The 131,480-nt window shown below is 30.5% G+C and overlaps 18 protein-coding genes, 1 long non-coding RNA gene and 1 other non-coding gene across 32 annotated transcripts in view; 7 read left to right on the top strand and 13 right to left on the bottom strand.

Annotated features, from left to right (window-relative positions):
- Window positions 1-11,715: 11,715 nt before the first annotated feature.
- LOC106777296 (probable BOI-related E3 ubiquitin-protein ligase 2) lies at window positions 11,716-13,568 on the bottom strand. Of its 2 annotated transcripts, none has more exons than XM_014664867.2 (4): window positions 13,001-13,568; window positions 12,838-12,926; window positions 12,434-12,738; window positions 11,716-12,341 (listed from the first exon to the last, which is right to left on the bottom strand). In XM_014664867.2, exons 1-4 carry the CDS (start codon window positions 13,048-13,050, stop codon window positions 11,844-11,846), a joined length of 942 nt encoding a protein of 313 aa, XP_014520353.1. In that variant the 5' UTR covers window positions 13,051-13,568; the 3' UTR covers window positions 11,716-11,843. The 2 variants fall into 2 exon arrangements, with proteins under 2 accessions (XP_014520353.1, XP_022631522.1); XM_022775801.1 differs by having other exon boundaries at window positions 13,021-13,567.
- Window positions 13,569-21,261: 7,693 nt separating this feature from the next.
- LOC106777133 (beta-amylase 3, chloroplastic-like) lies at window positions 21,262-23,929 on the top strand. Its single transcript, XM_014664660.2, has 4 exons — window positions 21,262-21,866; window positions 22,084-22,294; window positions 22,623-22,733; window positions 22,913-23,929. Exons 1-4 carry the CDS (start codon window positions 21,313-21,315, stop codon window positions 23,702-23,704), a joined length of 1,668 nt encoding a protein of 555 aa, XP_014520146.1. The 5' UTR covers window positions 21,262-21,312; the 3' UTR covers window positions 23,705-23,929.
- A 1,799-nt stretch (window positions 23,930-25,728) lies between these two features.
- On the bottom strand, window positions 25,729-27,966 carry LOC106777092 (probable serine/threonine-protein kinase PBL19). The gene is made up of 4 exons (XM_014664610.2): window positions 27,418-27,966; window positions 26,778-27,038; window positions 26,542-26,664; window positions 25,729-26,437 (listed from the first exon to the last, which is right to left on the bottom strand). The coding sequence occupies exons 1-4, from the start codon at window positions 27,745-27,747 to the stop codon at window positions 26,012-26,014; spliced, it is 1,140 nt and encodes a 379-aa protein (XP_014520096.1). The 5' UTR covers window positions 27,748-27,966; the 3' UTR covers window positions 25,729-26,011.
- A 4,056-nt stretch (window positions 27,967-32,022) lies between these two features.
- TRNAE-CUC lies at window positions 32,023-32,095 on the bottom strand. The gene has a single exon. It is a non-coding gene; the product is annotated as a tRNA-Glu (tRNA).
- A 1,022-nt stretch (window positions 32,096-33,117) lies between these two features.
- LOC106777885 (casein kinase II subunit beta-1) lies at window positions 33,118-37,652 on the bottom strand. 3 transcript variants are annotated; one of them, XR_002670059.1, is made up of 7 exons: window positions 37,165-37,651; window positions 36,618-36,836; window positions 36,058-36,167; window positions 35,805-35,970; window positions 34,724-34,880; window positions 34,517-34,619; window positions 33,118-33,218 (listed from the first exon to the last, which is right to left on the bottom strand). XR_002670059.1 is itself a non-coding variant. In XM_014665701.2 (6 exons), the coding sequence occupies exons 1-5, from the start codon at window positions 37,397-37,399 to the stop codon at window positions 34,750-34,752; spliced, it is 861 nt and encodes a 286-aa protein (XP_014521187.1). In that variant the 5' UTR covers window positions 37,400-37,652; the 3' UTR covers window positions 34,386-34,639; window positions 34,724-34,749. The 3 variants fall into 3 exon arrangements, 2 of the variants coding, with proteins under 2 accessions (XP_014521187.1, XP_014521186.1); XM_014665701.2 differs by lacking the exon at window positions 33,118-33,218 and having other exon boundaries at window positions 34,386-34,639; window positions 37,165-37,652; XM_014665700.2 differs by lacking the exon at window positions 33,118-33,218 and having other exon boundaries at window positions 34,386-34,619.
- Window positions 37,653-41,356: 3,704 nt separating this feature from the next.
- Window positions 41,357-44,806, bottom strand: LOC106776614 (decapping nuclease DXO homolog, chloroplastic). The gene is made up of 12 exons (XM_014664097.2): window positions 44,603-44,806; window positions 44,213-44,278; window positions 44,042-44,120; window positions 43,800-43,888; window positions 43,726-43,749; window positions 43,361-43,485; window positions 42,846-43,062; window positions 42,677-42,730; window positions 42,526-42,572; window positions 42,228-42,312; window positions 41,882-41,945; window positions 41,357-41,583 (listed from the first exon to the last, which is right to left on the bottom strand). The coding sequence occupies exons 1-12, from the start codon at window positions 44,657-44,659 to the stop codon at window positions 41,480-41,482; spliced, it is 1,011 nt and encodes a 336-aa protein (XP_014519583.2). The 5' UTR covers window positions 44,660-44,806; the 3' UTR covers window positions 41,357-41,479.
- Window positions 44,725-45,703, top strand: LOC111240586. Its single transcript, XR_002666014.1, has 2 exons — window positions 44,725-44,844; window positions 45,166-45,703. It is a non-coding gene; the product is annotated as an uncharacterized LOC111240586 (long non-coding RNA).
- Window positions 45,704-48,393: 2,690 nt separating this feature from the next.
- On the bottom strand, window positions 48,394-52,881 carry LOC106776366 (decapping nuclease DXO homolog, chloroplastic). Its single transcript, XM_014663803.2, has 13 exons — window positions 52,496-52,881; window positions 51,649-51,896; window positions 51,254-51,319; window positions 51,063-51,141; window positions 50,830-50,909; window positions 50,714-50,737; window positions 50,349-50,473; window positions 49,800-50,016; window positions 49,631-49,684; window positions 49,472-49,518; window positions 49,171-49,255; window positions 48,812-48,875; window positions 48,394-48,729 (listed from the first exon to the last, which is right to left on the bottom strand). The coding sequence occupies exons 1-13, from the start codon at window positions 52,833-52,835 to the stop codon at window positions 48,626-48,628; spliced, it is 1,533 nt and encodes a 510-aa protein (XP_014519289.1). The 5' UTR covers window positions 52,836-52,881; the 3' UTR covers window positions 48,394-48,625.
- A 3,302-nt stretch (window positions 52,882-56,183) lies between these two features.
- LOC106776613 (calcineurin B-like protein 1) lies at window positions 56,184-58,843 on the bottom strand. Its single transcript, XM_014664096.1, has 8 exons — window positions 58,771-58,843; window positions 57,908-57,990; window positions 57,260-57,319; window positions 56,921-57,029; window positions 56,786-56,838; window positions 56,590-56,670; window positions 56,351-56,463; window positions 56,184-56,250 (listed from the first exon to the last, which is right to left on the bottom strand). Exons 1-8 carry the CDS (start codon window positions 58,841-58,843, stop codon window positions 56,184-56,186), a joined length of 639 nt encoding a protein of 212 aa, XP_014519582.1.
- A 3,165-nt stretch (window positions 58,844-62,008) lies between these two features.
- LOC106776895 (serine/threonine-protein kinase SAPK3) lies at window positions 62,009-65,305 on the top strand. Of its 3 annotated transcripts, none has more exons than XM_014664367.2 (10): window positions 62,009-62,106; window positions 62,454-62,614; window positions 62,905-62,979; window positions 63,223-63,324; window positions 63,418-63,471; window positions 63,549-63,641; window positions 63,723-63,815; window positions 63,935-64,039; window positions 64,131-64,229; window positions 64,848-65,305. In XM_014664367.2, the coding sequence occupies exons 2-10, from the start codon at window positions 62,489-62,491 to the stop codon at window positions 65,115-65,117; spliced, it is 1,017 nt and encodes a 338-aa protein (XP_014519853.1). In that variant the 5' UTR covers window positions 62,009-62,106; window positions 62,454-62,488; the 3' UTR covers window positions 65,118-65,305. The 3 variants fall into 3 exon arrangements, with proteins under 3 accessions (XP_014519853.1, XP_014519850.1, XP_014519852.1); XM_014664364.2 differs by lacking the exon at window positions 62,009-62,106 and adding an exon at window positions 62,120-62,262; XM_014664366.2 differs by lacking the exon at window positions 62,009-62,106 and adding an exon at window positions 62,120-62,262 and having other exon boundaries at window positions 62,393-62,614.
- A 2,938-nt stretch (window positions 65,306-68,243) lies between these two features.
- Window positions 68,244-72,474, top strand: LOC106777894. The gene is made up of 5 exons (XM_014665711.2): window positions 68,244-68,940; window positions 69,511-69,618; window positions 70,318-70,362; window positions 71,100-71,237; window positions 71,863-72,474. The coding sequence occupies exons 1-5, from the start codon at window positions 68,563-68,565 to the stop codon at window positions 72,205-72,207; spliced, it is 1,014 nt and encodes a 337-aa protein (XP_014521197.1). The 5' UTR covers window positions 68,244-68,562; the 3' UTR covers window positions 72,208-72,474.
- A 95-nt stretch (window positions 72,475-72,569) lies between these two features.
- Window positions 72,570-74,110, bottom strand: LOC106777895 (protein TIFY 10B-like). Its single transcript, XM_014665712.2, has 4 exons — window positions 73,942-74,110; window positions 73,576-73,853; window positions 73,417-73,474; window positions 72,570-73,139 (listed from the first exon to the last, which is right to left on the bottom strand). The coding sequence occupies exons 1-4, from the start codon at window positions 74,040-74,042 to the stop codon at window positions 72,992-72,994; spliced, it is 585 nt and encodes a 194-aa protein (XP_014521198.1). The 5' UTR covers window positions 74,043-74,110; the 3' UTR covers window positions 72,570-72,991.
- Window positions 74,111-76,059: 1,949 nt separating this feature from the next.
- On the top strand, window positions 76,060-81,970 carry LOC106778081 (DNA repair endonuclease UVH1). 3 transcript variants are annotated; one of them, XR_002670039.1, is made up of 9 exons: window positions 76,060-77,024; window positions 77,610-77,833; window positions 78,020-78,108; window positions 78,358-78,522; window positions 79,064-79,861; window positions 79,990-80,100; window positions 80,177-80,437; window positions 80,866-81,009; window positions 81,484-81,621. XR_002670039.1 is itself a non-coding variant. In XM_014665978.2 (9 exons), the coding sequence occupies exons 1-9, from the start codon at window positions 76,102-76,104 to the stop codon at window positions 81,692-81,694; spliced, it is 3,003 nt and encodes a 1,000-aa protein (XP_014521464.2). In that variant the 5' UTR covers window positions 76,068-76,101. The 3 variants fall into 3 exon arrangements, 2 of the variants coding, with proteins under 2 accessions (XP_014521464.2, XP_022643152.1); XM_014665978.2 differs by having other exon boundaries at window positions 76,068-77,024; window positions 78,023-78,108; window positions 80,786-81,009; window positions 81,484-81,694; XM_022787431.1 differs by having other exon boundaries at window positions 76,070-77,024; window positions 80,786-81,009; window positions 81,484-81,970.
- Window positions 81,971-82,901: 931 nt separating this feature from the next.
- On the bottom strand, window positions 82,902-85,718 carry LOC106776612 (cationic amino acid transporter 6, chloroplastic-like). The gene is made up of 5 exons (XM_022775725.1): window positions 85,312-85,718; window positions 84,998-85,220; window positions 84,306-84,636; window positions 83,965-84,193; window positions 82,902-83,577 (listed from the first exon to the last, which is right to left on the bottom strand). The coding sequence occupies exons 1-5, from the start codon at window positions 85,694-85,696 to the stop codon at window positions 83,012-83,014; spliced, it is 1,734 nt and encodes a 577-aa protein (XP_022631446.1). The 5' UTR covers window positions 85,697-85,718; the 3' UTR covers window positions 82,902-83,011.
- An 8,168-nt stretch (window positions 85,719-93,886) lies between these two features.
- On the top strand, window positions 93,887-95,757 carry LOC106777337 (expansin-like B1). Its single transcript, XM_014664913.2, has 4 exons — window positions 93,887-94,114; window positions 94,501-94,607; window positions 94,813-95,127; window positions 95,366-95,757. The coding sequence occupies exons 1-4, from the start codon at window positions 93,895-93,897 to the stop codon at window positions 95,561-95,563; spliced, it is 840 nt and encodes a 279-aa protein (XP_014520399.2). The 5' UTR covers window positions 93,887-93,894; the 3' UTR covers window positions 95,564-95,757.
- Window positions 95,758-96,616: 859 nt separating this feature from the next.
- On the bottom strand, window positions 96,617-102,699 carry LOC106777887 (histone-lysine N-methyltransferase, H3 lysine-9 specific SUVH6). Of its 2 annotated transcripts, XM_014665703.2 has the most exons (3): window positions 102,633-102,699; window positions 102,439-102,548; window positions 96,617-100,286 (listed from the first exon to the last, which is right to left on the bottom strand). In XM_014665703.2, exon 3 carries the CDS (start codon window positions 100,208-100,210, stop codon window positions 96,689-96,691), a length of 3,522 nt encoding a protein of 1,173 aa, XP_014521189.1. In that variant the 5' UTR covers window positions 100,211-100,286; window positions 102,439-102,548; window positions 102,633-102,699; the 3' UTR covers window positions 96,617-96,688. The 2 variants fall into 2 exon arrangements, with proteins under 2 accessions (XP_014521189.1, XP_022643113.1); XM_022787392.1 differs by having other exon boundaries at window positions 102,439-102,687.
- A 3,036-nt stretch (window positions 102,700-105,735) lies between these two features.
- LOC106777928 (GATA transcription factor 26) lies at window positions 105,736-110,973 on the bottom strand. The gene is made up of 8 exons (XM_014665756.2): window positions 110,503-110,973; window positions 108,717-109,085; window positions 107,851-108,280; window positions 107,523-107,595; window positions 107,052-107,155; window positions 106,622-106,808; window positions 106,419-106,527; window positions 105,736-106,258 (listed from the first exon to the last, which is right to left on the bottom strand). Exons 1-8 carry the CDS (start codon window positions 110,540-110,542, stop codon window positions 105,978-105,980), a joined length of 1,593 nt encoding a protein of 530 aa, XP_014521242.1. The 5' UTR covers window positions 110,543-110,973; the 3' UTR covers window positions 105,736-105,977.
- Window positions 110,974-120,404: 9,431 nt separating this feature from the next.
- LOC106776441 (bax inhibitor 1) lies at window positions 120,405-122,582 on the bottom strand. The gene is made up of 6 exons (XM_014663899.2): window positions 122,373-122,582; window positions 121,963-122,106; window positions 121,784-121,875; window positions 121,199-121,385; window positions 120,726-120,881; window positions 120,405-120,636 (listed from the first exon to the last, which is right to left on the bottom strand). Exons 1-6 carry the CDS (start codon window positions 122,475-122,477, stop codon window positions 120,586-120,588), a joined length of 735 nt encoding a protein of 244 aa, XP_014519385.1. The 5' UTR covers window positions 122,478-122,582; the 3' UTR covers window positions 120,405-120,585.
- A 2,943-nt stretch (window positions 122,583-125,525) lies between these two features.
- On the bottom strand, window positions 125,526-129,450 carry LOC106777168 (vesicle-associated protein 2-1). Of its 5 annotated transcripts, none has more exons than XR_002666027.1 (8): window positions 129,116-129,450; window positions 128,864-128,934; window positions 128,677-128,758; window positions 127,733-127,848; window positions 127,514-127,642; window positions 127,331-127,393; window positions 126,549-126,623; window positions 125,689-125,755 (listed from the first exon to the last, which is right to left on the bottom strand). XR_002666027.1 is itself a non-coding variant. In XM_014664705.2 (7 exons), the coding sequence occupies exons 1-7, from the start codon at window positions 129,165-129,167 to the stop codon at window positions 125,621-125,623; spliced, it is 654 nt and encodes a 217-aa protein (XP_014520191.1). In that variant the 5' UTR covers window positions 129,168-129,450; the 3' UTR covers window positions 125,526-125,620. The 5 variants fall into 5 exon arrangements, 3 of the variants coding, with proteins under 3 accessions (XP_014520191.1, XP_014520190.1, XP_022631625.1); XR_002666028.1 differs by having other exon boundaries at window positions 125,702-125,755; window positions 126,549-126,617; XM_014664705.2 differs by lacking the exon at window positions 127,331-127,393 and having other exon boundaries at window positions 125,526-125,755; window positions 126,549-126,617.
- A 1,894-nt stretch (window positions 129,451-131,344) lies between these two features.
- The window catches only part of LOC106777682 (vegetative cell wall protein gp1-like), a 12,487-nt gene continuing 12,351 nt past the window's right edge, over window positions 131,345-131,480 (top strand). Inside the window, exon 1 of the mRNA XM_014665379.2 lies at window positions 131,345-131,464. Within this exon, the coding sequence (XP_014520865.1) occupies window positions 131,417-131,464 (48 nt within the window). The 5' untranslated portion in view covers window positions 131,345-131,416. The remainder of the gene's footprint in view (window positions 131,465-131,480) is intronic.

Raw genomic sequence — 131,480 nt, 5'->3', positions numbered from 1 at the left:
CCCCCCCCAAAAAAAAACGACCTAAAAAACGTCTAAAACGGACACCCGAAACCCCACAAACTATAAAAAACAAACACCACAACAGAAAAGGGCGCCCTAGCGCCCTTTAGGGGCGCCCAAACGTGGATTCTGCAGATTTTGCAGAACTCACCCACTCTCATTTCGTTTTAGGCCTTTTTATGCCTTTCTTCCACCCCTAAGTCATCCTACAAGTTGAATTAAACTTGTTTAAGTGATCCTAACTCTTTCTAAACACATTATGAAGTATTTATGCATTGTTTTAGACCATAAAATCTCCAATTTCACAACTTAGAGACTCAAACCAAAATTTACCAATTAGAAACTGTTTTTAGCAAATTTAGCACTTCAAACAAGTCTCAAATGACTCAATCAAGTTGTCTCCACTACCCACTTGCACCCTAGACCTCAGTTACTCAAAAACACCCTCTCACTTCCTCTAAACTCACTCAAAACACTAGTTTTTCCTCAACCTAAGGGCTCAACTTCACTTCTACCATTTAGAACCTCATATCAACCAATTTTATAGTTCTAACAAGTTATAATTAACTTGCCTAAGCTGCCTCAACAGTTCAAAAGAGTCCTAGACCTCTACCTCTCAAATTCACTACTTCCCTTCTCTTCAAATAACTCCAATTTCACCAACATAGAGACCAAAAACTCAATCTTACCTCTTTGCACCTATTTTTACCAATTTAGTGACTCAAACAAGTCACAATACAGTGGATAAAACTACCCCCAATAGTCCAAAAATGCTGCAGACCTCAATTGTTCAAAATCACTAACTCACTTCCTCCAAATGACCTAAAATTGACCCTAAAGACAATTGATTTCCTTCCTAACAGTACCACAACATAATTTTCATACAAAACAGTTCCAACATACACCATTTAAGCATTCTAAAACATTCCAAACAGCGTACGGTCATCACACACCAAATTCACATATTAAACCCTTCCATACATGCATTTCAAGTTAACTAGAATCAATTTTCATGCCTCCAACAACATACCACTTCAAAAATTACCATGCATTCACATCACACAACTAAAATGAAAAGTAGAACTAGCTCCCCTTACCTCTTATGCAAAACAACTAAACTCCAAAGAGCTCCAACTACACACTTGTGCTTCCGGAAATACTGGAATCACCTATAACTCACCATTGGGTGATAGAATACAAATTTAAGAACATAGTAGAAACTAGAAATTGGAAGAATGTGAAATGGGTTACATGCAACTGGATTTGTCGCCTGATCACAACCCTAAAGTGAATGGAAAAAGGGACTTTACTCACCAGTTGAAGAAAACAGATTTTGATCGATGGAAAACGTTGCTCTCAGCTTCCAGATTATTTAGAAACTCCCTAATCAATAAATGAACGATTCAGAGAAGAATGGATTTAGAGAAAAGACAAAACTTAGAAGAGTTCAGTTTCTAGAGAGAGAAAATGTTCTGTGAGAATGAACCAGGATTTATATAAAAACTTTTATTTATTTTAAGAAAATAAAATAAAAATTTAGGTTCTTACCAAGTTAAATACCGACTTTCTCCGAGACATTCACATGATTAATTCGTGTACGTAAAAAACTATTTTGGATGCAAAATATTGTGAGAGTTTTAATTTTTTCAATTTTTATTTTAAAATAACTTAATAAGTACAAATTTTAAGCAAATGTTTGTTCTTTCTTTTTAAAGTTGTTTAAAAAAAACAAAACTTTTCATACATTTCAATGTTCTTAAATGGTGTTCAACCAAACTTCAGTTTTCTTCATACACTTATAAGTATTTTTTATACACAAAAATGATATTTTTAAATTCTCGATACATTCTAAAAAATATTCAAAATGTATTCTTTCACACAACAAATAAGAGAGTGAGGGAATTTAAAAGATGCATAATCCAAAATAATACTAAACTTATTCATGATTATGCATCCCCCATAAGATCAATCATCATGTTGATATTCCAAAATATTAGTGAAAGATATTCCAAAGTACATGTTTAGTAATTATATAAAATAAAAACCATTTACATAGATTCACACTAGACATTTGAAAAGAAAATATATTTGTCTCATGATGATATTTTGCTATTTTTAAAATGTTAAAAAAAAAAAGAACAAAATTTATATTGAATTATACATTTTATTTATGGAGACCTTGTTCATTTGAATAAATTTAGAATAGAGTAATTATATAAAATTATTTATAATAAACTTAATTTTTACACATTTTAACAAGGGATATTAGGGCAAAAAATCACAATAATCTATACTCTAGAAAATATGTTGGCAATTCCATGCGTGTTAAAGAAAAGGCAAAATTAAAATAAAAGTATGAAGGTGTGCGAGGAAAAGTGTGGAGGTGCAGAAAGAAAAAATCCCAAGATCATAGCAAGTAATTATCGGACTTTTACATTGATTTCCATATGCACCTCCATACTTCAAAATATCATGTTTGTCGCTGTCTCGTTTTTACGCGAGAACCGTGTCACCTTCCATCTTCTTATCATTTGAAAAACTCTATGGTATTTGGTGGAAGGGTGATGTACGTGAATGGCCATTTCTTCCTGTACCTACATAAATAATTTCTTGCATTCCTATAATTTGAAATATAACTTTTTATATTTCGGTTCTAAAACAAAATAAAAAATCTACACATTCAAAAACATATGATAAAAAATAAATCTATATTGTATAATCCAAAATATATTATAAAATTTGAAATAAAAGAATTATGTTTTAAATTATATATTTCAAAATATTAAATTTACATTTTGAATTATATAATTTAAAATACAAAAATACATGGAAGTGTGGAGTTTTTAGTTGTTTAATTAATTTCTTTAATAGAATAATTAAAATTATCATTATATTTATATATTAAATTAATTTATTATAACTAATAATTAAATTCTAATTTGTGAGTAATACCATACTAATTTATATATATGTACATTTTAAAATAATGTAATATGAACAAATTATTATTATTTTTTTATTTTTAATTAAAAAAACGGATTAAAAAGTGAGTCGGTTCCTTTCTACTTTTTGCCCACGAATTTAAGTGAGATAAAGCAGATTATTAGGTTAAAAATTCCAATCAAACTCTTTAATTTTGCCGGATTAAGAGACCAGTCCTTAAGTTTTAACCCCTTTGTTATCCATATTTCAAAGTGGTGAAAAAAATATTGTTAAATGCATTTTTTTAAGTGACTAACGCTTGCCAAATAATTTTCAAAACAATTTAAAAGGTATTTCAAAATGTTTGATCTAGGAATCTAAATTTTATTTTTTAATCGAATGTTATAACATGTATCTTAAATTTTTCCAGAAAAACTTTAATAATGTAATAATAAAATTAATTTAGAGTGTTGAAAATGTTAGGTTTGGGGTTTTATTTTGGTTTATTGTTTTGTATGTTGCGGTGATATTCTTAATATTTAGGAAGAATAAGTCATAAGTTATTACACATAGGCATGCAAATATGATCTTTTAGAATTATTTGTTTTGATGTACCAACTTTGTATAGCTGTATATTTCTTACTTTTGAATAAAAGTAAACATTCAGTTCTTCTTCCATATTATAAAATCTCTAGATATCCAGTTTTTAGTGGTTTGGAGACAATTGTTGACAAAGGAACATCCAGGATAATTTAGGTTTTTATGAAACAAAAGTAAAAGATTTTTACAAGGGTCAAATGAGCTCAAACTAGATGTTATGAAGAGAAGTTAAATCGTTCATCATGAAAGATAGAGAAAAGATGGATAACTTTCTTAGACACACTAGTAAAATGAAATATAATGGAGAGATGATGGAGCAAAGAACAATGGTGAATAAAATCTTGTACTCTGATGCAGATAAACTTAGGTTGAGATTTTATATCTATAGAACTCGAGTCTCAAAATCCTCAACGTCACATGATATCAAGTTTTAAAAGATTTATTTAATTGTGTGACCTATTGATAAGTACACCAAATTAGTTGTAGTACAACCAAATTGAGGTTATTGTATCTATAGGGGTTTAACAAACATATTGATAACTTGTTTTTAGGTTTTTGTATTTGAAAAACATTGATAATAGTATATATTGTATAAATTGAGTGGAATAAAGGCTCAGTGGATTTCATCTCATCGCCTTTCACTACACCACTATTGTCTTGTCTATGCATTTACGCAAATCATTCAATATCCTATGAGTGCTTTTTAAATGTAACTTTAGGTGTATTCGTGACACTCAAAACCTAAAATCATCAAATTTTAGTATGATTTCTTAGTGATTGCTGTTAGAGATATTGTATTTAGTTTATATTAGTTTATATTGTGTTTATGTTAATTAGGGAAATATAGTCCCTATATGTTTATTAGGGAAACATTGTTCTTATTTTATTTTATTTTATTCTTACATATTCATTTGTATTTGGGCTTAGCCCATATTTCTTCTATTATAAATAGAGAACCCTATGTGTGTATTTATCACAAGGGATTAATTTCAATATATAATTTTCACTATATTTAACATGGTATCAGAGCTATGGTTAGAGCCTATCCTAGCGATATTTGTTGGGCATATTGTTCCACCCGTTATTGGGCCGTTATCAGACCAGGCCAATTTATAATATATAAGTGGGGTGCAGATCTCACCTTACAAGCCGGTTTTGTGGGGTTGAGTTAGGCCTAGAACCTACTTCTAACATGGTATCAGAGCTATGGTTAGAGCCTATCCTAGCGATATTTATTGGGCAGATTGTTCCACCCGTTATTGGGCCGTTATCGGACCAGGCCAATTTATAATATATAAGTGGGGTGCAGACCTCACCTTACAAGCCGGTTTTGTGGGGTTGAGTTAGGCCTAGAACCCACTTCTAACAATTGCTTGAATAACAATTTGAATTAAGATCAAGACTTTATAACCAGTTAGAGCCTTAAATTCATTCATAACATCTAAAAGTAGGAGGAAAATTAGTTGGATCATAATTTGAAACCAACTTTCACTCAATCCCAAGCCAGTGAAATAAGATGAGTGATTAATTCATCCACTAAGAGATACAAACTAATTCACATATAGATTGAATGAAAACATAAATAAATATCCAAGAAGCAGAAATATAATAAAAAATTAGAATGAATTATATTCAACTTCGATACAAGTTCAACTACTCATAAAATATTACTATGCAAATCCAAAAACATACAAACATAATATTTTTGGAGTCTCAGAACATTGTATTTCTTAAAACTTAAATAGTATGTTTTTCATATTGATCCAAAAGAAAAAACTATGACATGAATAATTACTTTTCAATCCAAACTTTAAAAGCTCTTCATCTAAATACACATTTCCACCTCTAAATAAATTTATAATATAAATGTTTATAGTTATTTTGAAGTAAAAAGTTGTTAGAAACTTTATAATTCTTATTAATTTATTAATGTGAGCTATATATTATATTATACTACATTAATGTGCGCTATATATTATATTATACTAATAGTTTTCTCCATGGAGAGAAAAAACTGTTTTGTTTTGTGATCCTGAAAAACTTTATTGCATCATATATGTATATGACGTATTTTTTATTCATTCAAATTTATATTCCTATAAATAATAATTATTACTATCTTTTATTTGCAGTATGAAGATTCTTTCATTCGTAGGTGATGAATAAAGTGGTTACTGCGTGTAAGTTTGTATAATCAGTTTTGGTTATGCAGTTCGTGATATTTCTAATAGTATTTTGTAACTATGATGTCTGCGATACTTTTAAAAGTAGTAAAGTGTTATAAGAAATGTTTATAAGGTTTTACACTTTAAACGAGTTTCATCATATTATAATTTATTTTTATGATTATCAAACTCTCGAGTTAACTCTTAAACTCTTACGAGTTTACGTTTTCAGACATGGTTTTCGAGTTAATTCAGAAGTAAACTCTTTTCTGCGTAAACTCTGTAGAATTAATTGTAAAATCAGTAAGATCGTGTAGAATCGCAAGTTTGGAGCGATTCTACAGCTTGAAAGGGGAGAAAATTAATAAAAACAAGGTCCTTTGATTTCTTTTATTATATATTTAATGAAATGCATAAAAATTAATGACAATAATAAAAGTATTTATGTTTTACAATATTTATTTTTATGAACAACATATCTATAAATTTTATTTATTTAAAGTTATATAATTTTGTAGACTTATTTGAATTAAGATATTATTTATATAATATTTTTCATCTAAAACGAGTTTACAAGTTGAGTTTACGAGTCGAGTTTACTCGACTCTCACGAGTTTACGTAAATTCGCGAGTTTGATAACCTTTATTTTTAATAAATTTTTACAAATTTTATTTTACTAATTAGATTACGTAAGACTCAAATGTTTATAATTTTTATTTTTTTAATACATTTTAGAACTTAAAAAAATAATCTAATTTGATTATTAAAATTAAAAACTATTTAAATATTATATTCTACAGATATTGTATTAATACTGATTTTTTATTTCTAAATTTAGAATCTTATATAAAGTTAAAATTAAAATTTTAAGATCTTGATTATATTATATCAACCTATATTAGTGAATACTTTTAATAAAATCTATATAAGACTCTTCTTAATTAGGTTGAAAATGATGTTGGGGTGAGCAGCAAGCACAGTAACATTGGGGACCAGAGATGATGACTGATCAGACAAAGCATAAAATGTCGGTGTGAGACCAAAAAATAGGTTGCAAAGTTGTTAGAAAATATTTAGGTTCCTTTTATATTGGATCCGATTATATCAAGTAGGGCATATCTTAAGTTAGATCTATTAGATCAACTACATTAGATTTAATTTAATTAACAAAGTAAATTTAATCTTAATTTAATTTTAAATCAAAAAAATTAATTTAGTTAAAATAATTAATAGATCCAATCTATTTTATGAAACTCATAAAGTTTAACTTTATTTTCAAACTTTAAATTATTAAACACATTATTTAAATAAATGTCACTCTCTATATCTTAAAAATAATATTATACCTAATAAAGTATAATATAAATCACTATTAATATCGGTTTTTAAAGACCTTATAGGCGTATTTTTAGTTTATAAAGTAAATACCCTAAACACTGAAATAATTTTTTTTTTTTAAAAAGTAAGATAAGAAGTACATGGTAACCTAAATAGATTAGTCTCGAATTTCATAAACTCTCTCCTTCCATTTAATAAATTTATTTAGCTAACCTTATATGGAATTTATATGGATTTGATTCTTTTACGAGTTTGGCTTTTATTTGGAAATGTTTTTTTGTCATATATGAAATTTTTACTTTTAGTCTTTTCATTTCAATACATGCTTCGGCTTTATGATATAAAAATGGAAAACATTTAATATTTTATATTTTTACTCAAATGTAATTTGTGTAATAAAAATAAACACAAAATAGTATTTTTTTTTTTACCTCCATAAGAGGTAAATATTGTGTTAGTTATTCGAACATTATATATATATATATATATATATATATATATATATATATATATATATATATATATATATATATATATATATATATATATATATATATATAATTTGGGTGTTGCTCCCTCCACCTTCTCAAGCGGGACCTGTACCTCCCATTATTTTAATTTATTTCAAAAATATTCTATATTCTTTTATTCCAAAAATATCCTACACCTCCCCACTATCCTTAGCATTTACATGGCTCATTAATGGACCAATAGATGACTCAAATTTGAACTTGTAATCTTAAATAAGTTTGATTCAATCTTATTTTTGCTGATGAATATATTTTTTTCTTTTCAAATTACTTAATAAATGGTAAAATGTTATTCTAAATTTCTAGAAAAATGTTTATATATATGTGTTTTTTTTACATATAATATCTATAATTTTTAACATAAAATTCAAAGGTAACTTCAATATTAGTACTTTCACCATTTCCATTTTATCAAAGTAAAAGTCAGATGTAAATACAAAATAATAAACATAATAATATTAATAGTAAATAATGTTATATTATTATTATTATTATATACTAACTTTATAATGACAAAAGAACTAAATAAATTCTAAATCTTTAACAAATAACTTTTTTTTTATATTTTAAGTATTTAATAATATTTTTATATTATTTATCTAATAAATTAAATATTTTATTCATGTTATTTCAGTCAAACATGTCGGTGAGTTAAAACATAATATAATGTTTAAAATTATAGATATTATATGTAAAAAAACACACACATATATATAAACATTTTTCTAGAAATTTAGAACAAAATTTTACCATTTATTAAACAATTTGAAAAGAAAAATATATATTCCACATCAAAAATAAGATTGAATCAAACTTATTTAAGAAAATATATGACAAGTTCAAATTTGAGTGATGTAAATGCTCCATTAATGAGCCATGTAAATGCTTCATTAATGTAGAGAGAGAAAAAGAAAAATTGTTCAGAATAATGAGAAAATATAAGATATTTTTGAAATAAAAAAAATAGTGCGGAAGTATAGAATATTTTTTAAATAAATTAAAATAATTGGGAGGTACCCACTTGGAGATGTGCAGGAAACAACACCCATGTAATTTTTCTTTAAATTTGTGGTTTTGTATTTAAAAGACTGTGTCAGGAGTTAATGATAAACATTTTATAGATTGCTATGACATATACTGTTAAGTGAAATGAGATTTTAAAATGTATAAAAACAAACATTTTTAATTAGAGGGCCATGAATCAACATCAATAATACTTTAATTTCTTTAATTAAGCATAGTCCTCCTCGTGAAAGAGCTTACCTTATTGAAATAGTTTATTTTATGAATATCATATTTTTCTTGTTATCCATCTATGCCCCACTTTCTGGATCATACAAAACTGTGTCATTTATTTATTCACTCACAGGAAAAATCTGACAAGGCTTTAATAAGGTTCATTGGTTAAGATTAATTTGAATGCAATCATCAATATGGATGACACCAATTAAATTTTACAAAAGCAAATCATGATCTTCTTGAATGAAATGGTAGGAATATGACATTGCATCCATCCACGTATTCATGACACCGCAAACTTGTTTGATATCTAAACCTTTCACTCACAACAAACAATTTTACATGTTACGTACTCTCACCGAAACCAAACCATCTTGATGTAATCTTTTCCCCTTCTTCCGTTTTTCAATGCAATTAAATTGCTTAGTTTCTTCTCCCGGGTTGCACACCACATGTTTGATAGAAGTATCACTTGTGAATTGGTGCATTAAACATATTTAGGACAAGAAATTTTAACCTTTCTGTCAAAATTTGTCATCTGTTTGTTTTTGTATAAATGATACTGAAAAGATTTATAATAATATGATGATATCTGGGCAGCAATAATTGAGAAAAATGATAATTAATTTGAGGGGAGCATCTTAGACAAAGTGGAGCGTGATCACATGTGGTGATAATCTGATAATGGTGTCTGTGTAGTATCCATACGAGTCAGTGCCATATAATAGCAAAACAAAATACTTGCTCCATGGATAGATACATAGACCTAAGAGCCAATCTGTTTTTGAACACGTATTGAATTTAGATTCTATTCTATTAAAAGCACCCACCCTCTTCTCTTCTCTCTTTGGCTAACAATTTGTTTTCAATTTGTCTTCCATATCTTTCGTTATTAATTACACAATACTAAATCAGCATCTTTAAGACTAAGATTTTTGAAATGGGAAGCTTTCAAACTTGTGTGTCTGTCTGTCCACCCTTATTTAAAATAACAATAATTGTAGTTTTTAATACAAGACTGCACATCAAATGAGATGCTGAGGTTTGTCCAAATTCTCTTGTTTGGCCGAACAGTATTTTATTTTATTTTTTCCTTTTACATGTAGCAATGATGCTAATGTGATTTTTAAGATTGCATTTCTTTTTTTGCAAATCTTGGAAGTTGAAACTGAGGGATTGTTTTTGTCATTTTCTTATTGACTTTGAACTAAATGAATGCTTGGATAATAGTAAATTTGGATAATCTATGCTAGAAAGAGGATCCAGGCGTGAAAAATGAAAGAGAAATTTCATGAAAATCACTTGAACTGCCACTGTTTGTAATAATGACTTACCAGTTTTCGTGCTTATGTGTGCACCACTTTAACCTACTTTAATTGAAAGGTTAGATTTTGGTAGAAGAAGCAAAAAAGAAAAGGCAAGGATTAGTCATATTATATAATGCAAAAACAATTAAAGATATTTTAAATCCATGGTTTCTGAAATCAATTTGTGTGTGGAATCATGAACAACTATTTATTTACTGCATTTTTTAAGTGTTAAAAAAGATAAAATATTTTGAAAAGAGATTTGAGAAGAATTATGTCATGACGAGGTCAATGTTTTCTGGACAAGTACTCCCAACTCACATGGGCCTTTCTATAACGTGTTTTGGGCTTTTCTGCTGAAGTTAATATCTCGATAAATGCCCAGTTTCCTGCACTAAACGACAAGTGAATACTCAGTGTTAGCTTTATGACCGTTAAATTAAACTGTTGGAAAGTAAGCTTGATTTTTTGAAATTATATATTTTTCTCTTCAAAGAACACCATTTATATTGGAAGAATCAAATCTTAAAATATCAGGTCTCTTACTCTATCAGTTCTGCCATTTCCTTTTCATGTTCAACTTTTCCCTTTTTTTTTTTGGCTAATATGCAACGAAGAGATATTTCATACAATTATTGTACTGTTTAAAAAAATGAAAATCTAAATTTTAAAAAGATGACTGTTACTTCACTGATTAATATTAAAAAATAAAAATCTAAATTTTAGAAAGTACAATTTGCACTGTCAGGGTAAAACCTCTATGCAATACCAAGTAACAATGTTATAAAAAAAATTGCATTTAAAGTTGAGAAAATGGTTGGCAGAGATCATGACAAGAAAGTGGTGGTATCTATCCCATGTGGCGATTCCAAATTTCAGAGTGGTTGTGAAAGAGTTGAAATAAAAATAGTTTTCTTAGAACAATGTGTATTTCAAAGAAAAAAAATTGATTAGTTTTGAAAATGAAAAGATGTACATATAAAGAAGTAAAACATGAATTATAAATTGAGTGATGAAAAATAAAAATTCATAGGTTTAAAGTGAAAAAAATAAAAATTGGTGTGCACTACACTCTTTCCACCCGACATTGGAGTCCATGAGATGTATTCGTTCCCTTCCCAACAACCAAAAAAACCATATCCCATAATTCAATTAAATTTGTTTGGCCTTGTAATGTAGTGTTTGGAACCTGAAAGTGTTCTTCACGAAACCAAATTTCAATTATCACAACTCAACTCTCCCCAAGAAAAAAAAAAATGCTGGTTCAATTAGTTAGCATCCTATTCGTGTCATGGTGCCAAATTAACCAAGATTTTTCTAATTGTGCAAGATTCTGACATTTAAATGGAGACAACAGCACATAGACATTCTGAATTTGGAAAGGCATCACATTCGAGTATTTATCCAATAAAAGTATTTATTGGATTGTATTTATAGAAGAAAAATTACCACGTGCTCTAGTGAAGAAATATAAAATTTAAGGAGGGTTAAGAATTTAAGGAAAAAAAAACAAAAATGAGTCACCCAATTCTCAATTTTCTTTTTAATCATGTACAACAACAAAAAAAAAATCCCCCTTGGATTCATTAAAAAGATAGACACTAGAGAGAGACTGAGAGAAAAAATAAATAAAATATTTGATTTTTTTTTTCTTTTTATTATTATTACTATTATTGTTTATCGAGATACTGATTTGGGTGTGTTTGGTTGCAAAGGAGAGGCATGTAAATTGGTACTGAGATTAAGAAAGATAGACTTGAACGGTTGAATTTTTAACGGTGAGGCAAACGGGACACGCCCGAAAATGCGTGTTGCACTGAGCACAGATGCATAGGTGTCGACACGGCAAAACCACCACAGAAGCCACCCGTTTTGCACACCCTCTGCATTTTGGACCAGCTCGCTCCGGGTCAACACATGCTGACTCGGCATCCTCTGCCTCGCCCCCGGCGCATGACAGCCCTCCCCCGCGGTCCTCACAGCTCATCATGGCCTGCTGCAGCTGTGCCTGCAATGATGCCGCAGTTGCTTCCTGCGCCTTTGCTTTGGCCTGCCAAAGCTGCGTCTCCACGCCAAGCTGCGCGGCACGTGCCTCCAGCTCTGCGTTGCGCCTGGTGGCTTTCTCCACCTCTGTCTCCTTCTCCCTCAGCTGCCGCAACACCGATTCCTCCGCTGCCCTTAACAGTGCCCGATAATGTCTCTTTCTCTTCTCCGTCAATGCCCGCCGCAATTGCTCGCCCTGCATCGCTACTTTTAAATTAACAATATTGATAAAATAATATTCTTTTAATCACAGCCTCCATTGTTAACAGTACAAACATGTAAAAGTACCTGGACTTGAAGGAATCGGTCAATTTCATCGTGCTGTTGTTTGATTTGCAAGGTCAAGCCATCGGGTAATAGAGAAAGGAAAGAAGAGGAGCGACAGCCGTGATTTTGCTGTTGCTGCTGATTTAATTGTTGATCACCAAAGGATAAGCCCAACCCTGTGGAGACTACATTTTGATTATGAAGTTGAGTGAGGTCTACAAAGTGTGGAGATTGTGATTGTGATTGTAAAGAGAAGGAATTGACAAGGTTTGGCGCAATGGCCTTAGCTGCTGCTGTTTCTCTTCCTCTCTTTCGAGAATTACTACCTGTTTCATGAATCATTCAAATCCGTGATTCTTCAATAGTTTAATAAGAACAACTACATGCAGAAGTGTCAGGACAGAACAGAGGAAAAATAAAAATACCTCCGTTGTTGAATAACATAGAAGATTGATTATGATCAAGGAATTCCCCTGGCAAAGAATAGTCAAGTGGTGGTTCTTTTCCGCTTTTGCTGTTGGAAATACATGAATATTAATAACAGTAATGAGAAAAGAATGATTGTGATGTGCAAAAGAAGATGCAAACCTGCAGTTTAGAAAGAGTACATTGGAGGGGTATTGAGCTTGAACAGCCATGATGGTATGAGAGAATGTGAAGGTAAAGGGAAATGCAGAGGTAAGAGAGAGAGAAACACAGAAGAAAAATGAGAGAAATAAAGACGGGAAGGCCTATAAGGCGGAGTGTTCAATAAGAGGATGGACCAAAATATAAATAAAAAAAAAAAAAAAAAAAAAAAGGAGATGAGAAGGAATCAAAAGAGAATGAAAGAAATGGTGTGTCTTGAGAAAAGGGCGAGCAAAGGCAAGAGCAGAAGAAGCAGAGCAGTGGTAGTAGAAAGAGGTGGGGAAGCGATAGATGCGTTTGAAGCGAATGAGTCCAACAAATAAACACCTTATTTCTTTCTCTCTTTTCTTTGCTTCCCTTCCTCGCCTCCTGTTTATCTTTACTTGCTTTTTCTTCACACCTAGTCTCCCCTTTCCTATTATTACTTTCCCTAATTTAGTCCCTTTTCTTATTTCAACAATAATTAACCTTTCATCACAGTATTTACTATTAATAACACCACTAATAACATTCCTCTTTTCTGCCTCTGCAATTCTTTCCTTCACCTTTCCTTTCTTCAAAAAACATAACCATATGCATTACTCCTTTTTCTTTCCAAACTACATATCTTTCAATTTTACTATTTATATAACATGCTGTTACATTTTTATGGATATCTTTCTTATTAATTATCATATCTTTTAAGACCATTATTTTTTATTTATCTATAAGATTTCTTACTTTATATATACTCTCTCCGTGAGGATTTAGTATTTATGTTATGTTAATACTTCTTATAAATAATACTGGATACATAATTGGTTAACAGAAACAATTCATTTTATGATTTTGATGTGCATGTATGATATGGTGTGAACAGTAGAGAAATAACTTTAGTCTTGTAATTTTCTTTCATCAAATCACATTCTTCTCTGTAACATTTTTTGCTACATTCCAATTAAAAACCCCTCTTCTTTGTCGTTAATATATATCAAGATTCTCTTTGTTTCTTATTCAACCAAATTACTTTTCGCCCTTTAAATATATTTACTTTCTATATTTTAACCGTGTCTCGTTAAATTAATATCACTCAATTTCTTATAAGTATCTCTGTTGATCACCAAAAATAAATAGATATAATTATATAAAAAACTAGTGCTGATCAAACTTGCACATAAATTTATTTGAGTGATATATTTATTAAGGTTTACGAGTATTATGTAATAGCAAAATTCATTTATTTTAAAAAAATTCATAATAAACTAATTATACTCATTGTTGATATATCTTTTAATATTAAAACTAAATTAAAAAAATATGAAAAGGAGAGGGTAAAATAGGTAAGGGGATATTAATGACGTTGGCAGCATAGAAAATGGAGAGGGTCGGTGATGTTATAATTTATGTGGCTAGGTATGTGTTAGTAGGTACAGTGGTTTCCCTCTGAATGATGATAATGTCATTGGCAGCCACAACAAGGTCTGTGGCTTCCATTTTCGATCATGATAATGGCAATGCCGCAGAGAACGTGATGCGGTGTCCACAGAGAAATTGACAAGGAAGAAGGAAAAGAAGGCAAATCAAAAAGACTTTTGAGAACTGCTATAGAAAAACAATTTTTTTTTTTTTATTTCTTTCTTCTTTCTAAGGTCTATTATTTTAGCTTTTCAAATTTCACTTATATATGTTTTTATTGTGTAACTGGTCAAAGGTTGGTGGTTAGACAGTAGTAAATGAGTTTTGATGAACCTGTAATTTTGGTAAAATAATTGATGGGGTTTTTGAGGTTTGTTTTAGTTGATGGAATCGAAATTAAATATTTTTATTACAAACACTCTCTTAATTCTAAGTTCTAAATTCAAGTTCTAAACTTGGGTTGAGTTTTTGTCTTTATAAATTTTTCTTTATTGATCAGATTGTGTGTTATTTAAAAAAAAAAAAACATTATAATATTAAAATTATTGTTTGTCTGAATGTTATAGTAATAAATACATAATAAAAATTAATTAACTATCAAGATCTATTTATAAATTTTGAAAAAAAAATTTGATTAATAGTTGTTTAATTACAATTATAATTATATGACTTAAGGTTAATATGATTATTCTTATTACTAATTTTATTTGTAACCAAACCGTTAATGATTTTGTAATGGATTAAGAGATATTAGAACTGTCAAAACAAGTAATTCGACTTCAGTCCACCACGGATTGAAATCTGATCCGCATAAAAAAATACAATTTTTTCAAATCCAATCCGATTCGAACTCGTGGTAGATCGGGTTAACCCGCGAATTATGATCCATTTTGACAACTAGATCTAGGAGATATGTTGACTATTCGGTTAGTGACTGATGAGACTATGATACTTTGTATAATTTTGATATTGAGCATGGAGAGAAGGATTTTGTGGGTATATAAATGCAAAGAGATAAGGATGTGGAGAAGGAGGGGAAAGGTTGAAAATCTAAAATTGATTTTGTGGAGTTATCAATGTCTCTTGGTGAAGAAACAAATTATGTGATGCATAGAAAGTAGGAACATAATTTAGGGCGAAGACGCACAAGAGAAAACGACTTGTACTGCTATAAGGAAAGCCAACCATTTATTTCAGTACTAGGGAGCTCCATCTTATGAACATTGGGTTGTAGCTAGCTAGCAAGCATTTTATATAGTTATTTATTTGGTAATGAGATTGATAATTGATAATGAAAAAAAGGCATGGCATGGGCTGGCATTGTTTGGAATGACTGTGGTCATAATTGGCATTATTCTCACTTTGGATGTAAACAAGGGAAGCTGCTATTGCCTTTCAAAGTTCAACCATACCAAACCAATATATATCTTCTCTTTTCCACTTTTCCACTAACCTTATTTTACTTTTATTCTTCACTTTCAAAAACACTACAAACATCTCTGCCAAACTTTCCCATTCTTAATTTAACTACCTCTTATTTTCAACATTTTCATCATCATATATCGATAAAAACAAAACACCCTTATATTTCATATTTTTAACAAAAATTTATATTAAAAATATTACACTTATATTTTATATTACAATATAATTTGTATTTTCACTATTGATAATTTGTTTAATATTTTCAGTTAAATGAAAAAGTGATTGTATGAAAGAGATTAGAGATTAAAGAAACAAATTCTAGAAACAGTTATATTAACGCGTTATTGTTGAAGGATAAGTCTTCAATTATAACTGTATTATTAATTCGCTTAAATTTATATATAGACTAGAAAGAGTTTTAAGTCTTGGTCCAAAGTTTCACATTCTTTAAAATTTATATATTTTTTTTTTCAAAAATCAGGATTTTATAATGTAACTTATTACTTAGTTCCAATAAAATAAATAACATATATTTAAAGCCTTTTATTTATTCAATCTTAATCTTACATATTAGTATTAGTGTTAAGACATAAACAAAGTTTCCATAGAATAAAATAAAAAATTAATATAAATTTATATACACATAAAATATTCTACTTAGTAAAAAAAATCTTTTAAAATAATGTCAAATTCGTCAAAACTTAACACAAAAAATAAATAATAATTTATAATTATAAATAAATATATATATATATATATATATATATATATATATATATTTATTTTGACACCATCACCATTTCAGCAACCTTTTATTAAAAACAATTGACATACATTAAATATGACACATCGACTATGCATAAAAGGATTTCATAATAAGATACAAAAAAATTATTTAATTTTTTAAGGTTAAGTTAAATTTAAAGTTTAGTCTTAATTTTAAATTTTAAATATTCTTAAAGTTTTGAAAGTACTTTATCAACTATAATTGCAAATCGAAGCTTGTGCATGTACTTTTCTTTCCCTACTTGCAACGCTGTACTTTGTACTTAACAGGTTGAATGATATTGTTTTTAAGCAAAGTTGTTTCCTTTCTGTTTGGTTTGTCTTTCTTTAATTATGATTCATGCTTTAAATCGTTGGTGTCATCAACTATTTAAGCAATTGCTGTTTGGTAAATTTCCATCATAAGTATAATATGTTGAAAAATTAGTGTATGCGTGATGTATTAATCCATCATTGCATTTACATACAATTTATATTTTCTGATTTTTTTTTGAAGTATACTGATTTATACTTTTGATGTTTTCAAATATATTAAAAATAGTTATAACATGTTTAACAGAAAATAACAAAAAAATTCTGTGGAAAATATGCACTCATTAGTCATTTTCATCTACTATAGATTTGGTGGAGAAAATAATTATAAAAAAGGCATTGCTTAATTTTTTTTTCTATAAAAACATATTTGGAAGATATTCTCAACTTTAGAATTTTGTCAGTATTGTATTTTTAAAACTTTTAAATAATGTGAAATTATTTGAAGTATTAATAGATTTTTTATAATAATTTTTTTTCTTGGCACCTTTTAAAAACAAAGAAGATTCTATTAATTGTGGCGAGTCTTCTAAAATAGAAAAGTGTAACTATTTGTGATTTAAATCCCTTTTGGAATGGGTTAACGTGTGTTAATTAAAATTTTTGCAATATCAAAAAATAAAAAAATAAACAATAAAAATATCGTTTATAAAAAATAAAAAATAAAAACCCTGTCTTAGTTTACTCTCGTCATCAAATTTATTTTTATAGTTTTCTACACACATCTTACATTAAATAATAAAATAGATTTGTTACTATTTTTTTAATTTATTAAGCAATCGTTGTATCTATTAGTCGGGGTTTAAAAATAAGCAAATATCTAAACATAAACAACTCCTGAAATCCTTCAAGACATTTTACCTAACTCTTTGATGAGATTTGCGTGCAAACTCTCGTGGTCCGTGCCATTTCACACGCACATATGACTAATATTGATTAGTATTTTGCTTAGCTTTGTTAAGTTATATATATATATATATATATATATATATATATATATATATATATATATATATATATATATATATATATATATATATATATAGGCTTAAACCCTCCCTTGGTCCTTGTGAAAATCTCAGTTCGGTCCTCAAGTTTTGAACTGTCTCAGTTGAGTTATAATTTTTGTAAAAATGCACACATTTTACCCCACCGTTAACTGATCTCAAACGGCGTTAAGTTTAGCTGACGTGGTATGCTGACGTGTTGGCTTAATCCCTTTTGGTCCTCGTATTTGTGTCAAAATCTCAGTTCGGTCTTCAAGTTTTGAACTGTCTCAATTGGGTCATAATTTTTGTAAAAATGCACACATTTTACCTCGTTAACTAATCTCAAACAGCGTTAAGTTTAGCTGACGTGGTAGCCAAAGGACATGCTGACGTGTATTATTTAATTATATGAATTATTTTTTAAAATAAACAGTGTTTCACGTGGCACATGCCTATTATTTAGTTTATTTGAATTAGAGATTTTATTCATCTCTCTGAGAATTAGAGATTTTACACAAATTATCTCGTCGGCTCAAAAAATATAATCACCGAAAAACTCGCGTAACCAGTGCAATCAGTCTCACAGCCTTTTCTGCAAATGAACCAACTTGGTAAGCTATAGGTTCATCACTAGCCTTTAAGCTATTTATTCCACTGATAGCAGAAGATAACTGTTGCAGAGTGAGATCAATTAGCGATTGGGGTAAAATGTGTGCATTTTTACAAAAATTATGACCCAATTGAGACAATTCAAAACTTGAGGACCGAACTGAGATTTTCACACAAATACGAGGACCAAGAAGGGATTAATCCAACACGTCAGCATACCACGTCAGTTAAACTTAACGTCGTTTGAGATCAGTTAACGGTTGGGGTAAAATGTGTGCATTTTTATAAAAATTATGACTCAATTGAGACAGTTCAAAACTTGAGGACCGAACTGAGATTTTCATACAAATATTAGAACCAATGGAGGATTTATATATATATATATATATATATATATATATATATATATATATATATATAAATGATACAGTGAGTATATAAAAGACAGAACGAATACATTGAAGTTTATGAGGGATGCAGAAATCAATTTGCGGGGTGTAGGGAGCAAAGAACTAGGTGATGCAGAAAATCAAGACCCAGCCCATTTTGTATGGTGTTTCTTGCCCATTCCTTCCTGTACCCCATAATTTCAACTTGCATATCATCAATAATTTATCATTATTGATTATTTTTTAATTGTCTCAACGGTTATCTCCATTCATCAGTAACTAAGTTGTTAACCATTCATCATCCCGTCAGAAGAGTCCACCATACAGTATACAAATAAAATTATAAGAACATATAAATTAATTGAGTTAAAATACCTTTTTATATTATTAGTAATAATTTCTACTAAAATTTTTCATTTAATAATTAAGTTGACCTCAATCTAATCACTCCTCAATTTGTTGAGATGATACAAATACTTTCGGTGCTTTCCTCCCATCAAATAAAAATATAATTAATTAGTTTTTTATTTTGTCATGTTAGAAAATAGAGAGGGCTTGGTGTGAAAAGTTGAACAGTATTGTTTTTGGAATTGAATTGATCAAAATCTGGCAGAAGGAAGACTAATGAAAGCAAAGACTTTCGCCAAACCACACATTTATCTTTCCAGAATAGACTTTCAGCCTTTCTTATCTTGTTCAAATAAAATAAGAACCAAGTGAATATTCAAATTATTATATATAAAAAATATTATTTGAATTATTGTATAAAAGAGATATTTTTATCACTAATTTACACGACAAGCCAGAAAATCCTAAATAGACCCAAAATTCCTAATTTATTAAAATTAATATATGCTCTCCCTTTAAAAACCATATGGTTAAATAGTTCATTTTTTTTTTTACTTTAATAGAAATGAGTAAATTAAAATATATAAGTTATACTTAAAATCATTAGTTCACTCTGAGAAAATAAAGTAGTTTTTTTGTTACGCAGCTTTAAATTCAAAGTTTTTTTTTTTCCTAATTATTAAAAAGTAGTATCTAAATATTGCTGTTGTTCTACATTGAACTCAAAAGTTGACTTTGGCTTTTTTCCAGATTTAATAAAATGATAGATGTGGTATTAATTGTTTTATTAAATCTTGAATCATTTGTTAGGGTAATTTAAAAAGATTCATCATTGTTTACTTATTAATATGTATATATCAAGTTTTATTATTAATTTTCACTATTTTTTATATACATTTTTCATATTATTTAGATGAAAATCAAATCGATGTAAGATGTTTTTAAAATTTTGCGAAGACGGGAAATTAAACTCTTTGGACGTGTATAAAAATATGAGTTATAGTTTCTATATTTAAATTTTTCCATATCTAAAATTTTAACATATTTTTATCTTTAAATTTTAAAATAAATAGATATAATCATTTTAGATATGTTAATTTTTTTATATTTACTAAACATTATTTTAAATCGACATTTAAATAATATTTTGTTACAATAATATAAACAATTTAAATATTTTACTAAAATACGTAATTAATTAAAATAATTTAATGTAATTAAATTATAATGATTATATTTATTTATTTTAAAAAAATGTATAAAATATGTGAATCAAAATATATTAAAGTTGAAACATAAATCAATTTTATTTTTGCTTCTAAATTTGAAAACTATAACCAAATTTAATTTTATAATTATGTATTTATGAATATATATATATATATATATATATATATATATATATATATATATATATATATATATATATATATGTATGTATGTATGACTATCGCAAGTAAGATAGTATTTGATTTTAATACTTTATTAATATATTTTAAACAACTTATTAAGTTTTATAATCCAAACTTTAGTGTCAATTTAACAACTTGTATAATTGCAAACAATTAAGTTCTTAGAAGTTAGAAATAACAAGCTTAATTATTATTATTATTTTATATAGTTTGAAGTTGGTTTATATACTTTGAATAATGCAATGTGTTATATTGTATATATGTTTGCATGAGACTCATTTTTTATCTAATTATTATTATTATTTTTCATAAAATTGATTTTGTTTTACTTCAACCACGCAAATCTACTACAGACAGATGTACGTTTAAATCTTTCCCAATTTGGTTGGATAAGAATGGAAGAGGTGGGAACACGTAAGCACGTGCCATACACAGCCAAGTAAGTGTTGATATTTTGCACTTTTCCACTTTTCGATATGGGACCTACCAATGCTGTCAATTTCGATTCACGACAGGGTCCCTTTCTTTGATACATAAATAAACCACCTTAACACTGCAACCAATCCTATATTATTTTCTGCCTTTCTAACAAACACAGACACACAGAAATGGCTCTAACACTTCGTTCTTCGGTTTCCCTCGTCAACCAGAAAGAAACCAGACTCCCAAAACCCAAAGAAGACGTTTCCACAAAAGTTTCTTACCTCGGAAAAACGAAAGTAAACCAATCTTTCCGTCTCCGAATCAAGAGTTCCATGCAACAAACACATGTCACAGGAGACAACAGCAGCAAAAACTTCAACGCCCAAGTGACGATGAAAAATGAGAAAAGGGAGAAGCTTCACGCGCCGTTGGTTGGTCATAGTCATAATGATTCGATGAGAGTGCCGGTGTTTGTGATGCTGCCATTGGACACTGTAACAATGGGGGGCACTTTGAATAAGCCGAGAGCGATGAATGCTAGTTTGATGGCTTTGAAAAGTGCAGGAGTTGAAGGAGTGATGGTGGATGCTTGGTGGGGTTTGGTGGAAAGAGAAGAACCCTTGAAGTATAACTGGGAAGGCTATGCTGAACTTGTGCAAATGGTTCAAAGGCATGGCTTGAAGCTTCAGGTTGTCATGTCTTTCCATCAATGTGGTGGAAATGTCGGAGACTCCTGCAGGTATATCACACACTACTCATTTTAACTTATTTCAATGTGTTTTTACTGGTCCTGTGTTTAGATTTGGGTTGTAAATTGTTGTGAGATTGATTTTTGTTCAGGAGAGTTCGTGAAATTTGTTGTATGCAACATAAAAGTTATCAACGTTGTTTTGTACTTGTAATAATGAAAGGGCAAAAAAAAAGGATTAATTTTGATTTTGGTTATAATTTTGTAGTATTCCTCTGCCTCAGTGGGTGCTGGAAGAAATCAGCAAGAACCCTGAACTGGTTTACACAGACAGATCAGGGAGGAGGAATCCTGAATACATATCCTTGGGCTGTGATTCAATGCCTGTTCTTCGGGGAAGGACACCCATTCAAGTGTACTCTGATTACATGAGGAGCTTCCGTGATAGATTCAGAGACTATTTGGGCAGTGTTATCATGGTAAGCACCACACCCATTTTTGCTTCAATTTTGGGGTTAATTTGTGGTCAGAGTATGAAAGAAACATGGCTAAAACTTTGCGATAACAGTAAGCTTTTTAAGTGCATTGAATACATTAACAACCACACATAGATGATGACAGAGTAGAAATATTAAATCATGTAACTAGAATTAGGTCTTTATTCACCCTTAAATTTTCAACCATGTTCATAAATTTAGAAGACTAGTTTGAAGGGGAATGGAGAGAAAGCACTTATAAATTGATAATAAACTAGGAAATGAGGAATTTGTTTCAGATATGAAGTACTGAGACTAAATTCATTTGCAGGAAATTCAAGTGGGAATGGGTCCTTGTGGGGAGCTAAGATATCCATCTTATCCTGAAAGCAATGGAACTTGGAAGTTTCCTGGCATTGGAGAATTCCAGTGCTACGACAAGGTATGGATAAATGAAAGGCATGATTTTGATTCAATGAAGCTGAAGCATGTCAATGTTACATAACAATTAGACTCATAAATCTCTGGCTTTGTGATAATAATGACATCTCAAAGGTGACAAATTACAAAATATCCTCCTTTTCTTGTTGGCTTTAGTAAAATGACTTGTTTGTCATGCAGTATATGAGAGGTTCCTTGGAAGCATCAGCTGAGGCCATTGGGAAGAAAGATTGGGGAAGAAGTGGACCCCATGATTCTGGCCAGTACAACAATTTTCCCGAAGAAACTGGATTTTTTCGTAGGGAAGGAACATGGAACTCAGAATACGGACAATTCTTCCTTGATTGGTACTCCACCAAGCTTGTTGAACACGGTGAGAGAATCCTTGCATCAGCCAAAGGCATATTCAACTCGCGTGGGGTGAAATTATCTGCCAAAGTTGCTGGAATTCATTGGCACTACAAGGCAAGGTCACATGCAGCAGAACTAACAGCAGGCTACTACAACACTCGGTTTCATGATGGGTACCTAGCAATAGCAGAAATGCTGGCAAAGCATGGTGCAGTGTTCAACTTCACCTGCATGGAAATGAGGGACAAAGAACAATCCGAGCATGCTAGTAGCTCCCCAGAGGGCTTGGTTCATCAAGTGAAGATGGCAACCAGAAGAGCAGGAGCAGAACTTGCTGGGGAAAATGCTCTTGAGAGATATGACGCAGCTGCATTTTCTCAAGTTTTGGCAACAAGTGACTCTGGTTCTGGATTGTCTGCATTTACTTTTCTCAGAGTGAACAAGAACTTGTTCGAGGGAGAAAATTGGAGGCACTTTGTGGAGTTTGTGAAAAGCATGTCAGAGGGTGGTAGGAGACAAAGCCTTCCACTTTCTGATTCCTGCGGCACTCATCTTTACGTTGGACACATCACAGGATTTAAGAAGCAGCAAGAGCAGGCTCAACATGTTGCTCTCGTCTGAACACATGTATACTATGTAGCTAAATTCAAAGCATCATAGTTTTATATACAACTGAAAAGGATGTAGAATTATGATTGCTATACGCATGGAAAATGGCATATATTATAGCCAAATTCCAACATACCCTTCTTATGTAGTTCGCTTGAAGTCGTTTGTTCCATTCTTGTAATATGTTCAAACTTTTCAATAAGAGAAAGGAAAGATCTTTCCTTCTCATTTGATTAATCCGGTGGCATTTGAGCATTCAGTTCCTAGCGTCTAATCTTTAAGCAAGAACAGAACAATAATACTTGCTGGGTAAAGGAAGAAGCACGAAAAAACGAACAATAAATAGGAAAATAACATTTTGACACCAATATTTTGACACTGCACATGTGTCAAAATGTGATTGGATAATTTCAAATTAGAAAAAGAAACTTTGGTTTTTTCTTCCAAATATGTCTCTATTTCAGTTTTTTTTAATTTGTAACTGTTCAACCACATTTTGACACGTGTACGTGTCAAAAATTGGTATCAAAATATCATCTTCCCAATAAATATTAGCAAAAAAAAATAATAAGTTTAAAAGACAAACACTACTTAGTTGGGCTTGGGCAAATGTTTTTGCATCAAGATAAATCTCTTCTGCACTTTCTTATTACAGTGAACTAATCATAATGAAACTAAAAATAGTTCTTTTAATAAGATTTCGTTCTGAATAGTATTTATGTTCAATTAGGAAAAATAAATGTTATAATATTTATTATAGATTAATATGGTTTGATAATTTATTTATTTTTTTACAAAGTTTCGGATTGTAGAAGACTAACCTTTTCAAACAAAATCAACCACATCTCATATCATTAATAGAAAATGACATATATAGCGTTAGTATAACCCTCATGCAAGGAGAGATTAAGATCATTGCAAAACATATAATAATAATAATAATATTTTATTATATTAATGATTTTTTTTCTTCCTTATGAAATAAATATTAAAAAATAAATAAAAATATATATAGAAATATAAAACTATATTAAAATTAATTATCTTTTAATATATGTGTTTTTATAATCTTTTTATTTTTATGTAATGCTATCAACAATAAATAAATAAATATTATTTTTAATTTTATAAATTAATTATTTTATAATTAATTATTTTCAAATTTAGGTTCAATCTTTGTATTTTCAAATTTTTATTTGACTATACGAATATTTATTTTTAAATGTACAATTAAAAAAATAAAAATTAACTTCCAACTTACTATTTTGATGCAGTATTTTATTTTTAAAGTTCAAATTACACAACCTATAAAGAACTTTAAACAGAAGAAAATGATGCTTTTAATATTGACAATAAGTTTGAGTTGGATAAAGAAACTCCCCCATTTATTAAGGCTTTGAACTTTATATCAAATCCTCCAAATTTCTTTCTCACTCGTACTTTTGTAAAGAAAAATGGTAGATACCCTGTCACGAGTATTCTCACAATTATTATTCTTTAATTACAATTAGATATTTATTTTGACAAAATCATTAAGACGAATGAATTTGTGACTTTAACTAAATTAAAAGTCAACTCATTAAATAAGTAAGCAACATACATTATATCATCATTTATATTATATTTCTTAATTTGGGCTCAATGGTTATTTTCTTTTAATTATTATAATGTATACTATTTAAGAATTAAGGAAAACAAATTTAAAAATAAAATTTTTAGTAACTAATACCATTTTAAACTTAAAAAGTAGATAAATACAATTTTTCTGTTAGATTGAATAAATCATGGGTTATATATTGAATAATCGCGTCAAGACTAACAATGATTGAGTTATATTTGTTTTTTCTTGTATGAAATTAACGTTGGTTTATTTGGAAAAAAATTGTATCTCTAATAATTTTTTTAACAACTTTTTTATTATTATTTATACGACAATTTGTAATTAATTTATTTTAAATTTCAGATTAATAAAATAATAACACATAATGTTATAAAAAATATTAAAAAAAATTATTAAAATATCATTATGTTGATACTATACTATTTTGGATTAAATCGCACTAACCAGACACTTGAGAATTTTGGAAATTGTTTCAAACTTTTCCGACAATAACTTCATTGACACGACACATGACCGACCAATCTAAGGAAGAAGAAACACTGACATAAGAAACTGAAAAATATACAATCTAAATGAGGAGGATGGAAATATACAATTAGTAACAGACATTTTCAATGGCAAAACAAAATGACTTAAGAGAGTTTAACCTGATGAATCTCTTGCATTTCGAAGAGATTGGCTGACAGAAAAAATATGATTTATTGAGTAGTTGAGAGCAATCTGGATGGTGTGGATTTAGAAGTGTTATTAGGTGAAGTGTTTTGGGTTTGTGAATCCTGCAATGCTTGGTTCAAGGTTTCCACTATCTGATTCATGGAGGGTCTGTCTTGAGGATTCTTCTTCAAGCAGCGATCTGCCAAGTTGGCTACTTTCCGAGCTGCAGCAAGAGAGTATTGGTTATTGAGACGTCGGTCGATGATGGTGCTGAACCTGCTACTGTTGGCAGGATAATGTTTAACCCATTCTACAAGCTTTTGTTCTCCTATTGGACGGTTTCTATTCAATGCACGTCTCCCTGTCAGGATCTCATAAAGCACCACACCAAAACTCCAAATATCACTCTGAACTTTCAGATGACCCGTTTGAACATACTCTGGGGCAGCATATCCCTGTGTCCCCACTACCTGATAAGTTTTCAGAATGATGAGTCTGCTTTCTAAATAACAGATTTATTTTTGGAAGTGATCATGATTGAATACCAATGAAAAATTATAGGAGTTCAACTTACCGCAGTAGATACATGAGTCTTGTCACCTGTAGGACCCTCTCTTGCAAGACCAAAATCTGAAAGTTTGGGATGAAATTGCTTGTCCAGCAACACATTTGAAGATTTGAAATCTCGGTAGATCACCTTCCAATACAAAACAATAAAACAAGACAAGATTATTATAATCAATTAGAACACCGACAATGTTCAATTCAGACAAGATTACAAATGTGAAACATGTCTCAACTACAATGTACCTGAATCTCCAATCCGTTGTGGAGATAATACAATCCTTGAGCAGCACCGAGCATGATCTGCAATCTTGTTGGCCAAGGCAAAGGAGGTAAAGAAACACTGAAAAGATGATCTTCCAGACTCCTGTTAGACATGAACTCATATACCAACAACCGTTGGATTCCTCTTTTACTGTCTATTGAGCAGTATCCCAGAAGCTTGACCAAATTAGGGTGGTTGGCAACGCTCAGAAATTGAACTTCCGCTAGCCATTCTTTATGTCCCTTTACAGAATACAATATAAAAAATAACACAAACATGAGAAACCAAACCAAGTATATCTTTAAAGTAGTATTCAAGTGTTGACACAATTCAGAGACAGCATAACACATTTGACTTAGACTCTGCAAACTCGTTTTCCATTGAAAGCAGTTCCTAACAGCCATGAAAAGAAGTTTTTTCTCACATCAAAATCAACTCACCCATGATTAATAGAACTTTTCTCATTTAGGTTTTTCAGAATCTGAATTTGCCTTTCACATAAATGATTTTCGCTTATACAAATATTATCTCACAGATTATTGAGATTGAGAATTGAAAAAACAAGGGTACTGAAGAAGGGTGTGTGTATGTGTATATATATATATATATATATATATACACCTGTAAGCCATGCGCGTTAAGTTTTTTTATTGCGACTACAATTGGAGCAGCTCCATCTTTAGGACTGATGGTTCCTCTATATACTTTTCCAAAACCACCTTCTCCAATCTTCAGCATGCTATTGAAACCATTTGTTGCATCTACAAGCTCTTTTAAACTGAAAATTCTGTAACTCTGTTCCTTCTCTCTGTACAATTCTTTTATGCTCCTCGGCGATGGTACCGAGCTTGGGGACTTGGGTGCTCCATTCACAACCTGGCTTTTCTTCTTCCGTCCCTTTGGGAGTTCTGGGTGGGATTTTGATTTCTTTTTGAAGAACAAACAGTTCATTTTCTAATCATCCAAGTTACTAAATTTCTCAGCAGAACAGAGTATAGAAAGACAGAGGGTTCGTTCAAGAGAAAATGAAAACAGATGAAGCAAATTGTGTTTCAAAAATGCGAAAACGAATGAAGTGGAGACAGGGGAAAAATGGAAACGGGTTTGTTCCGTGTAGGAAAGGAAATTGAACAATAAGAAGCAGGGAATTGAGAGGAAAACCGCGTGAAAACCCGCGTCTGATACACAGAAACACAACATTAACAGTTAAAAAGGTTATATTTTGATTTGATGGTTATGTTATGAGACATCTATAGTCCAATTCAGGGTCAAAGTAAAACAAAGTTGATTGCAATTTTGTTTGGAGTATATTTTCAGTCAAACATTGTTTAAAATTTACATTTTGAAGAGTAATGAAAAGATAAAAAGAAAAAAAAGAAAAAAAAAAAACTTCTGTTAAAGATGAATTATTAAATTTGTAGTAAAGCTACGTGAATTCTCTTTGAGTGAAAGATAAGAAAAGAGGGTGTGAATTTAAAAAGAAGTGAAAAAAGTAATGATAAAGATTGGAGTGGAGACTTAGAAGGTGAAGTGGGTACACGTTTATATAATAATAATAATAATAATAATAATAATAATTATTATTATTATTATTATTATTATTTTATAAGAAGAGTTGAATTGACTGTACTAAGACTTTCAAACTTGGAAGAGACTCTGGCGTCTTCAACAACCACCGAATTTATAATTAATAAAAAGAAAAAACTTTTTTTAACAACACTTTTTTAATAACTTTTTGACAACGTATATGTGGCAGTTTGTGATTGGTCTGTTTTAAATATTTTTTAAACATAAATTCAAATAGACCAATAAAATGATAACACATGTCCCGTTGTAAAAAAAGTTGTGTTGTCAAAATATCATTGTCCCAATAAAAATCACTATATTATCATGAACAACTGAAAAAAAAAATGAATATAGCTTTATCTTTATTAGTTCAAACATGGGGTTCCACATTCTTCATTCTTACTTATTTCTTACTCTCTTCCTTTCTTTCAAATTTTATTATTTTTTACTTTATTTACTAACACTTTTCTTGCTTTTTCATTAATTTTATTTTCAACCTTTCATTTTTACTAACTATCTGAACTTCATGATTAAATACTTTTATCTTTTTCTCATGTTTATGTTAATTTGTTAATAGGACTGTGTGATAATAATGTTATTTTAGTAAAGTTTAATATTTATTTTTATTTTGGCCAATTTTATTTAAAATGATTTTCAATTTTTTTCAAATATTTAAAATAATCTCAATTTTTGTATTTTTTTTTTATTAATTTTTGTATTTTTTTTACGACATTTAAATAGTTAACAACATAATATTCATTAATAATTCACATCATTTATTTATAACTCATGTGAATACAATATTATTGAAAATTTAGATATTATTAAGAAAAAACTAAATTAAAAAAATTTAAAACTACTTTAAATGTTTAAAAAAAATCATAATAAAAATGACAAAAAAAAAATAGGACCAAGGCATTAAACATTTTTTAGCAATGGTATGATTATACATTTTTACATTCATTTAACATAAAATATAATGATAAAATGATCCTAAAAATATAAAATTTTATATTTTTTCAAAAAATAAATAGAAATAAGAAAGAATAATGTCAAATAAATATAAAAAAGTTAAGTGTGTCAAACAATATTTTTCAACATCTTATTAAAGATATATAATCTCATAAATACAAATTTTTTTTAAATGATAACTTTTAGACTTTGACTATTTGTGTGATATTAGTTTTTGTACTGTGTACTTTATGGGTCCAAAATAATTTTGTACTATTTATTATATTTTTTGAATGAGAATAATTTTCAAATAATTACATAAGAGAAATTCAAATTAAATATTTGTATTACTTTTAGATAAAACTAATATTGCAAAATAACATACATTTTAGTGAGCTTCTAAAAGTATTTTCATAATTTATACTTTTACAGTAATTCATTTTTACATAATATCTAACTAATCATTCATTAAATCCAAATTTTACGACATAAATAACATCTTTACATTTTTTTAATTTGTATATTTAAAGCACTACTTTAAAATATTTTATTACAGACTTTTAACATGTCTTTTAATCTAATATGTTTACTTAACTATTTGAAATATGTTGACTGTATGACAAAACTTTCCTGATAAGATATAACACAAGTTATCATAATTAACATTAATGGTTAATATTTTATTTATTATTTAATTTTTTTAATTATTTATATATTTATCATTTAGCCTTATTACATGGGATTTTATAAATATATTAGTATTTTGGTGTGAAATGAATGTTCAACTAAATAAATATTAAAACATAAGTTTGGTAGAACTTTTAATATGAATATAATTAAGCAAATCAAGGTCTTAAAATACTAAACTCATTTGTGATAATAAATATCAATAATTTAAACAATTTGTTTTATATTGAATAGAGGTATTACATTAACTTTTTAATCAAGTGTCAAATATTTTTATCAAATATGTGTATTGATATCACGTTGTTAGTAAATAGACATCCAATTCATATAAACGTGAAAACTTATATGATTTTGAAATTTAGATGATAAAATTTATGAAATAAAAAAAAAACTGAAAGCTTAATATTAAAAATTAAAAATGCAAAAAATAAAAAAATTATAAAATAAATAATTTATAATTCTGTATATTTTAGACTAAAAATCACCTCATATTAACCACTGCCCCAAAATAATATTAATTATGCATATGCAACTTAAAGAAAGATCAAATATTTATACTTTAAAATTCATATAATAAAGTTGAAGTAATTGAAAGTTAAAAATAAAATTCACTCAAATGTAAAAAATTAGAGTGAAAGTATTAAAATTAAGTTTAAATATTATTCAAAATAATTACTGTAAAATTATATTTGTTGTCCCACAACGAATATTATTTAAAGATGTGCAATATTCTTGACGGGTACTGTGACTTAGTCTTGGAGTTGATATGTTTGAAAAATTAAGAACATGTTCAAACTGCGAAGCAAATGGATAATTTTTTTTTATAATAAATTATTTCTTATTCAAATAGTCTATTTATATAAGAAGTTTTGATATTAATAAGCATCAAAGTTCATTCATAATAAAAGAATTATCAGGAAAACAAAATTGTTGATGACTTATTAATGCTTAAAAATTTACCAGTAAACAACTGTTAATCAAATTTAGTAATAGATAAATACGTCGATAAGTAAAATATTTACTAATAAATTTGATAATTTTTTTATTAAATATTGTAATATTGTAATTTTGTTTTTCATCCGTAATTATTGTATTTATTTATTTTTTTCATTCTTTTTCTTTTCTTACATTTTTCACACTTTTTTTTTTCTCTTCTTTCATCTATAAGTGTAATTATTGTTTTTTTTATTCCCTTTCTTTCGATTTTTTCTTCTTCCTTCTTTTCTTTTTATCAATTTAATTTATAATAAATATTTAATTCAATTTAGTGAGAAATTAACACTCATTTTATTAATAGGTTTAACAATGAAATTATTAACAAATTTATAATTATAGATTTATTGATAAATTTTTAATAAATAATTACTAACAGGTCTAGTAATGAACTTTCAAACGAATTCAATTATCAATAAATTAAAAAAAATATTACTAATAGATTATCAACGAATTTTCTCGTGACTATGTTGAAGATAAAACGAAAACTCTAAAATTTTTTATGTTGACAAAAATTATAAAAGAAAATGTCCATCAACAATAAAAATTATGAATTACAGATAACTTTATCATCATAAATATTTCTGATAGTAATTAAAATTTTAAAAATTATTAATAAATTTTATTTCATTAACAATTATTTATTTATTTATTTAATTTTGATATTAATATGATATTTTCTAATAGTGATTTTTAACTAATCACATAAAAAGTTCTATTAATTAGTCACAAATACATTATCTCGATTAATAAGAATGATAAAATTATCTCTAACAATATATATATATATATATATATATATATAATACAAGTAAAAAAAATAATGTAATAATCATTTAAATTGAAAAAAAATGTAATATAGTACAAAGTGTATAAGTTTCCTGAAGCAAGTCAAAGGCAAACATAGCCTCTTCAAACATTTTCATTGGACGAAACTTCTATAAGCTGTCTTACAAATCACATGTTTTTTTTTTCTATTTTCAAAAGATTGATTTTGAATTAAATCCTCAAATGAGTAAAATCAATGCATTCCGTTGCCGGGACTTGAACCCGGGTCTCTCGGGTGAGAGCCGAGTATCCTAACCAACTAGACTACAACGGAATTTTGGTTTTAAATGTGGATTTTATTTTAATAATATCAACTCTATTTTGGAAAAACCTTAAAAAAAAGTATAAATTATACAAATTTTTTAGAAAATAAATTATTTTATTTAGTAAGGATGTATGAAGACCGTTTAATTTCAATTGTTTTTTCACAAATAGAATTAGGAGTAAGAAAGGGAGTTACTTAAGTTAAAAACAAGTCAATTAAACTAACTTTTCTTTTTGGTTAGAGAACTGTTTTGTATTTATCACAGATAAATAAGTGTTAACCTATATAAATAAAAAAAAAATTAAATATTCAAATAATATTAGTCTTAAAAAAATCAAAGTATAAACTATTTAGTTAAATAATATGATAAAATAAATTATAAAATTATTTGTTGGGGGATTACAAACTAACTACATAATCTCATCTAACTCAGAGTTAAGAAAGCTTAGGTTCAATTTGACTACATTAAAAAAAAAAATCAATTCAACTTCGGTCAAATTTATACTAAATCTGATTAACTCATAAGTTCATATCTATTTTGATACCTTTAAATGAAATACTAAATTATTATTGATATTACTAATAACAAAAAAAATGTATGTGTTAACACATGCAATTTTAAAATAAAATACTACTTTTTAGATTAATGTACGGTTCATGTGATGAAAATAATACGAAAAAAAAGCCTAAATTACAGCTCCTACATGTTCGCCACCCATCCTTTCTCGTTAAAAACTGTTTCAAAAGTTACAGCTAAAAGTAAAACAAGAATGACAGAGATCCAAAACTTACGAAATTCTTCGGTTATACAAAACTGTGTGCTTTCACGGACTTTATACTATTTCACTTGTTTTTTTCTTCTCTGATCTCCTTTTCTCTCACGCTTATTTTTACATCAGTTTAAGCCTTATTTTCTTTTTACTAACTTTTTTTTTCACTCAAATTTTTGTGTCCTTTATATTTAAACTCTTTTTTTTTTATATAACTATTAAAAAATATAAATTAACGATAATATAAACAAACTTGAAGATTTGGTAAGAAAGTTGTTAATTATCCAAGTCCATTGTTATTGTTACAACAAACTACGAAAATAAGAATCTGTCGATGAAGCGCACGGATGGGGTTCCTGCATCTAAAAACATCCATGGTTATGGTCAACAAAATTCTGTAAATATAAAACAAAATTGCTCCACTAAAAAGGTACAGGTGAATTCCATGTGATAGTCGTTAATCACAACAACAAAAATATAAATTATTAATAAACTTGAAGATTTGGTAAGACTTGATCTGCGTTTTTCATTTCTGAAATTCTTGGTTGTGATCATCAAAAAATTTAAATAAAAGAAAATTGAGTGATTTATAAGTGACAGCCATTAACCATGTAAACATGAGTAATAACTAAGTTAAAGTATGACCATTTTTATCAAATTTTCACTAGGTCATGTACCTCTTAAACTACTAAAAATGTTAAAAGTTGACAGTAAATTTGGTGAATTTTCTAAGCCAAAAAAAGCTTAACCCTTTTTTACTCGCATACCATGCCCTAATTATCCCAAATCAATGATCCACCCATGGTCTTCCAGATTCATGCTATGTTTGATACTAGCTAGAAATGCTTTTAGAAGTTCGCTTACTTCAAAAAATAAAACCTTTTCCATACAAAAGTCGTTCAAACTTTTCACTCGAACATTCTCATAATCTAAATTTTACGACTAATCCTTGAACTTGTGACTAATTGAAGTAAAAATTGACAGTAATAAACCATGGTTGTGCATGTTGGACTGGAAGCTAAGGGTAGAGAGAAACATAGTTGACAGAGTGGTGGGGATGGTGAGTACCCAGGTTTTGGATGGATTCAGTAAAATAAAGTAAAAAAAGTTAAAATGTGCTGTCTGTTCAACTAAAATCCTTTGGTTTGGTCCAACTAACTGACATGTCAGTCTTTTATTTCACCCATACATAGAGTATTGAATTATGCATGCACAAATTATCCATATACAGTATTTCATATTTTATGTAGGTACAAAGCACGTTCGAAATAATGATGGAAGAATTCAACAGTGTTTTTTAATCCAGAAACCAATTTTCCGTATTTAATTTTGCATATGAAATAGAACAATTTAGTTGAAATTTCCAAAAATACTTTTCCAACATCTACCAAAACATAGTCATGATCATTATCACGTCTTAGGCGGACCCACTAAACATTATAGCAATTAAATTAAAAAAAAAAAAAGACTTATACGTATGAACCCATTGAGGTCCAATCCACAAATTTTGAAAGCTTCGTAAACGTGGGAGAGAGCAAATGGAATAAAATAATATAAAATAGTTGGGTATCTGTAATCTGACACAATCATAAACAACTTTAAGTGAAACTAACCGCAAGAATACAATTTGCAATAAGCACTTAAGAGTGCATTGAAGTACCTAAGCACTTGTTCATGGAACTTGAAGCTCACTGAATTCCAAGCTGAAATCGAAACCAGCATTTGCATGACAGGTCGTCTGCAATTCTCTTTACAACATGCTCCTAAAGCAAAAACAGAAGCTCTAGATTTTACTGATTCTGAAAGCTTATGATAAGCAGCATGGCACAAAACTACTATGAAAGACTTTAAGAAGGTAAACTCTTACTTTAATGAAAGCTTAAAATTTCAGCATCAAGGCTTGTGAAGTTTGAAGCCAAAAACTCTTGGAACATAGCTCTGTGATGGTTTCTGTGGTTTTAGTTGTCCATAAGTCATGAGGAACAGGTGAGGAAATGTAGTTCCAAAATAAGCTCCGTCAATGTCTAAAATAGAATTAAGGATTTGAGAACAGGATAGTGTACCACCATTTAAATAAGCCACAATTATAAGTTGCAACATATATAGAGAACAAAAGACAAGCAATCATAGTTAAATTCACATACTTCAGGATTCAATTATCAGTTAAAGTGTTCTTGTTCTGCAGATTTTGTCCTGGAAACTTCTAGGATTTCAATGATTATGATAAAATAACATTTTTCAAAAGGTCCAATGGTCCCTAAACTGTCCTTACGCCTAGAGATATACAGCCACTAGACAGCTGGAAGTAAAATTGCAGAATATAACACACACACACACACACACATATATATATATATAGAGAGAGAGAGAGGGGAGGGAACAATTTACTCCCAAGAAAGTTACTCCCCATTTTCACTGTTTATTTTTGGAAATCTAACGGTGAATATTAATTATTCATTAGAATCACTAGATCTCAAGAAAATGAATGGTTACAATAAGGAGTTATGCTCATGAAGTTTACTCAAGGATGAACATGGTCCCTCCACTATATAGAGACATATATTCTCAAAAAATGAAAACAGAACAGTGCTTCCGGACATTGACCAAACACTTTCAAGATATCTAGTATCACTTGTCATCTTTTAAAGTTAAAACTCAATTCCATTATAGACCAGCTTAGTATTGCGTAGACTAGCAAAGTATTCAATTGAGAGTCATCATTTCAGAATAAGCAACAAGAATCCCAAACCTTGCTCTTATAGGTATTTGACCTTAATTAGAATGTAGTTTATGATCTACATGCAAAAACTAGACCCTAGAAAGATCAATATATGTATTTCCAGTCAAAACCAAGAGAAAAGATGCATGAGCGTTACTTCCAGAGAGATGTGGATGCATAATCAACTAAAACCCACACAAGTTCAATAATATAATAGGGCCAAGGATACTGCCTTGATACTTGGACCGAGGATAGTAAATGTCTTCACACCTAGGGCAGTATATTTTCACAGTACTGGATCTAGGGATGTCTGACTGACCAACTGGAATACAAGGTTGTCCAGAGCAGTAAACTCTCGGGCATCTGCCAAAATCATAGTTCTTGTACTTGTCCAGCTGTGGAAATTCCAATATCATCAACACTACAAACCTTAACTAAAGAAGATTACATTAAGAGAGAAATTAGTGACAGAGAGGTCTAACCATTGCAGCCATTCCTTTGCTTGTCAGTATATACCGGGCATGAATCAGACCATATAGCATCTCGGCTGCTGATTCAATTAACTCATTTTGTTCCTCGGTAAACATGTCACCTACACAATCCCACCAATCCAATTTAGATTTCAAACATTCGGTCCTGTTTGCATAAACTTTTTTAATAAGCACTTATAGGAGAAGGAGATTAAAACATAAAATGAATCAAGCTTTTCTCATAAGTTAAAATTAACTTATGCATAAATTAAACTCGGCTTCTGAAGAAGCTAAATAAGAAAATTTTTATAAATTAAGTTATGCATAAGCTACTTTTAACACATGAAAGAAGCTTATTCATTTTACCTTCTTATTTCTTCTCAAGTGTTCATTGAGAAATTTATCCAAACAGGGCGGAAGTACAAAAATGATCAAATACATAATCCACACTGCAGACATGCAAGTGCACAATTTAAATCACAAGGAGTTAGCAAGCATTGCATAGTTTCACAAGCAAACAGAGAGTGATATTTTGCACTTGAAAAGTTTAAAGCATATAACCATAAACTTACCATGGGAGGACTCAACATCCAAAATCAAATCCAGAGCATAATCGTAGTAAGGCACTTGACTGCTTAATCCGCACAGGTTGAAGTCGTCCTGGATGTAATCGTCATCAACCTCGCAAAAGAACTCATTTCCTCTCAAATTGCAGAACCACGAGATCCAAGACGTGTCATCTCCATCGGAACCGCTAACATCAGACTCCTCGCTGTCTGTTTCAGACTCTTCTGCATCCAATAACGCATGAAAAACAAAGTCAGCTCAGTATTCACTCTACGTCAACTTTACCTCTCTAAACTTTTCCTCCAATTAATATCACCGTGTTTTACCCCCTTCCACGTCTCAAAAACCCTACCGGAATCTAATTCAGCGTCCCTACGCTATTTGAGCAATAAAAAACAGTAAAAACAAAGTCAGGAGTTCTACAAAGCGCCTATTAACATAACCCTAAGTCCGTGTAAAGATACGGCCAGCTCCGAAAAGGATTATGATTCGGTTGGCGAGATTGGCATCGAAAAGAGATCAGATCGTAAGAGAAAAGGAGAAATCTCGAACCGTCAGAAGCGTTGGAATTCTTGGAGATAGGGGCGGTGACAGAGGCGGAGCGGGTGTCCTTGGCGGCGGCGGCTAAGAGAGAAGAGGAGGATGAGCGGTCCTTGCCGTTGATGCCGGCGGCTCTGGATGTGGACGGCGAGGATCGTTCGAGCTGTTTATCGAGGACGTCGTTGATTCGCTTCCGATCAGCGGAAGTTACCTCCGATTTGGATCCCACTCCTCGCTCTCTGTACATAACGAACGCCGGTGCTGTCTTCCTCTCCGCGATTCGATTTGATTCGGTTCGGTACGATTGTCACCCAATCATAACAACGTTACTGAAACGACGCCGTAGTGGCTCGTGTTGCAGGAAGCTAGGGTTTTGAGGTTGAGTTTCAGCGAGAGGGATGCAATTTTCAATTTACAGACGCAAACAATGATTCCCCGTTTCGGTTCGTTTCTATTCCTTCCAAATATTTTTCTTTTTTTTCTTTTCTACATTTAGTGCTTTTCTTTCGGCCAAGATATTTTTCATTCTTCAAGCTATTTTCTTTTTATCATAATAATCATAAAACATCAATAAATAAAAAAATTAAAAAATATATACAATTCTTTCGGCCAAGATATTTTTCATTCTTCAAGCTATTTTCTTTTTATCATAAAACATCAATAAATAAAAAAATTAAAAAATATATACAATTCCAGTTAACTTAATTAAATCTTAATTAAAGTACTTCAATTTAAGCTAAAAAAAAAGTTCACATTATATCTCACACTATGTTAAAACTGAATTAGGCTAAAATGGTTTTTTTTTTTCTCATTAGACTCGACAATTAGTTTCTACCAAATAAGAATATTTAATTAAATTTCAAATTGTAACTAATTTTGTTATTTACTTCAACTCGTAATTTAAGATTGTATTAGTATTTTATACAAATGCATTTTTTCCATTTTCTGTTTTTTTCTTTATGTATTTTATTTTGTGTAAGAAAATAATTTCGATTAAACGAGTCTTTTGCTCTGCTGTATAGTCACATTCAATTGTTTTAAGTCAAACAGATTCATCAAAGATCATATCTTATATTCTAAAAGGATGATAAGTCTTTAGTTTTAATTCTCTATTTTATTATTTAAATAAAAAACTAAATAATAATTCATTTAAATAACATATGAATCACGTGTTGAAAATGAAGTATAATTTAAAGCTCACATTAGATAAAAATGTGAAAGTAAAATATTATATAAAAATAAAAATTCATCAATTCACTACTTTAAACTTTTGAGTAAAGAATTATGTTAATTTGTTATATAATTTAATTCATATTTTATTGATGTTTTTATCTTTCTGATGAATCTTCTTCTATATATCCAATAATATATACATGTATTTTGAGGATAATGAAGTTGTAAATGGGATGTATCTACACAATGTTAGGATAATGATATTTAAATAATATTTTTTTGACATCAGAAATGTTCAAATATTGTCAAAAAAAAAATTGTGTAAGGATAATTATGCATACGATTATAATTTATACCATATTAGTGACATAGTAGCAGCTTTAGCAAGAAGGAAAATTTTAAGTTTGATGAACACTGATTTAACTGTTTCGTTGTTTTTCATCCAAACTACTATTCTTATTGGTTTCATCAAACCTTCATTCCGCGTCTCTACAAGACACCACCCAGTTGTCTTTATATATATATATATATATATTTTTTATTTATTTTTCTCTCTTGTTCAGGATATTTTGTTTTTTCTAAACACACACAGAAGCCAAAATATATGAAAAAACAAAATACCTCTTTTAAGAGTTAAGGTAGACAGTGATGAATATTTGTAATGTGAACATCTGGCTTGTAATAAAATTTTAAAAATAGGATATATATATTTTTTATTTTATATGAATATCTATGGATTTTTATTAGTTTTTATCATTGTAATCTTTTAAAGAAATTAGTAAGCATTGCTATTATAATAAAATGAATTTGCTTGTAATCGTTGGTGGAGAACTTCAATGAAAAAATTCTGAATTTTCATATTCACGTTATTGGATTGAAGTATCCAGTTCAGGGGACTATTAAAATGATAATTGATATTACATGATTAAATAGATGTATATTGTTTCGGTGGATAGTAGTTGACCCTTCACAATTTTCTCGTCGTCCGGTCCTTGTTCATGTCTTCTGATATGATTGTTCGGCTTCAACAAGTTTCCCACAGCTTGAGTCCAAAGTCGGTCGGGTACCTGCCTAAGAGGTTCCGACGCTCAAGTCAGTTCTCAAATCAACAATAGAGATAGAGAGAGAAAGTGTCAGTTAGGTATCAATGTGCATTTACTGTTCTTACCTGTCTCACTTTTGACCTCTTATTTATAGTTTTCTTGGTGGGCCTGCGTTTAGCCTTTTCTTAATGACGGCCCAATCTCAGCCCAGAAATTCCTAATCTTGTTTACTTTCTTAATTTTGCGTTTACTGTGATCGCGATGACCGGTCGAGTATCCGTTGATTACCCGCTTAAACCGCGTTCTTTACATTCTTCAACCGACCGGGGTATGACAATTAAGACGTCCAGATGCTCTGTCGATCCCAATTGATCGGGCGTTTCCATGAATACTCACCAATTTAATGGTTTCTTGATCGGGCGTCCGACCTCCTACTGTACATATATTAAAATCACTTCCAAAACATTCAGACTTTATGAGAATTCAATAAACTTCAAGAGAAATTAAGAATATACATATATAGATATAATCTTTAACAATTTAAAAGAACTAGTTTGGTTTGAGGCTAATAAAAGTTATTATGAAAGAGTGAATTTGACTTATCTTGCATTTCCAACCTAAGGAACGGAAACAGAAAAAGCAATGGTACAATGTTAATAGACTTAATTTTATTCCTTAAAAAAGGGTTGCATTTGATTACAATAACATCAAAATAATTATATATTGAACAAACTTTTGGAATATACTAAGAAGTTTGCTATGCTTTAGGATTATTAACAAATGATAAAGAATTTATTGATGCAATTAAATAAGTGAACTTGCTTCTGAAAATGAATTTAGAAAATTAATTGTTGCTTTGTTGATTATGAATACAATATTCAAACCATATGTAATTTGGAAGGCTACTTGAAAATTAGTAATGATGTCTTATATCAAAACATAAAAGAATTTAACTTGTCAGGGATTATTCATACTAGTATAATGAATTGCTTTTACTATCATTAGTTCAATTTGCTTATCCTGAATTTATAATGAATATGATGTTTCTTGAATTTTTATAATGATGGAACAATTCTAAGTCCAAGAACTAAATCTGTAGAGTAGATTAATGAGATTAATGTTGTCTTTGATAAATAGTGAAAAAATTACTCTTATTTAAGTTCAGACATACATTGTCGATTAAATGAAAATCAAGAAATTCAAACTAAGTGATTTACATTATAATTCTCAAATAAAATCATTTTTTTAGGAATACTATATCATCGATTGAAGTTGAAAGAAAGTATTTCAATTATATTTTTATGAAACATTGATCAAGCAAAAAGTTTTTACAATGAAACAAGATTGAAATTTGACGAATTAGGTAAAATATGATTTATGTGCGATTCAAAATTTACTATCTTCTGAATTTGGATTGCATTTTAAATTAAAAAAGAAAAACAATTCCCATTATCAATTTATTTTGTAAAGCCAATCAACAAAAGTCGAAAATAATCTTTTACAATTTTACCTATCAAGTCTAATATGTTTTTGTTCTGAAATAAAACAAAGAAATAATTCAAGATCTTAATTTTAATTTTAGACAAAAATAAAAATATAATACAACAACTAAAATATTATTTGTAAATAAATTCTGGAAACTCTTTAAAAATATCAGATTTACAACTTTTGCAACATAAAATAAAAAGATGTACACATTCTTTTTTTAAGTTTTATTTCTATTATAAGATTGATTATCAAAATTACATTTTGAGTAACCTTTTAGATTAATTGTAAATGAAATTTTTTTATATAAGCATTTATAATGAACAAAATCCTTCTTATATAAATATAAAATTTTAAAGTAATACAAAAATTTTCTTATTGAAATATAATATTGTTTTTTGATTAATCTGTATCCGTGTATGTATGGATCTAAAAAGTAGTTGATATTACATAACTAAATAAATGTATATTAAAATCACTTCCAAAACTCAGAATTTGTGAGGATTAAATAAACTTGAAGAGAAATTAACAATATAAATAGATAGAGAGAGATTAAAGTTCTGAATGCAATTGTCAGCATATACTAAAAAGGTTCGTTTAAAAGGTAACTGCTAAGGTCTCAATTTTCACAACAGCTCCAAATGACTAGTAATTACATCTGGGCAGGACTGTGCTTGCAGAAGCTCCAGACGGTTGAACGGTCGAGCAAACTTCAAAATGTAATCTTCGTCTGAAAACAAAAAATACAGATGAAATAAGGAAAATGATATTTTAACACTATTTTAACATTGCACACGAGTCAAAATGTGATTGAACAATTTCAAATTAAAAAAATTGAGACAAAAGTATATTTAGAAGAGAAAAACTAAAGTTTGTTTTTTTAATTTAAAATCGTCCAATCACATTTTAATACGTGCGCAATGTCAAAACGATGTATAAAAAGGTATCAAAATATCATTTTGCATGAAATAAAAGCAATTGGTCACTACTTCAACAAAACAAAAACAGAGAGGGTGTATACTACTCACCTTCTTTTACTGTTCCAGAGAGCCAGCCTAATACCTCATCTGCAAAAGCCAAGCAGACTCCTCCCTGCAAACAGATTTTATTAATTATAATGAAAAGGAAAATGAACACACTTCAGAACTTACAGATATAAATGTGATTTTATCCTCCTAAGATGTATTGAACGATCCTTTATTAGCTATGCAACGATTAATTGCACGTATAAGTATGTACTTTTTGTCATTATTGTCAGAGAAGGAAATAAGATATGGAGCGTTCTCCATAACATAACCCACAGGGTGTGCCTACTGCAGTTTTAATTAACAAACGATGCAGTATAAAGCCCCTTGCACAGTACAGCAGTTATACCTGGCAGTAGTTCTTCATTTCTACTCTCTGACTTATATCTTCGGTTCTAATTCTTTCTGTCCGAACAAGACGACCTGCATCGTCCCTGTACCATAATGAAAATAAACAATATAAACACTAAATTAGAAACAACTAGCAGTATAAGTTTTCAGTTGCCATGCATGCCAGATGAAAGAACAAATCGTTAAAATGATCAGAAATCAATTTCTCCAAACCTAGTTGAATTGAGTAAATTTCCATCAGAATGTTGGAGAAAATCAAAGATTTTGTAATGATATGAAGCAGAAACAACAGTTACCTAAATCCGATGACAATATATGGAACACCTGCCAGAAATGACTGAATCTGCAAGCACAAACAGAGTCTTGCTGAATATATCATAAAAATTGAAAAGGGAACACGTGGAGATGAAAAACAAATGAATTGGTTTCAAAATATAGGAAATGTACCCAAAACTTCAACATTTTTTTTCTCTCGAATCTTTCTTCGGTATGATAATTCAACTGGATCATAAAAATGACATTCTCATATTATTAAGCAAACAGAAATGTGTTATTAGAAAAGAAAAATTAGAGCCAAAATTGAAATATAACCCAAGACAGCCAGAACTATACGAACCTCACGGCTAGTCTTTAACTCCACATAGAATCTCTTTCCGTCATTAGTTGAATCACAGCAATCCATCTCAGCACCCATTAAGATGCGGTGAGCTCCTAATTTTGTTTTAATCACAGAACAGAATTCAACATTGGCATCAACATGATGTATCCCTTCTCCGTCTGCTCTTCTAGGATCTTCAGTGGCGAGGCTCTCAAAACAATATCCTACGTAACATCTAGTTGCCGAACTCATTAAGTTTAAGGCTTATCCCAATAAAATCAAAGCGAAAATGGGGGAGAACATCTTTAATTTGTATACTAGTTAAAGCTTGAGCAGTAGAAAGCAACACATCATATTTTTTACAATATAAGGCATTGTTAGCAAAATTCTTTTCATTTTCCCTAACATCTACTCTTTTTTGTTATATTGATTACTGCTCTTTAGCACAGTCAACATACCCAAATAATCTGCCATGATTGCAGATCTGTTGATTATATCAAATATTTACAGATCCAGGAATCAAGTAAGCCTACCTCCTACGATCTAAATCACTTTGGGGTCTTTCTGGTAAATTATGCACATCAAGATAGACAACCCCATTCCTTTTGTGCACTCCCATTTCCCAAGGCTCATTACGGATATAAGCTGTTGCCAGTATCTGCTGAGACAAAAGTACTTGGTTAATATGCGGCAATCACAGTACCACAAGTAAAATTTGTGTCTGACTTGGTGAGGTTGAGAAAACCCAAGGCAATACCAAAAGAATGTTCATATGTTTGTCCGTTGCAAGTAAATTTAACAACAAAGGTTATCACTAATTGGGTTAGAGATTTCTAAAAATCAAAGATCAGAGAAGATTCTGACTAGAAAGCAAACCAATTCAAAATGTATAAATTACCTTTTTAAGATTGTTACGGAATGTCTGCATAGATAAAACAACAGTGATGTACAATGATCAGAAATTAGTTTAGTAATAAAATGTTTCCAAGATTGAAGAGGGATATTTTTGTCCCTACTGCAAGCAAGAAGATCACCAAATCCAAAGCCCTCTGAGCCTATGTCTGCTTTACAAATTAACAGAACAAAAATATTGGTAACATAAATAGTGGTGTACAACTGGACGTTGTTTCTTGTGCACAAATCGTCCAAGTAGCATTCCATAATCCAACTAAATTCACAAACCAGAAGATTAGATTAATAGACAGATCACGTGCCTTTTTTGGGAATGAATGTGTCATAACCTTCATTCAAATCAGCTCCAACATCTTCAGTAATATGGCGCTTAAAAAGTCTCTAAATAAACAGGAAAAAAAGCACTTAAATGAGCATAAAACCATGACTAAGTATTGCAAAGAGCACGAAACAAAAAGCAATAAACAGCTTACCAAGCTACGGTCATCGAAGAATACTTCTCCGCCTTCTACACGATTGTAGCAGGCAATTTCGCAAGGCTACAAAAATAATGAAGAAAACATAATGCCGTAATCAGAACACAAATCCAAAAAGGCAATTTATATCATTACACTATACCAATGAGTCAAGAAACCACCACAGATAAAAAACCAGTAGCTTCAATGTTTAAATCAGAGTAATTTGTTTCTACAATACAGCCAATAATTCATTTTCCCTTGCTCACCAGTTTAAACATAAGTAAAGTTTAATATTGACTCATAAAATTCTAACTTCGTGGTAATTTCTCAAATTCTCAAATAAAATTGAACAATCAATTGCTTGATGTAGCAGCAGTTAAATATAGGAAAATAGGATTCCCCTACCTCCGGAAAAGCAATGCACTTTCTTGACAGAGTTTCTACACTTTTTGAAAGCTTCATCTCAGAGACAAGGCGCTCATCATGGCGAGCGTTCTGAAACCTATTTCCGTATCCAAAATTGTGCCTCGGAGGATAACGTCCAGCTGGAGGAAGAAGGTCGGGTCCTCTATCATTTTGATAACTTTGCTGCCAACGACCGCGGCCAAACCCCCATCAACCCTGGTTAATTGCATTGCGGGTGGCAGGTAATACTGCCAGAGAAAATCTCATATTGCCATAAAACGAATTAAGAAATAAAATCAACAATGATATTTTTTTTTTTAATTCATCAACATGTTTAACTTCTGCGGAAAAACATAAGCACAGTTATGGGACGAATACGTAAAATTCCTAGCAACTAACAATCAAACTTTTTATATTAAGTAGGGCTGATTAGAAAAGTCAAACGACCAAAAATATTTTGATAGACATAAATTTTTTTATATTTATTTAATATTATTATTTTTTTATATTTCTTTTTAATAGAAAAATTTACTTTTTTACTTCAATATTGACTCTACGTTAAGGATTGGGATTCAGTTGGCGAGATTGGCATCGAAAAGATATCAGATGGTAAGAGAAAAGAAGAAATCTCGAACCATCAGAAGCGTTGGAATTCTTGGAGATAGGGGCGGTGACGGAGGCGCAGCGGTAGTCCTTGCCGGCGGCTAAGAGGGAAGAGGAAGATGAGCGGTCTTTGCCGTTGATGCCGGCGGCTCTGGATGTGGACGGCGAGAATCGTTCGAGCAGTTCATCGAGGACGTCGTTGATTCGCTTCTGATCACCGGAAGTTACCTCCGATTTAGATCCCACTCCTCGCTCTCTGTACATAACGAACGCCTGTGCTGTCCTCCTCAAGCAAGGTTGTGCCAAAAAGAAGACGAAGTTAGGAGCTAATAAGGATGATTAGAGGGAGCTCATGAGACGTTCCAGCCTTGGAATAAGATATGATTGTTCAAATATTCTGACAGTATAACCTTTTCAATTCTCAACACAACCCTTCAAATTCTTTACTTGTAGAGTCTCATGCAATCCAGGTTAGCAAAAGTTTCTTCCCTTACGACATATCATAATTATCTATCTTTCTAAGAAAACTATTCAGTAATAATTTGTCGTTTGGTTATCATGATCGTCGACGGAACACCTTCCATCAAGTTAGATTTACACACCATAGACTACCTATCTCTTAATACAAGATCTAAAAAGTACTTTTATGCTACTTAACCCTTAATTAAGGTTTAGATTGACTTCATGACAGTCCTAGAGAGAGTATTTTGCTTTATTTTTTTATAAGTAACTCTCTTGATTAGGATGAATGTCATCATTTCCTCTCAGCGATTCAATTTGATTCATCATTTCCTCTCCGCAATTCAATTTGATTCAGTTCGATACGATTGTCACCTAATCATAATAACATTACTGAAACTACGCTCTTGTGATGTTAAAACTGAATTAGGGTAAAATGGTGTTGTTGTCTTTGATAAATGGTGAGGAAATTACCTTTTTAAGTTCAGACACACATTATCTATCAGTTGAGACCAACAAATTCAAACTGAGTGGTTTACATTAAAATTCTTGAAGTTGAAAGAAAGTGTTCCAACTTCCAACTATGTTTCTAAGAAACAATGATAAAGCAAAAGGTCTTTGTAATGACACAATGTTGTAAGTTAATCAGTTAGACAAAATGTGATTTTTGCTATTATGATCCAAAATTTAGTATATTCTGATTTTGGATTGTATTTTAAATTTCAAATAACACAATTTTCAATATTACTTTATTTTGCAAAGACAAGCAATAAAAATCAAGTACAATCTTTTACAAGAGTTGGACTTTACCTGTCATGTCCACTATTTACATATGGACATCTCTATGTTATTGTTTATAGAATAAAAAGGAAAGAAAAAATTAAAAATCTTATTTTTGAATAAATACAACAACTAAAAATATTGTCAAAAAAAAATCTTTCAAACTCTTTAAAAATATCACACCTACAATATTTGCAAAAAAAAAGGTACACACATTCTTTTTAATTTAAATATCAAAATTACGTTTTGAGTTATTTATAGATTAATTACAGATGAAAAATATTTATATAAAAGTTTATTATAAATAATTTCCTTTTTATATAAATTTAATGTTTTGAGGTAATCCAAAAGTTATTAACTAATTTAATTTTCATAAACATTGATATCTGATAATTTTACGTTTATTATAATTTTGCCATATAATATGAACGATAAAAGTATAATTTTCTTAATGAAATATAATATTGTTTTTTCATTTATATATTTATAAGTTATCCGTGTACGGATCTAAAAACTAGTTGATATTACATAATTAAATAAATTTGTATATATTAAAATCACTTTCAAAACTTTCAAAATTTGTAAGGATTAAATAAGCTTGAACAGAAATTAATATTATACATAGACAGAGAGAGATTAAACTCTGAACTGAATATGGAAGAACAAAATAACATATCACTTTGATATCACTATAAGAAAGAACTTCTAATGAAATTCTCTAACCTAACATTGAAAAACTTTTATAGCAATTCAGCTGCCATTTCATTAATATGTTTACACCTCTAAACAAATTCAAACAAATTAAAATTTATACGAGTTTTCTTAATTGATAACAACTATATATATATATATATATATATATAATTATTTTTAATGGTGATCATAATTATTTTTTACTAATATAATGGAAATCTGATAAAGTTTAAAAAAATATACTCAATATTCATAAAACATTGCCCAAATTAGCAACAAACAATGACAACTTTAGAGAAAAAGATAACGGTGGTGATGTTGATTAAAAATATCATTGCAATCCTCAACTATATATGATAAAATCAAACATAGTCTAATTGTTTTTTAAGAAAAACTTTTATAAAAAAAAATAGTTCGTTAATATTGGTTTCTTGGTCAATATTGACCACTAAATAACCCTAATTCCCATGTTTTTAAAATAATCCCAACAATTTTTAATTATATTAATAGAAAAAAAAAGTCTTATAAATATCAACAAAGAATGGAATTATAATCATGGGTTGATTAAAAAAGCTTGGAAAAATATAACTAATTTACATTGATTAGAAAAATAAATTTAATCGACATTTAGGGAAACAAAAAGTCAGTATCTTAGTTAACATCAACTATAACTAAACCATGAGAATGGGAAAAAAATCATAATTAATAAGAGACATAAATGAGTAAAAACTACTTTTCAAATTTCAATTTAAAAAAATTATATTATCAAATTTCAAGTAATGGTACTGCTAATAAATCTTTAAAATTTTAATTTCTTTTAGAATTACTTAGCTAAACGTTATATTTTGTCATCATAAAACATTAACCTTTCTATAAATATTCCTCAATCAAACTGTAAATGGTGCATTAAACTGTCTTCTTGATCGAAACCTACGTCGCCTCCATGTCCATTGCGTAAAAGGAGAATTGGAAGAATTTAAATTCAGCCGAGTGGCAATAATGACCATTTCTTCTTAGATTTTCATAATTTCAACCTGTATATTCACAAAATTTTTTATTCCAAAATATATAATCTAAAATATAATTTATTTTTATATTTATGATTGTATATTTCTAAATATAAAATAAAAACATTTACATTTGTATGCTGAATTATATAAATCTATGTAGTTAGTGTTTTCCAATATTAGCTCTTAAAAGTAAACTTAAGCGAACGTTTTTTTCCGACAAGTTTAGAAAACGGAAGAGCGCTAAGCTGAGAAGGGTAAAATGAAAAACTATATTCTAACTAAACAAGGCCATACACAATATTTCAGCAAAATTCTAAAAAGTTGTGAATGCAATTGTGAGCACTCACAGAGGGTAACCCTATATACTAAAAAGGTTCGTGAAATGATCAAAGTTGCCGGGAAAACACCAGAGTTGATTCCCCTTACTTACTTGGCGTACCGGATTGTTTAAAAGATAACAGCTATGGTCTCAAAATTTTCACAACAGCTCCAAATGACTTGCAATTACATCTGGGCAGGACTGGGCTTGCAGAAGCTCCAGACGGTTGAAAGGTGGAGCAAATTGCAAAATGTAATCTTCATCTGAAACAAAAATACACACGAAATAAAAGCAATCGGTCACTACTTCAACAAAACAAAAACAGAGAGCGCGTATACTACTCACCTTCTTTTACTGTTCCATAGAGCCAGCATAATACCTCATCTGCAAAAGCCAAGCAGACTCCTCCCTGCCAACAGATTTTGTTAATTATCATGAAAAGGAAAATGATCAAACTTCAGAACTTACAGATATAAATGTGATTTTATCCTCCTAAGATGATATTGAACGATCCTTAATTAGCTATGCAATGATTACTTGCACGTATAAGTATGTACTTTTTATCATTGATGTCAGAGAAGGAAATAACATCTGGAGCGTTCTCCATGACCCACAGGGTGTGCTTACTGCAGTTTTAATTAACTAATGATGCAGTATCAAGCCACATAAAAGATTAGCCACCTTGCACCCTACAGCAGTTATACCTGCCAGTAGTTCTTCATTTTTACTCTCTGAGTTATATCTTTGGTTCTAAGTCTTTCTGTCCGAACAAGACGACCTGCATCGTCCCTGTAACACAGTGAAAATAAACAATATAAACACACTAAAGTAGAAACCACTAGCAGTATGAGTTTTCAGTTGTCATGCATGCCAGATGTAAGAACAGAACGTTTAAAATGAGCAGAAATCAATTTCTCCAAACCTAGTTGAATTGAGTAACTTTCCCATACCATGTTGGAGAAAATCAAAGATTTTGTAATGATATGAAGCAGAAATAACAGTTACCTAAATCCTATGACAATATATGGAACACCCGCCAGAAATGACTGAATCTGCAAGCACAAACAGAGTCATGTTGAATATATCATAAAAATTGAAAAAGGAACACATGGAGATGAAAAACAAATGATAATTCAACTGGATCATAAAATATAGGAAATTTACCCAAAACTTCAACAATTTTTCTCTCTCAAATCTTTCCTCAGTATGATAATTCAACTGGATCATAAAAATGATAGTCTCATATTATTAAGCCAACATAAATGTGTTATTAGAAAAGAAAAATAAGAGCCAAAATTGAAATATAACAGAAGACAGCCAGAACTATATGAACCTCACAACTAGTCTTTAACTCCACATAGAATCTCTTTCCGTCATTAGTTGAATCACAGCAATCCATCTCAGCACCCATTAAGATGCGGTGAGCTCCTAATTTTGTNTTAATCACAGAACAGAATTCAACATTGGCATCAACATGATGTATCCCTTCTCCATCTGCTCTTCTAGGATCTTCAGTGGCGAGGCTCTCAAAACAATATCCTACATAACATCTAATTTCCAAACTCATTAAGTTTAAGGCTTATCCCAATAAAATCAAAGCAAAAATGGGGGAGAAAATTTTTAATTTGTATACTAGTAAAGCTTGAGCAGTAGAAAGCAACACATCATATTTTTTTACAATATATGGCATTATTTACAATATAAGGCATTATTAGCAAAATTCTTTTCATTTTCCCAAACATCTACTCTTTTTTGTTATATTTATTACTGCTCTTTAGCACAGTCAACATACCCAAATAATCTGCCTTGATTGCTGCTCTGTTGATTATATCAAATATTTACAGATCCAAGAATCAAGAAATTCAAAGGTAGGTGAGCCTACCTCCTACGATCTAAATCACTTTGCGGTCTTTCTGGTAACTTATGCACATCAAGATAGACAACCCCATTCCTTTTGTGCACTCCCATTTCCCATGGCTCATGACGGATATAAGCTGTTGCCAGTATCTGCTGAGACAAAAGTACTTAGTTAATATGAGGCAATCCCAGTACCACGACCAGAATTTGTGTCCGACTTAGTGTGGTTGGGAAAACCCAAGGCAATACCAAAAAAATGTTCATATGTTTGTCCATTGCAACTAAATTTAACAACGAAGGTTATCACTAATTTGGTTAGAGTTTTCTAAAAATCAAAGATCAGAGAAGATTCTGACCAAAAAGCAAACCAATTCAAAATGTATAAATTACCTTGTTAAGATTGTTACGGAATGTCTGCAAAGATAAAACAAGAGTGATGCACAATGATCAGAAATTAGTTTAGTAATAAAATGTTTCCAAAATATAGGTCATAATACATGTCTTACCACAAAATGAATGTTTTGAAGAGGGATATTTTTGTCTCTAATGCAAGCAAGAAGATCACCAAAGCCCTCTGAGCCTAAGTCTGCTTTACAAATTAACAGAACTAAAGTATTGGTAACATAAATAGTGGTGTACAACTGGACATTGTTTCTCGTGGACAAATCGTGCAAGTATCATTCTATAATCCAACTAAATTCACAAACCAGAAGATTAGATTAATAGACAGATCACGTGCCTTTTTTGGGAATGAATGTATCATAACCTTCATTCAAATCAGCTCCAACATCCTCAGTAATATGGCGCTTAAAAAGTCTCTAAATAAACAGGAAAAAGAAAGCACTTAAATGAGCATAATACCATGACAAAGTATTGCAAAGAGAACGAAACAAAAAGCAATAATTTAATTGAAGATATCAAACAGCTCACCAAACTACGATCATCGAAGTGTACTTCTCCGCCTTCTACACGACTATAGCAGGCAACTTCACAAGGCTACCAGAATAATCAAGAAATCATAATGCCGTAATCAGAACACGTAAATCCAAAAAGGCAATTTATAACATTACACTAAACCAATGAGTCAAGAAACCACCACAGGTAAAAAAACAGTAGCTTCAATGTTTAAATCAGAGTAATTTGTTTCTACAATAAAACCAATGATTCATTTCCCTTGACTCACCAGTTTAAACATAATAAGTAAAGTTTAACATTGACACATAAAATTCTCTCTTCGTGGTAATTTCTCAAATTCTCAAAGCAAATTCAACTATCGATTGCTTGATGTAGCAGCAGTTAAATATAGGAAAATAGGATTCCCCTACCTCCTGAAAAGCAATGCACTTTCTTGACAGAGTTTCTTCACTTTTTGAAAGCTTCAACTCAGAGACAAAGCGCTCATCATGGCGACCATTCTGAAACCTATTTCCGTATCCAAAATTCTGCCTCTGAGGATAAGGTCCAGGTCGAGGAAGAAGGCCAGCTCCTCTATCATTTTGATACCCTTGCTGCCAACGACCGCGGCCAAACCCCCCTCTACCCTGGTTATTTGCATTGCGGGTGGCAGGCAATACTGCCAGAGAAAATCACATCTTGCCATAAAACGAATTAAGAAATAAAATCAACAATGATATTTTTTTTTATTCCTCAACATGTTTAACTTCTGCAGAAAAACAGAAGCACCATTATGGGATGAATACCTAAAATTCCTGGCAACAAGCAATCAAAACCTTTTTATATTAAGTAGGGCTGACTAGAAAGTCAAACGACCAACAATGATTTATAGTGAATAATTTCAGATTTACACACAAACATTAACCTCTAAATCATCCCTAATGATTTAGCTCATAATTTTTCTCGGTCTCCCTCAACCTCTAGTAATAGGATTGTCCTACGCCTCGTTCACTCTATATTTTTCTACTCCTTTTCTCTATACGTGCCCGAACCACATAAGCTCCCCGAATTTTCACTATAATAGATTCTTTTACAAGTAATACATGTTATGTTTTCTCCTATCAGGTATAGTAATTCATAATCGCATAACATGATTCGTTCACACGGAGCAACAAGACTAGCACTCACTAATTAATTATCCAATCCATAAATCACAAAAAAGTAGCAAAACAATTGTTCAGCGCATACTTCAACCGAAAACAGAGAAAGAGAATTTACCAGGAATAGGATAAGGACTTCTGGCGAGGGTTTTACAGTAATCTTCGTTATCGGAGTCGAACAGATCTTTGTCTTCGTAGTCGGGAGGGTGATCGTCGCCGTCCTTAGTGCTGTCTACGACGTCTCCATTCTCCTCGTCATCCTCGGCTCCGCTGCTGCCGCTGCCGCTGGCGGAGGACGAGTCAGCGGCGCCCTCGCTGGATTTAGAGGAAGAGGCCGAAGAGGACGAGGCTGAGGAAGAGGAAGCGGCGGTGGAGGAGGAAGTGGAAGCGGGGGAGGAGTGGGACCCATTGTCATTGTCGGAATCTTCGCCGAATAGGTCCTTCTCCGTGAAATCCATTGAGCACGCTTTCCGCGTTTCAGTGGGATACAATGCTCATCAAGCATTCTTCATTTCTAGTTTTTCTCTCTTTTATTTGGGCCACAACTTACAACTGCATCGCAGTAATTGCTTTTTGCACCCATCATCTAAAAATTATAACCCTTCTTTAGTTTTTTTAATTATAAAATTTCAAAACATATTCCACAATTTATATTCTTATCCATAAATATATTACATCTCTGAGTTACATTCCTAAAATGTATCTTCTAAATTCTAAAATTTTATTTTAAATTATATAATATGGATTATATTTTTAAATCTATAAATATTATGAATTCTAAATATGTAGCTTAATGTTATGGTTAAATATGTTTTTTTTTAATTTTCAGTAAAAAATGTAATTAGTTATTTTTCAAAAAAATTTAATTTACATCTTTAGTATATTTAAAATTTTTAACTAAATTTTTTTAAATATATTTTTAAATTAACATTAAAGAAAAAATATATTTTAAAAATTAAATAAATTTATCAAACTGATTATGTATGTATAAATTTGAGGAACTGAATTAGATAATTTTTTAAAAAATGAACCAGTTTTAATTTTTAAAAGTTAGAGAGAAAAAATATATCTAACTTTTAATTTTATATAATTTAAAATGAAATCTTTAAATATGAAAATTGAAATTTCTTAAAAATGATTGCGTTATTAAAACATGTAAATGTAATTATGAAAGTGAGAAAAGCAATTTCCCATCCAATGTTTATAACGGGACAATATTGAGAATTATCAATAAAATAAAACCAGTAATAATTGATTATGAAATTACTAAATCTATGGTAGGTATAATTTTATAAGAGTTGGGATGAATATTAAATGACATATTTGGTAGTTTTCTTTTCTGATAATATATTTAGACAACATTTTTTTAACAATATTTGAATATTGATTACGTGTCAATTTGTGATTGGTCAAAAATTACTCTACAATCAATAATGATAACCATAAACATTATTGTGGAGTAATTTTTAACCAATCACATATTGACACCTAATCAATGTTCAAATGTTATAAAAAAAAATGTTGTTTAAATATCATTATCCTTTTGTTCTATGATGTAGATTTTGGTTTTTGAGTAATTAAGATTGTTTGAGTTTAAACACTTGTTCAACAAAGTAAACAGGATTTCATCAATAGTTAATTATAATATCCACATAATATAAGAGGATTTTAATGAAACTAATAGTTTTAAATTGTTAACCGATGTATGTTTACTTAAATTTGTCACTGTTATAACTTTTAAAGGTTTATTTATCTGTTTAATTATTATTCTCGAAATACAACATTAATTAATAATTTATAATTCATAATCTTAGTCTATTATATATATATTTATTTATTTATTATGATGTAAGGACAGAAAAAGGTATAATATAAAAAGTATATCAGAGAAGAATTGTCTCATTTTTGTTTTACAAAACATAGAAAGTCTATTAAATATGTCACTGAAAACCAGTTCAACAAAATCGTTGGCTTTCAAACTTTACAAACTAAGAAGAAAATAAAGAAATACACTTAAATTCAATTGAACTGAAGTAAAAAAAAGAGTGCTTATTAGTAATGTTTGATTATTAATAATGTGAAATTAAAAAAAAAAGTGACATTGAGAAAACTCAATTGCATGATTATTTCAAAAGGTTGAGTTAAAATTTACTTCATGTTTTTATATCATAAATACTTTAATAGACACTAAATAGTTTCTTATTAAAAAAAACTACATTATATAATGGATGGTAGAAAAGGACAGAGTATAACTTATTTTAAATAAAATAAATAAAAATCGTATGATACCTTTATTATAAACTATATAAACACATTAGAAAATTATAATGTAATGTTTAAGTCAGTATTTTGGTTATTATTATCACTCTCTGTTCATGTTTATAATAAGACATATACTTACTATACAGATAAGAACATACATAACAAGTATATTGCCATACTTATATAATACGTACAAACTAAGTGAAACACAAAATATATCATTTTATCATTACCTCATTAAAATATAATATTAAATTTTGTCTTATTAGAAGTTCACAAACTCCGTATATGTGAAGTTACATATGTTTTAGATAACAAATACAATAATAATTAATAAATGGTGATACCTTTAAATAATGTTCATTTTATAGTATTATACAAAGTGTGGTCAAACCTAATATAGGTGACTTTAAGATATTTTTATATCATTAACTGACTAATCCTTATTTATATTTAATGTCTTATTATCATAAATGAAATCAAAATAACTTGTTATACACATTCAAGAAAATATCGTGTAAAAACATGTCATTTTTCACCGTGTTTTCATGATATAATTAAAGTTATAAGTACAAATTTAAATACAAAATTATTACAACTATTTCAATAATCACCACTCACATTTATTAGTTTATAATGTTTAATAGACCTTCAATAGTAAAAACAAGGTATACCATATAAAATACAATTATATATGAATGATAAGAATTGAAAATACCATTAAGTTAAATTATAGGGTTAAATATGTTTTTAGTCTCTATATTTTGGGGCGATTTTGGTTTTAGTCTCTCTTTCAAATTAAGGTACAATTTAGTCCTTCAACTTTAGAAGACTCTGGTTTTAGTCTTTTTTATCAAATTTTATTAACTTTATTTGCTGTTTCAAACGCGTTTCTCAGTTAACATTGAAACAAAAATGTGTCAAACAGTGTAAACAATCCAAATGCTATAATGAAACGTACTTAAAACAGCAAATAAAGTTAAAAAAATTTGGTAAAAAAGACTAAAACCAGAGTTTTCTAAAGTTGAAGGACTAAATTGTACCTTAGTTTGAAAAAGAGACTAAAACCAAAATCACCCCAAAGTATAGGGACTAAAAACATATTTAATCCTAAATTATATCATATTGTTTAAGTGAAATATATTTGCTTAATACAACTAAAAAAATATAGAATGCATTTTACTGTTATTTGAATAACAAATTGTTACTTAAACAATGAAATTGTAAAAATTAATAAATTTACCAGTTTTCGACAGCCAGTGAATTTTATCTTTTTTATATTTACCTGTCTTAACTTCATTTTTCCACTTTTTGGCATGCAACCAGTTTAAATAAAATAAAATTGGGTGTTATAGCAATATATATATTTTTATATATTTTATTGTTGATTGCAATTTATTGAAAATAATATAAAAAATTAGAGTCGTCTAAATTCATTATTTTGAGAGAGACAAAAAGAAAACAACAACCAAAATAAGTAAGTTAAAATCAACGCACTAGTAATATTTTTCCTATATTAGTAATTATTGAACCACAATAAGCCCTCATTCTGCAATTTCATCCTCCACCTTTGAATGAAACACAAAACTTGGAAAAGCAGTGGTCACGTCCCTGCATTATTTCCATAATTCACGAGTTAAACAATAATAATTACAATTTCTCAAGAAATTTATTTATTTTTTTTAATAAAAAAGTTATTATTTCAACATACCTCAAGTAGGGTAACGTCATAACTTTCAACAATGAAGGATTTTCATAAACGAAGTTTTTCCACTCATATTTGTCTATTTTCCCATCTTGATTAGGGTCAGCATCCATGAAAGTCTGCTCATAAAAATAAAATGTCAGAACATTTTAATTTTTTTAATTTTGATATAGGTAATGAGATTAAGAGGATATTAATAAAAGTAATACGAAAGCTTAAGCGTTTTTAATAAATGTTAAACTCACCTTGTTGATAATTGTTTCTATCGTTTCCTCTGATAACTTAATTTCCGCTTCACATAGAAGTGCATTTATCATTTGCTTCACCTGCCAAAGATCATAGCGTAGATAATTATGTATATAATTAAGAACATTTAGATTGTAGTTAATTTCATTTGTATAAAAAATGCATGGCAGAAAATGATTAGCATCTTAATTATACCTCATGACGCTCTATAAATCCTGTGTTATCTAGATCGTACAGCTTAAACGAAACTGCAGGAAATTATATCAGTTGCTTTAAGGATAAACCAAGAGATTAAGATTAATTAAATAGGTTTTAATTCAACTGAATTACATTCTATTTTGACTTCCATTGGTGCAGATGGGTGAAAAACATTGAGTGCTCTAACGAAATCACCAAAGTCAATCACTCCTTTCTTCTTGACATCAAATAAATCAAAGATCTGCATGTTAATTAGAGAAATAATTATAAGTTATACATTTAATTAAATGAGTCCAATAGTAATTAGAAGGATTAGTAATGAATTTTGAATTATAGTACAAAATATTTTCCAAAAATAAAAATAAAATACACTACTTGTATTACAAAACATTTTTAAAGGCATGAATTTGCAAATAATATTAACTATAATGGAACAAATATTTTAAAAAGTAAACAAATATTGTAAAGTACCCGACTCGTAAAGAGGTTTTCCTTCTTCTTATTATTAAAAATTGCCAGTTGAAATTCCTCCTGCAAAAGAACACTTATTTTCATTGTCAGACCAACTATAATGTAATAATTTAACAACATTTTTTTTAATAATTTTTTAACAATGTATAACAATTTGGAATTAGTCTGTTTTGAATATTTTTTAAATATAAATTCAAATAGACTAATAAAGTAATAACACATTTTTTGTTGTAAAAAAATATTATTAAAATATCATCATCCATGTAACAAATATATGAATGTATGTGTATATATAGTGAGTTATTAATTAAGATGTAAAGTATGTTGTATGTATGAATTTCTTTTAAAGTCAGTTAAGAAAGATAGAATCAAATTGTTTTAAAAAATATAGTGTCGTTACTAATATTCAAACATCATATATAAAAGAAACCTCTTACATAAAGTCAAAAAAAATAAAAAATGTATTTTTAACGATTTTTTTTTTATTATTTATATGATAATTTGTGATTGATCTGTTTTAAATATATAAACAAATAAAATAAAAACACATAATTTATTAAAAAAAATTGTTAAAATATTATCTTCAAACAAAATTACAGTAATAACAAAGTTGTTGTAAAAAGAATATATAGAGGTTGTATTTGTTACCTTGCTTATCAGACCATCATCAGTGACTGACCTGCTAATGTTCTTAAACAGCTCATATAGTGCTTCAACATCACTAACACTAACTGGGAAACCAAAAAAATTAACAAATATGTTAAATATATATATGTGTGAAATATAGGTTAAACAATTAGAAAAAGAAATGCATCTCACGGTTATTTTCTTAAAAAAAACATTATATAACAAGAAACCTGACTCAAATCAATGTAAATTAATAATACACTACTTACCAATTACCAGTCATATGCAAGGAAATTGCATATAAAACACGTAAAGGAAAATCAAGACATTGAGCTCAATTAATTTGATATTTTTATAATCTTGCAATTTTCTACGTACCCAATATAAGATAAAAATTGTTATATGATGCCAAAAAATTCAAAACTAGTTGATGAATCCAAAAATTGTATGGTTGTTGGTAGTTTTCAAGTTGAACAAAACCCAGGTGAGATTAAAGTTTCACTCGAGAAAGAAACTAGCATCTGCACTTTATTTTGTTTTGATCTACATAGTAATAATATTGTTGGGGGAGGTTCGACATACACATAGATCTCCACACATGGTAAGACATTGTCCGCTTTGGACCAAGCCCTCACGGATTTGCTTTTAGTACCACTCCAAAAGGCCTCTTACCATTGGAGATATCTATGTGTATATAAACCCACCAGTCCTTCTTTCACTCAATGTCAAACTTTGTTTGCTCTCCAACAAATATCAATTTATTTTCCATTAAATAAGGTTTGGTTTTGTCTTAATAACAACATCTCAAATAACAATATTAAATTGTGGAAGAATCATAATTTTGCAATATTGATCATCAGAAAAAAAGAAAAAAAAAAACTTACAAGCTGTCTCTGACGCAAGAGCAAACGGATCTTCCATGGGAATTTCCCTTACTTTGGAGTGGAAACAACCCATTTATGAAGGGAATATAAGCAACTGAACACGTACTAGAGTAGTAGTGTTCGAGCTTTAGTTGAATATGTTGCTAAAACATCTTGAAATTTCCAATTGCAAACCCAGATTCAAACATCATAAGAACAAAATAGTCAATATAATAAATCAACATATAATCACCGTACATTACATTAATTAACATTGTATATGGAGCAAATCAAAATAGATTAAGCATCAGATGATATTTGATCACACAAAAACATGGCTACGTTATCACAAAACGACAATTTCTGGATTGTTTGTTCAAAAAGAAAAACATTGCAGGAAAAAAAGATGATTTTGAGCATTGGCTTATCAAGACAACATGGACATTTACGAGAAACTATGAACGATCAATCACTAACATGTTATAGGTTTCTTATTCTGGAAAAAAAAACAAAAACAAAAACGCGCAGATGTAACAAACTCATAAAAACAACAATTTCACAGATTTGATCAATAGTTGTATAAATTAAGCATTCCATAACCAGCATCGTATCGTTAACTCATACATCAAACAAGGAAAGACATGCTAATTTATATAAAACCCAGTAAACAGATGATGCAATTGTCAAACGGAAACAAAATATAATATTCCGTTAAATTTTGAGACATTCTCGTCATGCACGCATAGCAATGAACGTGAAACCTAAGCAAATAATAATAATCTGGATAAAAACATTTCATGTGTCATGAAAGAACACGAACGTTGGGACATAGTGTCGTGCAAGAATGACAAGGGAGAAAATACTCACCAGCTTGAAAACTTGGCCACCAAAATTGGCTTTTGATGTTTTAACTAAATATGTGGCCATTGGTACAATATTACTAATGGAAATATAAAGAGAAGAAAGTGAAATGTAAGAGTGAGATTTATAGAAGGGGTGTTGGTGCCAATATTGTCCTCAACCTAGCAATGGCCAACCAAAACCATTTAAGACAAATCATAACCAATTGCATATTCTTAAAACAAACTAGACAACTATACAATAACTTCACATATTGTAAAATCCAACAACAAAATAAGTATTTCATTATTTAAAATTAGTGTAAGAAATGTGTCTATTAGTTCTATTATTATGATAATAAAAAAACATTTTTTATCATCATTTTTGAATGAATAAGATCATTTTTATAATTTATTATAAATAATTTTGTTTATTGTAAGTAGTTAATTATATTTAAAAAATAACTATAAATTTAAAATTTAAGATAATAAAAATAATTTATATTAAAAAAAGTAAAATGAGTAAGAAAATGTGTCCATAACAAACAGTTATAAAATGGTTACATAAACCAATCATCTTTATTAATAGGCATAGTTGTTAGACTCACTTCTTAAATTACGATTTTTTTTAAATAAAAAATTTAAATTTTAACTATCCTACATAGATAAAATTATTTTATACTTTATAGCTTTTGTTGAAAGTCTCACATCTTATAATATATAAGTGAGATGCAAACCTCATCTTATAAGTCGGTTTTGTGGGGTTGAGTTAAGTTTAAAACCCACTTTCTAATATGTTATCAGAGTCATGGTTAAAGCCTATCTCAGCAAATTCTAAGTGAGTATTTCTGTTTAATGAGTATTTTTGTTTCTATTCTACCCATTATCAAACCGTTATTGGACCAAACTTCACTTTACAAACCGATTTTGTACAGTTGAATCTCACATCGACTACAAATAGTGTTTCAGCTTCCGAATATGTAAAGTATGCGTGCGGTCTTTCTTTTAACTTTTGAGAGTATTTTTTATTTAACTATAAAAAATTGATTTTTCATAAGATATATAGTATTATCTATAATACTAGCGGCTCTTTTTTTTTCTTCCTTAACACATTCCTATTTAAAAAAAATAACTAGAAATTGAAGGATAATGAAAGAATATTGTCCAAAATTATAAATAACTAAAAAAAATACTAAGACCTTAAATAACAGTGGTGAGAAACCAAATTTATGTTAACATTAACAAAATTCAAAAACGGAATACCGTGAGCCATGCGTTGAGTTAGACGAAGACTGTTTCTTCTTTATTTTTCAAAATTCTAATTTGATTTGATGGCTCACCCACCCACTGGTAAGGTGAAGCTTAATATTTTTTTATATATTAATCTCTTTTGAAGTATTTACCAATAATTATTTTAATATGTTTTCGTATACAAAATGGATTAAAAAGGGAATTCTCATTGAAACTATTGTCAAATAATAAACTTAAATTATCTGAGATATTTTTTCAGAGTTTTAAATGAATTCAAATAATATATATGTGTTTGTTTAATATTTATACTCTTTTTATTCCTGATGGATGTGAAAAATAACAACCGTTATAACTGGAGTTGATTTGTGGGCCGTTCAGATAAACACGTTACAACAAATTTAACGGCGGAGATGAATCCATTTATGGCGTGTTCGCATTGACTTTAAAATAAAATAAAATAAAAACGTCAATGTTATAAAAAAATAATAAGTAGAAGAAAGCTTAATCAGGTGGGACCCAGTGCCGCAGGAACGTTATTCTCCAAATTTCAAAGCGAAAGCAACCTTATCATGCCCTCCATTCCAGCGTACGCACGCTTAAATATTTTCTTTTTCTTTATTTTATATTTAAAAAATATTTTTTCTCTCTTTACAAATTAAGAAAAATAAAATCGCTTCAATTATTATAGTTTTTTTTTTTTTCTGACTTGAAAAGATCCGTAAAAGAAAATTAAAGATTAAATTTTAGAATACTAAGATACCTTTTAAAAGAACAACGCAAATTTTTACATTAACAATACATAACAATTAAATTGTTCAGTTTGTTTACACATTTGACGTAACCCATTAATTTTAAATTCAAGTCTTTAACCTATGCACTTAATGTTTAAAATGTCATGTTAATATAACTTGATAAACCTTACAGAATTATGTTTCACACATTTAATTTATATTTCTCTCATCTACATTTTTATCCGACAGAACTGGCCATTCTCATATTCTTTTGGGTATGGCTCATACTACCATCTACACTTAAAAATCCGTTTTTTTTTTTTTGGTATTTTCTCACGACATGTATGTTGGTTGGATTGGAGTGATCATCATTATCAGTTACCAATGATTAACAAATTTTGGTATGTAATGAATCCATATCTTCTTGTCCATCTATTTATGTAACAATCACATATAAATGCCACTCCTTATCTTTGGTGTGAACGAGGATGTCGTAATGGACAGTTAGCTTGCTAGCAGCGACTAATTTCTTTGAAGTAAACTTTACTTTTGCCTCTTGAGTATGTCCTTGTCTTTTACACTGTTTTGATCAAACCTGAGCACCGTACTTGGTACTCAGAACTAAGAATTTATACCAAAAAATAATGAACATAAATTGCTTTTACAGTTGAAGAACAACTACGGTAAAGAGGGTGAGTTCATTTTATTGAGTTTTAACTATTTTCTGCCTCCATTGATCTGCACATGCTTCGTTCCCACTTGGCTTTTGATTTTATTGTGTTACTGTTTATTATATTTGGCCTCATTGGACTTTTAATGTAGGGTGATAAAGAGTATATAAAGCCATATCCATTTCCTTATTTGGGTTTTCTATTGTGAAAAGGTTTGGTCTGATTTGAGGCTTTGGTGAGAGTGGATATGGAAGAAGAACGATACGAGACTCTGAAGGAGCTTGGTTCGGGGAACTTTGGAGTGGCAAGGTTGGCCAAAGACAAGAAGACAGGGGAACTTGTTGCTATCAAATACATAGAAAGAGGAAAAAAGGTCATGAAATTTTATCAAACATTTGATGATTCAGTTTTTCCCTGGGGAATCTCAATTTGACTTATTCAGATTTCTCTTCTGCTTTGCATTCTGCCTTGATCCTTTTCTGATCTCATTGTGTTGGAAAGATATTTATAAATTTGTTCATGACCACTGCTTCAAAATAACTAGCTCATCTCACCCGATCCTCCTTATCCTTCGATCAACCTCACATTTTTTGTTTTCTGAATTTTTTCCCAAATTCGTTCTCATCTTACATTCCTCTGAGTAAGTCATGTTTGCCGTTTCAGATTGATGCGAATGTCCAAAGGGAGATAGTAAACCACCGATCTCTAAGGCATCCGAATATTATTAGGTTCAAAGAGGTAAGAGTTTGTTTCCGTTCTCAAACTGTTCCCTGAGTAGGATTTTGCTCTTACAGCTTTCATACAAACACTGCTTCTGCTTCTGCTTAGACTTGACTTTAGAATATAAACAAAACAAAACTGTGCAGTTCATTGATGTTGTTGGCTCATAAAGAAATACAGGTGTAACTCATTATAGGGCGTGTTCTATTGAGAGCTCTCTGAAGTTGTATACTCATTCTGGAAGTCAGATTTTTTCTGCAGGTATTTCTGACCCATACTCATTTAGCTATTGTCTTGGAGTATGCTGCTGGAGGTGAACTCTTCGAGAGGATATGCAATGCTGGTCGATTGAGTGAAGATGAGGTTGATCACTTGGTTGTGTGTGTGTGTGTGTGTAGTATCCTTTATAAGTATAAATTATCAAGTGATGGTTTTGATGAATTCCCTTTATCGCAGGCAAGATTTTTCTTCCAGCAACTAATATCTGGAGTTAGCTATTGTCATTCCATGGTATGTAGGCATTCAGAAAACTTTGATGTTGTTCATTTAAAGCCCTGTGTAATACTATCTTACGTATCCTGCTGCAGCAAATATGTCATAGAGATCTGAAATTGGAAAACACTCTACTTGACGGAAATCCAGCTCCTAGACTTAAAATTTGTGACTTTGGTTTCTCCAAGGTTTGTAACATCTCACCAAAGCGAACCTTTTTCATATGTTTGTCTGTTGAATTCCCTAATCAATTTAATACTCAAATGCAGTCTGCTTTGCTGCACTCTCAGCCTAAGTCAACGGTTGGAACTCCTGCATACATTGCTCCAGAAGTTTTGTCACGAAAGGAATATGATGGAAAGGTATAGTGAACTGTGCTTAATAGTTTTGGAAAGTGAAACTCACGGTATCACATGAAGTTAACAGTTCATGACAATGTGAAAACATGCTCAATTTGGCTCTCAAATTGGGAATTCTGTAGATTGCAGATGTTTGGTCGTGTGGTGTGACTCTTTATGTGATGTTAGTTGGAGCATACCCATTTGAAGATCCAGAAGATCCTAAGAATTTCAGAAAGAGTATTGGGGTGAACTCTTACTTGACTTAAAAGAGATCCTTTATGATTAATACCTTTGATCTATAGCAGCAAGATTAAACTCTGATTCTCTCGTTGGCAGAGAATTATGAGTGTTCAATACGCCATACCCGACTACGTTCGTGTTTCTAAGGAGTGCAGGCATCTTATCTCTTCTATTTTTGTTGCTAATCCTGCCAAGGTACGTAACTATCATTAGTACTGTCATATATACAAAAATTACAAATGATTACGTGCAGACAGAGGCTAAATACTTGTAATTAGAAATCATTAAGTACTCCAAAACATCATATGCTTAGAGTTTAGTGTTGAGAATTCAAATACGAGTTTAAGTTTTATTCGTGGTTAAGAATGTTTTAGTTGAAAGGTGTACCAATCTAAAAGAAACTCAATTTAAGGTTGTTGAGAACTAAGTGAGTCTAAGTCTCAGATTTGATAAAAATGAGAAAATTAAACAATATAAACTAGAAGACTCATAAATTCATTGTCTTAAAGTTTTGGATTGAAGATACTGTCAATTTTTTTACGTAGATTGAATTTAGATCTCATTGATATTGTATCTTCCTGTCTTATCTTGAAAGACGGATCATTTAGTTTGTCTTAAGTTTCTAACACTTTACTACATACTATAATGTATTTGACTAAATTCATACTTAAATTTATAATTGTCATGAAAACATGTTACCAAGTTATCAATATAACATTTCTCCATTTTGTTTGTGACTAGTCTTTTTCCATGCGTGTTCAAGTGATTTGTTTTGTAATAATTGAAGTGTATTATTTTCATCCTTGTTGAAAGAGGATCACCATGTCGGAGATAAAACAACACCTTTGGTTTAGGAAGAACTTGCCGAGGGAGATAATTGAGGCTGAAAGAAGGGGTTACGAGGAAACACAAAAGGACCAACCAAGCCAAAGTGTGGAAGAAATAATGCAGATCATCGAAGAAGCAAGGACAAAAATTCACACTCGTGAGCAAACTTCGACAGGATCGTCGAACGTTGTACATGTTGATGAGGCTAACGAGGAAGTTGATGACCACTTTGCCAAAAATCTAGTCCTTGAGTAATTTATGGTTGATCATATATAATTTTTTTTACCATACTATGCCTTCTTCGTGTGTGAGGTAAATATATAGGTTGGGTTTGGAACAATTTGTATCACTTCAATGCAGGTTCACACTTTCTAAAACACCAAATTGAAAAACAAGTTTTGTGTAATGATCTTGTTTTCATATCTACTTATATATTCATTTAATTATCTTATAAACAAATTATTATTTTATAACTAGTGATTGTTTATATATTCAAATAACTAGTAATTTTACTTCAAAAAAAAAAGATATATATTACCATGTTATTTCTTATATTACTTAATCACAATAATTTATATAACATAATATGAAGCAAAATTTTGCATTAATTAATTAAAAGATAAATTTGCAAAAGTGTATATGATAGCATTGAACTTAACTGCATGAAGTAAAAAAATAAAAAGAAAAAACTGTCACATAACTTTACTACAAATTTAGTATAACATACTTTAAATATTATCTTATAAGCTTATTAACTATAATATGTTCATCGATTAACATATTTTGAGTTCTTGACATCGAACTCAATCATTTTAATAATATTCAAAACCTAGTTTCTTAACAAGTTATTAAAGTTAAAAATTTATATTGAGATTTACTTTTGATTTTTAGATAAAATTTTTCATTGATTGAATTTGAGTATAAATAAGATTCGACTTTTTAAGTTAGTACGAAGACGAAAAGGGATAATTATATACTTCATCATGTTTCCATCCCTTTTCAAATGTTTGTTTTCGTCATTTGTTGTTTTCATTTTAAATTAAGAAAACGAATTTAATTACAAAAGAAGTTATATTAACATTTCTTTCATCTTTACTTTCGTAATTTATTTATAAAACATCCATTCAATATTTTTACTAATTATTTCGTATTTATCCAGTTATTTTATACTTTTATTTAATATTTATATCACTATTATTCCTTTTTCGATGTTCTAGTAAAAAGTATATATCTTTTTTACATTAAATACTTGATATTATATTATATTGTTTTATTTGTTATGTATGATATTTATTTTTTATAAAAAAAATTAATTAATATTTAGATTAATTACTTAATTTATAGGTATACTTATTCTTTTTATACTCATCGAGTATGAAAATAAAATAAAGATGAAAATCAAATCTATACCTCTCTTATTTTATTCTCAATTTTAACAACAATTATTCATAGATAACATTATTAAGGAAGTTATAATGCGAAGTTGTTAGAAATCTAATTATGAATTAAAAGAAACGAAAAACATATAAATATTAAGCATTGAGATTTTGTGTTGAAGTGATTTCACGATGTTGTGTGAGCAACTCATAACTCATAAGTGGTAAATCTTCTTAAACTATACTATTAAAAAACTTTTAATAATACTATCATAGTTGATAATAGAGACAAATATAACTAGTTGTAATAATAATAGTAATAAAAAAAAACCCAACTCATACTTAAAAATAATTGTTAAAAATCCAGTAAATACAAAAAAAAATTTAGTGACATATATAAAAGAGAAAACATAAACATTAAACATAGAATTAATGTCATGGTATCTTATATGCTAAAAACTTCTTTCACTTTATTCTAATTAGAGCCGTCAAAATAGATCACAACCTACAAGTCAATCCGGCTCACCACGGTTCGAGCAGGGTTGGGTTTGAAAAAATTAAATTTTTTTTATGCGGCTCATTTAAACCCGATTCATGCGGGTTGAACCCGTGGTGGACCGGGTTGACCCACCAACCTACCTACCTAATTTTACTTTTTTAATTTATTATTTTATTTATGAAACCCTACAAAATAGAATACTCTCTTCACTCAATGTGTATACCAAAAAAGTAACTTTTGTTCTCACGAAACTTGCTCTCATTTACATTGTTGTCATTCTCACTTCTTCACTAAAATTCTTCAAGGAGCAGGTTTTTTGTGTTTGTGTTTGGATGACATTTAGATTATATTGTACTTTTTATTATTATTTTGAATTGTCTTCAGTTCAACATCATTTTTTGGGACATAGAAAGTTTGTAATTTTTTGGGACATAGAAAGTTTGTAATTTTCTTTATTTAAAAAAGTTGTAATTAAATGGGCTAGTGAGTCAACCCGTTTGCCCACCAACCCGTGGTGGGTCGAGTCGGGTTCAAATTTTTCTAGCTCGCTAATAAATAAGGCGAGTTAGGTTGGTTCACTAAGTGACCAACCTGTGGTGGACCGGATCGGATCGAGCCGAGTTACCCGTTTTGACAGCTCTAATTCTAATGTTGATTAAACTTTCATCGTAATCATCTATCTGTTGATTTATATTGTTTTTAGATTTTAAACTATAGGAACTAATATATTGAACCTATCCATATATAAAATATTTTATAATTTATTATCATTGTATACATTCAAACAGTTAGTTATTTTTTTACAATAGATAAAATCCAACGATAATGTCTATTAACTCTCGTATATATTTATTAGCTGTACAATCCAAATATATAAAACTTAACATTCTAACTCTAATTTAAAATAAGGTCATAAAAACCTATATGATAGGGTGGTTAAAAAGGAAAATACTTTTCAAGTCACTTTCAATATTTATTTACTTTGCACTAATTCTTTTCATGTACTAACTTAGATGTAAACACGTAATTTGCAAATTTTTCATTTAATAATGTGTGAGATCCTTATTACAATCTACATCTCAATTTCAATTCATATACAAAGAGACCAACGATCACACTTCACAAAGAGATCTATCCAAATATGTTCACTTTTTAGTGAAAATAATTTATTGAATCACATTATATGTATTTTTTTATGTATTTTTTATTTTCATTATTTAATAAATTTAGTGAAAATAATTATTGAATCACATTATATGTATTTTTTTATGTATTTTTTATTTTCATTATTTAATAAATTGAGGATATGGACTATAAAATATTATCTCATTAATAAAAAAAATGTTCAATCGTGGAATTTACACACAAAAACATTAATGGTTCATTATTATACTATTCAACTGACAAAAACTTAGTTAAACCTTCATTTTATTATATTTCATTATATTATAACAATTTGGAATAATGGAGCTCAATTATTTCACCACTTTCTGTTTTTCTTTGATGTTTGGAATCGAAATCAAACCAAAGAAACAGAACAACACGTTCTTGTAACATTGTCAAAGACTCATTTGGGACCAAAAAAATGTACAAAATGCCATCGATCTGAACTCTGAACCCAGAGCGTCCAATTCAAAGCTCTTTTCACCATTTCTTCTATTCTATGCTTTTGAATCGCCACGACTTGATATGATCCTTCTCTCTTCCATTTCATTTGCAGTTTCACTGTTGTTTCCCACTTTCATTTCAAGGTCAACGGTCTTGGTCTTGGTATTTTCCTGACTCAATTGCTTACAAGTTTAACCTTTTCCTGCTAAACTCTCCAATGGGTCGGAGGAACAATGGACTAAACTCTGTTCTCGCTCACCGTTTGATACTCCTCTTCGTGTGTTTGGCTTCGGGCGGTTTGGTCTACGCGCTTCTCTCTGCGGTGCTCGCAAACGGCAGAAGCAGAGTTTCAGACTTTGGGAGGTTGGTTGATGAGGGTGCGTCGGTGCAGAATGAGAAAGGGTGCTGTAGGGGGATTGAGAATTTGGAGCTTTGGGGTTCAGCTGTGAAGTGGGGTTCTGAGTTTAAGTTCAACAACTCTGAAGGATGCTGCAACGCGTGCAAATCAATGTGTTCAGGAAAAGATGGGCCTTGTCTCTGTGATACTTGGGTCTTTTGTGGGGATCGTAAGGCCTGTGGATCCAAGTTCGGTGAGGTAAGTTACTTAGTGTGTGATTGGATAACATTCTGGTAAATTGAATTACCAGAAGTTCGTTTGCTGAATTTTTGTGTGTTAACTTTTATAGAAAATGATTTTTAACTTAGATATACGTTAATTTTTATTTTATGAAGAAATTTATTTAATATATGCTTATTCTAAAATTACTTGTGGAGTTACATAGACCAGGTTTGCTATTTTTGCAGTTGCCTTAGCTTATGAAGATCTCTCATTTTTGTTGATATTTTTGGATTCATTCTTGCTGTTTAGAGTTGACTTGGAACTTTGGGTTCTATTTAGGCAAACTCCTTTATTACTATTTATGAGAGAAGAAAACAAGAAGTAAAATATATTGAATTTTTCTACAAGTTAAAATGTCCTTGTCACCTAGAGTTGCATAGCTTTCATAGCTTTCGTAGAAGTTAGAGTGCACCGTTTTCATGAGTGCATAACTTTCATATGCATAAAAAATGGAGGGCTTCTTTAAAAGTTATGATTCTTTTGATCAAAACTTTGACACGGGACTTGGAAGTCATAGCATAATAGCATTCGATTTTGTTGGTTCAGTGTTGGTTGAAGAAACAGAAGGACAGCTTGGCACCTGAACGGCAAGAGGGAGTGCCTCCAGGGGAAGTGGTTGGTTGGACTTCTGGTCTTATTTTTGGGAAAGGAGAGGTAAGACAGAAGTTTGGTTTTTCCATTTTTATCTTTATTAAAATGTTGTTTGTCAGTTTATCTGCAAATTCAATTTGATGATCATTGTGTTTGTGAAGTGTTTACATTGAACTGGCGTGTGATCTGATATTCTCTTTCAGATAGCTCAGAAATTCATTCTGAACTCGAAACAAAATTGTCTAGTGTTTTCTTATATGTGCTAACTATCTCCAAAATGCATGTTTTTCTGTTGTGTGTATTAAGTTTTTTTTCCCATTCTTTTCTACTTGAACAATTTAGTCGATTCTGTATTGTGATGTGTACAATATGGATCTGATTGAAGCAGTTAGGTCAGGTTGACTAGAGAGACAGGTTCAGGAAATGGGCAATAGATGGTGGTATTACATTGGAAACTAGGAATGAGGAGATACGGTAGTAGCCACCTACCATGTTGTTCACATGAGCAACTGCTATTTATGTTAGTGTGTTTTGACTTGACACACACTCACTTTTTGTAGAAATGTCTTACTTGACAACTGTTATGTGATTAGTTGGATCTTTGGTAAATTACATATGCAGTAAAATGGTGCCTTCTCTTCGCGTACATAGTTATATCTCTCTCACCCCTATTTTGATGTATCACGTATTTGGAACTTCATCAACTTCTGATGGGTTATCTTATTTATCCGTGTTCTTTCTTTCTAATTCATCTATTCTCAGGGTATTATTGGACTGGAAACTGAACATGGAACTCTTCATATTAAAGTAAGTGCTTCTTCGCTTGACATCTAAAATACAAATTCTTTGATATTGCAGTTGAACTATTGACATGCTTGTGTAAAGTTAGTATTTGAATATTACATATAGAAGCACATGGGTACACTTGAAGAAAAAAGAATTCTAGCGACAAATGGAAGCACCCTGTACTTGGTCAGGGTGCTTACTGCATCTGAATATTGTCCATGTTTGTTGGATGTCCTTGTCCTGGGAACCACTAATTTTATGTCTAGTTTAAATAGCAGACCGTGAAACTATTATTTGAATACAAAATGTTCATGAGAAATATGCACTAAGGAAATTCATCATTGTTGTAATTTTGTTGGTTATGATAATTCCTTGTGTGGCTCGTACTTCCTTGTTTAAGAAAATATGATAGATCAGTTGAACCTTTACTGGATGATTATGGAGAAGGTCACCATTTTAATAGATGATAAACTAGATGAAGTATTTCTAGTAAAGTTGGAAAATTTTCTGTATCTGCTGATATTAATAATTACAGAGAGTTCATTGACTATGAAACGGGATGCTCATGCTTCTTGACATTCTGCCAATTCTTGATGTTAACTCTGCTTATTGCTTCTTATTTTTTGTTAATACATCATGTATCTTGATTGGATCTTGATTCAGCTTACTCTAAGAATCCCTGTTGCATTGTATTTTGAAAATGCCTATTCACGAGTGAGTAATATGTTTAACTCAAGGAAATTCTTTATTCACTGCAGCTTTTACCTGACTGTGCTCCACACTCCATTGCCTACATTCTGGAATTGTTGTCTTTGCACCATTGTGCTGGCTGCCAATTTTACCGTGCAGAGAGCCGAGGTCAATCATGGGATTCAGAAGGAAACCATATAGAAAATGTAAGACCGATTTTCCCATCTGAATCTGATGGATGATTGGATGCACATACACACATATACTTCAATATGCAGTCATCTGCATATTTTGTTATGAATTTCTGCATAAAATCTCATTCTCAAGCATTGACAACTTTTTTTTAGTTTCTAGTTTCTACAAATTAACAAAATTGTGTCTTTTGAACCCCTCACCACTTACTAGAAACTTAAAAGCACATTTATTACGTGAGAAACCGTGCCAAAAAAGCTGAACTACCCATAATGAAGAATTAAGCTACTTTGCGGACCACAACTTCTAGAAGGGAACCTTTGACATTCCAGAATATGGAGTTCCTATTGCACATATTTTTTACAATTTTTAAGGATTAAATTAAAATAGATGATATTTTCAAAGATCCAAACTTTATGTAAACTTTTCAATCCATATTGAAAGACTTGTTTTTTATTTTTTTTCCAAAAAAAAATGAGGTTAGAAAAGATTACCGTGTCAATATGAGGCCATTCACCTGTTATATTCCAAGGGAGAAAAAGATTCTTTGCATGTTCAGAGTACTGTTGTAAGTGCAAGCAATAATGTTCGTAATGTTGGATTGCAGTAACAATTAATGGTTATGGTCCTTATTTGCAGGCTGGTTTTGGTCCACCTTATGCATTAATTCAAGGGACACTGGAAGCTCAAGGAACAGCTTTCAATAAACTTCCTGTGGAAGATTGTCCAACCCTTAGAAGGGGTTCTGTTGCTTGGATTGGTTCTGGTCCTGAATTCTTCGTTAGCCTTGCTGACCATTCAGAGTGGAAACACGAATACACTGTATTTGGTTCTGTTCTTCCAGAAGACATGCATATTGCAGAGAAAATCTCTTCACTCCCCACAGTAGCTGATGTGTGGAACAATGTCAACGTGACGGTTTTGAAAAAACCTGTTCCTCTGTTGGTCCGTAGAATCCAGAAAAGCCACGTAGATGAAATTTGAAACAAGCTGTGCATCCATGTAGATTGCAATTCTTTTTTGTTCCAAAGCTTATAGTTAACGTTTGCATTAACTTTTGTTCTGTCTAAACTTTTTCTTCATCGCTGTAATTTAAGGTAATGAAATTTTAATTTGAGAAAGGCTATAGAAGAGGGAATACAAAGCTTTTATATCGCTGGAAGAAATCTTAGGAAGAAGAATGATGATATCCGTGACAGTTTTTGCGACTATGTTAAATGATAACTGCACACATACTATTTCAAATTTTAATTTTTTCGACTGTTGTTCATATTGCAGCTCACTACACCTCATTTTCTGCTTCATGGCAGGAACTAAGATAATTTGAGAGAAGATGTGCAAGAGTCTGAACGGAAAAGTAAAATATATACTGAAAAGATGGGATGTGATTACATGTACCTTACATACTTGTAGGAAACCAATTGAACTATAACAAACTGACTATGCTCATAAAGAGATAGATAATTCTAAGATACAATATATGTGATACTGAGAACTGAGAAGAATTGATTTCAATATTATACCAAAACTATGCTATCCCAATTCAATTTACAGTTCTTGTCTAAACTTAAACTTTTAATTACGATAATACTAGCCATGAGCAACAACATTGATCATAGGCTTCCAAAAAATCAGCAAAGGGCTACAGAGAAGCCCTTGTACTCTTGGCTAAGCTTATAGAAAATCCACAAAGTCCTCTTTTTTCGCGAAGCCCTTATCCATGGCTGTATGATAGTGAAATCTTCTTCAGGTTGTCCAAGAAAAGCACTTAAAATAACACAAAGCTGGAGCTGCTATCAGAATCAGATTCGTCTTGTAGCGATTTAGATGCCAAGGTGAGCCATGGCGTGGATTCACCTGGCTTACCAAGGGCTTCCATGTGATTGCTTGTTTGATATGGTGCTCTGGCAGCAATTCTGCAAAACATTAATGATATGTAAATCAATTGATCGAAAATTTCACTGTTTTTCTTTAAAAAGAAGAGATCAAAATCTATTTTTCGCCCCAAGATTTGATCAAAATTTGCTGCAGTTTTAAAATTCACCATTTTAACCCACACTGAATTTTCCATATCTTAGAAAATACATATACCAGTATCCGTGTTTTAAAATGTAAAGATTAAAACCCATTTCAAACAAAATTGAAGGTTCTACTTATGTTGAAGGATTAATTTCTGTTACTCAGCCCACTCACCTATCCTTTCTTTTCTCCAAGAACCGATGAAGTGAAGCTTTTCTAGCCAAAGGTAGATCTGAATAAAAAGAACCACAAAGCAAAGGATCAGAAACAAATAAACCGACACAAAAATCACCGATGTCAGAAAAAAAAAAAAAGAGATTAAAAGAAAGTTACCGCATATAACAGATTTAGATGGTGTTTGAGGATGCTCCTGAACCGAATTGTTGGCAGTGGTAGGGATGATGTTCATAAGAAAAGGAAACGGTCTGCTGGAAGTAGCAGAAATTGCAGCAGGGTACGAGCAAGCATGGTCATTCTGGTTTTGGGAGATTCCTGTGTTGGCGAAAGATATGATATCCTTGGCTTTGTCAGCTTGAATATCATCAAAGACAACAACTTGGCCATCATAGAAGATTGTCAACTGCGAACCTCTGAGATCCTTGATCAAACCACTGCACGCATGATGGAAAATCATACACATCAATTACTAGATCAAAAGCAGACGTAGAGTCATGAATTGAAGAAGCAAAAAAATGATACCTGGAATTTCCCATGTTGGGAATCTCTTCTGCGTAGAGATGAGAAGGGTAAGGAAGTTGTTTAGAGAGAAACTTGGAGGATGAAAGGTTCCATGGATCCATGGAGAAGGTAGGTGTGAGAGGGTGAAGAAGTAGATGATACTTAATTTGTGATGAGAGTGAACCTTATCTTGATTCTTTAATTTATAAAGGGTGGTGGAATTTAGGCACGAGGAATACATGGTTGTAATTTTATGTTTATTTTGTGGTTTAACTTTTGAAGGACAGCTGCATGCATCTGGTGCAAGAGGGACAGGTCATGGGGTGTTGTCAGGTCAACTTGCATCGTACAAGGTTTCGTTCGTCATTTATTTGATGTCTGTTTTCTTTTCCTTTGAAAATTCCACAACGTGTTATTTGCGTCCCTTGGATATACCCGAAAAACCCTTTTTTCCTCCCAATTGCAATGCTGTTGTTTTTCACGTGCTTTTTTAGCTCCTCGCACGTTGCTTAACCACTTAACCTTACCAAATATACTGTCTACGTTCACCAATAACATGATATAAAACAAACAATTTGAAAATCGACAATATTGAGTGTTAGAAATTCACTATAAGCCACACCTTAAGATGAACATAATGCAATTTTTATAGATAATCGATATTAAATATTCGAGAAGTTATTTAAAGTTTAATTAAGTCTTTAATTTACTTTAACCTTATTTTTAATATTTTTTCTTTTAAATTTTTATTGTGATATTGAGTTACATCAGGAGAGATGAAAAGATATTTTAAGTGGGTCCGATAAAAATAAACTTTAGAAAGAGTTTTATTGAATATTTGGATGAACCATATAAAATTAGATATAGCTGATTAAGGCTATATAAAATTTCAAGTAAAAGGCGTGCTTTTCTTTGTCGACATAAAAACATGCAAGTCATATAAAATTAGATTAAGGCCAAACACGTCTTTTTATCTTAAAATTAATGTTTTTCAGTTAATACTTATTTGTACTTTTATCTTATGATCAATTCATTCTTTCGTCCTTTTAATCCTAAAATTAAACTTGCACTAAATATATATCCTCTTTGAATTCCCACACATAGAATACTTGTTCTAGAAATGACTCATAGAATACTTGTTTTGGAATTCTTTTTTTATTGTGGAATATATTTCTGAGTTCGGAATGTATTTCTGAATTTAGAAGTATTTTTAGAAACAATCATTTCATTATATATATATATATATATATATATATATATATATATATATATATTTTAAATAGGTGTTTTGAAATATATTTTGAGATTTGAAAATATCTTCTAGATTAGGTGTTGTAGAACTCTCACATTTTTTTTATATTGGACTTTCTTCTCCTTATTCTCATTTTGTTCTTCTATAACATTTTTTTTTTACTTTTTATTGGAAGTGAGCTAAGGATTTTACTTTGATTGAGGAGTAAAAGGGAAATTTCAAAATATAGGAAGGTGTAAGAAAAAATAAATCGGGGTGTAGGAAATAGAAACCTAACTAGAAGTGAAACCGCAAGGATATATTATGGGGCCGACTAAATATCTGAATCAAGCCTATTACTTCCTACACTCCATAATTACTATCTGCTTCTCTATAATATTAGGAAAAGACTCGAGCATCCTTCACCATCACACCACATCGAACCCATGTTATCACGGTCATCGCCATCACCATCGTCACTCCGCACTGCTGCTAGAAAGAAAGAAGAATGTTGAAGAAGAGAGGGAGAACGTTGCATTGCATACGAAGAAGACAAAAAAGTGTTGAAATAAAAAACTCGTTTTGGAAAGTTTTTTCTCAAAATGTATTTCATATATTATAGAAAAACTCTTTGTAAAACATATTTCGTTTAAGGGTGTTCTAGAAAACTTGTTCCAAAAAAAATTATTTCAAGTTTTTTTAAAATTTTGTTCCAAAAATTTATTTTAATTTCATTTTTAAATTCTGTTTTGAAAAATTTATTCAAGAAAATCTCTGAAATACATAACTCAAGTACTTTTACGAAGAGTAAAATATCATCTCGAGAAAACTTGTGGGGGGTACGCAAAGAAATATTTGAATGCAGGAAGTAAAAGCCCTAAATTAATAAGCCGGGTCAGCCCAATTATTATTCTGAGTGTCGTTACTTGTAGGCGGTTGATTGGTGAAAGATGAGACGGTTGAGAGTTGAACTTTCCTGGCGCGCAAAGCCTTCTCTACAATCGATGGTTCAATTTCACGAACACATAATCACAGAGCTTCTAGAAGATTCTAATGGCGGTCTCGTGGTTCTCTCGTCCGGCCTCTCTCTCTCTAAACTCGTTTCGTCTCTCCTTATTCTACACTCCTCATCCGAGGGAACGCTCCTTCTTCTTTCTCCTTCTTCCACTTCACTCAAATCCAAAATTACCTTCCACCTCAAAACCCTAAACCCACAATTCAACCAAATCCCCGCCGAAATCACCGCCGACCTCCCCGCGCATCACCGCCACGCGCTCTACTCCTCCGGCAATGCATTCTTTGTCACGCCGCGCATCCTAATCGTTGACCTCTTGACCAACAAGTTACCAACCTCCAAAATCGCCGGGATCCTACTCCTTAACGCGCACTCGCTCTCCGAGACCTCCACCGAAGCGTTCATTGTTCGGATTTTCCGTTCGCTCAACCGCAGCGCGTTTGTGCGCGCGTTCTCCGACAAGCCGCACGCAATGGTGTCGGGGTTCGCGAAGGCGGAGCGCACGATGAAGTGTCTGCACGTGAGGAAGCTTCACCTGTGGCCGCGGTTTCAGGTTTACGTGTCGCAGGAGTTGGAGAGGGACCCGCCGGAGGTGGTGGACATAAGGGTGCCGATGAGCAAGTACATGGTGGGGATTCAGAAGGCCATTATTGAGGTCATGGATGCTTGTTTGAAAGAGATGAGGAAGACGAACAAGGTCGACGTGGAGGATTTGACAGTGGAGAATGGGTTGTTTAAGTCTTTTGATGAGATCGTGAGGCGACAGTTGGATCCAATTTGGCACACTTTAGGGAAGAAGACCAAGCAGCTTGTCTCAGACCTTAAGACATTGAGGAAACTGTTGGATTATCTAGTCAGGTCTTTCCTTGCATGTTTTCGGACTTTAATAAGCTATAATAATAGCGTTATGATAAGAGTTTAATATCCAAGCATCGTCAGTATAATTTACACGTTCAATTAATCAGAAATATGGATGATATGATTTATAAACTAGTTTTTCTAAAAGTCAAGAAAATTATTATACATGGCAAATTTTAACTGGATGACAGCTTATAAATCGCATAGACTATTTACTCCTATGAGTATTTTCATCTCATGTTGGGGGGTTGCTTCAATGTAAAAAGGAAGTGAGAAATGGAAAGAAGAAAAGAAAAGAAAAGGGGAGGCTGGCAGATGCAACAAGTGATGTGATGAGAAAAGAGATAGGAAGAAAATATGGTTGATAGGAGATGGAAGAAAAAGTAGGTGTATGTTTATAGTTGTGAGAATAAAATGCCTACATTTTGGGTGTATACATGTGAGATTTTAATTTCGAAATGTAGTATCTTTATTAATTTCATATATTAACCTTGGTTGTTTGTTGGATTTAGATTTAAAATAATCATCTAAAAATGTAATGTCTTTGTTGTAGTAGGGACTGATTGTGCGACTTCCTCTTGACAGGTATGATGCAGTAACTTACTTGAAATATCTGGATACATTGAGAGTGTCAGAAAGTTTTCGGTCTGTTTGGATATTTGCAGAGGCAAGCTATAAGATATTTGATTATGCAAAGAAGCGTGTTTTTCATCTTGTGAGATCAGATGGCTTGAAATTTAACGAGTTAAGTAAGGGTGTCAAAAGCAAAAAGAGAAAAAGTAAGGGTGATGGTAAAGACATTGAAGAAGGTAAGATATTATCACTATGATGTTTGGTGTTCTTATTCTGGCATATATATCTTGATCTGTTGTGTTGATTAGTTCAATATATTATTAATGTAAACAATATAGGGAGAGAGTAAATGAGATTTCGAATGCCAAGTGTAGGCATGGCATTTATGTCAGGTTAATTTTATTTCGAATATGCTTGTGTAGCAGTTGATGGTACGTCGCACTCTACTTTGAATTCCGGCTTAGTTTTGGAGGAAGTCTTGGAAGAAGCACCAAAGTGGAAGGTCTTACGTGTGAGTTAGTGAGTCCCAATTCTAGAAAGTCTTTGGATCATGTTCAATTTATGAGATTTGGTATGTGAGACTGAAAAACCTTAATTTGGCATCTGTTTCAATTTATGTGTTTAAAGTCTACTTGTTGCTTCAACCATATAGTGCCCTGAAGAGAGCTTTTTCATTTTTAAAAAAAGCAGAAAAATGGTGAATTTAATCATGATTGTTTGATATTTTAGACTGAGGGGTGATTTGATTATACCTTTATAGGAGGTTCTTGAGGAAGTAGAAGAGGAAAGACAAAAGGCTGGTATGTTGGGGGAAGAAATATTCACTGAAGGTGAAGACACCAACAATGGCATTGTACTAGTGGCATGTAAAGATGAAATGTCATGCTTGCAACTTGAAGAATGCATCACCGGCAGTCCAGAAAAGGTTTTTTTTCTCCCCACTTGTCCTGTCATAGGTTGTGTTATAAAGTGTAATCTGAATGTCAATATGTGAACTTTGTTCTTCACATCGTTTAATAGGTATAGCAATAAAATTTATGATCTGCTAGCTCATTAGATTCACTGCACGCTACCAAATACAGCCAGAACCAGAACTAAGTTACTACAAGATATTGTGGGTTGGGAAACTAAATCACTTCTTTTCCCGTGATAATACTCAACTTTGTGCAGCTTTTATTGACTTTAATACTTAGATAGGACCATTGAAGCAGCCACGGTATATTTATATTTGATGTGATTTTCTGTTGGTTTCGATGATTTTAGTTATTCTTGTAATAGTTTGCTATTAGAAATTACTTTATAATGCATGTTATGTCTATGTTGTATGTAGCTTGGAACATTGTTTTCGTAATTATGATGGGGTTTTGCTGTCTTAAATTTCCTTTTGTAGCTTCTGTTGGTTGATAGTGAACAAGATTTGAAGAAACTGAGTTTTGTATCCTCTTTATTGTTTGGTATTTGTGAAGGTCATGCGTGAAGAATGGAAGAAGTACTTACTAAACAAAGTACAGCTGCGAGACATAGTGAACAAGAAAAAGAAGCCTAAGGATCCCAAACCCAAAGGTTTTGGGATTCTTGACGGAGTTACTCCCATAACACCTGCTCAGAATGCAGAAACCACCAGCATTAGTAAGCAGGAACATGATGCGCTTTTGGCAGCTGCCTCAAAACTAAGAAATGTTTCTGAAAATGACAATGCTAAGGATGCTCCACAGCCTGATATTGGTGGACAGGGAAGTGGTAAAAGAAAGAGAAAAGTGGGGATTAGAAAGGTCCCGGTTGTTCTTGATGGCGTGGGAGTTCGGAACAATGATAAAGAGGGATCAGTGAGTGATAAAATTGGGATGTCTGATTCAAAAAATGAAGTCATCGAAGATGAGACTAATACTGCCAGTGCTGGTAGATTTTCTTCTGAAGGGACATCTGTGGAAAACATAGTTCTTCGGAAGCATTCTAATCCTAATGTTGCAGCAAGAACTGGGAAGCCACTACCACCAGTGCACTTTTATGCCCTAGAAAGTGATCAGCCTATACTAGATATATTAAAGCCCTCAATAGTAATTGTTTACCATCCAGATATGGCCTTTGTCAGGGAAATCGAAGTCTACAAAGCTGAGAATTCCTCAAAAAGGTTGAAAGTGTATTTTCTTTTCTATGAAGCTTCAACTGAGGTTCAGAAGTTTGAGGCAAGTATACGTAGAGAGAATGGAGCATTTGAATCTTTGATTAGGCAAAAATCTATGATGATGATTCCAGTTGACCAGGTTTGTTGGATCATTTTCATCTTTACCTCTTGTTTCTCTTTTTGTTTGCTTCTTGTGTCCATTGTTTTGCTGATTCAATTTTCCTTATTTTATTTTTATTATGGTGCATTTATTCCGCTGTGAATCAGAGTGGGCACTCTTTAGGATTGAATTCTACTTTAGAATCAGATTTAACTACTCCTCAAAACTCAGTAACCAGAAAAGCAGGTGGGAGAAAGGAGGCTGATAAAGAAATGCAGGTTTGTGATAATTTTTTATTCATGATGATCATATACCTGTGACGGAATTTATAATTTAGGAATTTCAACATCTCAGGTTATTGTGGACATGCGGGAGTTCATGAGCAGCCTTCCAAATGTTCTTCACCAGAAGGGAATGCGCATCATCCCAGTGACCCTAGAAGTTGGTGACTATATCTTATCACCGTTAATTTGTGTGGAAAGAAAAAGTATTCAAGATCTCTTTATGAGCTTCACATCAGGTCGTCTATACCACCAGGTCGAGACAATGGTACGGTATTACAGAATACCTGTACTGTTGATTGAGTTTTCACAGGATAAGAGCTTTTCATTCCAGGTTTGTTGACTGCAACAATCTCTCTTTTTATATTCTACTTCTACTTCTTCTCCTCCTTCTTCTCCCTGCCGTGGCCATGTCTGAGAAACTACCCGTACTGTTAGTATTATTTAATCGCACTGTCATCTGTAGATGAGGATGGGAGTCTGGCAGCCCATTTCTGGGAAGGATTGCCATTAATATTTCTGTCCAAATATGTGTTTTAATTCCTGGGCTTCACATTTAATAGCGCGTGGCCATACTGATAGAAAGTATTTTTTTTCGGATTTGATTAAGTGCTTAATCCAATATAAAATATTTTTATGAAATTGTCAGTGGCATTAAACCTTTGATGGATATATTTTGCAGTCTGCTAGTGATATTGGTGATGATGTGACACCAAATAGCATTATATCAAAGTTATCTCTGCTTGCTTTACACTTCCCCAGGCTACGGATAATCTGGTCTCGAAGTTTGCATGCTACTGCTGAAATATTTGCTTCACTTAAGGCAAATCAAGACGAGCCAGATGAAACAAAAGCAATCAGAGTGGGTGTTCCCTCAGAAGAAGGAATTGTGGAAAATGATGTGAGGTAAGTTTCTTTTTCATAGTTTAAACTCGAATAACTTTGTGCTTCCAACGGTTTAAGTGAAAACATGTGTTTCTTAGGTAGTGGATCGCAAGGTGCTATAACTGTACAAAACTTTAACGAGTTGTTTTCTTCCATAGTTTTGAAGGCATGCTGGCGCACCTCCAGCCTTCAAGTCTAAAATGTTAAATGCTATGGATTTATGACACTGTTAATCGCAGATTCGTGGGCATATATTTATAACACATGTTGACTTCCATTAGAATTGCTATTTAACTATTAAGCTTTTTCGGGGCTCAACTTGCTCCTGTATTTGCTTATAAATATGCACGGACTCTGCATTATTACTACATTAGTTTGAGAGCGGAAGGGCCCAAATTCAGAGTTTTGGTATCAATTTGCGTCATCATTAGTGAGTTTTTATGCAGTTGTTAATTTGTTCCTCACAATATATATTATATTTTACTGCCGTCATAGGGCTGAAAATTACAATACATCGGCTGTGGAGTTTCTAAGACGACTTCCAGGTGTTACAGACTCAAACTACAGGGCCATAATGGATGGGTGTAAGAGCTTGGCAGAACTCGCACTTCTTCCTGTGGAGAGGCTAGCGGAATTAATGGGTGGTCATAAAGCTGCTCGGACTCTTAGAGACTTTCTAGATGCTAAATACCCAACTTTGTTGTGAGGCTAATTAGAATAATTCATGATTACAAAAGGTCCTATCAATTTATTCAAGTAGTCTATTATTTCGATTCTACATCATTGGTTACGAGGGCAATCCATAGTAGGCCATTTAGTTATTTAATATTTCCCTCCCGTGGTTTAGTCTATTGTAATTTTTATGATAAAAAAAATTCCCTTTCTCCTGGTTCATTCTGTTGTAATATTTCAATACTATTACTTAACACTATGCGAGTTCGTTCAGTCTGGAATGTTGTATATGTTGAGTTTTGTTCTCTTATATTACCATTTCTCTGTTCTTTCTACTTCTTTAATTTAATCGAATTTTTAAGTTATTCACTTGAACAATTAATGATATTGAAGTCAATCCGGGACGAATCTAGAGATAGATTATGGGTTATGCCATGGTAATGAAGTGCGTAACGGACTTAATAATCTTGAGACCTTTTGCGTACTTAAATACTAGTTAAATAACTTTTTTGTGTGATCTAGTAGTAATTTGATGTATTCTTATTTTACTATAGTATCCACATGAAATTAATTTTACATTTCCTGTTTATACGGGCGGAATTGTTATGCATTCTATTTCATTTCTTTGATATCATTTGGTAAAGTACGACACACAATTTAAAAGAATTCAAGTATAATTTTCAGCCTAACCTGGCATAGATTGAAATTTAAAGTTGATTGAACGGAACTAGTCGCAGAGCAGTAAACCAATCTATAACCAATCTTTCAATTATTACTTTTTAAATTATTTAAGCACATGTTAAATTTTAAAGGCTAAATATTAGATCGGAGTGAGACAGTTGAGTGTTCATTAGCCACGGTGCATGACCAATTTGGCATCATAGGAGCTGAAGTGACATTGATGTGGATGTGTACATTGAGCATTGGCATATCCAAGTTGTTTTAACCCATATACAGACTCATCACCCATATATGTGATTTGTGCCGCCGAAAAGATACAATGAAAAAAGTGTTTCAGCACTCCTCACAATATTGTTCCCACCATTGGTCATTCCCATCCTTTTCGGAGTTGATCCCCAGTTCTAAAGAATGCTATTCTTAATTTTATCAAGAGCTTCCATCTTTATATCATAATTATCATCAAATCAGGAAGTGGCATATGCAACATTTCTTTAGAAAATTGATTTTTTTTTCTATATCACACCAGTTACATATATACAGAAGATTAATCCAATGCAATTTTTAACAGTAATTTATTAACAAACTGAACTGATATTAGTGTTGTTTGAAGGCCGGGAAAGGGAGAAGAGTTAAATTAAACTTAAAAGCCACAGCAACTAAGCTTCAGTAACTATAGCACTTGAACTTCCACCTTATTGGTTTGTGCGTTGGTTGAGCTTGAATTGACTTGATTAGCAGCAATCTCAATCTCTTCTGCTTGGTAAGTGGAGTGAACACCATAGAGTAGATAGAAGAGGGTAATGAAGCATGCCCACATAGCAAACCTTTGGAAAGACAGAACCTTTAAAGTGGTAATGAGGAAAACATTGAGAAAGATGGAGAGGGCAGGTGGCCAGGGCATGAATGGCACACACCAATCAGTAGCAGCATGTTGGGCATGGGTCTGAGGCACCTGGTGCTGGTAAAAAGCTGTGATAGTGATCATGACCCCACCAAAGAGTGGAAGACCCCACCGTAGCTGATTGAATTTCCACGAAAGGGAGAAGCCCAGAGCACTGAGTGAAAAGAGAAAGAGGAAAATGAGAGTGTAGAAAGGAGGGGTGTGACTAGTGATTACGTATCGACGGTATATCAGAGCACTGGCCACCAAGTAGAACACCACCAGCGTGCCGATGTTGATCAACTCCATTATAATGTCAAGATCAGTGAACAGAGCAATACATCCTGTGCAAACTCCTACATCAACCAAAATAAATCAAAGATTATGCGTTCCTTCACGTTTCTTTCTTCCCTTTTCCTATTTCTGCGCTTTTTATATAAACTACATTTTCTCCTTTCATTTTCAAGATTTTCTTATAACATAATTTCAACTTTATACGTGTAAACGGAATCACTAATTCCTTATATTAAACTCAACTTAAGCATACAATAATGCCCAAATGAAACTAGTGTTGCGTATGTTTTCTCAAAAAGTTGCTTTGAAAGTACATTGAAATAACCTTAACAATAACAAAAGAAGGTCAGATTAAAGTTGTTGACGTTCAATCTTTTCGAAAAATGTGAGTACAGTGAGAGGATAATGATTAATTAATTAGAAGAAATAAAGAACAAAAAGAAGTTTACCCAAAAAGAGTGTGGCATTCAATGGGGTGGCTGTAGAAGGATGAACTTTAGCTAACCAAGATGGCACCAAACGTGCTCTTCCTATAACACAAAGGTATCTCGCTTGGCCTAACATGGCAACCAAGAGAGAAGCCACTATTCCCAAACTTGCTCCTGCCCCAACAAGGTCGCTCTCCCACATCCCTCCAATCTTAGCAAAAGCGAATGCAAATGATGATTTATCTGATATCTGTTAAAGTAACATCAATAATTGCCTTATCACACTCATCAAAAACCAACCTTTTTTATACTTGTATGTGTATGCAATGCAACATAGATAACTGTTGAATTCATACACCGACCTTGTTATAAGGAGCCATCATGCACAAAGATAGAGACATAAGGCAATAGAGCACTGTGGTTATGAGAACTGAACCAACAATTCCAATAGGTAGGTTCTTAGAAGGATCTTTGATTTCCTCTGCCAATGTTGAAGCCGAGTCATAGCCTATGTAGCTGAAGTAGACTTTAGCTGCTCCGTTTACAACACCTCTCACACCAAAAGGGGCTAGCCCTTTTGGACTGACCAAGTTTTTCACACTTCCAGTGCAATAACCACTCACAATGATGAATCCAAAGAAAATCACATGGAAGATTGTCATGATGAGGTTCAACATGGAACTTTCCTTGGTACTGCAATCAACCAAAACTCCTTTTATAACATATTCTTTGTGCATTTTTCTAATAATCAAGAAAAAAAGGTAATACGTTAAGTCAATTTTGATACTTTCAAGTATTTATAAAGAGATTTATATCTACCTAGGAACTAAATCTAGTCAACAATAATAAAAACAGCTCAACTGTTTGATAAAAAAAAAACTTTAAAGAGAAAAAAACTAGAAAGTAGATACAAAAGGAGTTAATCTCTTTCACAAGACAGGATAACGTGTTAAAATATTAAATAGTTTATGTAAGGAAAACTTGATCACCAAGCTAAGAAAAGTGATAAGAGAAAAATGGCAGACACGGTGGAGGAAAAAGTGTGAAAAATCACCTATAGCACAAGCAGAGAGTGAGAAGAATAATAAGAGAAACAGCTGGGAGATCCAACATGTTATAGTCCTTTGGCAATCCATGCAGTTTCACTCTCCACACGTTTGGATCATTTTGGCCAAATGCAAAGCTCAAATACTCTGTGAAACTCCTTGATACAGCAGCATTAGAAAGCACATACTCCATTAGTATATTTGCCCCAGCAAAATACCCCACAAATTCTCCTACACCAACAACCACACAAAAGACAAGGAAGTTCAATCAATGATAAGGAAGAGAATCAAGTGAAAAACTTCAAAAAAAGGTTCTTTATACCAAAGGTTAATCTTAAATAGCTGAAAGCTCCTCCTGCTACTGGGACTTGAACAGCAAATTCAGTGTAGCATAAGGAGGAGAGAAGAGCTGATAATCCAGCTATAATATAGGATATGAAAACTGAAGGACCAGATTGATGATGGGCAACAGAACCAGTTGTAACAAAAACACCAACACCTAGCATTCCACCAAGTCCAAGAGCTACAAAATCATACCACTCGAGACTCCTTTTCATGTCTGCTCCAGACCTTTGTCTCCCTTGGTTCAGTTCCTGATCAGGGGTCCAAGTGGCTAGCATTCTCTTTTTCAGTCTTTGAGGTGTTTGAGAAAGGGAATGGAAATAACTTGACAGAGTTGTCTTCTTATTGCTTGCAGTGTTAGCCATTGATATGTATTAGCACCGAGTTTCTTTGCTTCAGTGGGAGGGGAACCCTGCTTTCTTTCTTCAGTTCATAAGAGGCCAATCCTATCTCCTCTGTGTACTTAGCATTTCTTGAAAGTATACATACTTATCCTCTTGACTTTTTAGAAATTGAATGACAAATCAATTGGATGAAATAAGATTGATATTTGGTATTTTATAATGAAAATGAAATAGGATAAAGGTTTCATCATGTCATTTAGGAAGTAAATGGAATAGTAAAAATATAGGAAAAAGTAGATTAATACTTTCATAACCAAAGGGGTGGAAGAGGAGGTTTACATGTGTTTGGGTGTATGGAGTTGAGTTCTCTTACTCAAAGCAATTCAAGCTTTCCTGAAGACTGGATGGACTCCCAAATGGTTCTCCATTTACGCTGTTCGCACTCCATGCTCAAGTCAGTAATATAATTGATCGATTAACACAACAAATGATGTATATAATATGCATGATCTCTCTCAATCTCTACTCAAAACCTTTATTTGTAATAGATGTAATGGACCTTTATCTTTGGATGATCTAATGATAGTCTAATCACGTATTAATTTGTATTAGAAGCTTAATAAATTATTATTATGTGATTGGGCCGTCATTAAGTTAAGTTATGAAAAACTATAAAGACCCATCACAATAGTTATTAGAAGTAATACTCTCATATTAGACAAAAAATAGATTCCTACTCTCTATTCAAACTAATGGTTAAGAAATAATTTTTAAATCTAAATCAACAAATAATAAATCTTTATAGCAAATGACACAGTAGGTCAAATAAACAATAAGTTTTACTAGAATAAATTCTAAACCACTGTTCTCATATTATGAGTAAAATTTAAACATAATTTAATCTTTAAAAATCGTAAAATTTACACTTACATATATAATATGGATCTCCAACCGTAATTCTCATATGCTTCGTTCTTTTTCATCTTATTTTAAACAATCTCAGTAACTTGACAAAGATTAATACGTCATAAGATTTTTCTTGCGATAATTATTCGGCATTCGATATCAAGTTTCTTGTAAAGAAGAAAATATTATTTTAAAGGTTAAATATATGTTTTAGTCCTCATATTTGTTCCTCATTCTCAATTAGGTCTTCATGTTTTTTTTTATCCCAATTGCATTCTAATATTTGTAAATTTGAGGAATTAAGCCCTCTCCGTTTCTTTTTGTCTCAATTGCATTTGAGGCAATTAAGCCCTCTCAATTGGCCTACGACGTTAGTAGCTAGTTAACGGAAATGGCTTAATTGCTTCAAATTTACAAATATTAGGATGCAATTGGGACAAAAAAAAACATAAGAACCTAATTGAAAATGGAGAACAAATATGAGGACTAAAAGATATATTTAACCTATTTTAAAAATTTTTGGCGAATGAGAATGTTTGTAATTGGCATTTGACTTCCCAGAATGCAGAATCCTTATGATCTGCATGAATGTGTATGAGTTACCTATCCCACACGGAATTCTGAGATATATATAGTACACTGGTGAAGATGATTACATATGAAATTCTATTATGTGCACTTCTATTTGTTACTTACAGTGTACGAAATCCTTGATTCTGGTTAAAAAGTTTAGTGAAGATGACCTAAGGAACTTTATCAGAAAGCTTTTGACGTTGTCTGGAAGTTAGCCTGGTTCAACCAATCACTGCATATGTGTGTGTATATCCAAACTTACTGCACTTGATAACTTCCTCAGTAAATAAATAAAACAAATCAAAATCCGTTATAGCAGTTAGCAGTTAGAGGTATGATAATTTGTTTCTTACTTTCAAATCAAGCAAGATATTTTGTGCATTTTCTGTATCAAAATGAAAAGGGTAATTAAGGTCAGTATTCATGTATGCTGTGAATCTTACTCTCAGATGAAGTGTATGTGTTTAAGGTGGTCCATCACTCCTGATATCTCCACGTGTTACAATGGAAAACCTCAGAATCCTTATTGCGTTTCCTTCATTTTATCAGTGGTTATTTAATCATTATCAATGTTACAAGGTCAAGTTTTGGATGCTGTAGAAGAAGATAACGAGAAGTATCTCATGCTATGAACACTTCAATTAATCTAATCCGCTGCAAGCTATGATCAATCCAATCGCAATTTGGAAGATGACATGACATCTAACTATGCAACTTTCACGTTTCAACCTCCGAAAGATCATGGGATCAAATGCATACTGTTCCAAGTTATCCATAAGTACAACCCTATTAATGAATTTCATGTCAAATAAAGTTATCACCTTGTTAAAATGAATCTATAAATCTATTTAAAATAAACCAATATATACTTTACTGATATATAGTCCATACTTAGATTAAAATTCACCTTTTAATATATATATAAAAGTAGTATTTGGGTATGAACGAACATATGTAAAGGTGTAATAATACATATAATGGTATATCTAGTGAAGGATTAAAGTATGTGAAAAATATAAACATGATAATTACTTGCTAGATAGCCGTAATTTGGTGATAATTTGGGTTATCTATATCTCTTGGACAACATTGTCCTTTTCTTGCCCCAAAATCTATGCAATAATTAGATAATTAGCTTTCATTGCATTTAAAGCCATGCAATATGCAAAACAAAAAGTCTGTGTGATGCTAAGTGTGTTTTTTTGCATTTGGGTCAGAGAGGATTATAAAGATTAGAAAAATAATTATTTCACACACTTAATTTTTTTTACATTTATTTCACAGTATCCTTTTCATTTTTTATTTTTTTCTTTCTTAAAAAATTATAAAATTTTACGTTTTTAAATGATTATTTTATTTTTATATTCTATATTAAATAAATATAAAAAATGTAATTGTGCCATTGGTTTAAAGATTATCAAAGAAAGTGGTAAGCTTGAGATGTTTTTATTAGGAGAAAGGACCTAATAGTAGTAGCTATAGCTATAGGTAGGTTAGGGAGGCTAATTTTTGATGTTTTCCTACTTTCGAATTTGATTGGCACTTATGTAATGACAAGGTAGGGTCAATCTTTTTCTTTAATTTCATTTCGAGTAATTAAATGTTATTACTGCTAATTATCACACACTTAAGTTGGTTAAAGAGAAATATAAATATATAATTTTTCTTTTATTTCAACTTTTAAAGAGTTTGATTAATGTTTCGTTATTCAAAATAAAATTGTTATTGTTAATTAGTACATTTAAGTTATTGTCTATTTTAAAATTTGATTTTTTTTTTTTACGGTTTTGTTTATAGAATAAATTAAGATGACATCGATTATCACCCCTACCACTTATATCAAGACGATATTGACTATAGGAACCATTAAAGGATATTATATATCCTAAGTTGTATTATTCTATTAAAATAAAATATTAAGAAATTTTGGACCTATTCAATCTAGATTCATTCAAATAAAAGTCTATTAAAACACTATAAATAAGATACCATTTATGAGGTATAAATTATTCATTTATTATTGTATTTATTATACCTCTTATATCTTGCTGACCTGATAATCGAATTTGCAAGTATTCAATAATTTTCATGACTTCTCAATCTAGTTCAATCTATCATATCAAACTTGTGAGGATATCTTTACTCTTAAAACTATAGTCAATAAATATGTATAAGGATTAAAAGAGAAAAAAAAAGTGTGTATATATATATATATATATATATATATATATATATATATATATATATATATATATATATATATATGTTGTTATTATAACTTCAAATCCTTAGTCACCTAAAATTACAGAATGCACCTAGTTCTTAAATACTGCAAAAATATTCATGAACACCCAAAACATTAATAAACACATCAGGTGCACCAAAAGATAAAACAAAAGTTATAAATTTATAGAATATATGATGTAATAAAAACAAAAAACAAAAATAAATATTCAAAAGATGTATAAAATAAAGGTATATGTATATTATTGCCCTAAATATTATTCCAAATTTTATGCCGGACAACACAAACTAGGTTCTGCAGTTATATATATTAAATATAAAAATTTGCTATTTGAGACTAAAAATAATATCATTGATTGGAATTATAAAAAAAAAAAAAATACATTCATTAAAGAATACTCTTAAAGAAATAAATTTACACAGCAGTGTGAGTTTCTTTTTGAAACAATGCAGACGTAAAAGTGGTAAAGTAGCATGGTCATTAGAGAAAGAAAACCTTTCTGACCTTCATTTATAGCATAAAAATACCAACATCAGGCAGCAAAAAATTATCAAAAGCATTTAATACCTTCAATAAAAATAAACTTAAACTAGAATTAGAATTAAACTTGTGTGGTATTTAAACTGTTTAATAGGGTGCAGAAAGAAAACTGGTAGGGTGCAAGAAGCGGTATCCGAGATTCTGTGTATTTTTCAAGAGAGTTCAAGTTGTGTTTGGGATCATCCCAACCTCATTTTGTTTTAGTATTCCATTAAAAATATATACTTTTTAACTATTTTACGTTAATAATAAAAATAAATATTTAATAAAGAAGTTTATGTATGGCATTATATTGACATTGTTTTTATATTAAATTTATTATATTTGAAATATATTTACAAAAATAAAGCTCAGTTTAAGTTTTACATTTACTTTATTCTACAAATTAAGGATATGTAATGATTAAATTGACATAATCTCGCTTTCCCTATTTTATATTTTCAAACTTAAATTAAGTGTACCTTCGTTGAACTTATAATAAAAAAAAACTGAGATAAAGATAAATTTAAACATTTTGAAAAAAAATTGGATGAAACTAAAAATCATTTATTTAAAACTATTAAAATGTTCAGGTAGAGGTTATTTAAAGTTGTTTATTAATTTATTTGGTAAAAATAAAAACCTTTGTTAATTGCCATATTTGTAGGGTTAGAATTTAAGAATTTAGAAGTTGGCATTTAAGGGTTTTTGAAGTTTTTGAAGACGTCATGCTCTCTAAGGTATTAGGATCACTTTTAATAATGATGCAACACTAATCTTGTATTTGACAATGACATCCACAAACTCTAAGATTTCTTCTATTGTTTTCTATTATTTTCTATTCCACTACTGAGTGCAAGATAACTCAGTAAGCTTCTTCAACAGTCATGGCTACACAACCATTGCAATTATTCTTCCCACCCAATAAAAAAAAATGAAAAAGAAAAAGGGTTCAGACCAAGTGTGTTACTGAATTGGTGGACACATAACACCTTTGTTTTTCTGGTTTTTCTAGTTTTGCAGAGTATGTTGTTGTTTCCAAACACGTGGTGCTTCTTCAGAAAAAGACAGACATTGATACTGTGAAGTTTGCACCAAGGATGCTTCTTTAGACACATAACAATGATGATCATCAACGTTGTGTATTTTGCACTATCTAGTTTAAGTTTTCTGTCACCCTTTTGCGGAGAGCGAGGCTCTATCTAAATTTTGCAGTGACCTTTGGATAGAAGGAACGGTAATGGATGAAAGAAAAAGAAAGGAAAATGATATTTAAATATTATTTTTTGACACCATTTTGACAGTGCACACGTGTTAAAATGTAGTTGGACAATTTCAAATTAAAAAAGAAACTTTGGTTTTTCTCTTCCAAATATGTCTTTGTCTCAGTTTTTTTCAAATTTGAAATCGTCCAACCACATTTTCACACGTGTACAATGTTAAAATAGTGTCAAAAAAATTGTGTTAAAATATGATTTTTTCAAAAAGAAAAAAAGACAAAACTAATTTAAAATACGTTAGAAATCTCGTATCCAAGATAAGATCAATTTATATATTTCTTCTCTTACAAATTCATTTTGTAAAAACCATATAATTGAGTTAAGTTTAAAGTATAATTTTATCCTATTATATTAATGCATGACAAGATGCACTGTGCATTGGCCTATTGATATTTACATATATGTTGAGGTTGGTGGAGAAAGAAAAAAAAGTGTAGAGGATGGATTAAAAAGCACCTACTCCATTTATATATTAAAAATATGCCTACAACTCATCACTGATAATAAGAATAGATAATCATGCACACTCACTCCTTTCTCTAGTTGCACCAAAAATAAAATTACCAAATTAAAATTAAACTATATATACTGTTAAAAAATTTATAAATTTCTAATTAGTTAAGTTATTAAGATTGAGTGATTTTAGACTAATCCAAGTTAGATTTTTATATTTGTATTTAATTGTAATGATATCTTTTATTTAACTGTCATTAAAAAAATTAACTACGTAAACCCAACTAGTCATAAATTCATTATTGTCACTTCTCCCTGTTAATATTCTAACTATAAACTAAACCAAACAGTTAAACTTTTGTTGTTGTGATTACGTAGAGACATCAATTAAAAGGAAATATATTAAGGAACCAATTATAAAAATTGCCTAATAGTTCAATAATATTTAAAGTAGAAAAAACAAATAATATTTTCATTTTTTATAAATATTTAAAAGGCGTATATATAATTAAAATAAAAAATGAAATGTAGTCTTAGCTATTACTCTCTTTTTTTTTTCTGACAAAATATGCAGTTTTAGCTAACTATTTTTCTTTTCAAAAAAGTATTAACCTAACTTATTTAACAAAGCATTGGACTACTTTTTTTTTTAAGGAAAAGAAAACTATTATTGTGCCATATCTACAACTAAAAATCATCAGTGTTTTGTTTCTCACAGCAAAATACTCCTTTTTTTTTACGTCAAATATTACGCAACTATTGCGAATTGAAGTGAGATGATAAAAAAAAAGAGAAAAGGTATAAAAAAATATTAATAAAAAATTATACTTTCTCTTTCACTATACTGATAATGTCACTGTATAAAATATATTAATAAACAGGCTGAGAGTAGACGAATTATACTACAAAAACTGATGTCTATGATTAATATTATTTTTTGTTTGGTATATATATTTATGAAGATTTGATTTGCCCAAGCGCGTCCAAAGTTGAATCCAGTTACAACTTGTGCTTTTACTAAAATAAAGAAGGAATCACTTCTGAGTGGACTTGGTGCGTTACAACCAAACATGGCAGCTACATATTTAAATCACTTCATTCTAACCAACAATCTAATCCACTTTTTTATTTACTGTTATTCCTTCACATATTAATTGATTTTGTAATGCTGAAATTTTCTCATTGTTAGATTTTGTTAGAAATAAAATGAATACTAGGAGTTAAAGAAACCATAATAAAAGTCAAAATTAAGATTAGAGATTAATAATTACTTTTATCAAATATGATCTAGTTTAGATATCAAAATTAAGTATAATTTAAAAAGAAATATTTTAAGATCAAAACCATAATTAAATACAAATTTTAATAAAAAGACAATATCAATATTTTTTAGGAAGAAATAACACATAAATATTCATAAAAAGTATAATATTATTTATTCCAAACCAAATTTTCGTAAATTTGTTTTCGATATTACTTTAAAAAAATCTTTTATTAATAGAAATCTTTTATTCATATCTTATTTTATCCTATATGAATGTATCCTATTCCTTAAACCTTCTAATTAAAGAAATTCAATCATTCTCCATAATGAACTTATAAAAGCAAGAAGAATTTAAATGTTTATTTTCTGTTCAACTTTTCAAAACATTTTTCAAACATAATAAAATGGTGTATTTCATACTCAAATCGATGGATAATACTTCAGATAATGATATTATTTTAATATATTGAATCGTGACAACTTGTAAAACTATCTAAATTTGACTCAAGTGTGGGAATAATCTCCTACGAAAATCGTCCCTATTAATCATTAATAAACATGGAGAGGTTGTAGTGAATTGTGAAGATAGCTTAAGTTTACATAGTCCTCTTTCTTGTTTATCCTTTAAATCTATCAGCATTACCAAAATGGGGTTTAGAGAAAGAAAATTATGGAAGAGTATCTAACAATATCTTCTTTCCATTATTTTGTTTGGTTAAAATTGCTATCAGAACTCTGAACCTTGAGTTAATATCTTCTTAAAAGTGCAGAGATCATCCAAAAATACAGTTTCGAATACAACAAAGTTAGGCCTTTTCCATTTCTCATAAGAAATTGGTTCTAATATAAGAAATGATGACCCTGTCCCGTGAGGGCTCATCAATAGGGTCTACAGCTACACATCATTATTCCAATCCTATGCCACCTAACCCTTGAGATCACTACTATATATATCACTCAACATGTTTGCTTTCTATTCATGAAGCTTTCTTTTGTTCATAGTTCTTCCTGCTTCACTTATATGCTATATTTTCTAGCATTCCTCTGTTCTTTTTGTTTTAACATGAAACTCAATTTTAAGCACCAACTTGGCCTTCTCTGTGTCACACTGCTCTTACCTGCCCTGTGTTTCTCTCAGGACTCTTTTACTTGCTCAAGAGCAACCTTTTATGGTAGCCCAGATTGTTATGGAAATCCAAGTATGAACCTTCTTTTCTATCTATTCCTGAACTTGTACATGTATGGTGTGTACCAAGCACATTTTTATATTGTTTGTTTATATATCATGGAAAAGACAAAACTTGCATCAGTGACATAATAGATGTTATTTTCAATAATAAATAGCTTGTATTGAATAAGTGCTACAAAATTTTAGATAACTAAACAGTATACCTTACTTACATACTATTTAATGGAGTGCCATGTTTATAAATATATAAAAACTATAAGTTATTCATTTTTATAACGATAAAAATCATGTTCTTTGTTAGATGACTGTAAATTTATTTTACTGAGAAGCTAAACTTTACTGATTTTCTTTTTACATATATTAGTTGTGAACAGAAATGATTTAATAATGTTTTAGGGGGAGCTTGCGGCTTTGGCGAATATGGAAAAACAGTAAACGATGGCAGTGTTGCAGGCGTGTCCTGGCTATGGAAGAATGGATCTGGCTGTGGGGCATGTTATCAGGTTACTGCACTCGATGAACCCTTTTAGTTTCTTGGAATAATTAAGGAAAATGACACATTGAAAAGTATTACTTACCACCTTAAAACATGTTTCTTTAAGTAGACTAAATTTCTTATCTGGATCCTTCAAATCATACATTCCATAATCTGTTGGAAGTAGTTGTTTCATTTATGGTATAAAAAAGGGTGATGGTGATGAAAATCAGGTTAGGTGTAAAATAGCAGAATTGTGCGATGAGAATGGAGCATACGTGGTGGTGACAGATTATGGTGAGGGAGACAGAACAGACTTTATAATGAGTCGACGAGGGTACTCAAAATTGGGGAGAAACACGTATGCATCTGCAGAGCTATTGAAATACGGTGTAGTGGATGTAGAATACAGAAGGGTCCCCTGTAGATACGGTGGCTACAACCTCTTGGTTAAGGTCCACGAGCACAGCAGAAACCCTCAGTACCTGGCCATTCTCATTCTCTATATTGGTGGAGCTTACGACGTCACTGCTGTTGAGTTGTGGCAGGTATAAATAGAAATTTTTAAGGATAAAGATTATTAAACAACACTTGACAACATTTGAACATCATCGTACTTGTTATTGTGTGATTGGTCCATGGTAGTGTTATTGTGCTATTTGGACCAATCACACAATGATGATGTTCAAATGTTGTCAAAAAAATGTTGTCTATGTATCATTACCCAATTTTTAATGCTAGAATGAGATATGTTTGTATTCAGTAACTATTCTTGAATTGTTGTAGGAAGAGTGCCAAGAGTGGAGGCGAATGCGCAGAGCATTTGGGACAGTGTTTGATGCTGAGAACCCGCCCAGGGGTGACATAAAGTTGAGGTTCCAATTCAGTGGTAATGCAGAGCAGTATTGGGTGCAATCTAAGAATGTTATCTCTGCTGATTGGGAGGCTGGAGCTGTTTATGACTCAGAAATTCGCCTTGGCTAAAAGGAAAAAACACTTTCGGATTTCACCAATGTAGATCGTCACTAGATTACTAGTGTTTTCTTGTTTATGGATTCTGAAATTCTTAGAATGTTCCTTTGTGCTCTTTGTACAACTGTGGGAATTCATAATATGAACAAATAAAAAACTGTTCCTCTGTTAATGTTAATAAGAATTCCTTCAACGTTGTTATGCTCTTCAAATTAAACTGATAGGCCATGCACATATGGCATTGGCAAAGGCATACAAAAGAATACAACAAGAATCAATTCCGACGGCAAATTAATAGTGTAATGATAGGTAACACATATTTATATTTATTTCACGCATTATAAAAATAAAATAATTACAATAAAATTTTGTATTTTTAGAAAAATAAAAAATAAAGAAAATAATATAAAAAAATTGTGTGTATTAAAATATATTAACCCTTTGAAATTACAATCCTATTGAATAAAAAAATTAATATTATTTAAATCTGTCTTTTAGAGATGTATTTGCTGGAATTTTACTCAATAAATGTATATCCAAACAAATATAATATATCTACATATCAAATATTAAATATTCTTAAATAAATAGATTTTTCAAGGACCGATCAACTAATGAAATAATATTTCATGAACCAATCTAGATATTTACTAAAAAAAATAATTTTTAATGATGTGATAAATATGCTATTTGTTTTCGATAAATTTGTTGAACTTTAGCTATGAATTAAAAGTTTTACATGTTTAAATAACAATGTCTTTTGTTTTCAACAAACTTAGTGTGAACTTCAGATCTTTTAAGCATCAAATTCACAATCATAGATGTTAGAATTGAAATATGTAAAAATAATAGTTACATAATATATAAAAGAAAGTACCCACCAATAGATCAACCCCTTTCTCTACAGCGAAGTTGAATGAGCATTTCTGTAGAAGTTAAAATGCAAAAATTATAATTTAATTTATAAAACTTTATTTTATATTATTTTTAATTATTTTCTCTTGTAAATACTTGTTTATTCAAACTGAGTCTGTGGATAGAGATATCAACATCAACAATAGTGGCTGAAATTCAAGTTGGAATTTGTTTAATATTAATGAAGTTTGCACTAGGGCTACAAAAACACGATTCCATTGATCAATACATCCTGCCAGTACATTCAGCAGAACCGCAGTAACAATACTTCCTTTTTATATTACCATCAGAATCGCGGACTTGATCTAGTTCGTAATTGTAATCGTAGGTCAGCTCTTGCAAAGGAGGAATGTTATCAGCAGCAAAGAACATTATGTGAGGCATTCTGGTGTCATGATGATCATAAAGGACGTTCTGAGCAATTATATTAGGTGAGCAACTATGGTTAATGAATCTCCCTATATTGCCAAACTCAGCAGCATCAATAGTAAAACCACCATCCTTCACAACATCGCAGGAACTTGTCTGTGCATCCGGCATGAGAGTCGTAAGTCCATCCCAGAGAGTAGTACTGTTGCTGCAGTTATTTCCAATATCAAAAAGATACTCATCATTACCTGCCCTTAGTTCAGCTTCCTTTTCTTCAAGAAGCTCCCCTATATATTCACAGATATAACTTCCTGAAGGGATTGAACTCAGGGATCTCACACCCCATCCCCTTGACTGGGTTTTAAATATTTCAAGTGGAAACTTTATGCCAAGTTGGCTGACTCTATTATGGCACGTTGAAGGACACTTACAAGTAGGTCCACACTCATAGACTAAAGGCTTTGCCTGTACAATAGCCTGATTGTGATTGAATGGAATCTCTCCCCCATTCTTCACCACACACGAACATTTTTCCAAATCTGAGCATCCACTAATACAATCACATCCTTCGGCGGGAAGGAGATGGAATTTGGGGTATATCATGCTAGTTATGTAATTAAACGGAGGAGGATTTTCATCATCTATGGTGTTCACAGCGCATATTGGAATTCGTTCTTTTCCAAAAGAAATATCAGCAACACATACACCTTCTCTAGTTTTGAACTTTTTAGATTTCTTCACTTCTCTCAAAGGAAGCTCTGGTTGACCAGGTTCTCTTTGCAGTCGAAATTTAAAAATTTTCTTCCCGTGTGGTCCTTGTTCATCCCAACCTGCCTCAACTACATACAGCCCATCATAAACATAAGTCCTGCATTTTCCATCCATTGACTCAGAGCCACGAATTACTCTAACAGGATTCTTTTCAATACTACTGGTCATCAAAGCAAGATTGCCCCGCTCAAGCTTCTGATCTTCAGGTTCTTTATCACTGTTCATCACATTTCCACCCTGCCCAGTATATGTCAATACATCCGAATTATCCAAATCGTCAGCATAGCCCCCTGATGCAACAATACTGGTTGCAAGGATCTTACCGTTGTGTCGCACATAATCTATGCCACCTTGAATTGGACGATGAAGGCCAACTATATTAAGCTCCACTCTATATTGAAATTCATCACCAACTTCAACACCAGGGACACAGCCTAGTATTTGCTTGCCTGTGTTGACATATTTCCCATTCTCCTTAAGGATCTTTGAAGCAACTAAATCAACTCTCTTATTATTTGCTCGCTCATTTAACTTTGATTCTACTTCCTGTAAAAGCTTTCTACAAATAACTTGAAACAACCGTAATGTTTCCCTCACTTTTTTTCGGGTCACATTTGGGTCATTCTCATCACCAGTGAAATTCGAATGAGAAGAGGGAGTGAGGTTTACATCAAACTCATTTGATCTCAGAACAATTTGAAGAGGGTCATCATTTTCATTAGGGTTAAGATAATCCTCCTTTCCCCAAAGTTCTAATTCACCCATACCTACAGAAGTAGGATTTCCCTTTTTCTTTTTCAAAGGTTTCTTCTCAGAATCATTCAACAAACCACTATACTCTGTTCTAGACCTATCAGGCAATGCAAAAGAATCACCTTTCTTTCTCTTGCCTTTACTATTACCAGCAACCAACTTCAATTTGGAGGTACCTTTATCAGAACTCCACGGACATTCTGAATCAGCCATCAAACCTAGTATTACTTTCCTCTGTGATGTGACCTGCAATCTGTTAAAATTCCCTTTCAACATATGCTTCGATTGAGATATCTTCGAAGGCTTTGTCTCATTCCTATTTTTCTCTTTTACCACCGCCTTAGAATTTATTTTGATCTGATGATGATTACTTGTTTCAGAGGATGTAGCATACTTTTCTCTCTCATTTTCAGGTGATATTTTCATCTCAGTCGATGGTTCACATGCATGCAGCTTTTTCAATCTCTCTGCAGAATTTCTTTCAGAATCAAGTTGATCGATGTCAACAAGCTTCCTGTTGCAATTATATTCATCCTGAATATTACTTTTACCTTCTTTTACATCATCCTGAATATTACTCTTACCTTCTTTTACATCGGTAGCTGCTACTTTTTTCAATGGATTGTCATCTACAGCCAGGTTCTGTTGACCTTTTGTCTTGTTGTTCAAAGAAGAGGTCCCTTCTAGACACACATGCTTATCCTTACTGAGACGTGGAGCATTACGTCCACATAAAGGAGGGAAGTTTCTAACAGCTGAAACTTTTCTTTGCGGAAGGTACCTTCTAGTTATAGGCTCCACCATACAAGCACTGGAAGCTGATGTTTTATCAATGGATAAGTGTTTTGAACCATCAGGCACAGCCATCTCACCCACTGGTAAAGACGACTCCAACATATATGAGGAGTTACATTTTCCAGTGTTTGCAGTTCTTGAAAACTCTGTATTCAAAGTTTCCTGGTCCATTAAAGGCACTTCCGCAGGTTTATCTTCGGCAGCAGGGCCATCCACTAGATGAGATGAGACCGCAGGGTTTTCCTTATTCAAACCACAGTCAGTTGTTCGCTCACCAGTCACTTTTGCCAGTTTATCTTCTGCAACGGACCCATTCACTTGATGTGATGAGACCTCATGGTTTTCTAGATTCAAACTGCAGTCCTCTGTTTGACCAAGTTTCACTTTTGCAGGTTTATCTTCTCGAGTAGACCCATCCACTTGATGAAATGAGACCACAGGGATTTCCTGATTCACACCACAATCAGTTGTTCGCCCAAGAGTCACTTTTGCAGCTTCATCTTCGGCATTATGTTCATCCACTCTATGAGATGTGTCTACAGGGCTTTCCTCGTTCAAACCATGATCAGTGGTTTGGCTATTAGTCACAAAGCCCGGTTTATCTTCAGCAGTAGATCCACAATCATTGATTTGGCTAATAGTCACTATTCCCGTTTTATCTTCAGCAGTAGATCCATCCACATGATAAGATGAGACAATGGGGTTGTCCTTATCCAAACCACTGTCAGCTGTTGGGCCATGAGTCTCCGTGAAATGAAAACCTTTCACCTCAGAATGCCAACCATCATTTTCACATGTGGAAGTTTTCACACCCACTAAATGTTCACCATTCTTAACCTCAACAATTGTACCATTAACAGAACCACATCCTGCAGTATTTATAGTTGATACTTCATCAATCTTTGAAGCAGATGGTCCACACCCATCAGGGAAATCACGAATGGCGGAAACTTTACGCCGCTTAAACACTGGCCTAACAGGGGAAGTAGCCCCATCTTTCATCAATGAGCCATATCTTTCTTCCTTCGAATGACCATTATTTTCTGGTGTTGTCATTTCTCTCTATGACTCCGGATTGAACAAAATTTCAAGCTCCCATTCTCTCAACAAGAGATAGAGAAACTCACGTGCACTGTCAAAAAGTGTTCAAATTAGAAAAAAGAAAGCAACGAATGTTTCCATATAGATTAACAACTCAATCATAACTTTCATGGGAAGAATTAAAGTGTAAAATAGTCATTTAGAAAAAAATAAACTAGTTGCTTTAGGAAGCACGGACACAACTAAAGAACGGTCTATCAAGGAGTCACATACTTGTTAGACACAGCATGCCTTCATGATATGTTGGACACTTCTCAACAATGTTACAAGTAAAAATTTATTATAAACTATAGAGAGAGAGTAATGCTACGAGGCCAATTGGAGCAAAGGCAAAAGTGGGAAATAATGATCAGGGAAATTCTGTTATGACCTAATTGACATGTTTGTGCAGAAAGGAGGAAAAGTATTGGTGAAAAATAGCTAACTCCAAGTTGCACAATTTTGTGTGGGACTGAAAATAAACATTATGGCATGAAAAATATTCAGAGAAGAGGGGATAGTAGAGGATTTCTTCTTCTTTCTTTCAACCTTCTTTGTAAATCATATGGCCATCTCATCATATGGATATCCATTTTATCCGCATCATTTCATTAATAACACTAGACTCTACCAAGCTACTATTTCCTAGAATAAAGGTTCTAGATTCATGTCTCAATTGCACAAAGAAAGCACGCCAAACAAGAGCTGACCTCACCTCAATGATTTAGAAGACCATCGATTACCCACAATAAAGAGACCATGCACCATGAGCAACCATGATACTTTTCGGAAACACCCCTTTCTCCCAAGGTCATGTCATGTCCATGTCCAATTGTAAATCCATGAGTGGGAGCGTTTGATGTAGTGTTGGGTGAGAGAACGGTGGTGGTGGATAGACAGAGCAGATACACAGAGTTGGAGGGGTGGAAAGTGGGTGTTCAAAAGACAAGAAAGGTTATCACATTGGGAACAATTAGCTTTGGGGATGATGGTGACGGTCAAGGAATTGGAAAACCACATGGATTCTTATGAAAAAATATCTATGATCATCAAGAATTGGTAAGATTGTCCTTGGAAAAAATGCAGAAGTCCATTGATGGACTTACAGCAGTGCTAACAGCATTGCAGACATCCAAGCACGGATCTTGTGAAGAGGAAATCCAGGTAAAAATGTCATGGTAGGATCTTCAACGATGGTGCGTGCACGAATACCATTTCCTAACTTTTATGATCAAACTTTCACAAATGGAAAGGCAAGGCAATTTGATCTGGAATGGACACCGGAGATGCAACGCAGTAGGTTGCTGCTTTTATCCATGATGCTGAGAACCCGCCGAGGGGTGACATAAAGTTGAGGTTCCAATTGAGTGGTAACGCAAAGCAAAAATGTCGAGTATGGGGTACGATAAATGCTATATTTGTGGCACAAGATCAGATATATGTGGATCTTTCAGGGGATGCAAATAGTGAACAAGACATTGATATGATTGCAATAGTTTGGATATTCACCTTATGCTTTGCAAGGAATTACGTGATACCAGATTTCCAGTGGAAAGCATTGTAAAGGACTTGGGACAAGTCCTGGTTTAAAGGGGGAAAATTGTAATAAATGGTTTGTAAACAGAATTTATATTCTGTAGCTGTTGGCAACTCTGGCTTAGGAAAACAGATTGTGATGGAAGCCAGAATTATATATATGATTTGTTTTGTTTTAGAAATACAAAGTATTTTAGTTTTCTGTATCATCTACGATCTCTTTAAGAGTTGTGAGTGAGTGTGTCCGGATATAAATCCATGAGTGGGAGCGTTCGATGCAGTGTCGGGTGAGAGAACGGTTGTGGTGGATAAAGTTGACAGCAGATATACACAGTCGGAACGGTGGAAAAGTAGTGTGAGATAGAGGGTATTCAGAAGACAAGAAAGGTTATCACACCAATAGCGCCATGCACCTAACCTTGCCATCTAAAACAAACGGCGTAAAATTGCAGCTGAACATCATTCAACACTGCATTGCATTTTCAATTCTCGGGGATACATTTTTTCACCTTCTAAAGGGGTTAAAGTAAAACCCCGTAATCTAATGCGGATACAGAGAACGAAGATCAAAAATCGAGATAAACGAAGATAAAAAATCTGAGATAAAAGTAGAAAAGAAAAACGTCAAACGCAAAGCGGATGAATGCTATGATATAAGAAGATGATACCTCGGGTGAAATCCCTGGTGGAGGAGGAGAAAAAAGGACGAGTCTCCCTGGTGGTGTGGGCGATGAAAACCGAAAATCAGAAAGCGGCAGTCCTTACTTCTGATGACGTCCTGTAACAGAGTAAAATTGAAATCGACAGAAGAACAGAGAGAGAAAAATCGAAAGCAAAGGAGGTGTGAAATGAAGGTGGTTACATGGAGGAACCCTCGAAATTATGAGAATGAAGAATGCAAGAGTCTCATGACCTTTTCTGATTAATTGAGGTGTTTCTATATGGTTTGTATTTTTTTTTATTTATTTTTAAAATGTTTAAATATTTGATAATTCCTTATTTTTTTTCAGAAAGATTAAATTATAACGTTACAATTTTGATTAACTAATTCGGTATCAACATTTTCCTACTAAAAATAAACATGCTTAATCTGCTAGTCATATACTATTTTAATATATACAATTTTTTAATTATATATTACGTTAAGGGAAGTTTTAAAAAAAAAATCATTATTAAATTGAAAGTTATATACACGGTATCCCTTTCCATTTTTATTTTTTTTTATTTTTTAATTTTTCATTTTTAATAAGTTTATTTAAAGAAACTATTTAAACAAATTTCCTTCGCTCTTTGTAACAATGTTTAAATGATTTTAGGAACGAAATGTATCATAAATATTTTTTAATTAAAATTATACTTTACATTTTTCTTTAAAATTCTTATTCAATTTTTTTTATTTTCTTTAAGGATTTAAACAAATAGTTTTATTGTTTTAAAATAATTAATTTTAATGTAGTGATGATTTTAACATGGTGTTTCATGTTTAAAATAATTTTTCTATTGTATAATTTGTAATGTCAATGTTTGATAATTATTGAAGGGTGAATTTAAATTTAATTATTTTTTCAAGACTTAACTTAATTTGTTAGGTGTTTAGTATGAGACCTACATATTACAATAATTAAGAAAATAAATAAATGCGGTTGAATATATATTTTAAATAAAAAACAAAACAGATTTTTAATTTTTTAATTTTCTAATTTAAAATAAATTATTTTAAAAGGATTATGATCAAGTATTTGTTTTATTTAAAAAAATAAGAAATAAAAAGGTTTAAAAATTTAATTTATTTTAACATTTTCTAAGAGATAAAATAGTTTAGTAGTATTTTTAATATTTTATTTTATTTGATAGATTTTATAAGATCTTTAAAGATATTAGTCCAATGGCGTATAAGTTCGTGTTTTCTTTCTCAATTGGTTAATATAGATAATGTGTTCCATATATCTTAATCAAGGAAGTATATGAACAATCTAGTCATTTCAGACTTGGTATACTCCTAAGCTTTACGTTTTTACTTTCTACCATCCACAATTTCTTTGTGTACTCCTCAAAATTTCAAAATGATATTTTATTATTTGCAAAATTGACCTCATGTTTCAGAAATTCTTTAGAACAATCTTTTTGAAACTTTTAAAATTAATTTTTCAGAACAAGATTTTCAAAATGAGATTTTCGAAATAAAATTATGGAAACCTATGAAATACATTTTGAAATAAGTTTTTCGGAATGTAATGTGTCTAATAAAACTTTTAGAATATAATGTCTTATAGAATTAATTTTTGAAACATGTATACGTAGAAATGTGTTCCAAAAAGAGTATTATGGATAACACTCAATAATTATGGAATTTAATCCACAATCTATTATGTATTTGGCAGTGTACAATAAAAAAAAATACATGGTAAAGTACATAATATAAAAAAATAAAAATTTATAATACATTTGCATACATCATGAATGGAGGTGGTCAACTATAGAGTGTTAGCATGCATGAACAAAATATTTATGGAAGTGAATAAAACAGTGAGTAATTTGTTTTTCATGAAAATGTTCTCAATTATGTTAAATACAAAAAAAAATCGTTGACAAAGTTCTCAATAGCATTGTCTATTATAATAAAATATTATGACAAAATTTAAACACGTGACGATATAAAATAAAATATAAAATAACTGGCATGGTTACAAAAATTTAATAGGAACTAAATGGAAAGTTTTTAAATTTATCAAATTCTTAAGACTTAATTAGATCTAAATCAAAATATTTGTTTGATTTTTCAGGATTTAATCAGTGTAAATGAAAAATATATATATATATATATATATATATATATATATATATATATATATATATATATATATATGGGGTTTGTTAACACGTCTGTTGTTCAGTTGGTACGTTTTAACAATATATATCGTTTTTAACAGATAAAAACATTTTAATATATTTTAATAATTTTTATTCTCAAAATTTAAAAAAAAGAAAAAAAATCCATGATATATTAAGGTATCAATGTTATTGTTTAAGTAATTTTTTTTAAATGTACCCTTTTTTTAATTTCATATTTTTTTTAAGTTCAACAATTTTTAATAAAATATTATTTACAAAATAAATAAAACTCTCTCCAATAAAATTATTATTGTATTAGTTTTTATTATATAAAAATAATTTAATCACCAATATGTTTTCACTATTATCTTGTGAAGATTATCACTCCATTTTAGAGGCTCGTATTCTTTTTTTCTTCCTGAGAATTACGAGTTTTTCTGATCGCGAAGCTCCATCGTTACAACAAATCGCTTCTTATACTGAGAAAATTTTGCAGGCAAGGTGATTAGTGAGCGCATTTTATAAATTTAATAAAATAAAAATTGTAAAATGATGGCTAAAAATTATATTGCGTTATAAATTATTCTTAAAACAAATCAAAACTCAAATTCTTCTCTTATCAAACTATCATCCAAGCCTCTTCTTCGTTTCTTTGATAAGTTTTGAAAATATATAATTTGAAATTCATATTAATTGCTGAACTAAGTGAACAAATAAATTTAATCCTAATTTGTCAATTTTTTAATTTATGTATCAATCCTTTGTGTGGTTGAAATCAGATTTAATTGATGTTTGTATAATACCTTAAAGTTTTGAACAGAGAATGATATATGTCGCTAAAAATCTATAATTTATGAGTATTTGTTAGAAAACAACGTTAATAACGTGAACTGACCCGCACTACGAAAAACTTCTCTCTGGACCCATAAAATTTCATCTCATGTTACATCTGAATTAAGCATTCGACAAAGGAATGCATCAAATCAAATGCACCTTTAGAATGTCGGGTATGGGGTGTCAGACACTCTGAAACTTAACTTTAGATCTATGATTGTCCAGTTCCTCCACACACCTCCTATAATGTTGTCTTCTCATTTTATTTTTGAGTAAAAAATTAAAAAAAAGTGGCAGAATTATTCACAAAAGCTCTGGATATTATTACATAATCCCTCTTCATGTCATGCTATGTTACAACCTTATACCAACCTATACAACAACAAAAAAAAGTGAAAAAGCCACCCAACTTTCATAGTTGGCAATCCAAGCTAAAGAAGGTTGCAACTTGCAAGTAAACAAAAGCACAACCATCATGTGTTTGAGATGTAAAACATGGTCCATAATTAAGCATCCAAATGAACTGGTAAAGAGTGTGTGCTTAATGATGAATAAGATGTGAGTAGACTGAGCTGCTACTAGCACTTGGGTGCAAGAGCTCTGCCTGAGGAAAAGAAGTGTTAGATGGCACCTCTACCAGTAGATCCTGCTCACTAATCTCCTCCACAAAGTTCAAAGAACCAAGCATGAGTGAACTAGCATCAGTAGGCAAAGCAAATAGGCTTTTTGGACTATAGCAAGCACCATCTTCTACACCCTCTTTCACCTCACAGCTAACCTTTGTGATCATTCTTTTTGGGCTCCTCATTTCTGTATTCAATTCTGAAATTTCCAAGATGAGTTTTAAGGATCATAACTAAGTGTCTTTAACCAGTAATAACAGTAACAATTTTCTAAATGCAATGTAGAAGTTGTCTACATTAGGGAGAGAATAAACGAAAGGTTTTTTCTTGGTCTTAGATATACGAGATTTTCAGCTAACCTGGGAAGTTTTGATTTCTGCTGTCACGAGTTCTCTTGTTTGCAGCATTAGTTGTTGCTGTGACAGCAGATCCAAAAGAATCAAATTTTCCACCTTTGTTTTTACATTTCTGCATCCATAGAAAGAAGTAACATCTTTTAGGTATCAACATACTCAAACAAGACATCTATTTGTGACATAAAAAACTAGTACATAGTACAAACCTTGAGAAAATTATAGTGTTCAACCCATTTTGACTTCGACAGATTGGATATTGCAAATCTTTTCAAAGTCTTGCAGTCTTCGGGTTTTGCCCCCAACAAAGAGATATCAAAAACCCCTTCAGCAAGAAGCTGCTGAAAATAAGTTATGTTCTCCTTGAATTGAGAACTATTGAACATGACTTTAAGGCTGCACACACAACACACAAGTTGATTGTCTCAGTCTCAACATTTTCAATTATAATATATCCTTTAAGAAAAACAGAAATATTCCAGAATGGCTACAACATTCAGATGGAAATCAAAGCAACGGCGGCAGCAATTATATTCAGATTTAAAACTATTACATAAGAATAACACAGGAATTTGCGTGCTTTTATATCAGTTACAAGAAAAACACAACGAACTGCAAATGAAAGAGTAGAACTCCAACCTATCAGGAAGTTTAGCAGTATCAACCCCAGGAAGTAACTTCAGTAACTGTTGTTGCTCTTCATTTGTCAAGATTCTCAAAAACTCTTCGTAGTTTACTATATCCTAACAAGACATAACAGCGATTACATTAAGTACTCAACAATTATACATATTTGAGGTCCTACTGCCTTACCCAATAACATATTATTGACACTGAACAAGGAGAAAATACTAGACTAAACAGTAATTTTGAGGAAATATTGAGCATTCTAAAGAATCTTGAATCGAAGTGCTATCCTGCCTGATTGCTGTGTAGTTATATGAATGAGGAATCTAAGAAAACGATTAAAAAAACTATTAAAATATAGTGCTAAAATTTGAAGCACTGCCACTGATGTAAAATCATGTCCAATTGGTTAAAACAAACATAAATATGAGTATTTTTTATCAATTTAAGCCAAAATACAATGGGAAGGGCTATGTAACTCACATTTAAATCTATAGAGCACAGGGGTGATTCATGATTGCCAAGGATTTGTACTCTTTCAAGTTGAGACTTATCACTGAAATTTAAAAAACAGGAACATTAATGTTGACAGAGTATGTTCGTCTCTTTTCTAAACAATTCCTACAAGTTCATGACATGCACAAGGAAAATTCATAACGTGCATACAGAAACAAAAGACTTTGTTTGGCAGCAACAAACAAAATGTGCTGCTTAGTGTAATATTTGAACAGATTATTTTGTCACATTAATTAATGATAAACAATCATAGATGTCTGCAAAGTATGCCAAAAACTAGTTTGTGAAAGCGTGCCTTTTATGTTGTTCCGGCTGCCATCCTTGGTCAGTATAGTTCCTAATCTTTTCAACTTTCAGAGATGATGGCTTCAAGTAACTAGAATCATTATGCATCATAATGGGACTAACATAAGAATATGCCTCACTCGTTGGGCATTGTTTATTATCAACTGAAAGAGAACTAGCCTCAGACTCTTCATCACGGACTATATAGCTAGGATGCCTGATGAGAATGCTTCCATGTCCTATCTCAACAGAGACCATTGGTGTTTCACTTTCAAAAAGAAGATCTTCTTCAGAAGATGCAGAGAAATAAGACTGTTGTTCATGAAGAATGGTACATAAATCTTTTGTTAGCTTCTCAACAGAAGAAGCCTTTGGCCGGCCAACGCATGTCCTCTTTTTTGAAGGCACCATGGCATCCCAAACCACTGACTGAACAGGACCTAAATTAACCAAAATATCTACATTATAGTTACCCATATTCATAAAAGAAAAAAGTGGAGAACATATGTTTTGCATGGTAACAGAAGTAGAAATTCTTGCTTGAAGTCAATTAATAATGAACTAGACAGATGAAGCATATATGTGAGAGTTCACATTCGATTATTAGGAGAAAAAGTGTTACATATTGAAATACACTAAACAAAAAGAAAAAATATAGAACTTGTCATTACAAATGTTATAATTAGAGCTTCTGGTTTGCCAGCAAAGTTCAATTGTTTTTCCTCGAGGAAAATCAACAATTACTAAACCATTTCCAAAATCTAGTTCTTTATTCATTTTTCCACACTCCATTGTACACTACTTGATTGTGCTAATATAAATCCCAACAGGCAATAAAACCAATACTGTAATCAGTTATGAAGATCTTAATCCAACCTGTCAGATCACAAGCATCCATGGCACCATATTGTGCACAGCTCTCTGAGTTAGAAATAGCTGATCCGGAACTTGATCGGTTGCTTACATCTTCATCTGCGAAGATTTGACATCCCTGGTTGTAATCAGGTGCAAACCCTTCGGATAGTTCATTATCATGGTCATTATTTGGCTTGAGCAATGTCACTTCTCTCTTCTTATTTGATATGCTCTTTACCCTGGAAACCCTTTGATCCCCACAAGCATCAGTTTCTGTTCGAGCATGCAAAGGGGTATAATTTGCAAGAGTTCCCTTGGTCCTCCACCGAGACCCACATGCATTGCATAGTACTGGCTTCTCGGGTGGTCCATTGCGCCAGAGTGGTGTGCCTGTTGCAATGCTCAATTGTCAGAAACCTACAAAAATTTAGAGCCCTTGTAATCAAGATTAGAGATGTAACTCAGATTGGATACACTACTAACAACCACATATTCATATTTTCCTGACAATCTAATTCATGATTCACATTACAAAAAATACAAATCAGGTTAGATATGAGAAATAGCTTAAACCTCTTGGATTAAAATATTTTACATTGGTCAGTATCTTTCATATACTAGAAAGCTGAATTCAACAAAAGCTTCAAGGTTCAGATATCATCATCTGTCGATTTTTAGTTAAGCAAACAGAAACGAGAGTGCTAAGGCATCACTGTGTTGTTTGTCATTCCAACTAGGTTGTCACCACAAACAACATCAATCAAATGAAAAAATGTTGACTATTTTACTTTTATTAGCCGACTGGTTTTAAATTTCTGAGAGTAATACATATGTCAATACCCTTTTGCAGGAAAATCAACATTGATTTAAAAAGCCTCAAGAATTATGGTGAAGTCAATGATTGCAGTTTAGCTGAAAAATACACTTGTAGGCTGATAGTGAAAACAACTATTGCAATTTAACTGAAAATACTGACAGTAACTGCGAAGTCTCATACATATAACAAAGTTGAATGGCACATTGCCTTCTTTTAAGAACTGAAAACATAGTACTTAGTTAGTTCAAGACACGGTGCTAGAAAACTGAGCACAAAACCAGTAGTAAAAACTTCAAAATTTTGAAAAGTGCATTGGAATTATAAGCAAAGCAATGAAAATCTTCAAGTCATACCAATAAGTGTTGCAAAGAAAATAAATAGTTTCACTTAAAAAATAATGAAGAGGTACAAGTAACTATTATTCGTCAGACAGAGAGCAAGGGATTAGCAAGTCATGTCTGAAGGATGAGATGAATGCAATGTTTCCAATATCCTCTGGCACGGTGAAAAACTGCTTTGAATAGCAAATGAAAACAATTTTCTAAAAGTGTTTCCAAATACATGAACTGTGGGTTGACTCTTTGATAAAGACCTTAAATGCAGTGAGTGTTGTTCCAATTAAGGAGACCCACATTCAATGCACTCCAGGCTTAATTTTGCAACATTTACATGGTCTTGGATTTGGAATATAGATAGGGGAACTAATAGCAACAAAAGATTACAAAAACACATAGAAATAGGAAACAGACATGATTTTTCACAACTTTCAATTACAAATTCTATGGAGAACAGCACAGTTGTATTCTTTCTAATTCATATACATCCAGACTATCACAAAGCACACATAATTTTTTAACAGTTTGTATTAAACATAATCCCTTTCCTCAACACATTTCAATTGCAAATACATAAACTCTTTGCAAAAAAAAAAAAAAAAAACAGTAAGTAGCTTAAAAGAAAATATTATATATTGAAAAAACAAGAACTCACTTGTAACTCCACAGTGATAGCAAGGACCTTGTTTACCCATGTATCAATCTTTCCCGCAGATTTATTAAAAGATATGAAGAAATAATTGCAGGAAAATGAGAAAAAAAAAATCTTTGACAACAAAATCAGTAAAAAAAAAATCTTTTTTTTCTGAAAAAAATACAATAGTTATGTATAAATGCTTTCTTTAATAAGCAAACCCAGAAATGATAGCTCCCAGAAAGAAAATTTAAAGCAGGAACCAATAAACCCAGAAAGGTTGTCTTTTTACAGTCCTTTAAAGAAATTTCACAAACAATCTAGCAACAAGCGAAAGGATTGATGTAAGTGGGAATTGTACAATAAGAGAAAACAAGAGAAGGAATCTCAGAAATGGTTGTGAAAAGGGGAAAGAAAAGAAGGTTGAATGTTGAGAGAGAAAGAGAGAAGTGAAGGTCTCTGTATATGACCTCTTGTATTGTATAAGAAGTAAATGTTTCAACTTTTTATGCTTTTTTTTCTCCTTTTATTTTTCTCTTTTGTTGATTTTATTTGAAACACTTCAATTTTGCTTTTTGTAATATTAAAAATAATGAGCTCATCTTATATTATAAAGGGAGCAGAAGGGGTAGGGAATATCATTGCACAGATCCTGTTGACTATCGACTTTTCTTCTTTGTTAATCATCCATTTTTTAAATTCTCAACAGATAATAATAAAATTTAAAAGTATTCAATCTTTGCCATCAATTCTTGAATTTTTTTTCTGCATCAAATACAAGAGATTTTACATTAACTGGATTATTTTTCTAAAGTGACAAAAAAAAAAAGAAACCCACTGAAAAGGGAGAAAGAAACAAGGAGATGTTTTTGGCCTTTCCCAAATTTTGTTCCTGCTGCTACGAAATGCAATGGTTTTTTTGTTTAAGATGTGAATACCAATTCTTAATTTTTATATTGTCTCGTGTGTGATGACATGATGTTGATAAGGATTTTAAATTGTGTTTTTGTTTTTTAAAAACAGAACAATAAATCTGTGACTATGTCGTGTGTGGTCAGAAACCTAATTATCATCGATGGATTAGCCATGGGAGGGTTACTGCTGAATTCCAAATCAAATAGTCAAATACCAGCATTAACTTAAAAGTAATTTTAGTTTAACTTCTGATTAGTATTTTGTTTATGCTTAAGAAAAAAGAAATGAAGAAAAAAAACTACATCAATTTTTTTTTAATAATGATATTTAAACAATATATTTTTGACAACATTTAAATATTGTGTCATTCTGTAATTGGTCTATGGTGTTTATGATTATTATAATTTATTTTAGAGTAATTTTAGACCAATCACAAAATAACATATAAATGATGTTAAAATGTTCTTAAAAATATATTGTCTAACTATCATTATTATTTTTTTTTATAGGTTTCAAGAGATGTTTTCTAATTCTGTCTTCAAAGTGAATATATCAATATGAAGACAGCAGAAAGACAACACAAAAATTCTAACTGATCATCTAAATTGTACAACAAATGAAAATAAAAAAAATATTTAATCAAAATTTTCAAAATGTATATAGCTTTTTATATAACTAATCAATTAAATGTATATAATTCTCTATGTAATATCATAATAATTTTATAGTATATATATAGTACTAATTTATGGTAAAAAATAAATAATAGTAGATAATAATTTTATGTTTACCAAATATGAATCTTTTTTAACGAGTACTTACTAACATGGAAGCTTTATATTGTATAAATTAAGTTAGGGATTCTAACTAATAAAAGTTCTATACTAATAAGTATAATTAAAAATTGAAAATATATCTATGTAAATAAACTGCTGATAATAGACTAAAATAAATATATAAAAACAAAGCGTAATGTAAAATATAAAAATAATACTAAAGTTTAATAATAAAAGAACTATTGAATTTTTAACAACATATTAAGATTTTGTTTCCTTCTATATATAAATTTCTTATTCTTATTTGAATTTTAGGTATGTTTTAAAATTAAAATACACAATTTAGAATAATAGGGAAAAGGATTCTCTATTTTATATTTATATTGTACTTTAATCATATTTTAAAATAAAAGAAAAAATTATGACTATATATAAAAGATACGTATTTAATACTTTTGTTTTATTCTTAAATGTATTTTAAAATTCGAAAAAATATCTAAATATTAAAAATAGTTGTCTCGTAATCACTTATTGTTTTTTATAAAATCATTACTATTAATATTATTTTTCTTAGATGGATGGGTTGTTTTTCAAATATTTTTTATATAATAGTATGTAGGGTATAAAATTAATTAATATATTAAAACTTAATTAGATTTTGAAAATTGTTTTACAAACAACCATAACTCTTTATTATGAATAATAAACAAAAAACTTAAAACTGGTTACAATAATTCATTTTTATTAAAAGAGAAATGTTGCTCAGTATTAATGTGAATATTTTTATTATAATAACTAACAGAAACCCAAGTGTTATAGTTTTTTATCCTGTATTTTTATTATAATATTTTATTTTAATAAACTAAAATTTTATATTTTGATGTTTATGTATATATGATATCTATATTATTTCTATATTATTAAGAATATCTCTTTAGTGTAGTATTTTGCTTCCAATTCTACCTTCTAAATATTTTTAAATTAAAATAATTATTTAATTTATTTTATTCTTTAAGTGGTTTTTTAATTCAATAGTTTTTCGATTTTATCAATTTTTCTAAAAATTAATTATTATTTTAAACTAAAATGATTATTTATAATAAAAAATTACCTAAAAAAGTAAAAATGATCTACAATTTAAAAATTATTTAAACTTACTTTTGTAATTATAATTCTAGTAATTTTATTACTTGTTATCGTGAGAGAAAAAAAATCAACACAGTTTTCTCGTTAGTTATTATATAAAGGAGATATATTTGTAAATCATTTTAGTATTATATTTTTATTTAAAAATTTTATTCGCTAGTGACATATATTTAAAAAGAAAATATAATTATCGAACTTTCCCATTTAAAATAAAATAAATATACAATTTTTATTTTTTAAATCCTTGTTTTCAAATTACATATTTTTAAATTACGTTATTTAAATAAATAAAAAATGCAAGAAGTATGTTTTGGCTAGTTTAAATAAATAATATGTAATATCACTTTGTTATATTTGATATATAATTTACAATTTGAGTAAAATAACATTATAAAAATAATAAAATTACAAATTTAAATAGAAGACAAAAAAAAACAATTAAGTCCAATATAAAGTAGTAATGTCTTCCATTAATTTCAATAAATGAGTAAATTCTTTTCTATGTTTTTTCTTTCTTTCTAACAAAAGTGTTAAAAATATCAAAACCTAGAAGACCATCGTATAACACTGATTATCATAGATTAATGTACTTATTTTAATATGCAATAAAAAAATTATATTGACAATTTACACTCATCACTATTTTTTCATTTTACTTATTTTTTTTTCTTCACAGTACAAAATTACAATTTTCCTTTCGACCAATCACAACTAAAATGGATTACGATAGATCAAAACTCAACATTAAAACAAATACATTTTACACATTCAAACTCTTTTTATAAAAATATATTGTTAAAATCAAAGAAACATGTTGTCTTTGTTAAACCTTATAGTATAATTAATTAATTAAAAAATTTATATAAATCTTAATTTAACTAATTTACATGTTGTCTTTGTTATGAATAAAATCCAAATTAAAATTCATTAATCTCAGGCACACTTAAATGTATTAGAATTCCTCCCCACATTCATGAATTCTTATTCACAAAATCAAATTAAAAACACGATTTTCCTTTATAATATATGACTTATAATTTTAAATAAAAAATTTAAATCGTGATCATTTCTTACAACTTTAATTCAATTATCCCTTCATTAGCGCACAACTTTAAATTTGAAAAACTTTTATTGAAAGTCATTTTACTTTAACATGACTTCAATTCACTTTTTGCACTACTTTTATACTCACCAAAAAATTCGTGTCTACAAAACATAACTTTTATTGGTAAAATCATTTCTATTATGCATAACTTATCCAATATTCATAATATTTTTCAAAACTGTCTATATGTAATTTCAAACAAAATTTGCAACACGTAAAAAGAAAAAAATAATCCAAAACATTGTTTTTTAATATTAATAAAATACAATGAATTTTTTCTCATCATAAAAGTAAATGTATCGTGATCATGTTTCAAAATGTATATCTCATATATTTTTTTAAAATATTATCATAACATATATATATATATATATATATTTATTATTTAGGTTAACGTACTCTAAACTTAATAAAAAAAATAATATGTATTTTTTTAAAGGTGTTATAAGAAATCTGTATTAATATATTGTATGAGATATATTTTAATAAAATAGAATATAAGTGTAAGAACATGAGTGGGGTGGGTCCCACTGAAACTCTCAGCTACATGTCACAACCAAACATGTTCTTCCGTGTGTTTCCAAATCTCATAAAAAAAGGTGTTTTAAGGTAAAATCGTTAAAGTTAAATTATTTTAACGATTAATTAAAATAATAAATTATAACGTGAGCATTTTTTTTAAAAAAACAATTAATTTCGTTCTAAAAAAATAACTATTTTTATATGAGAAACAACTATAGAGTTGAATGGAAAAAGTTTATTAAAATTAGCAAGTTACGATTTTCAAACTTTTAAAAACAGTTTCTTTTCGAGATAATTGTTTTACAAATTCCAACTAAATTGCCAATATTAAAATTACAAACAATTAATATTATTTTTATAAAACTGTAAAGGAATCTATACTTTCACCAATCAAATATAAAATTAATGTAAACATTGACTTTAACTAATTAAAATATAATTGATATATATATATATATATATATATATATATATATATATATATTTTAATGTACATATTTACTATATCTGTTTATTTTTAATAAATATTAATATCTAACCTACGAGAGAAATTATCACATCACAACTACCACGCATTTTGTTTTATCTTATTTTTCACGCTCTTTATTTATTCAACTATGAGTTTTTCTCCAAACCTAATGAATCACTTTAACAAACATTCAATTTCAATTCTAATAACATTTTTTTAATCTTTATAAACTTATTTTTTGTTTCACTAAACTTAAAAAAAAAAAATAACACATTCAAATCCTAGTTTTGTCCTATCCAAAATACTATTCAATATTTTCATTTTCAATATGCAATACTAAAGTCTATGACATATTTTTATTATTATTATTACTAAAGTGAAAATATATAAATTTATAACAACTCGCCCACCTTACTCAACTACTTAAGTTTAACTTTTTTTTCTTACCATATAAGTAAATTGAACGAACACAATTAATATTAAAAAATGTATTACTTATGTGAATTATAGTTGAATTTGTCGGGTCAACTGAAAACATGCTATTTTGAAAAGGTCCACATTTTCAAAAATGTCATGGTTGAAAACATTTGACAGATGTGTTTGGTTTAACTAAATCTTTTTTTAAACATAAAAAAAAAACAGTTAAAATAAAAGTTATAAGTTTTTTAGAAACTCAGTTTTCACATTCTCTAATATCAGAATTATAAAAGAAAAGTGTAAACAAATAATCAGATTTAGTATTAGAAAAGAAGTGTTTTGTTATAATTTTTTAATTAATTAATTTTTGTATGAGTAATAGAGAATCGTGGTGGGACCGGGCAGCTATTAATGTGGCGAAACGCAGAAAGTCGAGATGTGTGTGTTGTCGTTTTATTATTATTAAGTAAAGTGATAAAAAAATAAATGGGCGAAAGAAACCTAATTGCATTTATTTTATTTAATTTTTTATTTTTGTAATTGAAATGGCCAAAAAGATAACTCCAACATTTTCACTAATATTCCATTCCAGCTCCAACCTAACTTCAATATCTTCTCACTTTACATGGCTGTTTTTATTTTGGTGAATTAAAAAATATAGAGCTATATTTATTTATTTATTTATTTAAAGAAAAATATAAAAATTTGGTTTGTGTGGTGAGAAAGCTAAGTGGGGTGGTGACTCTGCAGCGCACGCGATGAAGTACAAAAGTTTTAGGTTAGAAGTCAAAGAGAAAGAAAGAGGAAAAATGTGTAACACTGAAACCCTAAAATCATAATAATGATAATGATGGAAGAAAATATTAATTATACTATTTTATTTTTTTTTGAAAATATTTTTTTTTCTCTAGGAAGTTTGATCATTCCTTCTGTATGTTAACTCAGTAGTTAAAAAAATAATATTATATATATAAACGTAACTTGCAAGTTTTGTACAAAGTAACTTCTTTGTTATCTATTTTTGACCAGCCATATAGAGAAAGAAATAATGTACATTAACATCTACGACTCTCCTTTTACACGAAGGGTGAATTAATACAAACTAAAACAACAGTTAATTAATGGTTAAACTTAATAAATCTGAATATAAATATAGGTTTAATGTCTCAATAAGTCCTATTTTCGTACAGAATTTCAAATAAGTCTCTTTCTTTTTCGACGTCTCAATTGAGTTTTTGTAAAATTGAATCAAATAGGACCTTTCCGTCAAATTGAGATGATGCCGTTAGGAAGGGTATGCTGACAATTGTCAGCATATCCTTCCTAACGGCGTCATCTTAATTTGACGGAAAGGTCCTATTTGATTCAATTTTAAGAAAATAAAGACTTGATTGAGACGCCGAAAAAGAAAGGGACCTATTTGAGATTTTTGACGAAAATATGACCTATTGAGACATTAAACCTATAAATATACAATTAACACAATAATTATTTATTTTGGTTATTTGGTTTGAGAATTAAATTGGTGATATGGTTTTCCACTGACGCGCTTCTTATCCAGACGGTATATTTTGGGGTTACTTTATTTAGGAATCAGCTTCGTATCTTTTGTTGAAGTATTTACTAACGAAAGGATTTGGTGCACCAAGTGTTTGTTTAAAGTCCTAATACATGTTTATGCTTTTCCTTTTTTTCATGCTTTATGATCTTAAGTTTGTTCGGAATCTTTCACCCTCGAAGTGATGATCCCATGTAACAAAAACACATTGGCTAAAGTGAAATAATCCAATAATGTGGTTGGAATAGTTCCCATTTAGAAACGACAAGTTAAATGTAACCACCCTATAAATTAAGTGGAAGTTTTAGGCCCATTTGAGTGAGATTGAGTCAGATTGATAGAGGCCCTTCACGCAAAAAGAGTATTAATAATAGTAACATATATATTATAAGGTATTAATATTGGGAATGGAATGAAGTGTGCAAAGATGCAAAAGGAGAAGGTGGCTTCTGATCAGGATTTGCAACTACCCATGTAAATGTTCTCAGATTAGAGAATTCGTATCACATATTTTCCTATTAACATCATCGAATATAAATAAAAATGTTATTATGTATTGGTGTAGCAGTTTGATTCACGTAGTGTTAAGCATTGTGTGCGTATTACTCTTTTCTAATGCTTGTTTCCTCAGCCTATAATCATTGCATATGTTTTTTGGGTGACTTTGCGTGATGATTCGAATGATCAAAGGTTGTCACATTATTGAAATATTATAATTTTATGTTACACTTGTCACTGTTGGCCTACCTTCGAAAAAAAAAATATATGGGGGAGACTATTCACTTTTTATTATCACCACTGATTTAGAAAAAAGAAAATTATGATTGAATTGACTATTCTATTGTAAATAAGTTGGGACAATTTTATTTTTTATTTTTTACATTGAAATCGATTTAAATTCATTTTAAGAAGTCGTCGTTATTATTATTATTATTATTTTTGCTTTTTATTCAACTGAAACTGGAAACTCAATCGAAGTATTTTTGTAAATAAAAACAGTTGAAGAATTTTTGTTTGATAATAGAATAAAAGTTGGGTATTCCTACTTTATTTGCGAATCAAGAAAAATTAAAGTTTTTTACTCAAGCATATAATGATTTGAAAGCTAAACACTGCATATCACATATTCTTTCCAAGCATTTTTAAACTAACTAGATAAAAAAAAAAAACAAACTTAGTCTAAAAGGAAAAACTTATAAACTAAAACTATCAAATGCTTTTACTGTTTTTGAAATTTTAATATTAAAACAAAATAAGGCTAAAGGATTTGTCTTGTCTTATTTAAGTCATAGTTAAAAATATTTATTGACTTCATGTATATTTGTTTCTATTGTACAGATCTAGTTGGTTATTTTTAATGAAATTTTTTCATTATATATATATATATATATATATATATATATTTAAAATCTTTAAGAGGCTAAGCATAATTAAAGTGAAATCAATGCAATGTTGTTAATGGAAATAAAAATTGGCAATGTTGGAAAAAAAAAAAAAGAATAGATGAATGTACAAAACGAAAAAATGGAGAAGCCCATACCGTGGGCTTGGTTTTGGTGGAGCATAAAGTAAAATGACATGATATGATATGAATGAGGAGTTATAATATATATTTTTTATTTGCCTGTTTTGGATGATATGCTTTTAGGGTTAATAAAAGTCTTTGCTTTCATTAAACATAAGCCACCGCCACATCCCTGTAGAAGGTTCTGGAACTTTGAAAATTAGATATCTAAATAGTATAGTACATAAAGGCTTAAAGAGATAATAAGGTGTTCTATAATTATTTAAATATTTACTTTTTATAAATAAAATTCATTCACGTAAGTAGTACTGAAACTTTATAGCATATGACTGAATTCCACCAAAGCTCTGTCTGGGGCATGCATAATCATCGGATTTCATAATTTGTTTTTGTTCTTCTCCACCACAGACAGATTTGCAGTAAGGAGTAAGCTCTTAATTTACGAAATAATTTTTAACCTAAAAAAACACAAACCATTTTAAATATCATCATTCAGCACTCTTGTACCATGATCACGTGATGGAATTTTAATGAAAAGTTTAAGAAACGATACTATATAACATTTTTGCTACCTTATAATTTAATCTCCAATTAAATAAAATCGTCAAGAGCTCCAATCAAGTCATAATATATTTGCGTGAAAAAAACAAAGGAAAATAGATAAAATTGAGTTAATTAATAAATCCTATCTTAATTTGATTTTCTAGGATCATAAAATAAAAAGCTTGATCTTCGCTGTAAATAAGATTAAGGTACTTCTCATTGCAAGACAGCATTATAAATCCCGTGTTATATTCACTTTCATAAATCACAATTTTTAAGTGATTTCTTTTAAACAAAAGAACTTCTCCTGCCTGTTGCGACAAGACATTTCAGCAAAGAGATGCAACTCTTTTAAAGAATTTAAAATATGGTGTTAGATTCTTAATAAAACCAATTCGGAAAATTTTCCTAATTAATTCGTATCTTAATTAATACTTTTTTTATCTCTCTGAAATCTAAAATCCTGACTCATGCTTTCTGATTGATATATATATATATATATATATATATATATATATATATATATATATATATATATATATATTAAAATAAATAATCATTAAATTTACAGATTTGATTTTTTGTCACGTATCACATACTTACATAGTACAATTGACCCTCATAAATATCATGTTTGATTAATTACTTAAAGTTCCACTATACGCACGGAATTAAAAAGAGAAATAGTAAGAATTATAATAACGATGAACATATTAATCCAATTGCATTCTTAACCTTAAACAAATAAGTAATTTTAATAATGATTGATCAAGGATTAATGCATATTCTTAAAATATATAAACATTCAAAATATATTTTAAATTGACTAGTTATTATTCCTATTTTGGGTGGGAAACTGGTTGTCCAAGACCACCTTACTTGAATATATATAATTTTATTTTATTTTATTTTAAAGGTACTCAAGTTATTTATATTAACACAAAAAAAAATGAACTGGTTGTCCAAGACCACCTTACTTTTTTTTCATTTTAATACATGCTTTGTTAAATAGTTCAGAAGCAAACAAGAAGGAAAAAGTTCGTGAAGATTAAATCACTTTATAGTCAAGTATCCTATGTATTGAAGAGCAAGGGAACAGAGGTGTAAACCGAGCAGATTGGTAAGAAATTAATCTCTCCTCTTCTTCTTTTTCTCGTTCCTCTCAGCTGAATTTTTCAACTGAAAAATAATAGTAAAAATCCCGTCAATAAAAATTTGCAAGGTAGAGGAGAATCCATAAAAAAGGATGCTTTAACAATCAAACTCACCATAATGACAAGAATCCTTACAAAAACTGCAACCAAATCAGTAAACAAGGTCAAGGCATGCTTTACATAGTCCAGATCGCCCAAGTGTGCTCTCTCAACTATTTCTTGGGTGTCAACTATAATGTAACCCACAAACAACAAAAGCCCAAAGTATAGCTGCAACAACATGAAATAAACTCCGTGTAAATTGAGACTTAAAAGAATAAAAAAACAAATACTGAATTCCGATAAGAAGGGATGTTAATACTCCCAGAATTTTCTTGGTTAGTCCTAAATCAAATGGCAGGATCCTTGAATAAAAATTATAACCTACTAAAATTTGTAATTTCCACTAAATTACCAATATTAGAGAGAATGTCAGAAAGAGAGTCTTAAAAAGAGTATCGACAGCATTTCTCTTAGTATATGTATAATCAAGAATTAGAATGCCCCAAGATATTTTCACAGAAATGGGATAAATGACAATCACTTACCTCAAACTTGAAGAGAGCCGTTGAGCCTCCAAAGATGGAAGAAGCAAAGTGCAACCAGAGAAGGATGGACAATCCGGAAGAAAGCAAGCCACCAAGGTACAGGTACTCCCTACGTCTTGCAACCAAAGCTGCTCCTGAGAAGCATGCAAAGGCCAAGGATGTTGCCACAAATGCACTAAAGATAAGGCTGGAGAAACAAAAGAATAATGTCACAGAAATATAAAACATTCAACAATGCGTTAGCCAATTATCTCGAAGACTAGCTATCAGTGAAGGTACTATCCCGGAGAAAAAAAATAATTAAAGAACATAGAAAAAGAAAAAATTAAGCTTTTTCTACAATTTATAAACTCAATCTTTTATAGAAACTCTCATTTTAACTTTTCCAATAAACTGGTTTTATCTTATTCATAAGTTTATATCAATACGAGAGAAGTCAAATTCATTTTTTTTTTCTCAATTTCTTCACCTTTACAGAGTCGTTAAAAGTTTATCCAAACAAAAAGTCAATGATTTAATTCCAATCAAAGGTGACGGGAGCGTTGAATGTATCACATGATCCATTGACAACCACATAGCACATACCTTGGTTCTATTTGAATAGCCAAATCAATCAAGGGTCCAATGGAGGCACCTTGAAACAGTGACGAGGCCATCAACAAAGTCACCCTCTTCTTCTGCACATCACAAGAAAAGAAAAAACGCAGGTGAATAACGATCACAAAACAGAAAAAAAAAAAAAAGCGGCTTAAAATGACACATACCTCTTCCGAAGGAGATGTAGAGAGTAACCAAACGCTGCTTCCCACACACGCCACCGTAGTAAGAAAACCCCCAACGTTCAGGAGAACATGAAGGTAGGCCCCAACGGCAGCAGCAACCACGGCGAAACACAGAGTAAAATAAACCTACAACAATCAATCAAGAAACCAAAATTAAGAAACCAATCATGTAAAATTTACCATGAAATACAGATACATCCATCCGAAGATCCTACAACCCTAATTTTTGCAAACCCTAATTAAGACCAGAGAAAGTGATATAAGCAAAAGAAGAGACATTGTTATTACAGAAACGATGAGAGAAAAGCTAGGAAATCCATGGCTTCCACATTTCTTTGTTAATTGAAGGAAAAATGAAATGAATCATAAAAAGGTAGAAATTAGAAGGGAACCTTCTTGAGGTGATTTTGAACGATGGGAGAGATGAGACGGAAGTTCTTGAGCGTATCGTAATTCCATCGGTTTCTTGAATCGAAGAAGGAAGTGAAGGCGTCCATTGTTTTGGATCGATCGGAATCGCAAATTGGATGATGAATGAGAAAAATATATTTGAACGTCAACACTCCCAATCTATTTATATTTATTTTAATATTTGAAAGGACAGAATGCAATTTCGCAGAAAGTTCCACATAAGATTATTTCCTCTTCATTTAAGTCTCCTACTCTATCCTCTGCATGTGGTTGTATTGTATAAATTTCGTATTTTCTGATGTCATTTCCTATTATATATATTTGTATATAAATATAATAAGGAGAGATAAAAAGAGAAAATTTAAGACTAACAGGAACGTTTTCCATTCATCATGTTCATGGATGAATAAAGCAGCAGCCAAATACATTATAATTATAAATAACTATATTTTTATTACATTTGAATATATATTGTAAAAACGTAAAAACAATATTAAAAGTATTATGTAATCACTATTTTTAAAATAAAATTATTTAGTTATTTTTAAATAAATATAATGTGTTTAATTATTTTCAGTAAATGTATTAATATTTTTTTTATTTGTTAAAAGGTAAATTTATTCAATTAAAATATAAAACTAAAAAATATTCTATTTATATAATAAAATATATTTGACCGAATAAATATGAATATTAGGATTAGTAGTTTTTTTCCAACTTGATAACGTTATCCCTTTGATTCATTTTCAGTTTTAAAACGAAGTCAATATAGTTTTGAATAACAAAAGATAGGGTATCATATAAAGTTGGACGGGATAAATAAACAATACATAAATATATAACACACATTATTATTATTATTTTGGGAGTGACTACTTTAACACATTTAAAATAGTTAAAAAAAATTAAAAATTAAAAATAACAGGGTTTAAAGAAACATAAATTTTCAAATTTAATTGGTAACTGTACATTCATACTTCAAGTTTACTCTATTTATCTCAAATGTAAGTTTATATATATTTTTATTTATAAGGCTAATGTATTTAATTTAAATTGAATTGGATACCTTTTTTAATTTAAAATTAGAGTAACTTTTGATTCGTCGAAATCATGAAAAGTCATGTTAGATTCAGATAAAGTATGATTAGTATGTGTAAGTTCAAACCATTTTTATATCTTAGGTCTAACTATGAAATTGGTATGAGCTTAAATTAAATTAAAGTATTCTAAATTTTAAGACATTCGAAGTAAAGTTTTGTTTAAGTTGAGTTAAATCAATCAAGTCCAAATTTAAATTAAGTTAATCAAAGTTTATGTCAAGTTAAAATAATTTTATATTAAGTTGAGTTAATTTAGATAAAACAATGTTAAGTTGAGTTAATTTAGATAAAACACATATTCAAACAATGTTGAATTAGATTAAGTTTAATGAGGACTAAATAAAATAAAACACATGTTAATCTTGGTTAGAATATATTGAACCCATATTAGATTGAATCAAGCTTAACCTATGTTAGGATTAGTCAGATAAAGTTTAACTCAAATAAAACTTGATCATGTTAATTTAATTCAAAGATATGAGATGAATAGAAGTGAACTTACATTAATTTCAAATATAATCAAATTAAACTTAAGTTAGTTGGACTGATTCAAATTAAAATTTAAATATGATTTTAAAATATTTTTGTATTTAACATATTTAAAATTAGATTAGAAAATAAGTTAATTTTAATCCAATTTAAATCATCACTCCTATCAAATAATAAGATTAACTTAAAATTGTTTGAGAAATAATTAAATTGAAATGATTTTTTTCTAACTTAACTCATAATGAGTTGAGTTAACTCAATTTAATATTTTTATATTATTTTAATAAAATTAATTAACAAATTGTTTAAATATATAATTTGTATAAAATAGTTGATAAATTTTAATATAAAGTCCATGACTATTTTTTCTAAAAAAAGTTATATTCCCCTTTCTCTTCACCAAGATACACACATTCATAAAATTCCATTTGATTTAAAAGGAAAATAAAATAGCTGTCAAAATGTACAAAAACATATTTAGTAAAATGAAAAATATTTCATAACAAGTTTTGTAATCAAGACAAATAAATACGAAAAGACAGAAAAATAGGAGAAGTATACTAAATTATGTGACAGTATAACGGAAAGACACCGATAAATTTCATCTAAAAAAATATATTGCGTGAATTATCTTTGGTAAACATTTGAACGAGATAGACGCGTGACTTTAATCAAGTAAAAAAAAAAATATTATTGATATTATTTTTTGATAAAATAATTTAAAAATAAATAAATTTATACCTTTGACCGAGTGGATATATGGTACCGAGAAAATTTGCACAAATGCGTCATTTTTAAGAAATAGAAAACTCAATTATACATTTCTGACAGAAACAAAGGATAATAAAATATAAAGTATTGACCAATAAAAACTTTAGTCCTTTTTTGGTATTATAATTTTGGGCTAAATATGTTTTTAGTTCTAACAGTTTGGTGTGATTTTGGTTTTAGTCCATTTTCAAACTAAGGTAAAATTAATTATCAAATTTTTCTAACTTTATTTGTTGTTTCAAGCACATTTTATTATAGTATTTGGATTGTTTACACTTTTTAACACATTTTTGCTTTAATATTAACTGAGAAACGTCTTTGAAACAACAAATAATATTTAAAAAAAAATAGTAAAAAGATTAAAACCAGGGTTTTCTAAAGTTAAAGGACTAAATTGTACCTTAATTTAAAAATGAACTAAAACCAAAACCGCCCCAAAATATAGAAACTAAAAACATATATTTAATCCTATAATTTTTCATGCAGTTTAATTTCATTTTTGTGACATGCAAGAGGAAAAAACAACTTAAAAGAACATTTTTTTTTAATTATTAAGAATCGAAACACTTAAATTAATTTCTGTTGATTTATTTATTTATTTTCAACCCAGTAAATTCAAACTCAAATTACCAGGAAAGTAAGCTGTTGTTGAATGTAGTGTATATTTGTGTTAGAGGAGTATTATAATGAATAACAGTAAATTACTATGAAAACATTTCCATTCCTCTTGCAAGTATTTATGCATTCCTCATCCAGATAACAGTGCGAGGCGTATTGGAAAAAATTCTAATTGAAAAGAATATTAAGCTTTAAACGTATACAGTGAACAATACGGAGAGTCTGCATGGAAATTTACGGGATAGTCTAAATCATTCTCTAGATGGAGAAGAGAATAAGAGTTTAAAAAGAAAGCCAAGTAAAACTCCAAGGACACCCACAAAAATGGCAAAGATGAAGGAAAAGCCAGGATCACTTTTTCTGTTTCTTCGTCTTTTCAGCATGTCCTACACAGTTAACACAGTAGATACATTAATTATATTTATAAATACCTCTCAAGTCTCAGTAACCAATACAACAGACAATTATTACAGATCCAACAGTCGCACTGCACCCAAAAAGAAACAAGACTTCCCTAATCCCTTTTTTTGAAGGGGAGGCTTTAGTTTTATTACAGTGAATAAGGTTAACTTGAATTGATTTTTTGACAAATGACTCGATAAATTGGAACCAGAAAGGCAACTCCCTCCATACTAGCCAAGTCAGTATTAATGCCCTCATAAAAAGTATTGGACTAACAAACAGGAAAGGAAGCCAGAAGGACTTCATATATTTTTTTGAAAGTGAAGAAATTATATAACTTATCATTATATAGTCAAGTATACAGGCTCAGATCATAATGATGTTCCCTGCATTTCATAGGTCTATTATTTTTTCTATTGTACATTGTGATTTTTTTAGGAAAGAGAAAACTCTAAATTCCTAAAGAAATTTATATTCAAACACCTGCTAGGGGTCCAGCAAGTTAAAAGGAGAGAGATTTACAGAAAATAGATAATATGATGTGAAACGAAAGTAAATTAATAGAGAAAATATAAGGTGGAAGAGAGGTGGAGACAATGTGCATGCGTATCAATATCATTGTTGGTTCCAACTTTAGGCTTCTAATTCTAATACTTGTTTATTCATCACATTCAACTGAATCACCATGAGTGTATATTTAGAACAACAACTCCAAATAAAATCTTAACCAAAATCTTATAATAAAAGAGTAATGTTGGAAAAACGCAGAACAATTACCAGTTCCTGTTGCAGCTGTCTCGTTTGTCTGACAGCGGCATCTCTTTCTTCCTTCAGATTCTGTAAAACCTGACTCTTCAAAAATAGAAATTTAATTTAAGCATGACTGGCTAATCTAAACAATAGAACTGAAAAAGTAGGGAAGGTTTAATTGTCTGCAATCAACTGCCACAATGTAGGAAATCACTGACAATGAGCAATTGAAGTGAAATTAGAGATAACACCTCAAATACAGAATACAACTCAAGCAACTATCCATTCGTTTTGGTGATACACAGATGGAGTCAGTATGCATGTGAATGAAATGAAATTAAAAGCAGCCAATACTACTGTCTTAACCTAAAAGAATAAACTGGTATCATAAATACAGTGGTAATTACTTTAAATTTAGCGTGTAAAAATGATATAATCTATAAACAGTCCCACAAGAATTAAAGTTATAAGTGTAATCTTGACAAATTAACTAGAGACCTGAGCATAGTTTTTATTCCACACTCCTTTCATGGGTCAATTTGTGGAGTGCACAAAATCTGCTAGATGTTTTATGCCACTTAAAAGCCGAGGAAACACCTCCATAAAATTATGAAGTAAAAACTGAGCAGAATAAACCAGATACCAAATATAATATAAACAGGAGAAGCTTGATGCAACACATGCTTATATTTTCAATCAGAAGGGACCTATAGAAGGAAGTTCAAATGTTTCACTGATTTCAATTTTTATTTTGTATTTACTTATCAATCTAAATATGTTTTCTAGCTTTCTCAAATACCAAGTCGTACGTTTTTCCACCAAATGCAGCAAGTATCACGAGTAGGTTGTGCATCAACAAAGTGGAATTAATGCTGTCACAAAATCCAAGATACAACATATGGTAAACACATAAAACTACGAAATTCAAAATAAAGAAAAAATGTGGAAACTGATTTCCACGAAGGGTATACGGCGGAGGAAAAGAGACTCACAGAAGAGGAATCGAGTTTATGTGAGCTCCTTGATGCATCATCTTCAGAGCTTCCTTCGGGTGAGCCAGTAGAGATATATGCAACTCTTAATTTCAACTCCTCTATTGAATTACCACTTTCCTTATTAAACTGCAAGTGAAATTAACAGTATCAGTGACAAATTTGTGCTTTTCAATCTGTATGTTGATCCCCTATAAAAGACAGTGTTGACCCTCTTACAGTATCTGGTGGGAGGTCGTCAACATCAGTATTTGGACTCACTATTGTACTCTGTAAGAGAAACTTGTCTTTACATTGCATGTCTGGAGGGTATTCCCGTTGGGCTTGGAGGGTGACTGTACAAAATAGAAATTGGAAAATATGACAAATTCTACTACCATAGACTGGGAAGAGTTGCTCCTAAACAAATAAATTTAACACAAGAACAGTTCATCTAGATGGAACAAAAAAAACCTGAAATAAAGCATCACAAGCTCAAATAAAGGTCTTAATCATTTATTCCTAGTCCTAACTGTTGCAGGAAAGAAAAACTTCCATTATTGATCAGTTGAAATTTGCAGTTTTCACAGACCTAAACATCCACCCTCCGTTTCCTCATGTAATGTATGAAACAGCAGATTTCTAGAATTTACGTCCACTAGATGTGCATTCAATAACCTGTTCAATTGCATATCTGCTAGAGAAGTGCTAGCAACACAGTTCCTAATATCTTATTTGTCTTTGCTCAAAATTATTAGAAATTAAAAATCATGAGGGGAAAGTTTAACAAATACTTGTAATTAATTTCAGCAAATAAATAAAATTTGTATTGATAACAATTTTCCTTTTTATTTGGCTAAAAGGTGAGAATTTTGCTTTTCATTTATCTGATCAGACCACCGATCAAAGATATCATAAAAGTTTTAAAGCAAAAAATAAAACGGTTTTGCTAACGTGTGCTCTCCAGGGGCTAAAGAATCAAAAGCAAAATCTATCAATTTTCTATAATCTATGGTAGTGATTTAAAGAAGACAGTATCAGAAATTTGTCTTCATTTAAATATTTAATAGTTTCCATTTTTCAAAATCGCTTCAGGTATATATCTAACCCAAATAAAGATAATACGTATCATAATCAAAGAACTAGCCTTATATAAGTAAGGCGGTAATATTAACATGCAGCACCTCTGATGATACAGGAGTCCCAGGGGTGTACGACACCGGTGTTAGGTCGTACAAAGTATTTCTTGGGAGAAGTGGTTTTGACCTGTCAAGGAGAAAATTAAGAAAAATACACTGGAATCAAATGCATTGAGAAGAAAGCAAGAGCATATTGAGGAACATTAAGTTAAAAATAAATAAATAAAAAAACCTTGAAAGCAACATGATTCTGTGTGTTATTGAGGACCTTAAGATCGCAAAACGTCTGCTTCTCCAACTCAACTGGTTAAACGAAAAACAGGAGAATAAATAAAGAACGTATTGGCGATAAATGTGTCTAATGATTAATATTATGAGAAGGAAGTGATGGTAAAAAGAAGAATATAGAAAAAAAAGAGGAAAAATTAAACAACAATTGGTAAGAATGAGCGAAAGGGAAATGAGAAGAGAGAGAGCGACGTACAGTGGAAGCGGAGTTCGTCGGGACTAACGGAGATGAGTTGAGAGGCGGTCATNGCGAAGAAGGGGAATGGGGGGAAAGGGGGAATGGGGAATGGAGGAAGGAATGATTAGAGTGACATCACATCGCATGAAGGAGAAGAGCAAGAAGAGATGTGTGATGGAACGAGGANTATGGNGCACCGATGGCTACAAAGTCTTAAACCAAATTATGCTGAATTTTAGCCACCGAGATCGCTTTGGGCCTTCGTATTCCTCCACACTATCTGTCTGTGCCATCTGGTTTTGGCAGAGGCACTGAATACACAGAGAGAGAGAAACGCTGCTACACTCTCGCTTCCTTTGGGGCCACCTGCTACCTACTCTGTGCACGTGTCCTTTTTAAATGTTCTTTTTTTATTTATCACTTTTTATTTTTTTTCTATATTTTGACCCAGAAAGAGAAATGATATGTGAAAACTTATCCCATTCCACTATTTAAGCATTTTAGTTTATATTTTTTAGATTTAAATTAATTTAATTTAATCGGGTTTTATTTTCTTTAACGTTAAATATATTTTTAGTCTCTATATTTTGGACGATTTTAGTTTTAGTTTTATTTTTAAAGTAAGGTACATTTAATCTTTTAATTTTAGAAAATTCTTGATTTTAATTTATTTACTGTTTCAAATACGTTTCATTGTAGTATTTGGATTGTTTACACTATTTAAAACATTTAACCATTTTTCTTAAGAAAATACAATAAAAATATTTTTAAAAGTTAGTTATATAAATCTATAAGCAATTGTATAATGAATAACATAAAATAAAAAATATAAGCTCAATTTGAATTGGATCTATTTTCAAAATTAGATCTGAATTCCAATCCCATAAAAAAAAGGTATAGTTCTTCTGATCTTTAGCCAATTTTCAACTTTTTCAAATTTTAATTTCTTAAATTAAATTTTCAACTTTTTTAGATTAGTTATTAACACTCCATTATTTTAAATATCTCATTAATTTTCTTATGAAGTTAATGCTCACTATTCCCTACTAAGTTTTACCTCACTTGTAATTGCTATTTACCTCCTCTCTTTTTTCTCTTTCATTTTTACTTCATAAAAAATACGTAGAGACGCTTGTTTTTCTATTACCACCCATAACATATTAATCGAGGCATGGATATATCATATATTCATATTTTCCTTCTTTTAAGCAAGAAGAGCAATCATTATGAAAATGACAATTTTAAACTAAACGATGACGAAGGGTATTAAAACATCAAAATATAGATCATCCCCATGCTAGCATATTTCGTCTAGATTTAGATATGTAATAAATAAAAGCATAAAACTAGAGAATTTATAACAAAATTAAAATTGGTGGTGTAATTTTAACCTCACTCTAATATCATATTAAAAATAGAGTTTAGACCTTGTACAGTAGGGGGTAGGACAGACGGACGAAATTGAGACAAAGGACGACCGGTCCGAAGAAACCATTAAATCGGTGAGCACTTCCGGAAACGTCCGGTCAATGAGGAACGACAGCACATCCAGCCGTCATAATTGTCATGCCCCGGCCAGTTTGAGAACGTAATGAACGCGGTTTAAGCGGGTAATCAACAAATACCCGGCCGGTCATCGTGATTACAGTAAACATAAAATTAAGAAAGTAAACAAGATTAGGGACTTCTGGCATGAGATTGGACCGTCATTAAGAAAAAGGCTAAACGCAACCCACCAAGAAAACTATAAATAGGAGATCAAAGGTGAGACAGGTAAAAACAATAAATGCACATTGATATCTAATTTACACTTTCTCTCTACTGTTGATTTGAGAACTGACTTGAGCTATCTAACTTACACTTTCTCTCTACCGTTGATTTGAGAACTGATTTAAGCGTCAGAGCTTCTTAGACATATACCCGACTAGCTTTGGACGAGTTGTTGGACTTATTGAAGCTGAACAACCAAATCGGAGTGCGGGAGCAAGGACCGGACGCGCGAGGAGTTTGTGAGGTCAACTACTATCCATCGAAAGAGACCTAATTTACTTTATAAAACCAGTTTGTAAGATTATATTTACACCTGACTTATATATAAATTGATCTAATTTTTAGTTGATGTGAGACTTCTAACAAAAACTAATATTTTCCTTCCATTTTCGCAGCTTCGCTTTCTTTCTAGTTATAACCCTCCCATGGAAACCGAATAAACCCCATTTTGTAATTATAACAATTCTATTATCTTTGCTCCTTCTATATAAATACAGTAACCATTAGCATTGTTCTGTATACTCTGTTCTCTCTTTTCTCTGCGTAACCATGGCACTCACACGTGCCATCTTGATGCTAACCATTTTCTTCACTCTGGTAGCAATATCCACGT

Source organism: Vigna radiata, chromosome 11 (genome assembly GCF_000741045.1).
Source record: "Vigna radiata var. radiata cultivar VC1973A chromosome 11, Vradiata_ver6, whole genome shotgun sequence".
NCBI classification, from domain to species: domain Eukaryota; kingdom Viridiplantae; phylum Streptophyta; class Magnoliopsida; order Fabales; family Fabaceae; genus Vigna; species Vigna radiata.
The sequence above is the reverse complement of the archived record's forward strand: the minus strand, read 5'-3'. Positions and strand labels throughout refer to the sequence as shown.

What these genes read in the sequence shown, in the direction of transcription:
- LOC106777296 (XM_014664867.2), bottom strand. Translation starts at nt 13,050, where the DNA reads ATGGCTGTTCAAGCTCAATACCCCTCCAATGTACTCTTTCTAAACTGC. An exon ending in GTACTCTTTCTAAACTGCAG is followed by an intron (nt 12,927 to 13,000) that starts GTTTGCATCTTC and finishes TATTTCCAACAG; the next exon opens with CAAAAGCGGAAAAGAACCAC. An exon ending in ACCGATTCCTTCAAGTCCAG is followed by an intron (nt 12,342 to 12,433) that starts GTACTTTTACAT and finishes GTAGCGATGCAG; the next exon opens with GGCGAGCAATTGCGGCGGGC.
- LOC106777133 (XM_014664660.2), top strand. Translation starts at nt 21,313, where the DNA reads ATGGCTCTAACACTTCGTTCTTCGGTTTCCCTCGTCAACCAGAAAGAA. An exon ending in AATGTCGGAGACTCCTGCAG is followed by an intron (nt 21,867 to 22,083) that starts GTATATCACACA and finishes ATAATTTTGTAG; the next exon opens with TATTCCTCTGCCTCAGTGGG. An exon ending in ATTTGGGCAGTGTTATCATG is followed by an intron (nt 22,295 to 22,622) that starts GTAAGCACCACA and finishes ATTCATTTGCAG; the next exon opens with GAAATTCAAGTGGGAATGGG.
- LOC106777092 (XM_014664610.2), bottom strand. Translation starts at nt 27,747, where the DNA reads ATGAACTGTTTGTTCTTCAAAAAGAAATCAAAATCCCACCCAGAACTC. An exon ending in TTAACGCGCATGGCTTACAG is followed by an intron (nt 27,039 to 27,417) that starts GTGTATATATAT and finishes TATTCTGTAAAG; the next exon opens with GGACATAAAGAATGGCTAGC. An exon ending in AGACTCATGTATCTACTGCG is followed by an intron (nt 26,438 to 26,541) that starts GTAAGTTGAACT and finishes AAAACTTATCAG; the next exon opens with GTAGTGGGGACACAGGGATA.
- LOC106777885 (XM_014665701.2), bottom strand. Translation starts at nt 37,399, where the DNA reads ATGTACAGAGAGCGAGGAGTGGGATCCAAATCGGAGGTAACTTCCGCT. An exon ending in GAATTCCAACGCTTCTGACG is followed by an intron (nt 36,837 to 37,164) that starts GTTCGAGATTTC and finishes TATTGGATGCAG; the next exon opens with AAGAGTCTGAAACAGACAGC. An exon ending in GCAAAGGAATGGCTGCAATG is followed by an intron (nt 35,971 to 36,057) that starts GTTAGACCTCTC and finishes GAATTTCCACAG; the next exon opens with CTGGACAAGTACAAGAACTA.
- LOC106776614 (XM_014664097.2), bottom strand. Translation starts at nt 44,659, where the DNA reads ATGAAGCTTTCAAAAAGTGTAGAAACTCTGTCAAGAAAGTGCATTGCT. An exon ending in AGTGCATTGCTTTTCCGGAG is followed by an intron (nt 44,279 to 44,602) that starts GTAGGGGAATCC and finishes TTATTTTTGTAG; the next exon opens with CCTTGCGAAATTGCCTGCTA. An exon ending in AGTTAAAGACTAGCCGTGAG is followed by an intron (nt 42,731 to 42,845) that starts GTTCGTATAGTT and finishes TTTATGATCCAG; the next exon opens with TTGAATTATCATACCGAAGA.
- LOC106776613 (XM_014664096.1), bottom strand. Translation starts at nt 58,843, where the DNA reads ATGGGTTGTTTCCACTCCAAAGTAAGGGAAATTCCCATGGAAGATCCG. An exon ending in AATGGAAGTCAAAATAGAAT is followed by an intron (nt 56,839 to 56,920) that starts GTAATTCAGTTG and finishes AATTTCCTGCAG; the next exon opens with TTTCGTTTAAGCTGTACGAT. An exon ending in ATGACGTTACCCTACTTGAG is followed by an intron (nt 56,251 to 56,350) that starts GTATGTTGAAAT and finishes GAAATAATGCAG; the next exon opens with GGACGTGACCACTGCTTTTC.
- LOC106776895 (XM_014664367.2), top strand. Translation starts at nt 62,489, where the DNA reads ATGGAAGAAGAACGATACGAGACTCTGAAGGAGCTTGGTTCGGGGAAC. An exon ending in GAAAGGAATATGATGGAAAG is followed by an intron (nt 63,816 to 63,934) that starts GTATAGTGAACT and finishes GGAATTCTGTAG; the next exon opens with ATTGCAGATGTTTGGTCGTG. An exon ending in ATTTCAGAAAGAGTATTGGG is followed by an intron (nt 64,040 to 64,130) that starts GTGAACTCTTAC and finishes TCTCGTTGGCAG; the next exon opens with AGAATTATGAGTGTTCAATA.
- LOC106777894 (XM_014665711.2), top strand. Translation starts at nt 68,563, where the DNA reads ATGGGTCGGAGGAACAATGGACTAAACTCTGTTCTCGCTCACCGTTTG. An exon ending in GTGGATCCAAGTTCGGTGAG is followed by an intron (nt 68,941 to 69,510) that starts GTAAGTTACTTA and finishes TTGTTGGTTCAG; the next exon opens with TGTTGGTTGAAGAAACAGAA. An exon ending in AAGGAAACCATATAGAAAAT is followed by an intron (nt 71,238 to 71,862) that starts GTAAGACCGATT and finishes CCTTATTTGCAG; the next exon opens with GCTGGTTTTGGTCCACCTTA.
- LOC106777895 (XM_014665712.2), bottom strand. Translation starts at nt 74,042, where the DNA reads ATGGATCCATGGAACCTTTCATCCTCCAAGTTTCTCTCTAAACAACTT. An exon ending in ATCTAAATCTGTTATATGCG is followed by an intron (nt 73,475 to 73,575) that starts GTAACTTTCTTT and finishes CTTTTTATTCAG; the next exon opens with ATCTACCTTTGGCTAGAAAA. An exon ending in TTGGAGAAAAGAAAGGATAG is followed by an intron (nt 73,140 to 73,416) that starts GTGAGTGGGCTG and finishes AATGTTTTGCAG; the next exon opens with AATTGCTGCCAGAGCACCAT.
- LOC106778081 (XM_022787431.1), top strand. Translation starts at nt 76,102, where the DNA reads ATGAGACGGTTGAGAGTTGAACTTTCCTGGCGCGCAAAGCCTTCTCTA. An exon ending in CAAAGTGGAAGGTCTTACGT is followed by an intron (nt 78,109 to 78,357) that starts GTGAGTTAGTGA and finishes ATACCTTTATAG; the next exon opens with GAGGTTCTTGAGGAAGTAGA. An exon ending in TCACCGGCAGTCCAGAAAAG is followed by an intron (nt 78,523 to 79,063) that starts GTTTTTTTTCTC and finishes GTATTTGTGAAG; the next exon opens with GTCATGCGTGAAGAATGGAA.
- LOC106776612 (XM_022775725.1), bottom strand. Translation starts at nt 85,696, where the DNA reads ATGGCTAACACTGCAAGCAATAAGAAGACAACTCTGTCAAGTTATTTC. An exon ending in CTATTTAAGATTAACCTTTG is followed by an intron (nt 85,221 to 85,311) that starts GTATAAAGAACC and finishes TTGTTGGTGTAG; the next exon opens with GAGAATTTGTGGGGTATTTT. An exon ending in TGATGGCTCCTTATAACAAG is followed by an intron (nt 84,194 to 84,305) that starts GTCGGTGTATGA and finishes TTACTTTAACAG; the next exon opens with ATATCAGATAAATCATCATT.
- LOC106777337 (XM_014664913.2), top strand. Translation starts at nt 93,895, where the DNA reads ATGAAGCTTTCTTTTGTTCATAGTTCTTCCTGCTTCACTTATATGCTA. An exon ending in AGATTGTTATGGAAATCCAA is followed by an intron (nt 94,115 to 94,500) that starts GTATGAACCTTC and finishes ATAATGTTTTAG; the next exon opens with GGGGAGCTTGCGGCTTTGGC. An exon ending in GCTGTGGGGCATGTTATCAG is followed by an intron (nt 94,608 to 94,812) that starts GTTACTGCACTC and finishes GATGAAAATCAG; the next exon opens with GTTAGGTGTAAAATAGCAGA.
- LOC106777887 (XM_014665703.2), bottom strand. Translation starts at nt 100,210, where the DNA reads ATGACAACACCAGAAAATAATGGTCATTCGAAGGAAGAAAGATATGGC.
- LOC106777928 (XM_014665756.2), bottom strand. Translation starts at nt 110,542, where the DNA reads ATGGGTAAACAAGGTCCTTGCTATCACTGTGGAGTTACAA. An exon ending in ACTGCTAAACTTCCTGATAG is followed by an intron (nt 106,809 to 107,051) that starts GTTGGAGTTCTA and finishes TTGTGTGTGCAG; the next exon opens with CCTTAAAGTCATGTTCAATA. An exon ending in AACACTATAATTTTCTCAAG is followed by an intron (nt 106,528 to 106,621) that starts GTTTGTACTATG and finishes CTATGGATGCAG; the next exon opens with AAATGTAAAAACAAAGGTGG.
- LOC106776441 (XM_014663899.2), bottom strand. Translation starts at nt 122,477, where the DNA reads ATGGACGCCTTCACTTCCTTCTTCGATTCAAGAAACCGATGGAATTAC. An exon ending in TTCAAAATCACCTCAAGAAG is followed by an intron (nt 122,107 to 122,372) that starts GTTCCCTTCTAA and finishes TGATTGTTGTAG; the next exon opens with GTTTATTTTACTCTGTGTTT. An exon ending in CGGCTCTCTTCAAGTTTGAG is followed by an intron (nt 120,882 to 121,198) that starts GTAAGTGATTGT and finishes ATGTTGTTGCAG; the next exon opens with CTATACTTTGGGCTTTTGTT.
- LOC106777168 (XM_014664704.2), bottom strand. Translation starts at nt 129,167, where the DNA reads ATGACCGCCTCTCAACTCATCTCCGTTAGTCCCGACGAACTCCGCTTC. An exon ending in GGACTCCTGTATCATCAGAG is followed by an intron (nt 127,849 to 128,676) that starts GTGCTGCATGTT and finishes TATTTTGTACAG; the next exon opens with TCACCCTCCAAGCCCAACGG. An exon ending in ACGACCTCCCACCAGATACT is followed by an intron (nt 127,643 to 127,732) that starts GTAAGAGGGTCA and finishes TTTCACTTGCAG; the next exon opens with TTTAATAAGGAAAGTGGTAA.